The sequence below is a fragment of the Hippopotamus amphibius genome, chromosome 2 (genome assembly GCF_030028045.1).
Source record: "Hippopotamus amphibius kiboko isolate mHipAmp2 chromosome 2, mHipAmp2.hap2, whole genome shotgun sequence".
Taxonomy (NCBI): domain Eukaryota; kingdom Metazoa; phylum Chordata; class Mammalia; order Artiodactyla; family Hippopotamidae; genus Hippopotamus; species Hippopotamus amphibius.
This window is the reverse complement of record NC_080187.1, coordinates 201,080,640-201,224,818: the sequence shown is the minus strand read 5'-3', so window position 1 is coordinate 201,224,818 and position 144,179 is coordinate 201,080,640. Positions and strand designations below refer to the sequence as shown.

At 41.6% G+C, this 144,179-nt stretch overlaps 1 protein-coding gene and 1 pseudogene across 3 annotated transcripts; one reads left to right on the top strand and one right to left on the bottom strand.

The window, feature by feature from the left end:
* The first annotated feature begins 40,960 nt into the window (after positions 1-40,960).
* LOC130844697 (NADH-ubiquinone oxidoreductase chain 5-like) lies at positions 40,961-44,074 on the top strand (annotated as a pseudogene).
* A 2,736-nt stretch (positions 44,075-46,810) lies between these two features.
* On the bottom strand, positions 46,811-113,320 carry FAM81A (family with sequence similarity 81 member A). 3 transcript variants are annotated; one of them, XR_009051404.1, is made up of 10 exons: positions 113,228-113,320; positions 94,409-94,476; positions 93,159-93,432; positions 75,763-75,881; positions 67,146-67,275; positions 65,394-65,500; positions 60,130-60,265; positions 58,327-58,522; positions 48,828-49,131; positions 46,811-47,423 (listed from the first exon to the last, which is right to left on the bottom strand). XR_009051404.1 is itself a non-coding variant. In XM_057722589.1 (9 exons), exons 2-9 carry the CDS (start codon positions 94,453-94,455, stop codon positions 49,007-49,009), a joined length of 1,134 nt encoding a protein of 377 aa, XP_057578572.1. In that variant the 5' UTR covers positions 94,456-94,476; positions 113,228-113,320; the 3' UTR covers positions 46,811-49,006. The 3 variants fall into 3 exon arrangements, 2 of the variants coding, with proteins under 2 accessions (XP_057578572.1, XP_057578573.1); XM_057722589.1 differs by having other exon boundaries at positions 46,811-49,131; XM_057722590.1 differs by having other exon boundaries at positions 46,811-49,131; positions 94,380-94,476; positions 113,228-113,298.
* Positions 113,321-144,179: the final 30,859 nt, after the last annotated feature.

The following is a 144,179-nucleotide window of genomic DNA, read 5'->3' as shown; positions in this document are numbered from 1 at the left end:
TGTACTTAAACAGCGTAGTATGCTGTCGTTGGGAAGAGTATTCTATAATCACCTGTTAGATCAAGTTGATATTTTTGTGGCAGAGAAAGGAGAGCTGTGGGGTCCCATACCAGTTCATAAATGCTTCAACCACTACTTAACTAGTTCATTGGCCACAACTGGTTACCTGGCGCTACCTACCAACATGGGCCTGGGAAATATTGGGGAAAATTTGAATGTAATATGGCTTTGCGTGTTTCTTAGAATGGAGGCAGGAAGGACCTCTCTTAATAACGCAGCCCCAGGAGATGAGATCTGGAATTACGATGTAAATGCATGATCTCCTGAACCTTCCAGATGGAAAGTAAAACTTGGTTTGTTCTAAAGGATGACACCTGGGAGTGAGGAATATGTCAGTTTTTTTTCACTTCAATTTTTCCTCTACTCATTTCTAGTTGTTTGATAGTCCAAATGAAGTAAAAGTACTTTGCTATGTCATTTTTTCCACTGGGGGTGTGTATGTGTGTGCTTCACAGTCCCATCTGTCCGTGGGAAATTCCAGGCATTAATTATCAAGTGGATTGACTTTGAGTTATTAGAGGCATCCAGAATAAGAGACAAGAGCAGATATCATTGCTGTTTATTGGTGTTAAGATTCACAAGCATTTTGAGGATTTTATAATCCTTTCCAACAAATCTTTCAGCATTTCTGCATATCTTTAATTTGGGACAATATTCATTGACCTCTATTCCTTATATAGACCAAGATCCTGCCATCTATGACTCACAACTCCAGTATTCAAGGTCCAGAAAAATGGCAATGCTGGGAACCTGCTGAGCAGTAAGTCTTACTCTTGTGGTCTCCCTTCAACTCTCCCAGAGGCATCTTAGACCTCAGTACAGAGCCAAGGATGCAAGCTAAGGACATACAGCCACTCCAGAACCTCAGTTCTAGTGCTGAATCCCTGAAAACCCACGTCATGTGGAACAATTGACATTTACCAGGGTTTCTCATTCTTCTTTGTTTCACAACATTTGCATACCCATCCCAAATGTTCTGTGACTGGGTGAGGGACAAATTTCTTCAACTCCCAGCCCTTTCCCTTGGAATTCACATCTGTGCATTCCTCTCCGCTCAGGTGTCTCACACACTCCAAAAATGTCTCAGGTTAGCATCTTGATTTTCCCTCCATTTACAAGGCCTTCTCCCAACCAAATCAGCCTCTCTTCCAGGTCTCCCACCAGTAAAGGGTACCAATGGCTTTTAAGAGAAACCCAAGAATCATTCTTGGCATCTACTTTTTCCTCATACCAATGTATCACCAGGTCCTCTCAATGCTACCCATCTATGCCATTATTTCCTCAATTCTAAAACATTGAGATATTCCTAGAAGCAGAAGTGTTGTGAAGATTAAACTGAGTAACAGAGAAATTGCTTAACAAAGTAAGTGTTTGGTATCTACTCTTTTTCACAGTGTACATCGAACAGCCATTAGGCAAAGGGGTGGATTATGTCACTGAGGCTGCGTTACTGATAGCCATCACCGCTCTGCATGTGTAGACCCGGCTGTGCAGCACAGAAGTGCCTACATCTTTCACCATATTTGTGGGACACTTCACAATGCAACTTTTAATTTGGATTCTTCATTCTGTCCTGAAATATCTTCAAAGGCATTATATTGATATTATGCAGGTTTTCTTTTTAACTTTTGACACAATTCCCTTACAGAAAAACTGCAAAACTTTAGTACAAAGAACTCCCTTCTACACTTCATGAGATTCCCCAAATTTAATATTTTGTTTGCTTTCTGAACCATTTCAAAGTCAGTTACATGACTGGTGAGATGGTGCCTCTTTACCCCTAAAAATAAGAACATTCTCTTAAAGCATCACAACGCAATGACCAGAATCTGAAGGTTAACACTGACCCAATGCTGTTACCTAATCTACAGACCTGATTTACGTTTTGCCAATTTTCCTAAGTCCTTAGCAAAAGAAAACTCTGGATCATGCACAGCATTTTGTTGTCACAGCTCTTTCACCTCCTTTCATCTTGAACGTTTCCTCAGTCTTTGTATTTAATGACATTGATATGTTAGAAGAGTGTGAGCCAGTTATTTTGTAGAATATCCCTCACCTTGTGTCTGATGTTTCCTCATGACTGGACTCACATTAAGCGCTTGTGTTAGGAGCCACAAAGTGAGATGTTCTTCACGGTCATGATAGAGTTTTAAAACAAAAATCTTTTAGATACACAGACAAATTGCCTAGCAATGCAAATAGTAAAAATTGCCTCTTCTTTTCAGACTAACTAAGTTGGAAAGATTTTGAAAGATGGTCAGTCGGGACTAAACATCCATTTAAAGGATCCAGGTGAGTTTCAGAAGAAGCCATTTAATTTCTGGCATTATATAATTCAATTAATAAAACCCAAATCTTTGAGTTACATAGAAAATGCAGGTCACCCCTCTCTCCATGCTTTTTACTGTCCTTGAAAGTATATACCTTTCAAGGAATATACCCTTGAAAGTGTATTTTCAGGACTTCCCTGGTGGTCCAGTGGGTAAGACTCCATGCTCCCAAAGCAGGGGGCCTGGGTCTATCCCTGGTGGGGGAACTAGATCCCACATGCATGCCGCAACTAAGAAGCCCGCATGCTGCAACTAAAACCCAGTGTGCCCAAAATAAATAAATAAATAAAAGTATATTTTCAATTAGCAAAGATGCTAAAGAGATTAAGATTTACAAGCACAAGTGAGGGGTGGGCGTGATAGCCTGAGCTCTTATCTTAATGGCTGAAAGTGATTCAGAACCCTCTTTAGGCTCCAGTTTCAAAATCTTAGACTTTCTGATACTTAAAATCATTGTCATTATGTGAATCATATGTGACTGTCAGTTAATTTAGTACATTTAGTGTGCACTTTTACCCACAAAATACCAATGTACTTATGTACACACATAAGTCTGAGTTAAAACAAAACAAAACAAAACAAAAAACAGAACTATATAATGGCCAATGGCATGTGCCATTATGATTTTTTTTAAATGTTTATTTATTTGGTTGCACTGGGTCTTAGTTGCAGCATGCAAACTCTTAGTTACGGCAGGCAAGCTCTTAGGTGCGGCATGCATGTGGGATCTAGCTCCCTAACCAGGGATCGAATCCGGGCCCCCTGCATTGGCAGCACGGAGTCTTATCCACTATACCACCAGGGAAATCCCTAGAATGACTTTTATACATTAACAAATAGTAAGAGTATTATATAAGGTTGGCGCTTTTTCCTAAGTCAGCTGACAATTGACAGAATCCTTAGGGGGAGAAAAGTGGTAGAAAAAAATCCCATGTCTATCTTCATTGAAGCAGGAAAAGTTACCAGCCTAAGATATTCATTTAAAATGTTTTCAATACAGAAAACAGTTATTTTCCAACTTACAGGAAATTGCTGAGTTCAAGGTTTATTATTACAACATTTGGAGTGCATTTGGCATCAGTGATGCTGGTATCATGGTAACACCCAGATTTTATTATCATGAGATTCATTACCAGCTCAGCCATGTCATATTGATTTTTAAGGTTGTATGTCCTCATTTATCAAGAATAAAAGATGACAATTCTTCTCACGCACACCCCACCCAGGCAAACCGTGTTCTCAGTTCTTAAGATACAACAAATGAGAAGGTGAAATAGGTACTTTCTATAATTTTTTTTTAAATTCAGGCATATCATCAAGTCAGAACTCATTCCCACACCATTTTCAGCTACAGCTTGTACATTGATAGTTGATATTAATCAGCATTATGATGCAGAACCAAGCTCAAGGAAAAATAAATGATGTGCTATTAATTTTAATATATCATTCTATAGTTATGCGTTCACTGTTTAGAAACAGATTACCCATGTGTAGTAAACATAGAAAGTCTCCATTAAATAGAATTTTCAGTAAACCAGGCCACATCTGATTTCCTGGCCTTTTTGTATAAACAGATTTGTGTATTAATGCTATGAAATCAAGTATAAACTAATAGGGGAGCCCTAATTTATAGTTTTTGCCAATTTCCATGGTATCGATATGCCTATCATGTCCCATTTCAAGTTATCAATAGTTTAACCACCAGTTTACAAATTTCCTTCACACAAAATTTAACAATAGGTTCTTGTAAGCTGGTATAAGCAGATTCCAGACCATCTCCCACATTCTGAAGGAAGTATCTAAATCAAAGCACAGAGTCAAAGGATAGAAAATGCAGGTGAGAGGTAAGAGAGAGAAAGGATACAGTGTAAAGTTCTCATGTTTAATTATAGTTGCAGAAGGAGAAGGATAGAAATGATCTTCAACAAGGTATCACCTGGGAGTCCTCCAAAACTCATAGAAGACATTAATCCACAGATGTAAGAAGCCTTATTAACCCCTAGCAGAATACATTTTAAAAACCCCTTTCTAGACATGTGATAGGAATACTGCTGAGAACCAAAGGCAAAGAGAAAATCCTAAAATCTAGAAGCAGCCAGAGGAAAAAAGCTTATTGTTTTCCAAACCATTAGACTAAGAACTAACACAATAGGACCTAAGTGATAGAAATCAGAAAATAATGGAAAGTTATCACCAAGGTTCTGAAAGAAAATAATGGCCAACCTACAATTCTACAACCAGTGAAATTATCCTTCAAGAATGAAAGGAAAAGAATTTTTAGACCAGCACTAAGAATGTTACTGGCTGACTGCTCTAAAGAAAACATTAAAGAATGATCTTGAGGTTGGAGAATTCAGCCCCAGGTAGGAGCAAAGAAATGAAGACCCAAACAAGGGAGAACAAAAACAATAAACAAAACCAATATAAAATCTAAGTGAATATAATATAAATATAAATGAATATAAAATGGCAACAGCTATGTCTTGTGGGGTTTTAAATGAATTAGAACTTAAATATTTGACAAAAATAGCATGTAAGTCAGGTGGGAGGTAAATGATGCAAAGGGTCTTAAAGGTCCTAAGACTATCAGCAATACGGTGAACACGAATTAACATTAGCTTTCCAAATTGACATATAGGTTCACTGCAATCAATCCCAATCTAAATCTCAGCTTTTTTTTTTTTTTTTTTTTTAGAGAAAGTATTAAGCCGATTCTAAAATTCATGCAAAGGACTCAAATTAGCCAAAACAACTTTGAAAAAGGACAAAATTGAGACATGAATACTATCTGATTTCAAGACTTATCATGAAGCTACAGTGTTGAAAACAGCTTAATATTAGTATAAAGATAGAAAAATAGATCAATGGAACAGAATAGAAAAACCCACATGCATATGAACTGATTTAAAACAACAACAACATATGCCAAGCCAGTGCATTGGAGAAGGATGGTCTTTTCAACAATAGAATATCTATATAGGGGGAGGGGGAAGCGGGGAGGAGGGGGAAAAGCAGCAACTTGGACACATACCTCTAACTCAGATCATAAATATGAAGTCTAGAACTATCCTGTCTAGAGGAAATCATAGAAAATCTTTGCGCCCTTGGGTTAGGCAAAAATTTCTTCCGTAGGACATTGAAAACACAACATATAAAAGAAAAATGATAAATTGGACTTCAAAATTAAATACTCCTGCTCTCTGCAAGACACTGGTAAGAGAATGAAAAGGCAAGCCACGGACTGGAGAGAAATATTTACAAAGAAGGTATTTTTAAAGGACTTGTATTCAGAAAATATTAGAAAAAATATCTTCAGCTCAGCAATAAGAAAACCATCTAATTCAAAAGCAGGCTAAAGATTCAGACACTTCACCAAAAAAGCACATGAAGATGCTTAATCGTATGCCGTGGAGCCGCTAAGCCCCCTGCAACCATAGGCCTCTGCGGTGGGATCCATCGTAGCAAAAAGTTGCGCACACGTCTTGGGGAGGGTCCTAGGACCAGTCAGGTGTGAGAAAAGAAACAAGATGATTGGCCAATGGTAAACAGAGACCTGGAAGGACTGTCCTGTGTAAGTGATTTAAATCACCTCCTTACTGCACTCCTTCAGGTTGCCCACACTCCTCCTCAGGTGTGTATCTCTGCCTACTTCCTCCTCATTAGAGAGGCCGCGCCACCCTCCCTTCCTCTCTGCATTTCTGCCTTGCTTCCGTCTTAAATATACAAACTGTTTCTCTGTGTGCTCTCCCATACCTTGTGTTGTGTCTCTAATATAGAAGCTTTGTACCCGTTTTTACAGTTTTTGCCTCCTTGAAATATTCTTGCTTTCAAACAGGGGAAAGAGCTAGGGCCACTTTGCTCCTAGCCTGTAGCCCCTGGTGGACGAGCAGTTAGGATTCCTGGTTTTCATCCGGGCTACCCAGGTGCAATGCCTGGGCAGGGAACTAAGATCTTTCTTCAGGACCACTCACTGCTGTCTCTCCGAGATCGGTGGTAATGAAAAAATATTTAGTACAAGTTCTTCAGAAAACAATTTGGCAGCTTCTTTAAAGAGTTATACACCTATGATATAACCTACCTATTTCACTCCTACGTATTTACCCAGAAGAAAGGGAAATACATGTCTATACAATGACTTGTACACAAATGCTTCTAATATTGGGTTGGTCAAAAAGCTCATTTGGGTTTTTCCGTAACATCGTTTGGAAACATATGGAAAAACCCAAATGAACTTTTTGGCCAACCCAATAGTTTTCGTAATAGTAAAAAAATAAACTGCAAACAACTCCAATGTCCAACAGGTAAATGGAGAAACAAGTTAGTAAATGCCAGCCAATCCATAGTGACTGAAAACCGATTTTTGGTTGCTCAGGGGTGGGGGGGGGTGGGGAGGGAAAGGGAAGGGTAGACAAAGGGACAGGAGAAAACCTTGGGGCATGATGTACGTGTTCACTCGATTGTGGTGATGGTTTCACAAATGTTAACAATCAAAATTTAACTGTACACTTTAAATATCTGCACATTACTGCGGTATGACCGGCGTAAAATAAAGTTTTTTTTAACTACATTAAGGCACCATTTGTTACCTATTAAATTTGAAAAAATGTATGACAGAACCACACAGATGAGACTGTGCAGAAGGTAAGGAGCTCTCTCTACAGAAAGCCATGTGACACTAATTACCAACATCAAAAAATGCAACTATTCTGACCTGCAGTGCTACTTCTAGCAACTTACCCTAGAGAAGTACTTCAACACACATAAAGATATATTAGGATGAGACTTATTGAAGCATTTTTTGCAATAAGTTGTTGCCAAGTAGTAGAAACACTTCAATGTCCATCAACAGGGTCTAATTAGAGTTAGCTGAAATCAATTATGGTGAATTGCTATAAGAACACACTATCGGTATAAAAAGCAGGGGGTATTTTTTTATGTTCTGAGAATAGAAAGAGCCTCAGGATACACAGCTGACCCTTGGACAACACGGGTTTGAACTGCACAAGTCCACTTATAGGTGAATTTTTTTCAACATAATACCTGTATTTTCGTTTTACAGATGAACACACAAATCAACTGAGTGTGAGGCAAAGTTTGTTTGATTAGAGAGCACAGTGTGTTGAATCACAAGAACTAGAGTGTGAATCCTGATTCTAACCAAACTGTTTCAGCTTCCTGCCCTGAGTGAATCATTTATCAGTTCCTTTGTTCTTTAGTAGATAGCAGCACGTAGATTTTTGCCTGGAGAGGGGGGGACCCCTAATCCCTGTGATGTTTAAGGGTCAACCGTGTTTTTAAAGGGCAAGGTGCAGGACAATATGCATATGTTACCACGTGAAGAAAGTGAGGCTTGAGAGTGTAAAGATTAGCCACAAACGTGAAGAAAACATTTGCAATGTAACAAGACATTTCTTTGCATGATGAGAAAAAAGACAAGAAACCAAGAGGAAGATAATGGTAAGAGACCAGGTATTTACAAGCAAGGACATCCAAATGGCCAATAAACATGAAAACGTGCAGAACTTCATGAGTGATAGGAAAATACTAATTAAAACCACCATGAGATAGAATTACAGACCTGCTGATTGGCTTTAAAGCTAGTTTAAAGACTAACAATACCAAGTGTTGGTGAGGATGTGAAGTAACAAACTCCCCTACACTATGGTTGGAGTATAAGTTGGCACAGACACTATGAAGACACTTTGGTGGTATCTACTAAAGCTGAAGATATTCACACTCTGACTTTGCAGTTCTACTCTTGGTGAGCATGTGTGTACATGCTCACCGAGATACACATACAAAAATATTCTCAGGAGCCTTATCTTCAGTAGCCCCTGCAGGTTCTGCACACTCAATTTCAGTGCATGGGGAGGGTTTTCCCCACACCACCAAGCAGTTCTCTGACCCTAGCTGGGTGTCCTACCATTCAACTCAATTCTGACACAGTCTACCCAGGGATAGCATCCAATGTCACAGGTCAAGTCCCACAAGACAGCCCTCCACTTCACATGACACTTACAAGCCCAGGTTAGCTACTGACCAACCGGCTATAACTCAGAGGTTCCCACGACCCCTTCAATTTATATATTGGCTCAAAGAACTCAGCAAACCTGTTTACTCACTAGATTTCTGGTTTATTACCATGGATGTCAAAGGATACAAATCAACAGCCATGTGAATAGGTACGTGCGGTGAAGTCCTGAACAGAGGACTTTCTGTGCTCATGGAGTTTTAAATCCTGCATGGTGGCACGTGGAAACTCTCTGGTTTCCTAACCCAGAAGCTCTCCAAACCCCTCCTTCTGTGTTTGTTTTTTTAAGATTTTTTAAATGTGGACCATTTTTAAAGTCTTTATTGACTTTGTTACAATATTGCTTCTGTTTTATGTTTTGGTTTTTTGGCTACCAGGCATGTGGGATTTTAGCTCCCCGACCAGGCATTGAACCCACACCCCCTGCATTGGAAGGTGAAGTCTTAACCACTGAACCACCAGGGAAGTCCCCCTTTTGTGTTTTTATGGAGGCTTCATCGCATAGTCGCTGTTGGGTAAGTCAACGGCCTTTGGTGATTCTTTCAGCCTTCAGCCTCTGGCCTCTCTTTGGAGGTCATGGGACAGGGGAGGTGGAAGGAAGTTGAAAATTCCAATCCTCTAAATATAGGATTGGTTGCCTGGCAACCAGCCCCTATTCTTTTTTTTTTTTTGGGGGGGGGGGCCAGGCGCGGCTGCAGGCTATCTGGTCTCACATACTAAATGCTGAGGCCTAGATTCATGCTGGGACTTTGCAGCACCTTCTCTGGTACACCTGACAACACCCCCTATGTGGTGGATGGTGATCCCATAACCAGCCCCTATTCTTAAGTTGCTTTCCAAAAGTCACCTCATTAACATAAAACCAGTTGCGGTAGAAAGAGGCTTGTTACATATAACAAGACACCTGTTTTGCCTTTAGGAAAGCTACTAAGGACGAGACCAAATATTAGAACAAAAAACACTCCCATTGCTCTTATCACTCAGGAAATTCCAAGGGTTTGGGGAACAATGAGCCAGGAACCATGGACAAACACCAGATGTGTACACGGACAAACACCAGTTGTGTATTTCTTATACATCACAGTCCCAATAGGAAACAACCCAGATGTCCACCAAGAGTAGAATATATAAATTGTAGCATATTTACATAGTGGAATAGTGTACCCAATAGTGTACACAATAAAAGTGAAGAAACTATAGCTACATACAATATGAACCTAACAAATAAAATGGATTAAGAAGCTCATTACAAACAGATACATAGCATATCCACAAACATATGGTGTAGTCAGTAACTCCACAAACACGTGTTTAGAGAGGCAAACTAGTGATAAAACCATAAAGCAAGGAAGTGTTGACCAAAATAATCAGGATTGTTGGGGGACAGGTTGTAATGGAGAGGAGAGGGCTCATGGGATGATGCAGTGTTCTATTTCTTGACCTGGATGATGGTTTCACAGTGTTCACTTTATAATAATTTAGCAAAGCATTATACATTCTGCTCTCTTCTGCATGTCACATCATTGTACAAGTGGTTAGGGCATACAGTGAAAAATCCTGCTGCCACCAGCCCTTTTCCTCTGCCACCCAGTTCCCACATCCTCTCTGATGTGGAAATACTTTAATTACTTTCTTATTGTAAGTACCTTCTTTAAATGCATATATAGGACATGTCAATATATTCTTACTGTCTCCCTTTCCTTTACACAAGATACAAACATATTGTTGGTCCCAACCTTGATGTTCCTTGCCTGGGTTGTTTGCTCTTTTAATTAATAGATCTTAGAGATCTTGCCACATAAATATTCTCTTCTACAGCTGCACAGTTTTACATTGTATCTGTGTACCACTGGCTAGTCCTATATCAAATTATGTTTGTTTCTAATCTTTCCGTATTGCAAATAATGTTACAATGAGGAACCTTGTATACCATAATTTCACTTGAGCATACATATATCTACAGGATAAAGCCACAGAAAGTGAGTTGCTGTAATAAAGAGTGTGCATTTGTAACTTTGATAGATATTATCAGCATAGAACTAATCTGCTTCCACCAGCCATCAGCCATCGCTGCCTGGGCTCGCGTGGACCACAGGTTTGACCTGACGTATGCCAAGCATGCCTTTGTTCACTGGTACACGGGTGAGGGCATTGGAGGAAGGAGAGTTTTCTGAGGCCCGTGAGGACATGGCTGCCCTTGAGAAGGATTATGAGGTTGGTGTGGATTCTGTTGAAGGAGAGGGAGAGAAAGGAGGAGAGTACTAATTACCATTCCTTTCAGCCCTGCAGCATGCCACACTCAGAACTTCAGCTTCAGTATTAGCTGACAGGAGTAAAAGCTTTCTGACTAAACTGTCTTCGCTTTCAACTGTGGTCATGTATTACTTTTCCATGTGTACCTGTAAGATTTTTCTGTCATGTCTCAAAAGTAAAGGCTTTAAGAAAGAAAAATAAATAAAATAAAAATGCCCATTTCCCCGTTGCCGTGTCAACAGTGTGTTACCCAGCTTGGCAAATCTGCCAATCTGGTATATCAGTATGGTGTTATTTTCCATCTCTTTAATTGTGTGTAAAGTTGAGCCCTATTTTGCCCATGCATTTTAGAGCATTTTTGTTTCCTTTTCTGTGAACTGTTTGTTTACGTTCTTTGCGCATCTTTCTTTTGAGTTTTACTCCTTTTCTTTTCAGTCTCTAGGAGTTCTTGCCATATTGGAGAAATCAGCCCTTTACTCTTACTCTGTGACATGAGTTGCAGCTATTTCTCCTCAGGTTGCTATTTGCCTTTTCTTATGATGTATGTTTTGCCAATTGTTGGGTTTATTTCTCTCATCAAAGTTATATACCTTCTTATGGATTCTGACTTGAGCCACATTTAGAAAGGTTTTCCCCACTCTAAGCATATAAAGGGATTCTCCCATGTTTTCTTCTAATACATTTATGATTTCAGTTTTTAACATTTAAATCTTCAACTCATTTAGAATTTATCTTGCTCAACAATGTGAGATGTGGATCCAACTTAATATTCTCCCAGATCATCACCTACTATCTTCTGTTTATTCAATAGTCCATTGTTGCCTACTAGTTTTGCTTAGTACTTTGAGTCTCCCAATAGTAAAATAAAGGATTTGTTGTCCAGAAGAGATTTTAAGTTATCCTCATTCTATGCCCTCAAAGTGCTGAAGATACACACAGTATCTCTTTATCTGTGATGAATCCTGCTGTAAGTGAAACAAAGGAGATTCACACAGATTCCCCTGTTTAGTATCAGGAAAGGTGTAGCCTGAGTAACAGACCAGCCTCCAAAGCCCTAAGAGTGGCAGGGCAGTACTGTACTCCAGGCTTCCTGATTAATCAACTGAGGTTGCACCGGCCTCTCACAAAGACTCCTGGCTGAGAAGTTCCACTAAATTATTTGCGAGATTATGTTAATCAAGAAGCTGGTTTACAAGTAATACCAAACAGCACACTCAGTTTATTCCTGCAGTGCATTCCTTCCTGCCCCCCACCACTGAGTCATTCCATCATTCAAGGTACAATGACCACCAATTTCAATTGAAAATACATGTTGTTAAACAAGGTTATGATGACGTTATGAATACAATTCTCCCGTTGCATTTAATAGACAATACCAGAGTAAAAAAAACAAAGGCATATCAACAGGGTCAGATGTACAGATTGGAAAGGAATACAAGAAAATAAATTGTAAAGAGGCTGAAGATCCCAGTGGTTTATTTTCTCCAAAAATACCTTTTACTTACTTCCCTCTCTCTTATTCAACCGACAGTGTTGAGAACATCCTATGGGGCAAACCCATGTTATCCTCTATTTAGGTGTGGTTGGATCTCGTTTGGTGGAGATGTCAACTAACAAACAGGTAGCTAAAGGGAAATGCTTTCTTTCATTTTTGTGTTGTAATGGAAAGGGCACTGAAGGAGGAGATCAAAACTTGGGTTTTGCTCTTTACTCACTGAATAAATACCTAGAACAAGTCACCTAATCCTTTTCTAAACCCAAATTTCTTCCTGTGTAACATCAAGGAACATCTCTTCCATCTACACCCACAAATGGATAAAGAGTTAAATGAGCTAATATGTACAAAAGGGCGTTTCAAAACACAGAATTATGATTTAGGTTGCGTGGGTGGAGAAGAACAAGCCTTATGCCCAAATCCAATGATTCAATTTAACTATATATAAATTGTCAATCTGGGAAGGTCTGAAAGTCATAGCCAGGGCAGAGTTGGAAATGGAACCCTGACCTCCCAATGCCAAGCTCAGTGTTTTCCAAGCTGTCATGTTACAAGCCTTTAGCAGGTTGACAGTGAGGCTGGAGCATCACTCAGTCACACAGCCCAGGTATATGTCCACACCTGCACCTGTCACTAACAGTGTACCCTGGAGCAAGACCCTCACTCCCTCTGGGTCTTGGTAATCTTTTCACACCAGACAGTTGGGCTACATGCCCTTCTAGCAATTACATTCTAAGGTGTGATCCCAGGGCCAATACACACACCCACACCCACACACACACTTTACTTGGCCACAGAATGGGATTTGCGATTATATGAATCCCCAACCCACCCTCATCTTCTAGAACTGTTCATTGCCTTAGATCAAGTCAAGTCCAAATACCTCTTCTTAATATCCAAAGCCCTACCATCACCAAACTGCCTTTCTAATTTTCATCACTAACCACCGTGAACGTCTCAGTCCACTGTGTTCCTTACTGTCCCCACATGTTTCTGCCACTTCCCCACCTCCATGTTTTGGTTTATGCTATTCCTGAATTGCCATCCTTTCCCCATTGTTATCAAGACCCTGCCTTTCTTTAAGGTAGGAGGATGGTGGGAAGGGTCGCGATTCACCTGACCTACCACATACATATGCCATGCCACCAGAGTATGTGCTGTGTGGGAGAAAGTCCATGTTCTATTGTTCTCAGTTTCCCCACAGCGCTCAGTGGTATGCTTCCACACACAAAGCAAGGGTTCCACTACAAACACTTTCTGCTTCTGAGTTTGAAATTTTGTGCGGAGTTGGGGGAGAAGAAAAGGATCCAGAGAAGGGACAGGATTGGCCTAACATTACATAGCAGATCAAGGACACTTCCAAGATAGCTAAGCCAGAAAGGAAGCCTGGTTCTCACTTCTAGCCAACAAGCCTGATCTGTTTTTTCCCTATTGATGAGTTGAATAACAGAGCATTTAAAATGTGTGCATGTATGTTTATTGGGATTCCATTTTTAAGAGTAAAAAATTGAAAACCATCAAAATAAGAATATATTATGGTACTTCTAGACTACAAAAGCTTATGAAATCATTAAAACATTTTAATAGAGTCATTTGGAATCTTTAAAAAAATGACTTAGAGCATAGAAAGAATGAGATAGCACAGGAAAATAGCCAGGACAGGTTGTCAATGAAAACAAGTGTAGGAAGGTATGAGTAACAATTCATTTGCATAAAAAGGGAGTATACACACTCACACACATATGCAGGCACACACCAAACACCTGTACTGGAAACCAACCTAAACTATTAACAGTGCTTTACTGCACTTGGAGAATTACATGGAAATTTTTCCTATTTTATGTTCATGTATAGTGTGTGTGTGTGTTTTATAATGAACATTCACTATCTTTATAGTCAGAAAAAATAAGGACCCATTCATTTTGAAAATATAAAATGTAAAAATCTTAAAATTTGTATGGAGCCACAAATGACCCCGAATACACAAAGCGATTTTGAGGAAAAAACAAACAAAAAAATGGAGCTGGAGGAATCAGGCTCCCTGACTTCAGACTATACTACAGAGCTATAGTCATCAAAACAGTATGGTACTGGCACAAAAACAGAAATATAGCTCAATGGAACAGGACAGAAACCCCAGAAATAAACCCACACACCTATGGTCAATTAATCTATGACAAAGGAGGCGAGAATATGCATTGGAGAAAAGAGTCTTCAATAAGTGGTGCAGGCAAAACTGGACAGCTACATGCAAAAGAATGAAATTAGAACATTCTCTAACAGCATACACAAAAATAAACTCAACATGGATTAAAGACCTAAATGTAAGACCAGATACTATAAAACCCCTAGAGGAAAACATAGGTAGAACACTCTTTGACATAAATCACAGCAATATCTTTCAATTCATCTCCTACAGTAATGGAAATAAAAACAAAAATAAGTAAATGGGGCCAATTAAACTAAAAACTTTTGCACAGCAAAGAAAACCATAAAACAAAACAAAACAAGACAATCCACAGAACGGGAGAAAATATTTGCAAACAAGGCGACCGATGAGGGATTAATCTCCAAAATTATTGAGCTGCATGAGCTGTTTGTATAAAAAAAAAAACAGAACCCAATCCAAAAATGAGTGGATGACCTAAACAGACATTTATCCAAAGATGACATACAGATAGCTAAGAAGCACATGAAAAGATGCTCAACATCACTAATTATTAGAGAAATGCAAATCAAAACTACAGTGAGGTATCACCTCACATTGGTCAGAATGGCCATCATCAAAAAAACTAGAAAAAATAAATGCTGGAGAGGTTATGGAGAAAAGGTGGGAATGTAAACTGATACAGCCACTATGGAAAACAGTATGGAGATTCCTTAAACTGAAAATAGAACTACCATAAGACCCAGCAATCCCACTACTGGGCATATACCCTGAGAAAACCATAATTCAAAAAGATACATGTACCACAATGTTTATTGCAGCAATGGTTACAATAACCAGGACACAGAAGCAAGTTAAATGTTCATTGACAGATGAATGGATAAAGAAGATGTGGCACATATATACAATGGAATACTACTCAGCCATAAAAAAGGAATGAAACTGAGTTATTTGTAGTGAGGTGGATGGACCTAGAGTCTGTCATACAGAGTGAAGTAAGTCAGAAAGAAAAAAGCAATACCACATCCTAATGCATATACATGGAATCTAGATAAATGGTACTGATGAACCTAGTGATAGGGCACAAATAAAGACCCAGAAGTAGAGAACAGACTTGAGGACACGGGGGGAAAGGGGAGGCTGGGATGTAGTTAGAGAGTAGCATTACATATATACACTACCAATTGTAAAATAGATAGCTAGTGGGAAGCTGCTGCATAGCACAGAGAGATCGGCCTGGTGTTTTGTGACAACCTAGAGGGATGGGATTGGGAGGGTGGGAGGGAGGCTTAAGAGGGAGAGGATATAGGGGAATATTATAAATATAGCTGATTTCACTTCCTTGTACAGTAGAAACAAACACAACATTAGAAAACAATTATACATCTTTATTGGAGTATAAAAAAATAAAATAAACGAATGGCAAAAAAAAAAAAAAAAAAAAGGATACATACACCCGAATGTGCAACACAGCACTGTTTACAACAGCCAAGACATGGAAACAACCTAAGCATCCATCAACAGATGAATGGATAAAGACAATGTGGTACATATATACAATGGAATATTACTCAGCCATTAAAAAGAATGAAATAATGCCATTTGCAGTAACATGGATGGACCTGAAGATCATACTAAATGAAGTAAGTCAGACAGAGAAAGACAAATATCATAATATCACTTACATGTGAAATCTTTAAAAATGATACAAATGAACTTATTTACAAAACAGACTCACAGACTCAGAACAAACTTATGGTTATTGGGGGGAAGGGGAGGGACAGATTGGGAGTTTGGGATTGATATGTACACACTGTTACACTTAAAATAGATAACCAATAAGGACCTGCTGTATAGCACAGGGAACTCCACTCAATACTCTGTAATAACCTAAATGGGTGAAGAATTTGAGGAATAGATACTTGCATATGTATAACTGAATCAATTCATTGTACACCTGAAACACAACATTGTTAATTAACGATACTCCAACATGAAATAAAAATTTAAGAAAATATAAAATGTATAAAAAGAGGAGAGAATTTCTTTGACAGGTATACGTCCACCCAGCAGAGAGAAATGCAAAGAGGCAAGTGGCTCAGCATTGAGGCTGTGGCAATCACTCTACTAGGTGAGCTCAGACCTGACAGCTCAGTTGCTGCCCTGGTTTAAGAGCTTCCCCATTAAGTCCTTAGCAGTTGGGTCAACGGATCAAAGTCATTCTTTACTGACAGGAATATGAGGACAGCAAGGAGGAGAGGGCTGCAGGAGATTTCCTATGTGGCTCCTGGATAGTCTGAGAGCCCCTCCCACACCATTCCTGACAGGTGAATTTGCTTTCTGTTCCTCTCACTCCTGAGGATGCTTTCTTGGTTGTGGCTGTAATTACAAGGAACTGATCCAACACCTCAGGCTTAGTTCTTTTAGTACTGCAAAACTAGGGACCGGTCACCTTCTCTCCCCGAAACAGAGTTTCCTCTTTTACAAAATGATACAAACTGTGCTTGTCTCCCAAGATTTTCCTGTCATGTTATTTAAAATAGAATTCCAAGGTCTGGACATAACATATGTAGACATTAAAACCAGGGATAGACACTCTCACATTATTCAACATAGTTTTGGAAGTTTTAGCCACAGCAATCAGAGAAGAAAATGAAATAAAAGGAATCCAAATTGGAAAAGAGGAAGTAAAATTGTCACTCTTTGCAGATGACATGATATTATACATAGAAAACCCCAAAGACTCTACCAGAAAACTGCTAGCACTAAGCAATGAATTTAGTAAAGTAGCAGGGTACAAAATTAATGTGCAGAAATCTCTTGCATTCCTATACACTAACAATGAAAGAGCAGAAAGAGAAATTAAAGAAACTCTCCCATTTACCATTGCAACAAAAAGAATAAAATACCTAGGAATAAACCTAAGGAGGCAAAAGACCTGTATGCAGAAAACTATAAGACACTGATGAAAGAAATCAAAGATGATACAAACAGATGGAGAGACATACCATGTTCTTGGATTCGAAGAATCAACATTATGGAAATGACTGTACTACCCAAAGCAATTTACAGATTCATTACAATCCCTATCAAATTGCCAACAGCATTTTTCACACAACTGGAACAAGAAATCTTGTTGGAAACACAAAAGACCCCGAATAGCCAAAGCAATCGTGAGAAGGAAAGACAGAGTTGGTGGAATTAGGCTTCCTGACTTTGAACTATACTACAAGGCCACAGTGATCAAGACAGTATGGTACTGGCACAAAAATAGAAAGGAAGATCAATGGAACAGAATAGAGAACCAGAGGAAAACCCATGCACATATGGGCACCTTATCTTTGACAAAGGAGGCAAGAATATACAATGGAAAAAAGACAGCCTCTTCAATAAGTGGAGCTGGGAAAATTGGACAGCAACATGTAAAAGAATGAAATTAGAACACTTCCTGACACCACACACAAAAATAAACTCAAAATGAATGAAAGACCTCAATGGAAGGCCAGACACTATCAAACTCCTAGAGGAAAACATAGGCAGAACACTCTAGGACACACATCAAAGCAAGATCCTTTTGGACCTACCTCCTAGAATCATGGAAATAAAATCAAGAATAAACAAATGGGACCTCATGAAATTTAAGAACTTTTGCACAGTGAAAGAAACTATAAACAAGAAAAGAAGACAACCCTTAGAATAGGAGAAAATACTTGTCAATGAAGCAATGGACAAAGGATTAATTTCCAAAATATATAAGCAGCTCATGCAGCTTAATACAAAAAAGCAAATAACCCAATCCACAAATGGGCAGAAGACCTAAATAGACATTTCTCCAAAGAAGACATACAGATGGCCAACAAACACACAAAAAGATGCTCAACATCACTAATCATTAGAGAAATGCAAGTCAAAGACACAATGAGGTATCACCTCACACTGGTCAGAATGGCCAATATCAAAACATCTAGAAACAATAAATGTTGGAGAGGGTGTGGAGAAAAGGGAACTCTCCTGCACTGTTGGTGGGAATGTAAGCTGGTACAGCCACTATGGAAAACAGTTTGGAGGTTCCTTAAAAAACTACAAATAGAACTACCATATGACCCAGGAATCCCTCTCCTGGGCATATACCCAGAGAAAACCATAACCCAAAAAGAAACATGTACCATAATGTTCATTGCAGCACTATTTACAACAGCCAGGACATGGAAGCAACCGAAATGCCCATCAACAGATGAATGGATAAAGAAGATGTGGCACATATATACAATGGAATATTACTCAGTCATAAAAAGGAATGAAATTGACCTATATGTAATGAGATGGATAGACCCAGAGTCTGTCATACATAGAAAAGTAAGCCAGAAAGAGAAAAACAAACATTGTATGCTAACTCATATATATGGAATCTAAAAAAAAAAATTGGTACTGATGAACCCAGTGACAGGGCAAGAATAAGGATGCAGATGCAGAGAATGGACTGGAGGACACAGGTTTGGGGGGGCGGGGGGCGAAAGGGAAGCTGGGATGAAGTGAGAGAGTAGCATAGACATATATACACTACCAACTGTAAAATAGATAGCTGGTGGGAAGTTGCTGTATAACAAAGGGAGATCAACTCGATGATGGGTGATGCCTTAGAGGGCCAGGACGGGGAGGGAGGGGATATGGGGATATATGTATAAAAACAGCTGATTCACTTTGGTGTACCTCAAAAGCTGGTACAAGAGTGTAAAGCAATTACATTCCAATAAAGAACTTAAAAAAAAAGACCAGGGATAGATGCCCTGTGTGAATGTGGAAAGGGCTCAAAGATGAATTCTTCAGTAAAAAAAACTCAAGGAATAGAAAACTGTGCTGGGTTGATCCTGTTTGGGTGGAAGATATAAAGTGCATGCTTTTCTGTGCTAGATGATTTCTCTATAGACTCTTGAAAAGCTTAGACGGTCTGAGGGAGACAGGGCTAATGTGAACAAGGAAGCATCTTTCACTTTCATACCATTTGGCTCTGTCTGAATTTCATCTTGTACTAACTTTCTTAAAATGACAAATTAAAATAGACAATGGTATCTAGTCAAAAAGACTCATGACTTGGTGTACCCCCCCAAAAATAATAAATAAATAAAATTAAAAAAAAAGACTCATGAACTAGTTAAAAAGGCTAAATGAAGCTGTCTGTATAAAAGTTTTCTGTGACATTTAAACAACTCACCAAGAGCACTTTTATCATTCTTAATAGAACCAAATATCCATTTACTAAACGCTGGTCTCTGACTAAATAGGAATCACCTGCTTTCGAACTTCCACTTTTAATATTTTTGATGGTTTTAGACAGGACACCAGTCACATCCTAGGGTGCTACGTGGGCCCCTGAGGGTTTGTTCACTCCCCAGACCACCACCCTGAGGCCATGCCACCCTCTAACCAGGCTCCCTGCTTCCTTGACCCTTGCTCTCCTCATAGCATTTACAGGAAGCAGCTAAAACTCAAGCCAGATTATGTCACCGCTCTGCTCACGACCTTCTAATAATGGCTCTCACATCAGCCAAAGCCAGATTCCTTACAAGGCCCTTCTAGGCCTTACATCATCTGTCTTGCCCTTTCCACTTTTCAGACCACTTCTCCCACCGCTCTGGCCGTGGCTCCAGCCATGGATCTCTTGGCTGCTCTTGGCCCACCAACACCTCCCTTCCTCAGGGCTTCTGTTCTTACCTGTGCTCTATTCCCTGTACACCTGTCCCTGGTTACCTGGATGGCTCACTCCCGCAAGTCACAACTCAAAGGTCACCTTCCCAGGACAAGCCTCGCTGACCCCCCACTTGCAAGTTACATCCCTCCACACACGCAGACACATGCCCTGACCCCCTCTCCTGGTTTATTTACCTCCCTAACACTTACCACGTCTTTTACCTAGTCCATTCATTGCCTCCCTCCCCTCACTGCAAAGTTCGCTCCATGAAGCAAGGAGAGCTGTTTTGTTCACTGCTACATCCCCAGTCCCTAGAACAGTATGGGACACGTAGAAGGTGCTTGATAAATCATGTTTTACTTAATTCTGACCACGGGGAGATCAAATAATGAGTTGAGCTACCTGCCCAAAGAAAAGACAGGAGGAACTTGAGTCGGTAAGTGGGACACCCACCTCTGGGGGGGTCTTTTTAAAATTGGAAGAGCGTGTGTGTGTGTGTGTGTGTGTGTGTGTGTGTGTGTGTGTGTGAGAGAGAGAGAGAGAGAGAGAGAGAGAGAGAGAGAGAGAGAGAGAGACGAAAGCAGAAAGAAACCAGCTAGATGAAATAATAGAACCCCTCACTTCAATTGGCAAGAGTTTATGCGCAGACATGAATCACGCAGCTGAGAAGTGTCATAAATGGCTTCCAGATATGGGGCAATATTCAGAGTACAGTCCTCCTGCGTGGGGATGAGGGAACAGTCTTGCGATACATGAACAAAGTCAACACAGCTATTAGAATAAATACTAGCACTAATGATAAAACAGGCAAGGTTAAACATTTACTCTGTACTCACAATGAATGCATTAGCAGGTCACAGAGGTTGGGAGATAGGGGAAAGTTTCCTGGATAAAGTCAGATTAGAAGCACTAATTTTCTCTGCTCTGACCACTTCCCTGGGGTTGTATCCCTAGTGTCAGGGTTGCTGTCAGCTTCACAGCTGTGCTCACCCAGCTAGTGGCTCAGGCACGTGGTTTTTCCTTGTCCTGAACACAAATATGACGTTCCCGAGAAATGAGCAAAGGGAGGACCTCTAAGAGTCAATGAGTAACAGTCTTCTTGGGAAGGTATAGTCTGTCACAGCCGGGTGGGACCCCCACTCTTTTGAGGCATGAGGAAACCAGAGGGATCCAAAACCTGAATGTGAGACAAGACCATTAGATATTCCCAAACCACCCAATAGAAGAAGCTGCACTTCCGTCAACACACCTGTGCAAAGCGCCTGTCGCTAGCCAGGCCACCAAGGGAATGTTCTTTGTGTTTCACGAGGTCTAATCTTGTATAGTTAGAGGGGCAATCCGATTCTTGAAGAGCCATTTCATTTTGCTTTCAGAAAAGCTCTGCTCCTTTCACCACTTATTTCCAACCTTCTCTTCAGCCTCTTCCATCTCTTGTCCTTCCCTCCCTCTTAGGTACCAGCTGTATTTCTCTCCCACTTCTATTTCTCTCCCAATTTCCAGTGACTATCACAGCACATGACACCTTTGAGTTGAAGGATATTAGTAGGAAAAAAAGGGAAACTTCTATTTATTCCGGATGTCTTTCATTCCTAGGAGCCTGAGCAAATAAGCATTCAGTTCATTTCTTATTAGATTACCATTAAAAAGATGAGGCAAAGGCACAAAAGGGACAGGACATAATATGGAATCAGGAACGTGTCTAATACAAAATGTTTGCCAGGACATCTCATGTCTTTAATTTTCTACCTGGAAATACAACCATCAGTAACATGAGTCCTAGGGTCTGATTCAGAAATAAAATGGTTTGAGAAACATACCTGACCTGATACCAATAGAAGGAAAAAATTTCTTCTACAGATACAGTGTAATGAACAATATCTTATTATCTTTCGAATGTTCAAAATGAGTTTCACAGAACTACTTCTTAGAAGATTCCTCAAGGAAAACCACCTCTGCACCTCTCCGCAGAGCCTGTTATTGACAGCAGTTCTGGGGAAGTCCAGGTCTGGAAGATCAGCCCACCTGACATACCTGGTTGCAAACTAGCAGCCCACACGTGGGCCTGCTGAAGCTGAGACTGTTTTGTGATTGTTACTGCTGTTGTTGAAGTTAATGCTCTTGGCAGGGATGTGCGTGTCTCAACTCTCCACCCGCTTTTGTTTTTATTGCAGTCATTTCATACATTTATGTTAAATAACCAGCCTCTAAAGGCATTGCATTGAAGATGGTCACTCATCTACTCAGGTATTTTCAAGCACCTCTTACTGCCTGACACTCTTCTTTGCAAGCAAGCAAGAACAACATCCTGCCTCAAAGTTTAAATCCTAGTGTAAAGGAACGGGTAATAGACAATTATAAAAGTATGTGGTATATCAGATGGTAAGTGTTACAGAAAATAAAGAAAAAGAGAGACCTGGAGGGAGGAAGAGTCTAGGGAGTAGCCAGGGAAGGTCTCACTGAGAAGGTCACAGGTGAGTAATGACCTGCAAGAAGTGAGGAAGCTATGTGGATGGATACCTGGGGGAACAGCAAATGCAAAGGTCCTCAGGTAGGAAGGGGTTTGCTTAGCAGGACTAAGAGCACACAAGCTAATATAAAACCAGAGCAAAAAGTCAGGGTTAGCAAGAAGTCATCAAGGGAGGGAAGAAATGGTAGGAGGGCCTGGTACGTCACTGTAGATACTTCAGAAAAAGCCTTTGGAGGGTTTTGAGTGGAAAAATGACATCACCTAACAAATATTAGAAGGGCTGCCCTGTATGCAGAATGCAATAGGTCATCTAACAAACCACTGCAATCATCCCCTGATTTAGATCAACTGAGTGTCTATTCAAGAAGTTCCTCATAAGCAGTTTTCTTGCAGACTTTGTGGTGGTATCCCTGGCAAAGAGCAGACTTGCTGCTAGCTCGGGACAAGCAGGGCTGAGAGCCTGAGGAGCCAGCCGCTCCTCCCCTCCCAGATCTGAGCTGACAAAGCCCTCAGAGGTCAATCTGATTCAGCTCAAGGCACAGGGATGACTAATACCGCCTGGAGCTGGAAACTATTCAAGGAGCAGGTGCAACAAAACTCTCATCAACTTCCTCCTAGGACAAGGTGCCCAAGGAACACTTAGCTCTGAGCAAAGTTACTTCCTGGTGAGCCCAAACTGGTACATAAATGAAATCTAACACTGCCTTCCTGAGATAATAACCAGTTAAAACATGATTCAAAGCGAGGGCCCTTGAAGGTAGGTTATGGGCCTGGAGAACAATAGCACTCTTCTCTGGGCTGAAAGGGTTTCCACGTGTCCTAGCAGTTAAGGCACCTGAGCAGGAAGAGCCCCTCCCCCCCCCCAGTGGCCCAAGCCTCGGTGAGCACCTGTGTGCAATGCACAAGCACCCTGGGCGCCCCAAGGCTGCACCTCCCAGGGGGGACCTCGGGCAAGTCCCGTCTCGGAGATGCCGTGTCTCGTCTCCAAATGGAGAGTTTTATGAGATTCAACGAGATTCTGCATGAGAGGAACAGAGCACAGTTTGTAACAGGGAGTCCCTCAATTCATAGGTTCCCTTTGCCTCCTCCTGAGCCAGGCTGACCAGGCTGCGGTCCCAAGCGGGGCCCCCAGCACCTCGTTTCCATCTGACTTGCCTTTCCCAAGCGCTGGCTAAAGAAGTCTGAGACTCCCCGGTCCGCGAGTAAGGCCCGAGAAACCCACTAGAGACTTGGCGGGTTTGTTCCAGAGGAAAACCAAGCAGGTCCTTGGCACGTTCCTGCAGTGACCCACACCCCACACCCACACCCCAGGAGGAAGCCCTGAGCAGGTCGCCCTGAGGAGGGGCAGGAAAGCTCCACGCAGACAGCGCCCCAGGGCCTGAACGCACACGTGTGACTCTGAATTTCACTCTCTACCAAACACGGAAAATGCCAGGTTGCCTAAGAGGGCCCCAGGTTTCGAGAAAGATAAGGAGGGCTTCCTCTGTGGAAGAGGAGAGCTCTCCTGGGTGTTTCCCAGGTAAGCAAAGTCCCCACAAGGTCTCACCCAGCAGGGAAACATGCCAGGGCTCAGGCCACAACCACGTGGACACAGGATCCCCACCTGCTGCGGCCTCTGTCCTCTGCGGCTCTTGGCCTCCCTCCCAGCCACCTCCCAAGGCTGCGGAAGCCGCAGGGGGGCTGGGGATCCAACTGGCAGACACTCACGAGATACACACCAGGGCAGAGAGGGGAGCTGAATTGTTGGAAAGATGAAGCCCAAGAAATAAGATCCAGAAAGCCACGCTGCCAATACCTGCGAAGCCGCCAGGGGCCCAGACCTCTCCTTCCCAGGTCTGCCTGGGCGGCTTCGCTCAGCTTCTCCCCCTCAATTCACAGGCACAACAAAGCCACACTGCTTGAAACAACAGGACTCTAGTCCTTCCACCCAGGATGTCATGGTGCTCCTGTTCCCCTCCCCTTTCTAGAGCCGTTTCTATATGAAGCACCCGGCCACCCCAACCTGAGCTCCTCTTCTCTGGCTGGTGCGAGACAAACACCCCCCCCAACTTCACCCCAATTCTTGGCCGCACCTCCCACCCCAATTTCCTCTTCCTCACATCCCACCTCTTCTGGTCACATGTCACGACCTCAGATACCAGAGCACAGCAGGACGGGGTCTCAGGACTTTGGGGGTCACCCCTCCTGGATTTGGAGGTGTCCGGAGTCTCCTCCCACACACTCCTATATAAAATCTGTCTCCCCTGGAGACGGCAGAATTTGCCAGCCTAAAATATGTCTCTTTGGCATATTAACTGTTCTAAGCTGGTCATTTTCTGAGCAACAGCAGACATGGGAAGGGCTCTGAAAACCAAACAGGAGTTGCCCTTTAGGGAGGGAGTTGTAAGGGGAATACCCATGTTTACCGGTGACTCCCTCTCTGTACCTGGAAGAGGAAGATGACCAAATCTCTAGAAACTCAGCAACAGAGAAGGCAATGACCTAAATCCAAACAATAACCTTACCCTTGCTTACTGTGCTTTTCCTGGTCACCTCCCAGAACTGACTCTTCACACCCTCAACATCCTCTTGTGTCTTTAGCTGAAGACGGCATTTCAGGTGAGGGTTTCAGTGAGTTAATTTTCCCGAGTCTCTCCCACGTACACACAGTATTAACTTTTGTTTGATTTGTCTCCTGTTAATCTCTCCGATGTCAATTTAATTTAGACCAGCCCGAAGAACCTAGAAGGGTAGAGGAAAAGCCCAATGCTGCTTTGTGGGCATCATCTCACATTAGGTTGGTTTTTATCAGTTTCGACCCAAAACACTGCACTCGTCCAGACCCCAAATTCAAGTTCTGACACATCTCACCTCAGCTCCACAGGCACTAGGTCCCCAGGTGACCTGACAATCCTACCACTTCAACCGCATAGACACAATTTCAGAGCAGCAAGACAGCTTAGAAACCATCAAATCTTTGCAACGCTTGAATTCCTTCTGCCATAATTAATGGAGTGTAACCGTCTCGATAAGAAGCGAAGCCCCCACAGGCCCAGGGGAAACCAACCAAGCAACCAACCACCCCCGAGGGACAGAAATGAGTCCCCCTGACCTCTCAGGCCTTCCTTTGGACGACACATCCCTCAGTCTCCTTCTCCTCCTGAAGCAGCCTCTCCAGGGTCAAAGCACTCACCCGCCTCCTTCTGTTCTTTCTTCCCTCCTCCTGGCCACCCATCCTCAACTCCTTTCACGCCTGCCCCGATGCTCCGGTTTTGAAGCTCCTCACTAGTCACATAGCTCTTCTTTAAATACACCCTGGACCCAGCGTGCTTCTGGCACCTTCATGTGCATGAAAATCACCTGGGCTCTCCCTGGCATTCCCGCTCGGGTTCCATAGGCCTGGGTGGGTCCGGGAGTCTAAATTACTAACAAGTTCCAGGTGATGTGGATGTGGCTGGTCACCACGTTGACTATGAAGACTTCCATTTGGGATGGTGTTTCTACTCAGCATCACCTGGCGCTTGTTAGAAACGTGACCCCTGAGCCCCATCAGATCTCCTGAATCAGAATCCACATTTTAACCAGATCCACAAGTATATAGTATGCCCTTTAAATTTTGAAAAAATAGAAGCTGGAAACCATGGCTGCATATTAGAACCATCTGAGAAATTGGAAAACAATCCTGTGGACCAGCAGCACGACAGACCAATTACATCAGAGGGTGGGATCCAGGTATCGGTGGTTTTAAATCTCCCTGGGTGATTGTAACGAACGGTGAGGGTTGATAACTCTGCCATCGAGTGTCTTAAAGTGCAGACTCTACCTTTGAGACCACTGCCAGGGAAAGGCAGACGTACTCTGCCACCTTGAACGTCTCAGGTCACAGCTGGAGGTCCCATTTGCTCAGGGCAACCCTCCACATTGAGACAGAGCAGGGCTGTCCCTCCCTCCACGTCCTCTGCCTACCTTTTGTCTACAGGAAAACTTCAGTCAGAAACAAATTTAATCAGAGAAGTAAGAAAAAGCAGAAGCAAAGGAAAACAGTCAAACAAGACCAAATAATAGCGTAGTCATTAAGCAAAGCCAAGGAATTTTGTTCTTCTTCAAGCACTATAGATAATATTTTGAGTCATATTCTTCGAGCTGTTTTATAGATACGGAAACCCACACCAGGTGGAAGAAGTTAATTGCATGATAACCAAACTATAGCCATGACTTAAGGTGCCACGATTCTGAGAACTGGCTTCAAGGAAATGGGAACAAACTGACCCTGGAACTAAGGAGTAACTGTACTTAAAACAATCACGATGACACGGATCAGACTACTGCATGGCTAATTTCAAGGTGACTGTCCGAGCTAACAGTGCTGTTTCTGCACGTAGCGCCCTCCCTCCAATGACACACCCCTGAGACTTCCCGTTAAAAGCCCTTGCCCACTGATTGTCTGGGGGCCCTCGGCCTTTGGACATGTCTGCCTGCCTCCCCATTTGCTGGCCTCCAAAATAAAACAAACTTTCCTCTCCACCAACCTTGCCTCTCGAGTATTCTCTTCTTAGCAGTGAGCAGCCGGACCCCACTTCCGGTAACAACAAAGCTGACTCCTTTTGAGGCAGTACAGAGCAGTTATGAGCACTATTCTGGAGTCAGGTGGACCTGGATTCAAATCCGGAGTCAAACATTTATTAGCTGCATAACCTCAGAAAATGTACCGAATTTCTCTGTGCCTCATTCCCTCCTGGGTAAAGTGGAGCCAACACAGTACCGACCCACTAAAGTCATTGCAAGGGTTGAATTCGATGAGAAAGAGGCACGCACAGTTCCTAGCACAGCACTAGCGCCACCAAGGGGTCGATAATGGTTAACTGCAGTTATTAACACGGATGCTAAAACTCCTGATATTTTGCACGTGCGGCTGCAATGCCATATTGACGCCACATATGTGCTGAGGTTTCCCTTCACAAGCAACTCTAGTTTAACCAACTCTGGCTCACCAAGGCAGGAAAGAAGTGTGTCAGAAGACGTGCCCCAGACTAAGCACTGGCAGGGAACCAGCTCCAGGGGTCTCAGTGAGAAACGTCAACTGATGTCCTAGGAAGGATTCAGTCCCAATAGCTTCCATGAGCCACTCGGCTCAGGGTCCAGATTTCCAAGCCGGAGTCTGATCTGGCTCAGCCAGGGTCACTTGTCCCCTGTGTGGGAGGCAAAGGGCCCTGTAACTTATGCTCCCAACAGGACCATTAGAAGGAGGCTAATTCTCCAGAGAAATCAGAGACTGTCACCTAAAGAAGGCAGAGGCTGGCCAAACAAAAGGAGACGTCCACTTCAGCCCCTTTAATTCTTGGACCCAAAGGCAGGACCAGGCATTTATTCTTACTACATTTTTTTTTTTTCGATCTTTATTGGAGTGTAATAGCTTTACACTGTTGTGCCAGTTTCCTCTGTACAACAAAGCGAATCAGCTGTATTTATACATATATTCCCATGTCCCCTCCCTCATGAGCCTCCCTCCCGAGCATCCCTCCCACCTTCCCTATCCCACCCCTCTAGGTCATCAGCAATCATCAAGTTGATCTCCCTGTGTTAGGCAGTTGCTTCCCACTAGCTATTTTACATTTGATAGTATATAAATGTCAATACTACTCTTTCACTTTGTTCTAGCTTCTCCTTCCCTACCTCCCCAAGTCCTCAAATCTGTTCTCTACCTCTGCATCTTTATTCTTCCTCTACCACTGAGTTCATCAATATCATCTTTTTAGATTCTGTATATATGTGTTAGCATATGGTATTTGTTCCTATTTTTCTGACTTCACTCTGTATGACAGACACTAGGGCCATCCGCCTCACTACAAATAACTCAATTTCGTTCCTTTTACTGGCTGAGTAATATTCCATTGTATATATAATATATACATATGTATAATATATAATATATATGATATTCCATAGTTTTTGAGGTACACCAAAGTGAATCAGCTGTATTTATACATATATCCCCATATCCCCTCCTTCCCACAACTCCCTTCCACCCTCCCCATCCTGGCCCTCTAAGGCATCACCCATCATCAAGTTGATCTCCCTTTGTTATACAGCAACTTCCCACTAGCTATCTGTTTTACAGTTGGTAGTGTAAATATGTCCATGCTACTTTCTCACTTTGTTCCACGAAGCTTCCCCTTCGCCCCACCCCCCAACCCTGTATCCTCCAGTCCATTCTCTGCATCTGCATCCTTATTCTTAACCTGTCACTGGGTTCATCAGTATCATTTTTTTTTTTTTTTAGATTCTGTATATATGAGTTAGCATACAATGTTTGTTTTTCTCTTTCTGGCTTACTTTTCTCTCTATGACAGACTCTAGGTCTATCTACCTCATTACGTATAGCTCCATTTCATTCCTTTTTATGACTGAGTAATATTCCATTGTATATATGTGCCACATCTTCTTTATCCATTCATCTATTGATGGACATTTAGGTTGCTTCCATGTCCTGCCTATTGTAAATAGTGCTGCAATGAACATTTTGGTACATATATCTTTTTGAATTATGGTTTTCTCAGGGTATATGCCCAGTAGTGGGATTGCTGGGTTATATGGTAGTTCTATCTTTAGTTTTGCAAGGAACCTCCATACTGTTCTCAATTTACATTCCCACCAACAGTGCAGGAGGGTTCCCTTTTTGTTTATTGTTCCTAGCATTTATTGTTCCTAGATTTTTGATGATGCCCAATCTGACTGGTGTGAGGTGATACCTCATTGCTTACTACATTTTTAAATGGAAGTTTAAAAGGAAGGAAGGAGAGGTGTTGGGTATTTCTCCAGAAACCAGACATGCTTTTCTCTCCATGGATATGGTATGTAGATGTTATAGTTTGGGGGCTTAGCTGGCAAATGCAGGGGAGAAGGGGCTCAGGTGTCCAAAGAAGCATCTGCACAAAGTGCAGAGGGGCTGAGAAGCAGCCCCAGGACAGAGGGCAGTAAGAACCTTGCAGCCTGAGCAGAGAGCTGGTTAGGGTTAGAGCGATGGAGAGAAGAATTCACTCTCACTCAGAGATGGCTTAAAGGAGCTTCAGTGCCAACTTCAGTGATTCCCAGTGGCATCCTGCAGGGTCCTGATATCTGTCCCAAGATGGTCAATAATTTTTTTTTTGAGAACAGGCTATCCCATGATATTTGCAATTGACCAGGCACTGAAAGAGTTGCATTATAGGAGCAGGTCCAAATATGTGATCAGTTGAGATGATGGACTGAATTTAACAGAATAATATGCAACAGAAAAGAAGCACATGAAAAGATGGTTAACACTGTTAGTCATCAGGAAAATGTTTACAAAAAACCACAATGAAATACTTCAATCCTACTAGTATGGCTAGAATAAAAATGACAGACAATAACACGCATTGGTGAGGATGTGAAGAAATCTGGAACTCTTTTACACTGCTGGCGGGAATGTAAAGCAGTGCAGCTGCTGTGGAAAACAGTCTGGTAGTTCCTCAACAGTTACCACATGACCCAACAGTTCTACTTCTGTTTGGTTGGCTTTTTCCTTCCCAGGTTCGTTCTCTCCCACCTCGGTGTGATGCTCAGGAAGGTGAGAGGACCCTTCCCCGATCTCAGTCTGTCGTTTGTGCCTTAAGTGACGGGGCTCTTCAGTACACAAACTCTCCAGCATGGGGCAGTGTGGTCGTGGTCCGGCTGAGCAGCCAGAAAGAGGCTCATCGACTGGAATGGATTTGTCTCCTGTTTTTAGTTCTTTCATCCAGAGCAGGGATTTTCAAGATGTGGTCTGTGGCACTGTTGGTGGGAATGTAAACTGATACAGCCACTATGGAAAACAGTATTGGGGTTCCTTAAAAAACTAAAAATAGAGTCACCATATGACCCAGCAATCCCACTACTGGACATATATCCTGAGAAAACCATAATTCAAAAAGATACATGTACCACAATGTTCATTGCAGCATTATTTACATAGCCAGGACGTGCCCATCAACAGATGAATGGATAAAGGAGATGTGGCACGTATATACAATGGAATATTCTCAGCCATAAAAAGGAATGAAATTGAGCTTTCATAGTGAGGCGGACGGACTTAGACTCTGTCATACAGAGTGAAGTAAGCCAGAAAGAGAAAAACAAATACCGTATGCTAACACATATATGTATGGAATCTAGAAGAATAGTACTGATGAACCTAGTGGCTGGGTAGGAATAGAGATGCAGACGTAGAGAACAGACTTGAGGACACTGAGGGGGGAGGGGAAGCTGGGACATAGTGAGAGAGTAGCATTGACATACACACCACCAAATGTAAAATAGATAGCGGGTGGGAGGCTGCTGCAGAGCAAAGGGAGATCAGCTCGATGCTTGCTGATGACCTAGAGGAGTGGGATAGGGAGGTTGGGAGGGAGGCTCAGGAGGAGGGGATATGGGGATATGTGTGTACATGTGGCTGATTCACTTTGTTGTACAGCAGAAACTGACATAATACTGTAAAGAAATTATACTCCAATAAAGATTAAAAAAAAAAAAAGATGTGGTCTGTGGACTGAGTCAGACACACCTGGAGGGTGGTTAAAACTTCACAACTACTAAAGCAGATTTTCTGTGGGATGGATCCTGAAAAAAAAACACTTAGAAAAAGCTCCTCAAGGATTCTTACCTACACTAAATTGTGAAAAACAAACATCTAGAGGTATTATTAATAATGTATTGCTAATCGACATACATGTATTCATAGGGCTCTTTAAAAATATACATTTTGTGGTACTGATGAACCCAGTGACAGTGCAAGAATAAAGATGCAGATGTAGAGAATGGACTTGAGGACACCGGGAGGGGGGCGACGGGGAAGTTGGGACGAAGAAAGAGAGTAGCATAGACATATATACACTACCAAATGTAAAATAGATGGCTAGTGGGAAGCTGCTGCATAGCACAGGCAGATCAACTGGATGATGGGTGATGACTTTGAGGACTGGGATAGGGAGGGTGGGAAGGAGTCGCGGGAGGGAGGGGATGTGGAGATATATGTATAAATACAGCTGACTCACTTCATTGTACAGCAGAAACTGGCACAATAGTATAAAACAATTATACTGCAAAAAAGAACTTGAAACAACAACAACAACCCTACATTGTGGTCCAAGGCCACACACCCTGTAATCAGTAGTGAAGATGCAGACACACACCTTCCAGCTCCTTGCCGTGTGCTCCTCCCCCAGTGTATCAGCTGCCTTACTTTTGCCTGTGGAAGCCTCAGGACCAGAGCCTGAAGCACTGTCACCTGCTTGACACCAGAGAGCCCTGTCACTTTCCTGGAAGGTGAGGGGCCTCTGGATCTCACTCACTCCATCTCTGCAAATCTCTCTCCCTGTCCCTTCCAAGACAGAGTGTGCACTGAGCAGCTGTAGGATAAATACCCACATAACCCAGATATTAGCTAATTTATGTCAAGCTTCCCTTGGCACCTCATCCCCTAGTGAGCAGAAGGGACTTCATGCAAGTTTAAGTAACTATAGACCCAACTCAGCTTCTTACACCAACTCATATTAGAGATCACTAGCTCCCCTCTGATTGGCTGTCTTTGATAGGGTGCCCACCTTGGTCCAATCATCTGTGACCAGAGGCATAAGCCATCTGGGCATATGTTGTGTGCAGAACCATTTCATTTAAAAACTTGTGGGCAGCCACCAAAACTGACATTTCTAAAATAATTCAGAAGGTGGCCACGTCACAGAAGGACTCCTGAATGTAAATTTTACGATGATGTGTTCCACAGATTTAGTGTTACCTGCTAATTTGCTGATGCTTCCAATAGAAACAACACCATCCACTCTTTTTTAAATTTAATTAATTAATTAATTTATTGGTTGCGTTGGGTCTTCATTGCTGTGCACGGGTTTTCTCTAGCTGTGGTGAGCGGCGGCTACTCTTCATTGCAGTGTGTGGGCTTCTCATTACGGTGGCTTCTCTTGTTGTGGAGCACAGGCTCTAAGCGCAAGGACTTCAGTAGTTGCGGCACACAGGCTCAGTAGTTGTGGCGCACGGGCTTAGTTGCTACATGGCATGTGGGATCTTCTGGGACCAGGGATCAAACTTGTGTCCCTGAATTGGCAAGCGATTCTCAACCACTGCGCCACCGGGGACGTCAACACATATTTCAATACATGTTCGGTAATTATCATTTATTCAACAATACTTATTTATTGCCTACTAGCTACTGGTCTATTTTCTAGGCATTAGAATAAATTTACATTAAAAAGGGATTCAGGGCTGTGGGGGCTGGGGTGGAAGGAGGATCACCATGTAAAGGAAGAATGTCTGATGCCTGAGCAGAGGGTGGGGAGTCCAGTCTCTCCCTTGATGCAGCTTGCGCCTAGCAGGGATTTATAGTAGTTCAGTCATAAGAAAAAAATTATAATAGGCTGATCCTCTTTTTTCTCTTTTTTTCTTTTTTTTTTAACTCGAACTTTTCTTAACTCAGGGGATCCCCTGAAAAATTATCTGCAGGTGGAATATTTCACAGACAAATTTTTTTCTCCCCTCCCAAATTCAGTTGCTCATCTCTCAAGAACAAAGATAAACCAGCCTCAATTCCGGCTGCTGTGTTTAGGTGGAGATTTCTTCCCATGCCCACCATTGCTCCCCTACCATCCCAGACTTTGGGGGGTTTGTATCTCATGCTCTTCTCCAGAGATTACAAAAATGTAGCTTCTTCAAGGGAAGTGGGAAGGAAGAAGGGAGGACCCAACCTATAAGAGCAGTATACTGCTAGTCACTTATATCATATTACTCCAAAAGTGCTTCAGTGAGGTTATCCTGGTGAATCTAGTGGAAATATGCCTTAGTTACACTGAGATGCTGAAAATCTACCTAAAGTGCAGACAGGTCCTGAAAACGTCCGTTGAGTATGAATCATGTCTTATGGACCTAACCTAAATCCAACTCACTTATAGTTTAGTTTCAGTTTAGTTTAAAACTTTAATACTGTCCCTCCCAGGCTCCTTATCTTGGTCCTCTCCCCTTTCATCTCCCAACATGCTCTATAGCTGGTAGAAGGAGGAAGGCAAAATTCAGTTCTCTTTGACTTGGCTCTTTTGAATTCAGTTAGTTACTGGGCATAACTTATTGCTTTTTACAAAAGAAAAAAAACATTGTCAATGTTGGTTTCATGCTAGCATTTCTTTAAGAGCTAATGAGAAATCAGGCTTCCTGACTTCAAACTATACCACAAAGCCACAGTGATCAAGACAGTATTGTACTGGCACAAAAATAGAAAGGAAGATCAACGGAACAGAATAGAGAACCAGAGGTAAACCCAAGCCCATATGGGCATCTTATCTTTCACAAAGGAGGCAAGAATATACAATGGAAAAAAGACAGCCTCTTCAATAAGTAGTGCTGGGAAAATTGGACAGCAACATGTAAAAGAATGAAATTAGAACACTTCCTGACACCACACACAAAAATAAACTCAAAATGAATGAAAGACCTCAATGGAAGGCCAGACACTATAAAACTCCTAGAGGAAAACATAGGCAGAACACTCTAGGACACACATCAAAGCAAGATCCTTTTGGACCCACCTCCTAGAATCATGGAAATAAAATCAAGAATAAACAAATGGGACCTCATAAAACTTAAAAGCTTTTGCACAACAAAAGAAGCCATAAACAAGACAAGAAGACAACCCTCAGAATAGGAGAAAATACTTGCCAATGAAGCAACTGATAAAGGATTAATTTCCAAAATATATAAGCAGCTCATGCAGCTTAATACCAAGAAAGCAAATAACCCAATCCACAAATGGGCGGAAGACCTAAATAGACATTTCTCCAAAGAAGACATACAGATGGCCAACAAACACACAAAAAGATGCTCAACATCACTAATCATTAGAGAAACGCAAGTCAAAGCCACAATGAGGTATCACCTCACACTGGTCAGAATGGCCATCATCAAAAATCTAGAAACAATTAATGTTGGACAGGGTGTGGAGAAAAGGGAACTCTCCTGCACTGTTGGTGGGAATGTAAGCTGGTACAGCCACTATGGAAAACAATTTGGAGGTTCCTTAAAAAACTACAAATAGAACTACCATATGATCCAGTAATCCCACTACTGGGCATATACCCTGAGAAAACCATAATCCAAAAAGAAACATGTACCATAATGTTCATTGCAGCACTATTTACAATAGCCAGGACATGGAAGCAACCGAAATGCCCATCAACAGATGAATGGATAAAGAAGATGTGGCACTTATATACAATGGAATATTACTCAGCCATAAAAAGGAATGAAATTGACCTATATGTAATGAGGTAGATAGACCTAGAGACTGTCATACAGAGCAAAGTAAGCCAGAAAGAAAAAAACAAACATTGTATGCTAACTCATACATATGGAATCTAAAAAAAAATGGTTCCGATGAACCCAGTGACAGGGCAAGAATAAGGATGCAGATGCAGAGAATGGACTGGAGGACAAGGGGTTGAGGGGGCAGGGGGCGAAGGGGAAGCTGGGATGAAGTGAGAGAGTAGCATAGACATATATACACTACCAACTGTAAAATAGATAGCTGGTGGGAAGTTGCTGTATAACAAAGGGAGATCAACTCGATGATGGGTGATGCCTTAGAGGGCCAGGACAGGGAGGGTGGGAGGGAGTCACGGGAGGGAGGGGATATGGAGATATGTGTATAAATACAGCTGATTGACTTTGGTGTACCTCAAAAGCTGGTACAAGAGTGTAAAGCAATTATATTCCAATAAAGAGCTTAAAAAAAAAAAGAGCTCATGAGAGATGTGGCCACTGCATTTTATTTTAAGCTTTCTACATTCTTTTCCTCCTGCCTTCTCCTTCCCTCACATGGCACCAGTGAGAAGACCTGCCCCTCGGTCTTGTAAATGTATCTTAGAGGCAGGAGCAGAGCCACTATCTCCAGTGAAACTGAAGTGGTAGACCTGTAATTGTGGGAAAACAAAACTCTCTTGTTATAGCCCTGCCACCCCTTGCTGTGTGTATATATATAATACTTTGTCCTTCATATGTGAAAGATTCTGTGTTGGAATTCTTTGGTGTAAAGTAAACATTTGGTTTTACTTATCAAAAAACAAACAAACAAACAAAACAAAATAATGACTGTGGGTGCTAATCCTTGCTTTGCCAGTGGTGTGACCCTGACCAAGCCTCCATGAGATTTAGTTTTCCTATTTGTAAGATGGAAATGGTAATTTCTTACTCATTGGGTTGTTGTCTAAATTAAATGGGATATACAATTTTAAAGTGTCTTGCACATAGTAGGTGTTCAATTAAAATTAGTAACTGGTTCCTTTCTCTAAGAATGAGAACAATAGTGAGGCAGGGGTGTTATGAGAGCTAAGTATTTCAGGCAAAAGTGTTTTACCTATAATTACAAAGTCTATATGTGTATCAGGTCATCATTATTTAAGAAATTTGAAAGTTGGGGTGGTGGTGGTGGGGTGTCAGTTTTTCTTTGTTGCTTCTTAAAAATCTACTTTACTGCTCCATCCATCTAGTGATAGACTTTATAGCGCTATAGTTTCCATAGTTTGGAAAAAGAGCCAAAATGAAGTTAAGCTGAAATGATTTCTTCTTCCTGAGTCTTACGAAGCCAGACAAATTTATACCATCTGGCTTTCAGAATACCTGTTTAAGACAGGTCTGCCATAAAACTTGCTTTTCACAGTGTCCAGAAATAACAGGTAAATGAGATAATGTACAAAAAAAGTCACTTTTCATAAAGTGCTCAATGAACGACTAATGCAGTGGTCCCCAATATTTTTACCTTCCTTTTGGAATTTTACCCCAAACATAGACCCTTTAGAAAGATTAGTTTTAAAAAAGTGCATCAGGGACTTCCCTGGTGGCACAGTGGTTACAAATCCGCCTGCCAATGCAGGGAACACGGGCACAATCCCTGGTCCAGGAAGATCCCACGTGCCACAGAGCAACTAAGCCCATGTGCCACAACTACTGAGCCTGTGCTCTAGAGCCCGAGAGCCACAAGTACTGACCCAGAGTGCCACAACTACTGAAGCCCGAGCACCTAGAGCCCGTGCTGCACAACAAGAGAAGCCAATGCAATGAGAAGCCTGCGCACCACAATGAAGAGTAGCCCTGGCTCGCCGCAACTAGAGAAAGCCCATGCACAGCAATGACCCTAAGCAGCCAAAAATACATAAGTAAATAGATCAATTTAAAAATAAATAAAATTAAAAAGTGCATTAATTAAACAGTTCATTCATTTTACTTCTCATTCATCAAAGACTTTAGCCCATCTGGAACTATGCACTGCAGTTTCTAACTAGTCTTAGGCAGGAAGCTGCCCTACAAGGAGTTGTTATAATGGGAGACAATGTAAGGGAAACTGAAACGGTAGCTAATCCACACATCCTTTCATGGTTAGCATCTGACTTCTCTCAGACATTTTGAGATATCTGGGGAAATGTGACCATGCCTTCAAGCAGATCACAGTCTAGGGAGTAGACATCCAGGTACATGTAATGGGATAATATTCTGAAATAAACTAATTGACTAATTGCGTCATGTGCAAATCCTTGCCTTCCACCTTTCCCCTATTCTATGGAAGTATCTGTTTGCCAAAGAGGGACCTGGGATGGTGACAGCAGGAATGCCAAGAGAAAGCAGTCCAGGGCTTCCTAGGTGGCGCAGTGGTTGAGAATCCACCTGCCAATGCAGGGGACATGGGTTCAATTCCTGCCCCAGGAAGATCCCACATGCCGCGGAGCAACTAAGCCTGTGCGCCACAACTATTGAGCCTGCGCTTTAGAGCCCACGAGCCACAACTATTCAGCCCATGTGCTGCAACTACTGAAGCCCACACGCCTAGAACCCGTGCTCCACAACAAGAGAAGCCACAGCAATGAGGAGCCCACGCACTGCAACGAAGAGTAGCCACCACTCACCACAACTAAAAAGAAAGCCTGCACACAGCAAAAAAAAAAAAAGACCCAACACAGCCAATTAAATAAATAATTTATTAAAAAAAAGAAAAGAAAAGAAAGCAGTCCACATTCAGTTTTGAAACCCAGAATAGCTGTCTTGAACACCTAGACAAATCTCAAAAGCCAGGCTTTGTCACGAGAGAAAGAATTTTCTAAATTTCTTTAACTCCCAGTAGGAGCAAGGGCCATGGATTTGGTCATAAAACAAACCTGCCCCCGTGGTGCAGAAAGAATACCTCTTCTACCATCAGGGGCTTGGAATGAGGAGAACAAGGCTGAGTGGGAGGCTGGTCCAGACAGGAAGCAGAAATAGGAAGCCCAGCCCTTTCATCCCTGTGGGGTGTGAGGAGGAGAGAGGACAGCTGACAAACATGCCCTCCCTCTTCTCCCTCTTGGGATGAAATGCAGAGGTGGAAAACTGGTCCAAAGGCCCAGATGGGTTTGAGGATGCTGAGAACATTGTGGGGAGAGTGGACAAGGCTGAGGTCTTACTTAAGAAACTCAGCATGTGGCCCTGTCCATCCTGGTCTGGGCAGCAGCACAGCAGCCGTTGGACACGTGAGCTCCTCGGCAGAGTCTAGAGTGCATGGCTGAGGGCCTGGGAGCTGCTGATAGACCAGCAGGGGCCTGGGGCAGGGATAAGAGGGCTGCTCTGTCCAGATTTCTTGGCAGATACAGGGATCAGTGCCTAGCACAACGTGGGGCACCCGCAAAACACCTCAGCTAACAGAGGTGGTGTCGGCTTATCAGCAAGCACAAGCCCAGAAGTTCCAAACGTCGATGCAAATAATCGACAATCTATAACAGGCATAGAAGAGAGTTTTGTTCAGCCGAACTGAGGACTATAGCCCGGGAGCGCAGCCTTCTTTCCACCAAGAAAGCAAGCCCTCTGGAGAAGCGTGGTTTTCGGCACAGTTTTATGTCTTGTCAGAATCAAAGAACAACAAATATGACAGAGGTACAGTCCATCAAGGTTTCAGCTGAGACAGATTAGCATGTACACAGCTAGTCAGCATGACCTCGGTATCTGGGAAGGGAACCTTAACATCGAAGCAGTGCTAGCCTGGGCACCATACGGGTGGGAGTGGCGGGGAGGCATTTATCCCCATCTTCACAGTGGACATACTTTACTTCAGGATGACGCAGTCTTCTCTTAATGGTTAAAGCAGATGTGCAATGCGTGATAAACAGGCCATAAGACAGGCCATTCTCGTTAACACGAATTCAAGCCAGATCACATATAAGCCAGGATGACTTCCCCACACCTCAACATAAGAACTTTTCTCCCATCACAAAGATCTTCATGACGCTGGAGGAAAAGCACACGTGTGATAGGGCAGAGTGAGTGATAATCCCAGGTGCAATTTACTCCTCAAGCATGGTATCAGCCAGGGTCCATTCAGGAAGACAGAAACCTCCCTAGGTATTTCACACAGGGAATTTACTACAAGAATTGGCCATCCCGGGTATGGAAACAGAAGCCAAATGGGGGACAATGAGGCGTCCAGAGATCATAAAAGCAGGGGGAAAAAAAGCTCCTGTTTAGCCAGAAGGACAACACATTAGCAGCTAGATGGACATGGAACGCCAGAATTGTCAATAGCGTTACTTTATAAAAATAAGATGTAGGTAAATCCTTTCCCCAGGTAGCTGCCTGGTTCCTCCCTTATCTCTATCAGGCCTTTGCATCTTAGCAAGGCCTTCTCTGGCCATCCTGCTGCGACTGGCATCTTCCTCCCTGGAACTCCCTACCCCCAGGCCCTGCTTTATTTTCCTCCAAAGCACTTACCATCAACTGACATGCTTGGGATTAACTTGCCTGTTGATTTTCTCTCCCCACCCCGATCTCACACTAGACTTGAAACCCTATAAAGGCAGACATTTCAGTCGGCTTTGTTCATTGCCATGTCCCGCCAGTGCAGAGCTGGTGCTGAGTCACTATTATGGTTACAGCTTGTCTATCATACTGCCATATGTCCTCACCTGCAAAGCCCACTTCTAATTTCTCTGGTTTTCTGTTCTAGAAAATGAAAGTTGAGCTCAAGGATCTTCCACAGAGGCATTCCTTGATTCTAGGTTCTTCCTACGGAAACATATTCCCTATATGTGCACTCTATAGAATAAAACAAATTAGTGAATATAACAAAGCAGAAACAGACTCACAGATACAGAGAATAAACTAGTGGTTAGGGGCAGGGTGGGGTGCAGCAGGCTAGGGTAGATAGGGATTAAGTACAAACTATTATGTATAAAGTAAATAAACTACAAGGATATATTGTAAAACACAGGGAAAATAGCCAATATTTTATAATAACTATAAATGGAGTATAATCTTTAAAAGTTGTGAATCACTATATTGTACACCTGAAACTAATACAATATTGTAAATCAACTACACCATAATTAAAAAAAAAAAAAAGATTCCCTAGAAGTTTCTGTTTCCTCCACGTGGGGGCAGCAAAGGACAGTGAATCCCAAGGGCTGGCCGAGCGGTGTGGCACAGCTCTCTCTATGATGACAAGTGATGAGACTGTGCAAACATCTTCACTGCCCTCCAACCCATTCCCCTGCCATCCTCCTCTGAGTCTCAGAGAGGAGTCAGAGCTTTGCTTTCTTCGTGTCCCAACCTACCACCAAGGAAAATTGGGTCACAAGTTAGAAAATTAAACAAAGCATGACAATCACAGATAAAAACAGACCAGAAACCACCTGAAGCAATCAGACATGCCTGAGATAAGCTAATAACAACTACTGAGAACTGGATTTAGCTCCAACTTTCTAGACATCTGGGCAGGGCCAGGATTAGGATGAGGTGAGTGAGCCCTCACCTCAAATGCTAAATGTAAGAAGAAGAGTAGCCAAAACCCTCAGCCATCAAGATAAATAGTGTTTTTGTGCAATGTTTCTAAAACTCTAAATTAACAACAAAAACCCATGATGCATAAATGTCAGAAATTTAAATAGAATTACATAAAACATGTATATGGGGCACACAATTTTTCTTTTTGCCTCAGTTCCAAAATAGCTCCACACAGCATGGTTTGTAGAGGTTTGATATTTTGTGCATTATACATTTTTTGGCATTGATTTTGATTTTTTTTAAATATTGCATTAACATACTATTTATTGTAATTACAGAGTTTTTGGTGTCCCTTTCTATTTTCCACTTTGGCTCACCCCAGTCCAGGCCTGCCAGGCCCATCTCCCTAGAGGGCATCAGAATTGCTCGAGTCCCCTGGCTGGCAACCCCTTGCCAGGCATCCTCCACGCCTAGGATGTGCTGGTGGGAGCCTGGCAGGCGCACAGCACACAGGCAGCCGGACCCACCCCCGGCTCACTTGCCTTGGCTCTTCCCCTTGAGTCTGGCACCAGCCTTCAGACCCTTCTCCACTCAGTCCAGGCAGCAATATCTATTCATCAGAACTGGCAGATGAGACAAAATCTTATAAGGACCTGATAAATCATCTCTATTAGGGACACATGACATAACATTGTAGAGATGAGGCTAGAGGAAAGTTCCAGGTCCAAAGCTCATTCTAGGCTGACGGATGAAGGTACAGAGCTGTGGACAGAGCTGCCAGTTGAAAAGGTGAGGAAATTATTGCTGTACATCAGGGCTAAGAGAACTTTCTGCGACAACAGAAATGTTCTACGTCTGCACAGGACAATACTATAGCCACTAACCACAGGTGGCTATTGAGCATGTGAAATGTTGCTAGGGCAACTGGACAATTGAATTTTTTTAATTTATTTAACTTGGATTAGTTTATATTTAAATTTAAATGGCTGATGTGACGAATGGCTATTAGTGCTATAAGTGCAGCTCCAGATCAGTGATTCTCAAATTTCACTTGCACTGGAATCATCTGCAGAACTTGTTAAAGCGGATTGCTGAGCCCACATCAGAGTTTCTGATCCAGTAGGTCTGGGGTGGGACCTGAGAGTTTATATTGCTAACAACTTCCCAGGCGATGGGACTTCCCTGGTGCTGCAGTGGTTAAGAATCCGCCTGCCAATGCAGGGGATACAGGTTCGATCCCTGCTCCGGGAAGATCCCACATGCCTTGGAGCAACTAAGCCCGTGCACCACAACTACTCAGCCCATGCACTGCAACTGCTGTAGGTGCGCGCTACTGCAGCCCGCGCACCTACAGCCTGTGCTCCACAACAAGGGAAGCCACCGCAATGAGAAGCCCGTGCACTGCAACGAAGAGTAGACCCCACTCTCCACAACTAGAGAAAGCCCGCACGCAGCAATGAAGACCCAACGCAGCCAAAGATAAATAATTTTAAAAAAAGAAAAAAAACTCCCAGGTGATGCTGATGCTGCTGGTCTGGGGACACGTTGAGACCATTAATCCAGAGAGGATTGTGATTCCAATCAGCTTTGGGATTATTAAGCCAATCACATTATGTCTTGGGTGTTAACTTACCTTGGAGCAAAACAGCAGCCTGCGCTTCAGAGAAAGATAGATATGGATTCAAATCCCTGCTCCTCCACTAATTAGCTGTATGACCTTCCATAATCTGCTCCATCACAAAATGGAAATAACAGTACATACCAAATCAGGTACTTACAAAGATTACATGTGATAAGGTATATATGTCATTCAATATATTTTTTAAGTCATTTCCTGCTCAGAAAGTATATTAAATGGACTTTTATATATGTGGACATATATATGTGTGTGGACAATGTAATTTGTAACATAACAACAGGCATTTCCGTCTGTCAAGATTCCCCAGTGCTGGTGTGTTAATTATTGTGTATAACAAATTACCCCAAAATGTAGTGACTTCAAACAACACATATTTACTACCTCACAGTTTCTGTGGGTCAGAAATGTGGCTTAGCTGGGTGTTTCTGGTTCACTGTCTCTCATGAGATTGTAGTAAAACTGCCAGGGCTGCAGTCTCAACTGAGGTCTTGATTCAGTGGTTGAGTGCAACTCCAAATAAAAGTAATAACCTTATTGCCCTTAGTCACACAATTTATATTAACAGTACCCGTTATAATGATAAACACCAACACTTACAAAAGCAACAAATACCCATCATACATAAAAACCACTATCTCTTGGACTTCCCTAGTGGCACAGTGGTTAAGAATCCGCCTGCCAATGCAGGGGACACAGGTTAAATCCCAAATGGGAGGAGCAACTAAGCCCATGTGCCACAACTACTGAGCCTGCATGCCACAACTATTGAGGTCTGCACGCCTAGAGCCCATGCTCTGCAACAAGAGAAGCCACAGCAATGAGAAGCCTGTGCACCTCAATGAAGAGTAGCCCCCGCTCGTTGCAACTAGAGAAAGCCCATGCACAGCAACGAAGACCCAACATAGCCAATTAATTAAGTGATTAATTTTTTAAAAACCCCACTATCTCATATACTTTTACTACTAGCTTAATTTAAACAATAATATTCATTCATATAGGCCAAGATATAATTATCTCAAACTGGCATTGAATTACCATTCAAATCCTTAAATTATCACTTAGATTCAAAACAGACTATTTCTCAATGTTTGTACAAGTAGTATTATTTGTAACATGGTTTACTATAGAATTTTCAATATGATGTATACACTCAGATTCTAATATTAGTCAATTCTTTAAATATTTACTCTTTCTTATCACAATATTAATTCTTGTCACTGCTAACAACTTTTTCAACTTTTTATTAGATGAGAAGGTGTCGGAATTATATCTTTTCTTCTTATCAGACGATGGTATAGTTGAACAGACACAAATACAGCTGCTCTCCAAGCAATTCTATATAACCATATCGGAGACGTCAGATTTATTATATCAATAGCATGATTTCTATTTAACTTAAACGCATGAGATCTGCAACAAATCTTCACACTCAACCTAAGCCACTCAAACCTACCTCTAATAGGACTTGTATTAGCTGAAACTGGAAAATCTGTCCAATTTGGTCTCCACCCATGACTTCCCTCAGCACTAGAGGGCCTCACCTCCACTTCAGCCTCACTCCACCCTCGCACAATGGTTGTAGCAGGTAAATGCCTACTACTTATCCGCTTTTACTCTTTAACAGAAAATAATAAATTCATCCAAACAGTAACGTTATGCTTAGGGGCTTTTACTACACTATTTACAGCAATATACGCTCTTACCCAGACTTATATTTTAAAAATAAATTGTCCCTTTTCCACTTCAAGCCAGTTAGGCCTTGTAATGGTAACAGTCAGTATTAACCAGCCTTATCTAGTATTCCTCCACATCTGCACACACGCCTTTTTCAAGGCCATGCTGTTTATATGCTCTGGGTCTATTTCTCACAGCCTAAATGGTGGACAAGACATTCAAAAAATAGGAGGCCTGTTAAAGCAATACCTAGCCCTCATTATTGGAAGCCTAGCGCTGACAGGAATACCACTCCTCACTGGATTTTACTCTAAAGACCTAATTATCGAAACCACTAACACGTCTTATACCAACGCCTGAGCCCTACTAATACCTCTAATGGCCATGTCCCTCACAGCTGTTTACAGTACCTGCATTATTCTCTTCGCACAAGCACCTTAACTTTAATCAATGAAAATAACCCAATTCTAATTAATTCCACTTCTTTTGTTCTTTTTTAAAAGTTATTATTGTGGTAAGTGTACAGTTCCACGGCATTAAATATGCTCACACTGTCGTGCAACCATTACCACCACCCATCTCCAGAACTTTTTCATCTTCCCCATTTGAAACACTGTATGGATTAGATATTAACTCCCTCTTCCCCACCACACCCCTCAGCCCCTGGCAACTGTCATGCTACTCTCTGTCCCCATGAATTTGACTTCTTTAGGTAGAATATTTGTCCTTTTGTGACTGGCTTATTGCACTTAGCATAATGTCCATGTGGTAGCATGTGCTAGAATTGCCTTCCTTTTCATGGCTGAATAGTATTCCATCGAATGCATACACAATGTTTTGCTTATGCATTCAACCATCAGCGGACACTTGGGCTGCTTCCACCTTTTGATTGTTGTGAAAAAAGCTGCTGTGAACCCAGGTATCCAACTGTCCGAGTTCCTGCTTTCATGTCTTTGGGGTGAGGGGATTCACTTCAGTTCACTCTCATGATGGTTGGAAAGTGTCAGTTCATTTCAGGCTATTGGACTGAGGGCCTCAGTTCTTGGCCACACCATACAGCCCTCTCCACGAGGCTACTTACAACCTGACAGCTCACCTCCACAGCACAAGTGATATGAGAGACAGAGAGAGACCTTTTATAATCTAATCTCAGAAGTGACAAGCCACCACTTCTGCCATATTCTATCCATGAGAAGTGAGTTAACAAGTCCAGCCCATACTCCAGGGGAGGGGATTGCACAAGGGGGGAATACCAGGAGGTAGGGAGCACTGGGAGACATTTTCCAGACTGCCTACCACAGCCAGGATTTTGACTCTAGAAAAGTCCTTTAACTCTGAATTTATATGGATGACAAAAAAAGTTTCTGAAATTAACTAGACTCAAAACTCAGAATGAGAAACACAATCGTCCACACATTATCCAGAGTATAACTCTATAGTACTGCCACTAGTGGATGGCATGCTGAATTCACCTGTCAGTTTTTCCTTAGCACAGCACTGACGATTGTCTGCTCCTAACGCACACCTTTTGTCATCCAGCCCAGCCACACACGGACTCTTCCAGTCTCTATACAAACAAGCCTCACATGCCAGCCAGCCATTTGGGCCCAGCCCCACCTGTTCTGCATCTCAATTCCCAACTTGACCTCTGGTCTCTGCACCCTCAGCCTCTGTATCTACCTTTACCCCTCCTGACGTGGAGTCTGTCCCTCCCCAGCTCTGATTCCACCTATCACAATCCTTTCAATGCTCCTGGGGAAGCCACACCTGCTCCACGGGTGAGACCAACTAGCTCGCGGATCTGCCCAGCCCTTCCTCACATTTGGGGACTGTCCCCATGCTGGTCCCATCTACATATTTCTTCATCTGGGTCTACTGCTCTTCCCTGTCTCAGGCTGGGCTATCACTTTCTTCGGAGCTTAATCACTGCCCATACATAGTCCCTGCAGGTAATGGGACACTTTGGACCAAAACATGGGCCCCCAGATATTTTCTATGTCTCACCACTAATATTGCCCCCCCGACCCCCATTTTTCACCACTTGATACCCAATATTGCATACATTACTTCAGCATTTTGAAAATGAGAAACCAGCTCCCTCTTTTCAATTATTACAATCTCTATTCTGCAGATAAGAAAAATGAGACTCAGAAAGGTTACAAGAACTGCCAATGGTAACATACCAGCAGTGACAGAAAAACTCCACATGGTTACCATTGAGTTTCCAGGATGTCCTGAGTGGTTCATGATTTTAATTTTTTTCAGGCTGAAAGCCTAGCGGGATGACCACAATTTAGAGGGTGCTGTCTTTCCTCTTCTGCTCTGTACTCACCCAACACAACCCATATCCCAATGCACAAAGCCACAGTCCACTACGTAGGACAGTCAAGGACAGAGGAGGAAATGCCTATGGTCCTACAGTCCTGTGGCATCAACTACCCCACCTTCACTGATACAACCAGAGGAAGACAACTGACCCAAGCAAAGCTAGTAAGATTGCCTCTCTTAGGTATTTGGAATTGAAGCATTAAAATACAAGGGGACTCAGATGGCAGACCTGTAACGTCATGCAGAGATGGAGCTGGAGTTGGTGGCCTGGCAAGTCTGAGTTATGTGGGAAGCAAGGCTGGGGACTTCCCTGGCAGTCCAGTGGTTAAGACTCCATGCTCCCAATGCAAGGAGGGTTCGATCCCTGGTGGGGGAACTAAGATCCCGCATGCTGCATGGTGCAGCCAAAAAAAAAGTTGGGCGAGGCTGTATCTTTAGAGGTAGAGTAGTATACTGGTTAGGTGCCCAGACCGTGGAAGTAAGCTGCCTGGCTTGGCTCATGGCTCCCACTTACCAGCTGCAGGATTTGGGGCAAGTTGCTTCACCTTTACGTGCCTCGGTTTTCTCATCTGTCAAATGGGGAAACAAAGAGTATTTAACTCAAGTCGTTGTCGTTACAATGAAATGAGTGAACACCCACCAAGGTCACAGCGTGGGCACACAGCACATGCTGGGAACGGCCAGCTGCTGTTATTCCAGAGCTGAGAAGACACCTGTAGCTCGAGACCGAAGGAAGGAGCAGCTCCCCATGACTTTCCAGTTCCCAGCAGATCTGCCAGGACTCAGAGCACTTTAACCACCAAAAGGTTTCCCACGAAAGCAAGGGGAGCTTTCTTATGGCATTTTACCTAATTAAATTTCACCCCATACCAAAAGTCTAAAAGTTTAAAAACCATACGCCACATTGATTTGGAAGTTTTATTCTTTTTATTGCAAATTTCTGGTAAAGTACAGGGAAGCTGATTATCATTTAAACTTTGGTGATAAGAGGACGCTGGAGCGCGGGGCGCACAACACGTGAGTCACCTGGGGGCCTCTGACACGTGCTGCTGCCGGCACCCCCTCCCAGAGGCTCTGACTTAGTTGGTCTAGGGGGGCAGGCCGGGCGTCGGTAGCTTTTTGAATTGCCCAGGTGATTCCAACTTGCAGCCACGGTAGAGAACCCCCCACTGGAGCTCCCGACGTGGGGGTGGCAGCATCAGAAGCACCTGAGCAGTTCAGCAGACAGCCAAGCATCACCCGCTCACGTCACCTCTTGGCCTGAGTCCAGCTGGCGTCCTCTGTCCCCCGCTTCCCAGGTGTGACATATGCTGACTCTTCCTCCTCACGGGCCCCCAAGGAGAGTCTCTGGAGGGGCCACAGCTCTCTGTGCTGTGATTTGTGCTGAAACCAGGAGAGCTGTACTAAACACAGCTACTCTATCACAAAAGCAAACTCACTTTCTAATTGCAAAAGAGCATTAACCTTTTTGTTTTTTCACTGTGGAGTGGAAGTAGTCTTCCTATACAGCGATGCAAAGATCTGTGACAAAATAAGGAAATATATGTTGGATGACATCTTCATTATATGACTTCTTGGGTCGAAATTAAAAAAAAAAATTTGTCAAGCCATTGAGGGTACATTATTATGTACTTTAGCAGCATAATTTATATGGGTAAACAGTAATAGCCAGTTAGAGATTTCATTTATGATGTATTCTAAAATAGAAAACGCTTTAATTTTCCTGAGTCCTTGGCAGACAAAAAAAATTTTTTTTAATTTTTCAAAGTATTCCTGTTTTCTTTTTCTTGGACACCCTCACAGTTTAGAAAGGCGTGTGTCTCACTATTAGTTTCTACATACATAGGTGAACAAATAGCACTGGTGCCAATTTTCAATGACTAATCAAATATGGCGATAGAAAATAAAACACCCATCATCTATGGAGTTGCTCAAAATGAACGTTTCTTGACACTGTTATAAATGCAATATCAATTTGATTCTCTGGCCATACAAAACTACGAAGTTCTATTCCGTTAATGATAACTGAATGATTAACATCGTAACAGCGATAAAATGTTTAGAACATTTAAAAAATACATAAGATCCCATTTTTACATCATAATTCTGATGTATTATCGTGCCTTCTATTTTGTCCGCAAAACTTTTATACGGTACAGTGCATTGACGTGATAAAACCAAGGCACAAGAATACAGTTACAGTAAGTATATATAAACCTTAGCACTTTGTGCCAATTTTGGAAAAATTTAGAGGAGATCAAAAAGCCTGAAAAATTTTAACATCCCATTATGATTAAGGAACAATTAATTGTGTAATAAATAGGCTATTAACCACCATTCCATTATTGAATATATGGCTATCACTATACAGGCTATGGGAAATTGAAAAAAGTTTTCAATATTAAAACCTGGTATAACTAGGTGGCCGGTGTAGCTAATTGTCCCTTGTATTATCTAGATAACTATTTTAAGTTTCCATTTTAATTTGTAATCTATATGGCAGTTATCAATTTTTAAACTATTTTCACTGCATAAATGGTAGGTTTTTTTCCAAATGTTAAATCCCCTCCCCCTACAAAAGACAGATTTACAAGAAGATAACCAATATAAGAAATGCACAGACAACAATAATAAAATCCAAATATGGACTCAAAGGTTGAATTCTAACCTATCAGGACATTCTCTTAATTTAGGGTGAGGATCAACACATTCTTGAGATAATTCATTAGTTTCTTAACTTAAAAAAATCACCATGACATTTTTTTCAAGTGTAAAGTCTTAGCTAACGCATCAATCATCGAAGGAAAATTAAGTCTTTTCATTCATAAAACGAAAGGGATAAAAGCCTTTCAAAATCCAGGGAGGAGAGGATATTCCATTGAATTTAGGGAAGTGGAATAAAGTGGTAAAAACTGTATGTAATACCTTTAAAGAGAGTGTTTTCAAGACTCAAGGTAAACATTTAGACCCATGAAAACACACTTCTTGGCACATGCACGCCATGAATAGAACACTCCTGAATGCAGCAACAGCCTGGCTACAGAGGTATCCAGCTCCTGGCCCCACTGGCAACACCACCTTTGAGGTCCATGTCCCAAGTCCCTTCACATGGGAGCTTCCGGCTTCTGCATCTGTTGGATTTGCTTCTGTAGCTGGTCCTTGTCCAGCTTCATCTTGGCTTCAAGAACTTGCCTGAGGGAGCCTATGCTTTCATAGATGGCTGTAAACCCTTTAAGAAGAGGTAAATTTCACACGAGTTAATATTAAAAAACAACATGCTATCAAATTCTACAGCACATCGTAACAGTTGATTTGGGCAAACATTATCAATAGATATGAAAACTGCTGGAGTAAAAGTTTGACGGGAAACAGGATAATTACAGAGTTTCAGAGTATCTCCCTATAGATATAAAGCGAAAAAGGAAATATTACTGTGGAGAAATCTGACAGACACCACTTTAATCAAGAGATCAGGGGCAGTGTTGCAGAGACCAATGATGTTCCAGAGGTAATTTGAGCAGCAGACCTCTGTGCACTGTCATCTCCTTTACTACAGGCACTGTGCTCTTTTTAATACAAGACAACTTCTGAATCAGGGACAGCTCTGGTGGGCATAGTAAGAGGGGAGCAGACTGAAAAGAGAAAGGCCTCAATCTTGCCTCAGACGTCCTGAGTTCTAGTTCTGACTGACATTTCCTAGATGTATAAGCTAAAGAAAGTCATATAAGGAAGAATCAAGATGGCGGAGTAGGAGGACGGGCGCTCACTCCCTCTTGCAAGAGCACCGGAATCACAACCAACTGCCGAACAACCATCAACAGAAAGACACTGGAACTCACCAAAAAAGACACCCCACATCCAGAGACAAAGGAGAAGCCGCAACGAGACAGTAGGAGGGGCGCAATCGCGTTAAAATCAAATCACATAAATGCTGGGTGGGTGACTCACAAGCTGGAGAACAGTTATACTGCAGAAGTCCTGAGGTTCTGAGCCCCACATCAGGCTTCCTAAACTGGTGGTCCAGCAATGGGAGGAGGAATCCCGAGAGAATCAGACTTTGAAAGCCAGTGGGATTTGATTGCAGGACCTCCACAGGAGTGGGGGAAACGGAGACTCCACTCTTGGAGGGCACACAAAAAAGTGCTCACCAGGACCTGGGGGAAGGAGCAGTGACCCCATAGGAGACTGAAGCAGACCTACCTGCTGGGGTTGGAGGGTTACCTGCAGAGGTGAGGGGCAGCTGTGGCTCACTGAGGAGACAGGGGCACTGGCAGCAGGGGTTCTGAGAAGTGCTCATTGGCATGAGCCCTTCCAGAGTCCCCCATTAGCTCCACCAAAGAGCCTGTAAGCTCCAGGGCTGCGTCGCCTCAGTCCAAATGACCACCAGGGTGGGAACACAGCCCCACCCATTAGCAGGCAAGCAGATTAAAGTGTCACTGAGCTCCACCCACCCAGCCCAACCCACCATCAGTCCCTCCCATCAGGAAGCACCCACGAGCCTCCTAGACAGCTTCCTCCACAAGAGGGCAGACAGCAGAATCAAGCAGTATCAGCACTATTTCATCTTGTGGAACTGAAAATCATAGCCACAGAAAGACAGAGAAAATGAAAAGGCAAAAGACTTTGTACCAGATGAAGGGACAAGATAAAACACCAGAAAAACAACTAAATGAAGAAGAGATAGGCACTCTTCTAGAAAAAGAATTCAGAATAATGATGGTGAAGATGATCCAGGACTTTGAAAAAAGATTGGATGCAAAGATCGAAAAGTTGCAGGAAAAGTTTACCAAAGACCTAGAAGAATTAAAGAACAAACAAACAGAGATATGCAACACAATAAGTGAAATGAAAAATACACTAGAAGGAACTAATAGCAGATTAACTGAGGCAGAAGGACGAATAAGTGACCTGGAAGACAGAATGGTGATAATCACTGATGCAGAAAAGAATAAAGAAAAAAGAATGAAAAGAACTGAAGACAGCCTAAGAGACCTCTGGGACAACATTAAACGCACCAACATTCGCATTATAGGGGTCCCAGAAGGAGAAGAGAGAGAGAAAGGACCTGAGAAAATATTGGAAGAGATTATAGTCAAAAACTTCCCTAACATGGGAAAGGAAATAGCTACCCAAGTGCAGGAAGCGCAGAGAGTCCCAGGCGTATAACGCCAAGACATATAGTAGTCAAATTGACAAAAATTAAAGACAGAGAAAAGTTATTAAAAGCAACAAGGGAAAAACGACAAATAACATACAAGGGAACTCCCATAAGGGTAACAGCTGATTTCTCAGCAGAAACTCTGCAAGCCAGAAGGGAGTGGCATGACATATTTCAAGTGATGAAAGGGAAGAACCTACAACCAAGAATACTCTACCCAGCAAGGATCTCATTCAGATTCAAGGGAGAAATCAAAAGCTTTACAGACAAGCAACAGCTAAGAGAATTCAGCACCACCAAACCAGCCCTACAACAAATGATAAAGAAACTTCTCTAAGCAGGAAACAGAAGAAAAGGACCTACAAAAACAAAAACAAAACAATTAAGAAAATGGTAATAGGAACATACATATCGATAATCACCTTGAATGTAAATGGACTAAACGCACCAACCAAAAGACACAGACTGGCTGAATGGATACAAAAACAAGACCCATATATATGCTGTCTACAGGAGGCTCACTTCAGACCTAGGGACACATACAGACTGAAAGTGAGGGGATGGAAAAAGATATTCCATGCAAATGGAAATCAAAAGAAAGCTGGAGTAGCGATACTCATATCAGATAAAATAGACTTTAAAATTAAAAATCTTACAAGAGACAAGAAAGGACACTACATAAAGATTGAGGGATCAATCCAAGAAGAAGAGATAACAATTATAAATATATATGCACCCAATATAGGAGCACCTCAATACATAAGGCAAATGCTAACAACTATGAAAGAGGAAATCAACAGTAACACAATCATAGTGGGGGACTTTAACACTCCACTTACACCAATGGACAGATCATCCACACAGAAAATTAATAAGGAAACACGAGCTTTAAATGACACAATAAATCAGCTTCATTTAATAGATATCTATAGGACATTACATCCAAAAACAGCAGATTACACATTCTTCTCAAGTGCACATGGAACATTCTCCAGGATAGATCACATTTTGGGTCATAAATCAAGCCTTGGTAAATTCAAGAAAATTGAAACTGTATCAAGCATCTTTTCTGACCACAACGCTACGAGATTAGAAATCAATTACAGGAAAAAAACTGTAAAAAACACAAACACATGGAGGCTTAACAATATGCTACTAAATAACCAACAGATCACTGAAGAAATCAAAGAGGAAATCAAAAAATACCTAGAGACAAATGACAATGAAAACACAACGATCCAAAACCTATGGGATGCAGCAAAGGCAGTTCTAAGAGGGAAGTTTATAGTGATACAATCCTACCTCAAGAAACAAGAAACATCCCAAATAAACAATCTAACCTTACACCTAAAGAAACTAGAGAAAGAAGAGCACACAAAACCAAAAGAGAGTAGACGGAGAGAAATCATAAAGATCAGAGCAGAAATAAATGAAATAGAGACAAAGAAAACAATAGCACAAATCAATAAAACTAAAAGCTGGTTCTTTGAGAAGATAAATAAAATCGATAAACCTCTAGCAAGACTCATCAAGAAAAAGAGGGAGAGGACTCAAATCAATAAAATTAGAAATGAAACAGAAGTTACAATGGACACCACAGAAATAAAAAGCACCATAAGAGACTACTACAAGCAACTATATGCCAATAAAATGGACAACCTGGATGAAATGGACAGATTCTGAGAAAAGTATAACCTTCCAAGACTGAATCAGGAAGAATTAGAAAATATGAACAGACCAATCACGAGTAATGAAATTGAAACTGTGATTAAAAATCTCCCAACAAACAAAAGTCCAGGACCAGATGGATTCACAGGTGAATTTTATCAAACATTTAGAAAAGAGCTAACACCCATTCTTCTCAAACTCTTCCAAAACATTGCAGAGGAAGGAACAATCCCAAACTCATTTTATGAAGCCACCATCACCCTGATACCAAAACCAGACAAAGATACTAAAAAAAAGAAAACTACAAACCAATATCATTGATGAATTTAGATGCAAAAATCCTCAACAAAATACTAGCCAACAGAATCCAACAACACATGAAAAGGATCATCCAACATGATCAAGTGGGGTTTATCCCTGGAATGGAAGGATTCTTCAATATATGCAAATCAATCAATGTGATACACCACATTAACAAACTGAAGGATAAAAACCACATGATCATCTCAATAGATGCAGAAAAAGCTCTTGACAAAATTCAACACCCATGTATGATAAAAACTCTCCAGAAGGTGGGCATAGAGGGAACCTACCTCAACATAATAAAGGCCATATATGACAAACCCACAGCAAACATCATTCTCAATGGTGAAAAACTGCAAGCATTCCCTCTAAGATCAGGAATAAGACAAGGATGTCCACTCTCGCCACTACTATTCAACATAGTTTTGGAAGTCCTTGCCATAGCAATCAGAGAAGAAAAAGAAATAAAAGGAATCCAAATTGGAAAAGAAGTAAAACTGTCACTGTTTGCAGATGACATGATACTATACATAGAAAATCCTAAAGAGGCCACCAGAAAACTACTCGAGGTAATCAATGAATTTGGTAAAGTTGCAGGATACAAAATTAACGCACAGAAATCTCTTGCATTTCTATACACCAACAATGAAAGATCAGAAAGAGAAATTAAGGAAACAATCTCATTCACCATTGCAACAAAAAGAATAAAATACCTAGGAATAAACCTAACCAAGGAGGTAAAAGACCTGTACTCAGAAAACTATAAGACACTCATGAAAGAAATCAAAGAAGACACAAACAGATGGAGGGACATACCATGTTCTTGGATTGGAAGAATCAACATTGTGAAAATGACTATACTACCCAAAGCAATTTACAGATTCAATGCAATCCCAATCAAATCACCAATGGCATTTTTCACAGAACTAGAACAAGAAATTTTACGATTTGTAAGGAAACGCAAAAGACCCCGAATAGCCAAAGCAATCTTGAGAAGGAAAGACAGAGTTGGGGGAATCAGGCTTCCTGACTTCAGGCTATACTACAAGGCTACAGTGATCAAGACAGTATGGTATTGTCACAAAAACAGAAATATAGATCAACGGAACAGGATAGAAAGCCCAGAGATAAACTACGGTCAACTAATCTATGACAAAGGAGGCAAGGATATACAATGGAGAAAAGGCAGTCTCTTCAAGAAGTGGTGCTGGGAAAACTGGACAGCTACGTGTAAAAGAATGAAATTAGAACACTTCCTAACACCATACACAAAAATAAACTCAAAATGGGTAAAAGACCTAAATGTAAGGCCAGGCACTATAAAACTCCTGGAGGAAAACATAGGAAGAACACTCTTCGACGTAAATAACAGCAAGATCTTTTTTGATCCACCCCCTAGAATAATGGAAATAAAAACAAAAATAAATAAGTGGGACCTAATGAAACTTCAAAGCTTCTGCACAGCAAAGGAAACTATAAGCAAGACGAAAAGACAACCCTCAGAATGGGAAAAAATATTTGCAAATGAATCAACAGGCAAAGGATTAATCTCCAAAATATATAAACAGTTCATCCATCTCAATATCAAAAAAATAAACAACCCAATCAAAAAATGGGCAGAAGACCTAAATAGGCATTTCTCCAAAGAAGACATATGGATGGCCAAGAGGCACATGAAAAGCTGCTCAACATCACTAATTATTAGAGAAATGTAAATCAAAACTACAATGAGGTATCACCTCACACCAGTTAGAATGGGCATCATCAAAAAATCTACAAACAGTAAATGCTGGAGAGGGTGTGGAGAAAAAGGAATGCTCTTGCATTGCTGGTGGGAATGTAAATTGATACAGCCACTATGGAGAACAGTATGGAGGTTCCTTGCCACACTAAAAATAGAACTACCATATGACCCAGCAATCCCACTACTGGGCATATAGCCAGAGAACACCATAATTCAAAAAGACACATGCACTCCAATGTTCATTGCAGCACTATTTACAATAGCCAGGGCATGGCAGCAACCTAAATGTCCATCAACAGATGAATGGATAAAGAAGATGTGGTACATACATACAATGGAATATTACTCAACTGTAAAAAGCAAGGAAACTGGGACATTTGTAGAGACATGGATGGACCTAGAGACTGTCATACAGAGTGAAGTGAGTCAGAAAGAGAAAAACAAATATTGTGTATTAACACATATATGTGGACTACAGAAAAATGGTACAAATCAACCGGTTTGCAAGGCAGAAATAGAGACACAAATGTAGAGAACAAACATATGGACACCGAGTGGGGAAAGCAGGGAGGGTTGGGGGGGAACGAATTGGGAGACTGGAATACCAAATTGTACACTCTAAATATATGCAGTTTATTGTAAAAAATTAAAAAATAGAAAGTTAAAAAAAAAAAAGAGATCAGGGACTTCCTAGGTGGTGCAGTGGTTAAGAATCCACCTGCCAATGCAAGGGACACAGGTTTGATCCCTGCCCCAGGAAGATACCACATGCCATGGAGCAACTAAGTCTGTGCGCCACAACTGTTGAGCCTGCACTCTAGAGCCTATGAGCCACAACTACTGAGCCCATGTGCCACAACTACTGAAGCCCACACACCTAGAGCCCATGCTCTACAATAAGAGAAGCCACCACAATGAGAAGCCCGTGCACCACAATGAAGAGTAGCCCCTGCTCGCCACAAGTAGAGAAAGCCTGTGTGCAGCAACGAAGACCCAACACACCCAATAAATAAATAAATAAATAAATAAATCTAAAAAAAAAAGAGAGATCAAAGCTAACTTCACCAACACTGGGAGAGACCAACATCGTGTACCCCCAATAAGAAAACCCTGGGAAGGACACATCACTTCTGTGGCATTTCTGTCCAAAACACACAACCTGATTAAAAGGAAGCAAACAGACCCAAACTGTGGGGCATTCCACAGAATACTGGCTTGTGTTCTTTAATGATGACAACATTACTGCAGTACTGATCCAGATTAAAAGAGACTAAAGAAACATGACAACTAAATATGATGTATGATTCTGGATTAGAACCTTGACTGGGGAAGGTTTGCTGTAAAGGAAACAACGGTGAAACTTGAAAACTGAATATTGAAAAATGTTTCATCAATATTACATTATACTAGAGTTATTTAAGAGAATGTCCTTGTTCCTAGGGTATATACAATGAAATAATAAAGGGGTAAAAAGGTATTCTGGCTTCTGCAACTTACTCCCAAATGATTTAGGAAAAAAAATTATATTCTCTCTCTCTCTCTCACACATACACATTAAGTGAATTTCAAAAATGTTAACAATTGGTCAATCTAAGTGAAAGATATATAGTTTTTGGACCAGTCTTACGGTTTTTCTAAATTTGAAATTATTTCAAATTAAAAGGTAAAAATAGGGGAAGTTGAGACGAAGCGAGAGAGTAGCACAGACATATATATACTACCAATTGTAAAATGGTCAGTGGGAAGTTGTTGTATAACAAAGGGAGTCCAACTCAAGGATGGAAGATGCCTTAGAGGACTGGGGCAGGGAGGGTGGTGGGGACTCGAGGGGGGGGAGTCAAGGAAGGGAGGGAATACAGGGATATGTGTATAAAAACAGATGATTGAACCTGATGTACCCCCCCAAAAAAAAATAAATAAATAAATAAAATAAAAAAATAAATAAAAGGTAAAAATAGAAAAAATCCCCATCAAAAGGTAATTTCGTATTAAAATAATGTCAAAAACATCTTGTCTTCATTAGCAAATTTAGAATTTTCTTTCAGAAAATTTTATGTAACAATTCATGAAAAAGAGGTATAAAAATTCCTCATTAATAATAATGTTCTTGGGAATTCCCTGGCAGTCCAGTGGTTGGGACTCAGTGCTTTCACTGCTGAGGGGCTGGGTTCAATCCCTAATCAGGGAACTAAGATCCCGCAAGCCGTGTGGTGTGACCAAAATAATAATGATAATAATAATAATAAAATAAATGAGTTTAAAAAAAATAAATGTTCTTACTGAATGAAAGAGTAGGTTACAAATCAGCATGTATTGCATGAGCTTGTATTTGAAAAAGCACATATATATCCTATATGTATATAGAGAGAATATACACAAAAAAGACCTTTAGGTAATAGAAGTGTTTTTTTTTTTTAATATATATGTATTTTGTGCTTTATGATTTTCCACTAAGAAATTTGTTTTTGTAACAAGAAAAAGTAAATATTTTTAATTTTTAAAAGGCTCATGCGCATTTCTTATTAGGTATACTAACTATTCACAACCTCAGTGATATGTATAGCTGATAATAAATTCACTCAGGAAATCATGCAAAGTTAAACCATCAATGAAAGAGTCAAATATCATATTCTACTAGCCCAAAAGACCAAGAAAGAAAATTCATTTTTATCTTCACAAGTTCTAAAATTCACAAATTTAATGACCTCTTCTCCTTAAATAAAATAATACATTGTGGTGGTTACGACAAAATTATTCTTGGGATACTTAACTACTTTTATTTCCATGTGGCAAAAACAGAACAATTGCATGAAAAAAATTCGCAGAACCAGAGAACTGGAAAGAATCAGGAGATTATTTAGTCTCCCTTTCCACAGTACCCAATTGTCTTTTCTTTCCTGACCACGGTCAACCAGCCTGCACTTAAATATTGATACTTTCAGTAAAGAGCTGTCAGGCTCACAAAGCACCTGTATCTTTCTAGGACCGTTAACTGTAGATACTTCTGCTTCATACGGAGTTACAATCCGTCTTCAGGTAACGTCCAGTTATTGGTCCCAGTTCTGTATTCCCGAGTTCAGAGTATAAACCTAAATCCCTCCTTTATCGGGCAGCATTTCAGAACTGGAAATCCGCTCTAATACTGTCTTCCAAACAAGTATGGAGGAATGGGCCCTGTGGACTTCCGCGCAGAGGAAAATCATTCGTCGCCATGGAGGAATATTGCCAGCCATGTAAAATAAGCCTTCAGAGGTCCCTCACAGATACATGCTTATTTCTGAGGCTTATTGACCTTGGCTATGATCAGAAAAGAATCTGCAGAGGGCACTAAAGAAAATGTGCATCAGTTGCAAGCTAAGCAATTTCAGGTCTGTTCACCTGTCTCTACCTATCTTCATGTCCTTGGAATTGAAGTCACATTTTAGTTCAACATAGCACAGCTACTTAGAAAACCACCGAAGGTTTGTAGGTAGTTGTAGGGGAACACTAATTAATTGGTTTTTGGATCAAACAGAAAATGAACCACAAGAACTGTTTTCTTTGTGGCCTACCCGCATCGACTTCTGCTTTCATTTCCTTCATGTCCTCGGTCATCTGTAACTCGAGCTGGCTGATTCGCCCATGCACCTTCTCCTCTTCTTGTTTTGTCCTCTGTACCTCCATATTCTTCTTCTGACTCTCTTCTATTTTGTCCAGTCTGGCTGACATCTGGCTGAGCTTCTTCTCCATGTCCCTTTCACTGGCTCCCTGAGATCCATGATAAGAATGGCACTTGATTACTCCAAAGAGTCTGTATTGCATTCGCATCAGTCATAATATCATTTAAGAATAATCTGCAGGGAACAGAATTGCAAAGGTTGCTTGTTGCTCACCCCAATATCCATTCCCCACTTCTTCCATAACAGACCCCCCGATTTTCAGCTGGTTATAATGTCACCCAAAATAAAGACTACCTTTTCTACTTGTCTCCTGAGTTTGGTGTGGCCATATGATTAAGTTCTGGCTAATGAGGTGTAAGAACAAGCATATGTAGCAACTTCCAGGAAAAGCTGAAAAACAAATGAGGCATATCCTTGCCTCTTCTTTCTTCTGTTCCTGGAATTCAGATGCAATGGCTGCAGCTCTAGCAGCCATCTTGAACTATGAGTACAAGGGTCACTCTCTAGGACTGGTAGAGAGTTAAGCCAGAAAGATCATGGGTCACTGAGGACTGACAAGCTACCACGTCAGCCCTGTGATTCCTACACCCAGACTTCTTTTATGGGAAAGATAAATGAACTTCTATCATATTAAAGTCACCATTATCATGGAGTTTATTGTTCATTAGTAAGCCAATCTAGATGTAAAAGTAGTGATCCAAAGACCCAGAAGTCTACAAATGTGTTATGAATCTAAGCAAATCAATCAGTAGATCTGATAAAAATATGGAGACCTAAAGAAATAGCTGAAATAGAATATTTTCTTTCCTTTCCTCTCCACCATGCTTGGCTCTTATGAGAATCTGGGTCTGCAGGCAAGCTTCAGAGGCCAGGACTACAAACACCAAGCTGTAAATGGGCTACAGCATGACAAAACTCTCTTGATGTGTTCAGTGCACAGTGTGCAATTCAACAGCTCAGCATTGAGAGAGAGCAGAGCCAGAGATGCAGTCTGCACCAGTCACTTATGTTTCATCAAAGTCCAAGGGGAGGAAGCAGTGCAAGAAAAGAGAAGGGAGAGGGAGATGGTCAGGCTTGATAACCAAACCAAAAAACATTTGCTTGCCAAGTACTGATACTGAATACTATATATGCAAGGCTTTCTTGATATGGTTTTTGAGGAGTTCTGCAAACCTCAGTTCTGCAGGAGAGGGGGGTAAAATGAGAAGTAACATAGAAAAGAAAACTGGGTTCTGTTCAGATGTTGCACTGTGACACCTCTTACCAGGTTTATAGTGTGATGGAGGGGCCTGGAGGGAGAAATCTAGTCAACACTGTTTTTACCAGATCATGAAATTAAAACAAACTAAGATGAAATATGTAATTGTTAGTTTTACTAAGAAATGCAGCTGGACAATGCGGTTCATTAAGATCTTGATTTGGATTCATCTTAGCTGAAAGTACTGAACTTTTCTACTGAGTCTTTGTTTTAACCAAAACAAGTCTAGTTTTAACCAAAACAAGTCAAAGTGCTCTGTCTCTTCGTAACAATAAAAAGAATCAATATGAACCATGGAAAGAGATTCTAAGGCAAGAAACAACTGTAACAGCTTAATGTGGTGCTAAGTAAATCAATGATAAGTTACGAGGTATTATTCAAACATTGCAGGCCCACCGAATAACTTTACTGTGTGATGGCTGAATATTAACACCTACACTGTTTTCCTTAACAACCAAGGAAAGCTGATCGATTTTCTGTAAGAGTTCTTTTTCTATCCGTTCTTGTTCCTGTTGCAACCAACTCCTTGCAGATAAAATCTGGTTACTGAGCTCCTCAATTGTACCTTTAAATCTAAAATAAGAAAGTTAGCAGGTTAGATGTAAAACAATTTTAAAATGACATCAAACAACCTCAGTCTCTGACTATCAAATCTCTTGGAAATATGACAGCATTGAATTCAGCTCACTCAGAATTACATGTTTACCTTTTTCTTAGAACTGCACTTAGCACTAAATTGGGAAGGGAGGAGAGAACGAAGACATAATAGAAAAGCACCTGATAATACTCCCACCCATGCAGAGCTGACAGTGTGGGCACCAAGGTGTCACACAGTGACACAGAGCCATGCCAGGTGCTAGTCTTTGCAGTTCAGAGGGTCAAGAGTGCTCCCAGCTCAAAGGACACAGTAGCCTGGCTCCCCTCTTGCGCTGGACTCTTCCTCCTTCTCCCTCTTATCTCCCGGGACTGGAGCCTGGCTCCGTTTCTAATGTTCTCCAAATTGCTTTTGCCCCATACAGATATTTCTTAATTTAAATCAAACAGAAAATTTTAAAAAAACCCACCAAACTTCCATTCCTATAGTCCTGTCCCTTTCCAAATACTTGAAATAACACCCCACACTTGCTGCCTCCCCTTTTAAATTATTTTTATTATGAAAATAATAAAAGTACAGAAGAATATATATGACTTAACAATAATAATAAAATGAACACCCTCTGTGGTAGAAGCCCCCAATTCTCTGCAATACCTATTCTCCTCTTCTTCCCTATTAAGTTCACGGCTACCTAGTCAAGACTACACTTCTCAGACTCTAAAGCACAGGCTCAGTAGTTGTGGCGCACAAGCTCAGTTGCTCCACAGCATGTGGGATGTTCCCAGACCAGGGATTGAACCCGTGTTCCCTATACTGGCAGGTGGATTCTTAACCACTGCGCCACCAGGGAAGTCTCATGATTCAGCTTTAGTAGGTTGTTTTAGGAATTTATTCATTTCTTCTAAGTTATCCAATTTGTTGCATACGATTATTTAGAGTAGTCTCTTATGATCCTCTGTATTTCTGTGTTATCAGTTGTAGTATCTCCTCTTTCATTTATAATTTTATTTGAGTCCTCTTTCTTTTCGTCTGGGTTAGTCTAGCTGAAGTTTTGTCAATTTGGCTTATCAATTAGTTTTGTTGATTTTTCCTCCATTGGTTTTCTATTGTTTCTATTTCATTTATTTCTGGCCTAATCTTTATCATTTCTGCTATCTTTGGGCTTAATTTATTCCTCTTTTTCTAATTCCTTGAGGTATAAAGTTAGGTTGTTTATTCAAGGCCTTTTTTTCTTCTTCCAGTGTTTATCACTGGAAGCTTTCCTCATGGAACTGCCTTTGCGGCATCCTATAAGTTTTGGTATGTTGTGTCTCCATTTTCATTTGTTTCAAAAATTTTTAAATTTCCCTTTTGATCTTCTTTGACCCATTGGTTGTTCAGGAGTGTGTTGTTTAATTTCCACATATTTGTGAACTTTCCAAATTTACTCCTGTCATTAATTTTTAGTTTCATATCATTTTGACACTAAAAGGTACTTAACATGATTTCAGTCTTCTTTAATTTGTTAAGACTTGTTTTGTCGCCTAACATATGATCTATCCTGAGAATGTTCTGTGGGCACTTAAGAAGAATGTATATTCTGCTGCTGTTGGATGGAATGTTCTATATATGTCTGCTAGGTCTCTAGTTGGGCAGGACTGCTGCCCATGCTCTGAGGTATGGGTGGAGAGGGATTGCTGGCTGGGCTCTATGGTCAGGTGATCCTACTGGCTGGGCTCCACATTCAAGCACAGTCACTGGCTGGGCTCCCAGGGTAGGCAGGTTGCTGGCTGGGTTGCACAGTCAAACGGAGCCACTGACTAGACTCTGCAATTCCCTCTGGTCAGGCGGAGTCACTGTGTTCCCTGGCAGGGTGGTGCTGCTTGTTGAATTCCATGATGGGGTCTTACGCTCCACAACTGGGCAGGCTACTGGTTGTGCACCACTGATGAGTAAAGTCACTGGCCAGGATCCCTGCAGTCAGGTGGAACTGGAGGCTGTGCTCTGTGGTTGAGTGGGGTTGCTGTCTGGGCTCCCTAGTCAGGTGGGGTCACAGGGTACATTCTGCTTTTAGGAGGGGTTCTGAGTTGGGTTCCTTGCTTGGGAAAGGCCAAAGGCTCTGCTCAGCAATCAAGTAGGGCCATAGGTGGGGCTCCACTTCCAGCGAGAGTTACAGGCTGGATTCCAAGGCCACGTGGGTCACTGTTCAGGCTCCCTGGTCAGGTGAGGCAAGAAGTTACATTTTATTTTCAATGATTCTATTTTCTAGAAGCTCAATTTGGTTGTTTGTCAATTCTGACTATTCGTGGGTTTTTTTTTTTTTGGCCACACCATGTGGCTTGTGGGATTTTAGTTCCCTCACCAGGGACCAAACCCAGGCCCTCAGCAGTGAGAGCACAGAGTCTTAACCACTGGACCACCAGGGAATTCCCCTGACTGTTCATTTTTGATAAGCTCTTATTCCTTCATCATACTTTCAAAATGTGTGTCTGTGTGTGTGTGTATGTGTACCCCCCCACACACAAACATACATATACACACACACATCTACTTCATCCAATAATTCCTATACATGCAGAATTTAGAAGTCTGATTCTGCTTATTGTTGTTTCTTCTTACTCTATTACATATTTGATTTTTTTCCCTGTGTTGGTCTACAATTTCTGATTGTACATTCATGTTCCTTAGAACTTCATCTGTCTGCAGGAAGACTTGAAGGTTGAGTATTTACATTTGCTTCTGCCAGGCATCTTGGGCCACTACCAAATCAAGATCATTCTGAGATAAATTATCTATTCCATTTTCTTCAAGAAGCTTGGGTAATGTGAATTCTAACTCTAAATCCAAATAAAGGTTGTATAGCAGTCCTGATTTTTCAAGGAATACTTTTTACCCTTCTACCCAGAATCAAGATTTAGACAGGAAAGTTTCCTTATGCTCTCTTTGTGGAATGTTTTTCTTTTTTCCTAGTTCATCCAACCAGGGTTTTACCTTTTGGGTCTCTAATGTGTCCTTCTACTTCACACAGGCCCCAGGCTTGCTCCCCTTTCCTCTATGAACAGCCTTTGTGTCTAGACTTCTGGACTTTAAATTGTAGGAAGAAAAACAAAGATGTTCATGCCTGCTGATCAGTAATATCTACTAAGGAAATAATTCACAGAAGAAAAAATAGTAAGATGTTTATTTTCTTCCTGGGCAATGGAAGGAAGAGGATGGGAGATCTTTCTGTACTTGGAAAGTTTGTAGGATCTATGAGGAAGAGTGACATACTCAGTAGTGATATAAATACAGGTAATTAGTGGAGAGGAAACATGGTTTTCATAAGAAAATTCCCATTAAATCAGCAATAACCCTGAAATGGTGTTAAGCATGGAGACAATGATATATAAGAACCAAGAGAATGATTAATTTAAAATTTCCACAAGCCTCTAACAAAGTTCCACACTGAAATCGTCTTTAAAAAATATAAGTCAAATACACACACAAACACACACATACATACACGTGTACACACACACACACACACACACACACACACACACACACACACACACAGAGTCACTACTGGCTCTGCTTTGGCAGGAAAATGCCAAGCTCATGAAGATTCACGACAGGGAACAGTGTCCGGCTCTGTGATTTAGCAGAAGAGCAGCAGATGAGTTTCACTGGGGGCAAGTCCAGTTTAAAGTGTCACTAAAACACAATGCAAAGTATAACACATTAGAGTGCCCTAACTAGACAGCTCAGCATTGCCCAGGCACAGACCCCTCTCACCTAGACACCTGCAACAATGCCCCCCACAACCAATGCCCCCATCTCTGCTTCAGCCCCTGTGATCCATCTTCCAACAGCAATCAGGTCCATTTTAAAAAATAACATAAATCTGAGTATATCACCCTATCTGCTTAAAATCCTCCAACGGCTCCGCATTGCTCCAGGGAGAGAAGCAAGAAGTCCTAAATGTGGTCTACAAGGCCCTGCACGCTGGCCCGCCTCCTCTCCGGCCTCGTTCCCCACCCTCATGCTCTGTTCCAGCCCCCGCTGCGCCTCGCGGTTTCCTTCACGTCACATTCCTCCCACGACAGGCTATTGCATCTCCTGTGTCCTCACCTCACTCTTTACCTAGTGAATGCCATTCGTTCTTCAGCTCCCACTCCCAACATCACTTCCTCCGGAAGGCCCACAACCAGGCCTCTGCTACTCACTCCCGCGACAGCACTGTATTAGTTTCCCACGGCTGCTGTGACAAATCACCACATGCTCGGCGGCTTAACACAACACATCTATTCCCTTTTGGTTCTGAAAGCCAGAAGTCTGAAATCAGCTTCACTGGACTAAAGTCGGGGTGTGAGCAGAGGTGGTCCCTTCTGGAGGGTTGGTGGGGAGAATCATTTCTTTACCTTTTTCAGCTCCTAGTGGCTGCCTGTCTTCCATGGTTTGTGGCCCCCTCCCCCATCTTCAAAGCACATCACACTCCAATCTCCACTTCCATTGTCACATGGCCTTCTCTCCTGAATCTGACCCTCCTGCCTCCCTCTTATAGGGACTCTAGGAATTACATCGGGTTTCCATAGATAACATTGTATCATCTACTCAACTCAAGATCCTTCATTTCATCATATTTGCAAAGTCCCTGTTTGCCATAGAACAGTCATAACATAGCCACAGGGACTAGTACGTGGTAACATCTGGAGGAACCATTATTCAGCCTACCACAACCACGTACCTTTCCATCAAAGCACTTATCACCATTAGCAATACTACAGCCTGCGCTATATTTAGCACACTATATTTAGGTCATTCTTCGATTAATATTCATCAGCTCCCTAGACCATCAACTCCACAAGGACAAGAACAGCCCTGTTTTTCTTCATTACTGGTTCCTCAGCACCTAGGTCATGTTCAAGAAATATTTGTTGGATAAATGGATGGATTATTATCCAATCACTAAAAACAATACTTAGGAAGGTAAAGTGACAACAGGCTACAAGGAAACTTTTCCTGTGAACTTCCATTATGGTTTTCACTTTGTGCAATAAATAAAAACCAAAAGGGAAAAAATTGTAGTACTGAGTATGCTCATAAAGAACTTCAACCAAAATAGATGTTTCTACGTTGATTACTCACTTAGTATCCAAAAGCTGAAGCTGGTGGTTACTGTCTCTGTGGGACATCTTCAGTTTGGTGCTTTGCTCCGATATTGACAAGTCCACCCTGTTCAAAAGCTGAGAAATCTGGAAAAGAAATTTTGCTTATAAATATCACATCAAAGCTTTTCAGAGGTAATTTCAAAAAACATTAGTGAGCTGTATTCTAATCAACGGCATTAAGTTCAATCTAATTTCATAAATCCATTTAGCAGTCCACTTCTCTCTCCACTTCCATTTTTTATACACACCCATCAAAAATCAAGACCAGGAGCGTTCCCTGGTGACCAAAGTGGTTAGGATTCTGGGCGTTCACTGCCGTGCCCCTGGTTCAATCTCTGGTCGGGGAACTAAGATCCTGCAAGCCATGTGGTTCAGTCAAAAGAAAAGAAAAAAAAAAAAAAAAATCAAGACCAGTAGCACTGCCAAAAATTCCTCACGCACTGAGCACTTATCTCCGGTCTCTGATGAGCAAGGCCAGCTCTGGCGCGGGATCACTACCTCCCCCTGCTGGCACAAAATATAAGTCATTTTTACCTTGGCATTTCTACCATTAGTGTGGCTGCTAGTCACAGAGAATGGAATTCTTCTCACTTACAAAATCCATTAAGTTCCCAGATTTATCTCTGTATCAAGTAGAGTAACCTGAAAATATAATTTTTAAACTATAACACCTTTCACTCCTTTCTCCCACTACCTATCCATTTCCCTTGTCTTTTTACTAAAATGTAATATAAAATCAGTCCTTTAAGAAATGTCTTTATTTTCTGCAAAAATTCTGATGTTCAGTGTTCCTTACTTCAAGATTCATGGAATAAACATTTATCAAACCTGAAACAAAGAAAAAGTATGTCTCTTTTTATGGATTTCTATGTTTTTTGCTTGGTTTGCTACTGGAAAACTTAGTATTTCCTTAGCATCTATTTTCTGATCTAATAATTCTGTCCTCACTTTTCTTTAGAGAAAATTACTGGACTTGTCATTTCATTTTATTTTTTTTCGTGGTTTTATAACAACTGTTTTTTACATAAGTAGCTTTAGATACTTATTGGAGGTAGCTAGGACACAAGTATGTTTAATCCAATGAATTGACTAGATATCCCATTTTATTAGAATAGTCTCTCTTTAAATGAAGAATAGCAAGTCAGGCAGACACTGTAGGGAAATTTCTAGAAGATAGGCCCCACTATGGCAAAGGGAAACTTCTAAGAAGCCAAAAAACAAACTGTGAAATGTCAAGAGTTTTGCTTTGAGAAATTAATCTGTGAATTGCAAGGTGGAATACTCTGAAATGTATTAGCCAGCCTACCCTCTCGCTTTGTTCTAATCTTTTCTCACATATAAACTACGCGATGAGGTAGCCCATAAGTCTCATGAATAAAGTATCTATTTCCTGAACCCCAAACTGGGATGAGTGGCCTGCAGAACAATGCTTTGATCACTTACCTGTGTAAGAGGTAGTTTTGGAGATATAATTTAGAATTTCTGGAACATATTACTTGTTTGAAGAATAAGGGGAAAAAATCTTTAAAATTAGGGATGTACTGAAAAACCGTGGCATTTTGGTTGCATACTTACAAAGGGCCACTCCCGTGGAACAGGAGGAGAAAGAAAAGAGATGCTTACGCTGGATGCCCTACCTAGTTTCTCCTGCAGGAAATAATCAACACCATGTTATTCTTAGATAAGAACGAAAACCCACCTTCAAAAAGCTACCTGAAACAGGCCATACCTGTCCCTCTGCGTCTTTGATTTTTGTTTCCAAGATCAGTTTGGCAGCTTGCTGCTCTTTGTTCAAGTGCTGGAGCCCCTCATAGGTCGTTTTGTGCTCGGCAGAGAGTCTGGCTATGCTGGCGTCACATCTGTCCAGGCAAACAACAAAGGTAATTCTTATCAAAGTTTTAAAACATGTGCTAAAGCTTCCTTACACACTATAAAGTGCATGACCCCACTCAAAGCAACTGCGCTATGAATCATGCCTTTTAACAGAGTTTCGAATGAATTCAGAGAGCTGCTCTCATTATGGTTTCTAAGATAAACCACAGGGATGTGGCTTAATAAGACTAGAGATGTAACCATCAAAGCAACAAAGGCTTTACAATGCTCACGAGTACAAAACTGAATATGCAGTGAGAGCCCAATTACAAAAAGCTTACAGAGTGAGCCGGATGCGGTCTGTCGCTCTATACTACCACCTCCGCCCTCTCAAGTTCAAGGCCTCTTTGGATTTTGGAGGCAACTTCTACCACATTTGAAAGGACTGTTCCTAACCTTTTAGCAAACCACCTGTAAGGCTGTATGCTTTGAGTGTGGTCCAGAGCAGGGGAAGGCTCTGCAGCTGCTCCCAGCTGCTCTGCCCTTGAGCTTTACAACTTGGCAGTTCCAAAGTTGCCCAAAGTATCTGCTGCAGATAAGCTGGGTTATGAAGCCTCTGTCAAACCCTAACAGGAGAGTCACAGAATGACCCCCTAGGAATTGAGAGCAAAGTCATGCCCCGTTCCAACACAATCATTCCTGCTTTGAGAAGAAGCTGCCAGCTTGCTGCTGGGCTCCAGTAGAGAATGCACGCCTAAGCAGGTCACTGGGTGACCATGAAAGCTGGGCAGCCCATCATGAACACCAAGTCATGGAGGTGAGCATACGGGCAGCACTCCGTCTTGGAGGGAAAGGGATATATAGACATCAGGCTTAACAGTCCTGAAGGCATATGTAAATTACATGAGCCCAGACTCCTGTCTACTCTCACTACTGCCAGCTTTTCCTTCAACTCATATGTATGGCCTGGGATCAAATGAGCTTAAAATACATATGTTTAAGGTACTCAAAAAATCAAAGATAGATTAACATCCATCAAGAGAATTCTAAACGATTTTTTAAAAGCAGAGATGAAAAAATAACAAGTGGTTAAGAGAAAAAAATTAGAAATTCCAGAAATAGGCTAAACAGTTTTCTTAATATACATGACATACTCTAGACTGGGCATGATTGAAGATAAAAGCAGTGACTTAGAAGACAGTAGCAAGGAGCTCTCTCAGAATGCAACAACGACAGATATTCAAAACACGAAAAAATAATTAAGAAAGATGGAGGAGATGCTAACATAAGTCAAGTTCCAAACGCAAAAAGTGGAGAGAATGGCAAAGAAGCAATATTTGAGGTGTGAGCACTGACAACTTTTAAGACGGAAGAAACACGTGTTTTAAAGTATTCAATGTATACAAAGTGGCATAAGTAAAAAAAAACAAAGCATGGTGAAATTCAGATAACCCATGATAAAGATAAAATCTTAAAAGCTACCAGAGACTAAAGACAAAATGACTTTTTTGACTGACTGTAAGATTGACAGAACACAATAGATATCAGAAGACAATAGATATCAGAAGACAATAAATATCAGAAGATGTTGGAAAAATAGCTTCTAAGGATTGAGGGGAAACAACCTATCATCCAAGAATAAGAACAAAATAAAGACAGTTTCAGACATACAAAGATTAAGAAATGTATCGCCCACACACCCATACTGAAAAATTCATTAAATAATGTGCTTCAGTAAGAAGAAAAGAACACCCAGAGAGAAAGAGTAGGATGCAAGAAACAACAGTGAGCAAACTGAGAAATTTTTTGGACAATTTAATGTTTTGTAGACTCTGAAGAAAGTAAGCTACCAATTCAGTTATTCCAAATTTCTCAAGTCCTTACTTGGTATTGACTCACATTTTCCCTAAGTTGAACAACTTGTTTAGCTTAATCATTTGGCTAAAATGTTATAGTACTTCTTGGAGGTAACAGGAAAAAAATGTATTAGGATAAAAAAATGTTTTAATATTGACTAAAATATTTTTTAATATTTTAAAACACAATCTGGCAAACTGCATATATTCACTCTCTAAATTTTAATATTCATAATAAAATAGACATAAAGCAACAATTATGTCACTACCCTTCCACATTAGAAATCTTTTTTAATGTTTAACGCTCAGTGCCGGTGTTTGTAGAATCAAGCTATATTGCACACTGCAGGTGGAAAAGTATATTCTATGAGCTTTCTTGAGGGCAACTTGGTAGTCTATACCCCAAATCTTGAAATATGAATATATTTCTATGTACCTTTCAACCTACGTATTAATCCCAAAGAAACAAAAGTGCGAGCAAAGAGAAATCAAACTCATTAAATTCCGTATAAATTCCTTGAACAATTTCCTGCTGTTTCAGGATAAAACCAAAATCCTTTAAAATGCTCAGAAAGAGCTGGTCCCAAGCCACCCACCTGCCTGCATCACCTCACATCTTCCGTTCCTTTTTTCCTCTGCACTCGGCCCCACTGATTCCACTGCAGGGCTTTGAATTTACCTCACTCCTTCCCACTTCAAGGCCTTGACCCTGGCTGTTCTCTGTCTAAGTGTTCTTCCCTGACCTTTTCACCTGCTTACTTACTATTCATCCCTCAAGCTAAGCACACAAGCCACTTCCTTACAGAAGCCTTCCTGGAGCCCACAGAGTAGGTCAGGTACAGCAATTACACACTTTCAGGATGCCCCTTATTTCTCTTTTGCTGAACTTCTTATAGTTAAAATATATCATTATCACTATTACTATTATTATTATTATCATTAATCTCTTAATCATTGTTTCATGACATGCTCTCATCACTGATCCATGCATGGCTCACTTTATTCAGTTAATTATTTTTTAATAACTGCTCCTATTTTGAATCCTGTCATCCTTCCCTTGTTTTCCTTTTAAGATTGTATTGCAGGACTTCCCTGGTGGCACAGTGGTTAAGAATCTGCCTGTCAATGCAGGGGACACGGGTCCGAGCCCTGGTCTGGGAAGATCCCATATGCCTCGGAGCAACTAAGCCCGTGGGCCACAACTACTGAGCCTGTGCTCTAGAGCCCACGAGCCACAACTATTGAGCCCATGTGCCACAACTACTGAAGCCCATACACCTAGAGCCCGTGCTCCACAACAAGAGAAGCCACAGCAATGAGGAGCCTGCGCACCACAACGAAGAGTAGCCCCCACTCACCGCAACTAAAGAAAGCCCGCGCACAGCAAAAAAGACCCAACACAGCCAATAATATAAACAAATAAATTTTAAAAAGATAAAAAATAAAAAAACTAAAAAAAACTAAACAAAACAAAACAAAAAACATTAAGTTGCTCATCTTCCATATTATAATAACTATTATGTACATAACTGTCGTATGCATGTCATTAAGCCCTTAACTGCTATCAATAATTTAACTGAATCAGACTATACAGCAATTTACATCCCAGGACTTTGTCAAAAGCAGTAGAGCATAACATATATATACTACTATATATAAAATAAATAACCAGGCTTCCTAGGTGACACAGTGGTTGAGAATCCGCCTGCCAATGCAGGGGACACGGGTTCGATCCCTGCTCCAGGAAGATCCCACATGCCGTGGAGCAACTAAGCCTGTGAGCCACAGCTATTGAGCCCATGTGCTGCAACTACTGAAGCCCATGTGCCTAGAGCCCGTGCTCCGCAACAAGAGAAGCCACGGCAATGAGGAGCCCGCGCACCACAATGAAGAGTAGTCCCCACTCAACGCAACTAAAAAGAAAGCCTGCACACAACAAAGAAGACCCAACACAACCAATAAAATAAATAAATAAATAAATTTTAAAATAAATAAATAAATAAAATAAATAACCAACAAGGAGCTACTGTATACCACAGGAAACTACAGTCAATATTTTGTAATACCTATAAGGGAAAAGAATCTCAGAAAGAATGTATACATCTGTGTGTGTGTGTATATATCATATATGTATTTGTGTGTATATATATATATAAATACACATACACACATACATACATATATAAAACTGAATCGCCACATGCTGTACACCTGAAACTAACATGACAATATAAATCAACTATACTTCAATTTTTTAAAGAAAAGAATTATATTGGGGATACTAGGTTGTATAATAATACAATAAAATAATTAAAAGCATATGTTTGGAAAGAAGAAAAAAGAAGTAAGCAAATGGGAAAAAAAAAAACAGTAAAGCAATCTGCCAGGAATTAGTGAAGCCTAAGATTTGGGTGTGACACCAACAGAGGCAGGCAGCTTACTAAAATATGAGGGAAAGAGATGGTCACAGAGAGTCTTGCTAAGACCACCATCATCACAGGCTGACTGTGCAGCCTCTGAGGACCGACATCAGTTCTGGCATGAGAGCCTTCGTACTGTGGGAGAAACAGACATCACTAAAATAGTCCAGCTAAGTCACTAAGCAAACGAACAAACAACGAAAACAAGCGCAAGGTTGTTGGTATCCAGGATTGCTATAATATACTACCTAAAATGTCCAGTTTTTAACAAAAGTTATAAGATATACAAAGAAACAAGAAAATGTGAAATAAACACAGGAGAAAAAGCAGACAAACGAAACTGCCCATGAGACAGCACAAAGGTCAAATGTGAAAAACAAAAACTTCAAGGCAACCATTATAAACAGGATTATTACGAAATAAAGGAAACTCAGACTTCCCTGGTAGCACAGTGGTTAAGAATCCAGCTGCCAATGCAGTGTGCCACCACTACTGAGTCTGCACTCTAGGGCCCGAGTGCCACAGCTACTGAGCCCACGTGCTGAAACTACCGAAGTCCACGTGCCAAGAGCCCGTGCTCCACAACAAGAGAAGCCACTGCAATGAGAAGCCCGTGCACCACAATGAGGAGCAGCCCCTGCTCGCCGCAACTAGAGAAAGATCATGCACAGCAACAGAGATCCAATGCAGCCAAAAATACATAAATAAATAAAAAGAAAAACTGAGCCTATCTTAAAAAAAAAAAGGAAACTTGCTTTAAAAAGTAAAAGAAGGTATAATGACAATGCCTCATCAAATAGAGACTACCAATAAAGAGACAATTTTTTTTTTAAAGAACCAAGTGGACCCAATCAAGAAAATAAAAAGAAAACCCTTAGAATGGGGGAAATTTTTTTCAAATCAGATTATTTGATAAGAGAATTGTATCTAGAATAGAACTACTATAACTCATTAAAAAAAAAAAAAGCTCAATTTGAAAAGGGTCAAAGAATCTGAATAAACATTTCCCCAAAGAAGATATACAGACGACCGATAAGGACATTAAATGACATTCACCACTATTAGTGATTAGGGAAATGCAAATCAAAACCACAGAAAGATGCCACTAGCTTGGCTATAATCAAAAAGACAGATCACATGTGGACGAGGGTGTGTAGAAACCAGAGCCTCATATGCTGCTGCTGGCAACGTAAAATGGTGTAGCTACTGTGGAAATGTCTGGCTGTTCTATTCCTCAAAAGGTAAAACACAGAGTTACCGTTATCATTTAACAACTATACTCTTAGGTATACACATTCAAGAGGAATGAAAACATATGACCACACAAAATTGTATGTGAGTGTTTATAACAGCATTATTTATAATGGCCATAAAAATTTAGCTCGATGATGTCAAATTTATCTATTTTTTTCCTTGCACTGGGACTTGTGCACCCTAAGGGAACCTGCACACCTGCCTCAGTACACAGATATCTCTCCTCGAAGGCTATGACACCATACAAACAGACCTCATAGAGGAAAGTGGATGAAGCCACTGAGTCTTGGACAAATGAAGATGATAAGCCAAACAAAAGACCAAATGTCCTTGTAGGAACAGGAGAGCTAAACTCCGAGCTCTGCGTTAGGGAGGGATGGGAAACTCTCTGAGGCAGTCCTGTTTAAAGTGTGCTCTGCTTACTGGGGTAGGGATATCTGTCACTTCCATAGCGAATTTGCCTCTACCCTTCCCAGCTGGAACTCCAGGGAGGTAGCAGGGCCTGTTTCCTATCAATTACCTCACCAGTGGATCCATGAACATTGTGAGATAAAACCTGAAATAATATTGCAGCCTAGTAATTGAAGACTATCACTTTAAAAGTTTATCCCCTTTCAACACTGTGACATAATTAATGCAAGAAAGCCAAAACTTTGCCGAGGAATTTTTATTTCACATGACTTTATTTCAACAAAGTCTCAGCGTTCCAGGAAAAAGATAAATATAGTCGCAAAACAAAGCAAAAATATGTGGTGCTCACAACACATTTTTTTGATTGTTTCGGAGTAAAAGCATTTGTTACAGAGAAGGAACAAGCTGGGTAGAGACGTTAATAAGAAACTGCAGAAGAAAAATGTAAAATTTCTGAAAGTATTTCAAAATAATCTCTCCATTTTGTAATTAGAACCAGTATTACAAGGATAATTTCACTGCTGCTGTTCCTGAGATGACAATAGTTCCCATCTGGTCTATATTCACTCCATCTCGTGCACGCACTAAGCCTCTTACGTATACCGCCTCACTTAATCTTCCTCTGCAACTCAAGTGACTAGGAAAACTCCCAAAGTTCTCCTGAAGCTCCTACTCTGCCTTGTAGCTCTGAAGCTCCTCAACTCCTCCCAGTTCTAAGAGATATAACAGACCTGGGGTTTCTTTTCAGCTGATCTCCACAAAAAAGATTCAACGTTTTTCAGTCCAATTACAGTGATTTTCTGAAACATTAATTCCTTCAAACATTTATTGAGTAGATGCTATTTTCCAGAGACTGTTCTATACACTGAGGTTACAAAAATAAAAGATGAGTACTCCACCCCAAGACAACAGAGAGACTCAACGGAAGAGAGTGGTAGCGGAGCTCAGGAGAGTGGGTATCTGGGAAGACTTCCTGGAGGAGGTGAAACAACTTTAAAGGCTGACTGGAAGTTAGAAAAGAAGGGGGAAAGGCAGGTATAAGAACAACATGTGCAATGGCACAGATATAGGACAGCACGGTCCATTCAAGGAACAACAAGCATTGGATTACTGCTGAAAGGTACAGTGCAAGGGTAGAGAGAGGTGAGGGGGTCAACGGGGTATCTGTCACCAGGGCCGTACTGAGACTGGAGTTCAGCCAGATGAGGACCGAAAATCATACAAGCGTGGCAACCAGGAGCCCTCTGCTATGAGGCTGACATTCCCCCAACAGACCCAGATACACGGATCCAATATGCAAGGCCCTTCCTGTGTTGTCTGCACAAATACCCACTAACACCCCTGTGTGCTCCAAAGAGACCTTGGACCCTGTGGGTCCCTTTCTTCCCCTCCCACCCTTTGCAGACCACCCTCACTTTCACCTCAGGCTGATTTGAATCATCTATTAACTCCCCAGCTCCCAGGTACACGTGTGCTTGACCCTTAACAGCAGCAGAGGGCAGAAGAGGCCTGCAAATGCCTTAGAGATCATGCATTTCTAACGCGCTCCCGGGTGACAGGGCCGCTGCTGGTCCAAGGGGCACACTTTCAGTAGTTAGTACCTGGAACAGCACTTTTCCTCCTACCGGAGGGGAAAGATCTCTTTTTCAAATTTACTATCCACCACGGACCAATACTTTCAGAACATACAATAAAAATGAATGACGTCTCTACTCAGTGCTCTGTGGTGACCTAAATGGGAAGGAAATCCAAAGAAGAAGGGATATGTGTATACGTACGGTTGATTCACTTTGCTGTACAGCAGAAACTAACACAACATTGTAGAGCAACTATACTCCAATAAAAATTAATTTTTAAAAAATGAATGATCAGAAAAATGAAATTTAAAAAAAACACAAACTATAAATCCCAACTTTGTATTATTAGACTCTAAACATAACATTAACTTAGCAAATTACACAGATCAGTTGAGCCCCTCTTCCCCCATCACCTCTTGCACACACAGCTCCAACTGCAGAACCACAAGCAATCAGCTGCTCAAAACAAGGTCTAACTTCCACTGATAAATTTTATGGACAAAGGAGAGGACATACCTAGAGGGAGGAAAAGAATTTGCTTTGAGGGCTTCCCTGGTGGCGCAGTGGTTAAGAATCTGCCTGCCAATGCAGGAGACCCTGTTCAATCCCTGTGCTGGGAATATCCCACATGCCGAGAGCAACTAAGCCCTTGTGCCACAACTACTGAGCCTGCGCTCTAGAGCCCGTGAGCCACAACTACTGAGCTCATGTGCCGCAACTACTGAAGCCCGCACGCCTAGAGCCTGTGCTCTGCAACAAGAGAAGCCACTGCAATGAGAAACCCATGCACCGCAATGAAGAGTAGCCCCCGCTGGCCACAACTGCCACAACTAGAGAAAGCCCGTGAGCAGCAACAAAGACCCAAAGCAGCCAAAAATAAAAAATAAATAAATAACAAAATAAATCTTAAAAAAAAAAGCATTTGCTTTGGGGCTCCATGAATACTTTCCCCACTAAAATGGAGTTGATGAAACATTGCTCTTGGTGCACAGAGGCGTGACCATCTGACCACCTACCTGGCCACTCTCCCCCGGAGATCTCCCATGCCGGAGAGCTGCCGCATCTCCAGAGTCTTTAAGGCAGAATTAGTTCCGTAGCTAATGTTGTCCCGGGCACGGATCTGCTCCTGGAGTACCTGAGCAACACACAAAAATACTAACGGAGTCATCTGGGAATTCACACGCTGCCACAGAAGCATTTTATACTTTTGGCAAAAATAAGAATGTTTCGCCCCTTTCAGAAGAGGCTCCTTTTTAACCATCACCTGATATACACATATTTGCAGAACGAGGGGCTTAGAAAGAGAGACCTCAGAGATGACACTTGGACCAAGGCCCTGTATTTACCAGTAAAAACACTCAAATGTCAGGTGACTTTATGGAGGCCCCTCCGCAGGAAGAGGCAAAGCTCAGACAAAGAGTCTGGACTCACGGAGTGCAATTCGGAGGTCTTACCCCACTCCAGGGTGCTTATTGGTAGTCACTGTTTTAAGTGAACAATCCCTAAATCTTCTGGGAAGTAATAAATCAAGAACAAGGGGGTAAGAGGGGCATCAGACAAATAGGTTCAAATTCCTGTTCCTCCAGCTGTGTGATCCTGGGCAAGTGTCTAAAGTTCTCTGAGCTTCCTTTCCCTCATCTGTTGAAAGTAATGGTGACTATTTAAGGCCACTTTACGGGAACATGACATAAGATAACGCATACAAATCACTTAGCATAATACCTGGTACACAGTAAATACAGCACATGTTCATAATTCTTTCCAGTACCTATTGGATAATATTTATACTGGATTGGTAGGATGTAACTTAGAGGAAAGACATTAAATGAAAGCAGAACTGCTGGAAGATCGAGTTGACCCAACACAAAAGTACGACCTCACAGAGCATTCATCCTGGGAAATCTGCAAAGGAATCATGGAGATGAAGAGGACATCCCTGGTGTTTATCAAACATGTCCTGGGAGGAGCCCGAGGCTGCGCTACAAGCTGACATGCACAAATCCACACAGCACCCTGTGCGGGAGGTACTCTCAGGATCCCTGTGTTATAGACCAGGAAGTGAGGCACCAACAGCGGATGCCCAGTGTCACCTGGGGAGCAAGCGGCTAGCTGGGACTGACCCATACTCACAACGAAGCTGTGATGCTGCCCACCAAACCAGCAAAGAATCTGAGACTGAAGCACTAAGGACAGACAAACGGACAGACAGACAGACTGGAAAACCTGAGTCCTAGGTAGCAGGAGACAACTCAAAAGCAAAAGTTTGCATCAGATGTTTCTTTGAACATGTCCTTATCCTTTTGTTCATCCCTTCTTTTCCTCCTCCCTCCTCTTCTCCCTGTATTCTGTCCTCTACACTTCCCCCACCCCACTACCACTCTCTCTCCTTTTCAAAGAGAAAGTTTTTGATTTCTTGTATCATTTCCCTTTCAGCCATTTTTAAAAAAAAAAATTTCCGATTTGCCTGATGTCAGCTTAAGTACTTATCAATTCTCTCCAGCTTTCTTTAGGTTTTGTTCTTTTTTTTTTTTGTAATTTTAAAAGATGAACAATAAGTTCTTTTATTTTAACTATCATTTCCTTAATAATGAAGATGTTTCCCTTTTAGTACAGTATTTTCTGTATCCATAGGTCGAGTGTGAAGTGTTTTCTTTTTTATTGTTTTAATTTCAGTTTTGAATTCCTCTTTGGTCTAAGGATATCTAGGTATCTAAAGATTACTTAGAATTGCATTTATGCATTTTCAGGGAGTTTTTCCATCATTTTTACTATTTATTTCTAATTGTATTGGCTTCTGATCAAAAATATGATCTGCTATACTTAATTTTTTGAATGTATTAAGGTTTGTCTTGTCACGCACAACTGACTTTTCACAAGTTTCATGCAAAAAACTATTCAAGGAACAAAAGGTTCAATATTGCATATTAGATTGAGTTTGCTGATTCTATTAGTCATTTTCTCTAGATCTTATTTATTTTTGTCTACTGGATCACTCCAACTATGAAAGAGGTATTATGAATTCTCCCACTGTAAAATACTTTCATCAATTTTCCTTACATATTTAATGCTGTTTACTTTATATATTTAGCTGCCATTTTATTTGGCACATGGATTTATGATCAAAGTGGCCAAGGCCATTATATATAATAAATAAACCTTCTTTATCTGATTTAGTGCTTGTAGTATTGTTTCACCTTACCTACTATTAACATTGTTACTATATTTCATAAATAATAAAGCAAACATTTGCTTGGTCTAACTGTACACCAGACACTGTTCTAAGTGCTTTAGGTATGTTAATTCGTTTAATCCTCACAACACCCTATGAAGGAGGTACTGTTATTATCCCCATTTCACAGGTGGTGATATCTCTAAGTGGTCAAGTAACTTGTCCAAAGCCACAGTCAGTATATGAGAGAGCTGGGATTTGCACCAGGATTTGCTCCACAGGCTGTGCTCTCAATCATGACATTATGCTGCTTTCTGTTTTCATTTGTCCTTCCATCTCACTTTCTTTTTTTAATTTTCTTGACGTATAGTTGATTTACAATGTTGTGTTAATTTCTTCTGTACAGCAAAGTGACTCAGTGATACATACATACATGTATATACATATACATATGTACATTCTTTTTTTTTCATATTCTTTTCCATTATGGTTTGTCACAGGATAGTGAATATACTTCCCTGTGCTATGCAATAGGACCTTGTTGTTACATCTCACTTTAGATTTACAATTTACGTTGCTTATTGTTATTGTTTCCTTTCTTCTTTCCCCTATTCTGACTGGTTTAATCAGGTTACCATTCACTACCTTTTCTCCCCTTGTTACCTGGGCAATGTCCGTGACCACTGCTAGTCCATGAATGGCTGCCTCCCATCTCCCAACATTTATAACCATGTACGCACCTACACCAGGCTCCATCCCCGCACTGCTCCCCTCTCTTCCACACAAGACGCTCATTTAGCACATTCACACCCACCCTCCTTCACCCTTCAACCCTGGATGACTGATGTGGAAGGGTTTTCAGCTTTCTCCTCCTCTTGCTCTTCCCCACACCAGCTAGGCTTTGCTAAAATAACTCAGTACTTCTGGTTGGGATACAATTAGAATTTTGCTTATAGAATGGCCCTTCTTTCTCAATTATCTTTTTTTCTTCTTCTTCTTTTAAGCACTTTCTGTGACCCAGTCCCAGGCATTTATCAATATCCATTTACATGAAATGATAGGTCTTTTTCTAAAGATCACCAATTACCTCTGTGCTTCTCCTTTTCATTTCCCCCATCTTATGGTCTCTGCACAGTCACTGTGTTTTGGTTAGAGTCCTTCCTCTAGCATTTTCCTCAGAACAAGCACTTAGATGAAAGCCTCTCCGGATTCCTGCCATGTCTATTATCTTCCTCCCTCACCCTGAAGGGTGGGTCATAAACTCAAAGGGTATGAAATTCTTTTTTTTTTTAATCATGTATTTTTTTTTAAGATTTATTTTAATATTTATTTATTTATTTATGGCTGTGTTGGGTTTTCATTGCTGTGCACAGGCTTTCTCTAGCTGTGGCGCGCAGGGGCTACGCTTTGTTGCCATGCAAGGGTTTCCTCATTGTGATAGCTTCTCTTCTTGCAAAGTATGGGCTATAGGCGTGCGGGCTTCAGTAGTTGCGGCACATGGGCTCAATAGTTGCGGCTCACAAGCTCTAGAGCGCAGGCTCAGTAGTTGTGGCACATGGGCTTAGTTGCTCCACGGCATGTGGGATCTTCCTGGAGCAGGGCTTGAACCCGTGTCCCCAGCATTGGCAGGCAGATTCTTAACCACTGCACCACCAGGGAAGTCCCGAAAGGGTATGAAATTCTTGACCTAAAGGCCTTTTCTCCCAGTGAACTCTGAAGCTGACAGGAAGTCTGATGCTTTTTTTTAAATTCAATTCAACCTGGAACTCACTGAACACTTCAATCTGTAGTCTCAGATTTATCCACAACTCAGGTAAGCTTTCTTCTTCTATGTAATTATTGTTTTCTCTCCCTCTGTTTCTTTGTCTCCCTCTGGAGTTCTATTATTCACATGCTGGGTCCTGGATCTTTTATCTTTTCCCCCATGGTTCCTCTCTCTTTGTACCTGGCATTGATGTTTCAGCACTTCATCTACTTTGTCTTGCAGGCAACTAATTCAATGCATAAAAGTAATCATCCTTGCCGCTAGTTCACCTACTGACTTTTACAAATTTAAGTTCAAGGAAGAAATGTTATGTTGTACCTGGATCTCCTTAAGTGCTCTGTCTCATTACTTAGTTGGAATTGTTATAACAAAATACCACAGACTGAATGACTTAAAACAATAAACATTTATTTTTTTGCAGTTCTGTAGGCTAGGAAGTCTGAGATCCAGGTGCCAACATGGTCATGTTCTATGAGGGCTGTCTTCCTGGCTTGCAGGCAGCTGCCTTCTCACCATGTCCTCACATGCCAGAAAAAGGAAGCTCTGGTCTCTCTTCCTCTTCTTATAAGAGCACTAATCCCATCATAAGGGCCCCACCCTCATGACCTCATCCTAAACCTAAGTACTGCCCAAAGGCCCCGCCTCTAAATAACATCACATTGGGGGTCAGGACTTCAAACATACGAATTTGCGGGGGGGGGGGGGGGGCCACAAACATTCAGTCCATAACATACCCTAATTATTTTTCACTCAAGGCCCACCTGTTTCCTGTTTCATTTGGGTCTGTTCTAAGGGCTGTGCTTATCCTTCCTCCCTCTGGCCACTGGGCCCCTGTAGGTGTGACATTTCTTTTTGTTCTCTGCTCACTGGAGTGAGATTAAGTCGACCGTCCTAGGTGTAACAGAAGAAGCTTACGAGTGGGAGGTGCAGCCAGTGAGAGCACAAAGCTAGTGCCCAGGTGAGGTGCCAGAAGGAAGCCTCTCTCTGTCCTTCTCTCCATAGCCCTCCCAGCCTGGAGGCAGGAGGGACACAGCCCGTCTCTACAGCCCCTCCTTGCCTGCTTCCACCTGTGTGAGAGCAGGAAACCAGCTCCCTTCTATCAACTGTTTGTTTCCATTTAATTTTATTTATTTATTTATTGGCCACATCGTGCAGCATGTGGGATCTTCGTTCCCCAGCCAGGGACTGAACCCGCAGTGGAGGCGTGGAGTCTTAACCACTGGACCGCCAGGGACGTCCACTATCAGCTATTTTTTAAAGTATAACATATATGCAGAAACGTACACTCACATACAGTTTTTTAGGATTTTCAAACTTCCTTGTGAAAAGCAGAAATGAGGAATGTGAGGATTCTGTGTTTTCTTTATGGAAACCTGGCTGGAGTCACTACAGATGGAGTGATGCTGACAGGTGACATAAAAACATTTCACTGAAAGGAGTTGGGAACTGCTAGACCTATCTGTTATTTGCTGTAGTTTCCAGCTTTTTCTGAATGAAGCTACTCAACAGAACAGAAGAAGGCACACCAGCTACAATCACCTGTGAATGATAAAACGTTAGTCATCGGAACACATTCTTGCAAGAAAACTTGAGATCTGACTAATCTGGTTCTGACACTCTCCCACTGATGGGAAGGCGCCAGGGAGCTCTTTCTCTTTTAATAGGAAATAACGCTTATTTGTTATAGTTAATAGAAAGTAATACTTATTTTTTTTTATACATAATGCTTCAAATGGTTTATAATAAGGCTTAAGACCACGGGTTCACAACCATCTCTGGGGTGTGCATGGATCCCCAAGTGGCTTGTTAAACACACAGGTTCCTGGGCTCCACTCCCAGGGAACTAAAGTGCGGGAACGGGCCCAGAAATGCAGATGGTTATGGTCTATAGACCACTCTTGGAGAAACACTGCATTAGACCCCAGAGAAATGACAAAGGCTCCAAACCAATCATTTCATTTGAGTTGTTTCTCAGTCAAAAAAATCACTAAGCAAAGAACAGCAATTCACCAAATGTGCTAAAAATAATCAAGCAACACATATTTTAAAAGGCTCAACCTTTCTACAAGCAAAGAAATGAGAAATAAAATACCATGAGAATGCACCACTGTGCTGCAGCTCAGGAGAGTGGGGGACAGGGAGCATGCATACGGGAACGCTGCGCTTTCTGCTCAATTTGGCTGTGAACCTAAAGCGGCTCTAAAAAACAAAGCCTGCTTACAATTAAAATTTTTAAAATCATAACATTTCCATCTATTAAAGAAGCAAATACTATAAACGTATAATATTAAAATACATATCAAAGATTACAAATGCACAGTTGGCCCTTCACAATATAACTTTTCCAGAGTATGAGCCTTCAAAATATAGTTACAATGGGGGATTCCTAGGTGGCGCAGTGGTTAAGAATCCGCCTGCCAATGCAGAGGTCACGGGTTCGATCCCAGCTCCAGGAAGATCCCACATGCCGTGGAGCAACTAAGCCCGTGTGCCAAAAAATATATATATATATATATATATATAGTTACAATGTTCATAACCTTTGACCCAGTAACTCTAGTTCTTCAAATTCATCTTAAACAAGAAGAAGGACAAAAATGACCAAGTATTTTACAAGGTATCTACGTGGTACATTATTATGCAAACCAGTAAGAGGTTCATGGAGCGCTTTTAAAAACAAGAGAAAATATCTACAATTTTACAGTAAGCAAAATGAAAGGATACAAAATAAACACACAGCATGATTCCAGCTGTATATAAGGTACTAGAATATTAATGTCTTGCTTATCTCTAGGGTTAGAATATGGTTGATTCCTCTTTTTCGTGTTTTCCACAATGGGCTTACATTACTTTTATAACCAGAAGAAAAAAAAAAAGTGTGTGTATATGTGTGTGTTTTAATGCTTAGAAATAAGAAAAGCCCATTTAACTTTCAGAAAATTCTTATGCAGATGAATAAGATACTGTATTAGAAGTGCTTTCTTTGAATAATACAGAAAAGAATTATGTCTGAACTTAACACAATATTCACATGACTGAAAAGTTCTGTGAAAACAGAAGGCATTAGAGATGTTACTATTTAAAGGAATTCTATGATGAAGCCTTAGAAAAACAACCCCTCTGTAAAGCCAGAAACGTTCCCTAATTTGTCATTTTAGGACAATACACCATCACGATGTGTTTACTTTAAAAAGGTTACAACCCTAAGTATATTATCGACTCTCTGTTACTGCCAATTCAATTCAAGAAACTCTTTTCTGCAAGCCCACTAGGTGCTGTGCACCAGGCCTGCCTTCAGGAAGCTCAGTTGTAGCAGGTAAGACGACAGGGTGGGAGGTGCGTGGCCTAAATCCACACAAACAGAGAGAAGAGGCCAGCCACCTTGAAAAAGTGATGTCCCGAGTCTTCTTCTATGTTTTCTAAGACATGGCCTGTTTAAAGACGATCCCTTCCCAGAGGCAGTGGGAAATGGCACCCCAAGGTGATAAGGACCCAGACCCAGAGACCTTACCACCCAGACAGGCTAGGGGCGCCTAGGAATGACCAAGAAGACACAGCTCTCCACACTTCTCTTTCTTCAACTCTTCCCAGATTTGTGAGAATTTGGAAATGAAAGTGTGACTCCAATACCACATGGAGAAGGGTCTCATTACATCAGGGCAGGGCCTTATAAGACAGTATCTCCCTACATGGCTTTTTATTCTTCACTCCAGGACTTAAAACTCCCCAGGATTCCAGCCTCATATACCAATTGTCTTCCAGGCATTTCCATCTGATAGTCAATGGGTCTCTAAAACTTGCCGAGTCCTAAACGGAAGTCTCCAATATGCAAGAAGTCCTATCAGCTCGACCTCCAAGACAGATCCAGAACCTCCAGAGAGATCCACTTCTCCCCATCTCCACTCTGACTCCCTAATCCAAGTTGCTCTGGACGCCCCAGCCCATGTCCCTGCCCCCATTCTTGCTTCCCGACATTCCCTTCTCTGGCAGCCGCCAGAGTGATCTTTTTGAAATACAGATCAGTACGTAAGCAACACGAGGACAAGGGTTTCTAATCTGTTTCATTCACTAGTGTATTCTCAGCATCAAACATATGAATAAATACTCTAAATTCTTTTGCTTAAAATTAAATAATGGCTTCCCATCACCCCCCAACCGCTGCACACCCCCACCGGCCCCGACACTAGTCTCATTGGTCCTCTTTCTTCTCCAACATGCCAAGCTTCTTCTACCTTACAGTCTTGGAACCCGCAGTGCCTTCTCTCTGGAATGTTCTCTGATCTGTGTGTCTCCTTTCCCCTTACTACCACGTTGGCTTGCCTGGCCCTTCTGTCACTGTGGTCTAGTTCACATGTCACCTTACACCCCCATCACCCTACCTAAAACAGCCTCACACTCACTCTCCATCATATCATCTTATCAGAGCCCTGGACTTAGGCTGAAATTACCTTGGCTACTTAGGGTTCACTCCCATAAACCCCACTAGCATGTGCAGCAGGCCAAAAAGCAGGGGACTTTTATGCCTGTGTCACTACTTTGGCCCCAGTGCCTCTAATGAGACCTGGCTCCCAGCAGGTAGCTGAGTAATTTATCAATTCTTTTAGCTCCATGTTCCAGGACTTGATTATCTACACTGAAGGCTCGGAGACTCTATCTAGGTGATGCCTGGAGCTGATCAGGCCCTCAAAGATGGAGTCAGACAAGCTAAAATGTATTAGAGACAAGGGCAGACACCGAAACACCAATTTGTTAATTTACATGGAAAACCTCTATCAAATATTCAGAACCAAACAAATTTTCAAACTGCATTCACTATCTTCTTCCCCTAGAGTCAAGCCACATGACAAGCCAAGTCTAGTGCACAGAGTTTAAAAAAAAGAAAAAATGAATTTGGATACTATGATAGTTAATTATACGTCAACTTAACTGGGATGCCCAGACAGCTGGATAAACATTATTTCTGGGTGTGTCTGTGAGGGTGTTTCCAGAAGAGATTAGCATTTGAATTGGTGAACTTAGTAAAGTAGAAGGCCCTCCCCAACGTGCAGAGGCATCATCCAATCCACTGAGTGTCATAATAGGAAAAAAAAAGAAGAAGGAAGGTGGAATTCACTTTCTGCCTGACTGAGTTGGGACACTGATCTCTTGCCCTCAGCACTCCTGGGTCTCGGGTCTTCAGACCTGGACTGGAATCTAGACTATTGCCCCCCTGGCTCTCAGGCCTTGGAATTACACCCCAGCTTTCCTGTTCTCCAGCTTGCAGATGGCAGATGGTGGAACTCCTCAGTCTCCGTACTCACGTGAGGCAATACCTTATAGTAAATATATCCTATTGGTTCTATTTCTTTGGAGGTCTTGGACCAACACACACGATAATCATCAAAGTCCCTCTGCTAATGTACCTGTTCCAATGGGACAAGATTGTGCAGCTGCAGGCTGAAATCCCCCTCTTAGGTAACTATATGAGGTCCAACAGCCGAGACTCTCTCCTCGTTGACAGTGCTAGGTTCACACTGAACCAAGTTCCTGTCTGTCCGTCCAAGTACATGTTAACATCATGATCCACACCTCTGCTGTGATTTGTTAATAAGGCCCAACACTGCACATAGCACTTCAGTTCAGCAAACTCTGCAATAGCTATTTGCAAATTATGAAGCTAGAAAATTATGTATAATCTAGTCAATGAGATGAGGGTTTGACACATTTTCCCTTTGCCAAGTCAAAGCCAGCAGGACATGATGAAGCCTGAACACACGGAAGCCAAGAAAGGGTCTGCAGGTTCTAATCAGTTGGGTAGCAGACCCCACTGCCTGGTTCTCCAAAGGCCAAAGACACAGTGAAAGCCCCACAAGGAGGTGGGGTCCCAACCACTTCCCTAAGCCATTAACTGACATCATAGGGAAAGCTACCCCCCCAGAAAAGGGCCCTGGACTGCTTACAAGGACTTGGCTCCCGAGGACTGATTTGCACTTAAATCAAAGCTAGCATGGATAATCCAGACATGTGTAATTCACAGGTGACCACATTACCTCTTCTGAATTTATAATGATGACAACCATGTGTGGAAAGTTTCTGAGGAATAAATAATTGATAATATACTCCACACAGCAAGGCAAACTGCCCACTGAGATGATGAGTCGGGATGTATTAAAACAATAGATTCCTTCATTCAACATTTATCAAGGACCTACTAGACACTAGCCCACAGGAGTCATCTGTTTTGCCATTGGAATCTGCTGGTAAAACACAGGCAATAACTACAGGGTTCTCGCAGAACCAGGAACCCTAGAGCTTTTCATTATGAAAGATTTCTTGAGCTCCTACCATGTGACAGACACCGTGTAGGTGATAAAAAGTAGAAAAATGAAGACTCAGTTCTAGTTCTTGAGGATCACATTGGCTAGTGGTATGACAATATATTTTACTTTTCTTCCTGTATATAACTGTGTACAGAGTCACAGGATAATCATGAAGACTTACCGAGACAAATTTACTAAGACTTAATATTAACGTGTCTCAACTTGACTAGCTCAATCAGGAGCCTGGAGTGAGCTGTGCATGTCGAGAATGGTTTCAGTTTTAGTTTTCTAATAACAAAATCACCTGCAGGGACAGAGTTTTACAAAACAATTATCCAGTAAAATTTTACTGAGTGAACTAAAAAACCAGTGAAAACCAGAAATGAAAATAACCTAAAAACCAGGCAATTTACAGAAGAAATTCATTAAGAATCTACAGACAAGGGGCTTCCTAGGTGGCACAGCGGTTAAGAATCCGCCTGCCAATGCAGGGGACACGGGTTCGATCCCTGCCCCAGGAAGATCCCACATGCCATGGAGCAACTAAGCCTGTGCGCCACAACAATTGAGCCTGCACTTTAGATCCTGTGAGCCACAACTATTGAGCCCACGTGCTGCAACTACTGAAGCCCATGTGCCTAGAGCCCATGCTCCGCAACAAGAGAAGCCACAGCAATGAGGAGCCCATGCACCACAACAAAGAATAGCCCCCACTCGCTGCAACTAAAAGAAAGCCCACGCACAGCAAAAAAGACCCAACACAGCCAATAAAATACATAAATAAATAAATAAATTTATTAAAAAAAAAAAGAATCTACAGACAAGAAATATACCTTTCATATCATTTAAAGAAATGTACTTTTCATATCATTTAAATATAATTTGAGTATCTTCACATCTCTTTGCTTTAAATATGCATATTGCCTTTGCATAACATCCGCCCTCCTAATTTTATATTGCTTATAAATAAAGACTTCCTTTTAGTACTTTAAAAAGTTTAATCTACACCATGATTTCGTTTTAACAGAGTCTGGCTACAATGAGGCAATTCTGATGTCTCATTAAGCATCCTAATTTTGGTTATGTTTGGGTAAACATGCTTAGGCTCACAATCTACATAAAACTATTCAATCAGTGTTTCATATAAAAGTCTATTCAATTTCTTTCCAAACTTTCTTCTGTTACTTTATAATGATATATGGTTATTACCAGTTACCAAAAAAGTAAATGCTCATATATGCAAAGTAAATTTTTTTCCAGAATTAGATTTTACTCAGACTTCCCTCTCTAGAATGGAAATCATCTATTCATTTGCAAACTGCAGACTCTAAAAATATATGTAAATGGAAAAGTGCTGTCTGGTTAAGGGAAGAATAATCATTACATAAAATGTGTTTCAGATGGAAAAACAGCAGAACTGAAATTAGTTTAAAACTCACTGCATTGTAAATTATTTAAAAATCATCATAAATACACATTAAAGAAAAATCGTGTTAAAAACACATCTTAAAGAAAAATAATTAGCAAAAGCCTAAATGATTGATGGCTTTGGATTCCTAGATATGTTTGGTATTAACTCTAATTATCTAAGCAGTTCAATGAAGTCACACCAAAGGCATGAGGGGGCAGGAGAGGACTCAGTGAGAACCAGAACTTTAATTACCTAGTTTCATGAAGAAATTCTTCCTGAGGGGGAAGAAATACTCAGAAAGCAAAAAATGACTGAATAGCACTGCCTGTCACATTTGAGAGCTGGTTACCTAAGATCAGGGTTCCAGGGGAGCTTCCTAGAGGCAAACTAGAAAAGTGAAAGGAGCTTATCTTTAGAGTTTAATAAGAGTCTGGGTTTAGTAGTACTGCCACTTACTGGCCTTGAGATCTCAGAGAAGTCTCTTCACTTCCCTGGGCCTTGGATGCCTCATCTGAAAAGGACATAGTTTGCACAAATGACCTCAGGGTCTCTTCTAGTTCTTTTGCTACCAGAAGATCTGCAGTGGCCTTCAGTCTGAATTAGGCATTTATTCATTTAATAAGCATTCGTGGCATTTTGTTCCAAACATTGTGCTGGACAATGTGAAGGTGAGTAAGACAAAGTTCATTTCTATTGGAAGGGCTCCCAATCTATCAAGGGATACAGACTTGCAAAGAAACAATGTCAGTCCTATTCAATAAATACTATGGTAACAGCAGCAAGTGCTGGGTGCCCAGGATACATTAAGGGGAAAAGAATTGGGGCCAGGGAAGGAACTGGTAGCGAGGGCTTCCTAGAATGAAGGAACTATTAAACAGCACCAAGGGCTCAGCTGAGGTTGGAAATTCTATATTTTGAACAGTTCTGATGGTTGGATTAGTACACAGCAGCTACCAAAGGGGAAGTTATTCCCCAGATCCCACAGCTGCAGCTAAAGCACTAGCACCGCTTATGTGGACAGAAAAAATTCAGTCCAGGGTTTTCTAAGGGTAGAGTTACACTCTTTGCTTTTACTTGAGGACAGTAATGTGGAGTAGACGGTCTCCAGTCTCTGGTCGGTCCACCACCCACATAAGCAGTGAGAATCCAGCAGAGTACCCACAGGGAAATGCTGGGCGTCGGAAGAAAGGGAGGTCACACTACCTTCCAACATGAAACACAGGGGGATTTGCATTTTTTGGTGACACACTTCTTGCCGCTGGTGGAGGGAACAGGAATCTGAGAATTGTTATTTATCCCCAATCACTTTGATTTTATCTATCGCCCTGTCTCGATTTGAGTGCAGCAGGGCTTATCAGTCCCCTAAAATATCTCTCTTTTCAAAATTGATGTTTAAGTTGGGGTTCTTCAGTTTTTTTGAAGGTGCCAACTTGGGGTTGCCAAGTTATTCAGCCTCTGGAATAAAACTGCTTTAGCCCTCAAATATAAAACTGGAAAGATCATTCTAAATATAGACACCACCTTCCAAAAACAAGTAAATTATTTACAGCAATCTCTTAAGTGTTCTATGCCCCTCAGATACCCATTAGAGTTCTTTGGCTGCTGGCAATCGAACCGGACACCAGCTAACTTAGGTGGAAAATCTGGAACTTATTGGAAGGATACAGGGGAGAAGTGCACACAATCGACAGGGTAGCAGGGGATCCAGACTGAGAAAAAGACACGAAAGGTATTTCCTAGGGTCCAGGCAGCAGGAACCACTGCCCAGCATCCTACAGGCACACCAGCAGGGAAGGTGCTCCTGTGACTGGAACACTCTGCTCAGGTTTCAAGCTCTAGGAAGTGAGAGTCTCAACGCTATGGTCTGTGTTATGGACACCAATCCTCATTAGCCAAAAAGGTGGTAAGACACCCTGATTAATAGCTGTCTAGTCTGCATCCAATGGAAGAAAGGTAAACTCCAAAGGGAAATCAAATTTCTGTGACCCAAGGAAATTGGAAGGGATGCCATCAGTCACTGAAGCAACAAAGATTCATGACATCCCCCTAAAACAAACACACAGCCCTTTTCTTTAAACATCAAAAGAAGTATAGACCAGAAATCTTAGAACCCTGAAGACAAATGTACTTCAATTAGGGTACAACTCTGAGTAAATCTCTGTCCTTAGTAAAGGTATGCAGTAATCTCAAAGGACAGTGAAAGTTGTTAATCATGTGGTACACTAGGACCTCACTTAGGTATAAGCTGCATGAGAATTATCAAAAAAGGAAAGCAACTATGCGAACAGTAGCCATAAAAGAGTTGGAATAGCTATATTAATATCAGACAAAATAGACTTTAAGACAAGAAATATTACTAGAGACAAAGAGAGACATCTTATAATGACAGAAGAATCACTACATCAGGAAAATATACACATTACAAATGTATACGCACATAACAACAAAGCCCCAAAATACATGAAGCAAAACTGGCAGAACTGAAAGGAGCAATAGACAATTCAACAATTAAAAGTTGGACATTTCAATAATCGAAAAAGTCTCAATAAATTTAAAGAGATTAAAAATATACAAAGTATGTTCTCTGTCCACATGAATTAAATTAGAGATCCACAACAGAAATAAATTTGGGGAAGCCTCAAACAACTGGAAATTAAATAACACACCTCTAAGTAACACATGCACCAAAAAAAAACACAACACACACAAGGGAAATCTTATTTTGAACTGAATGAAAATATTTTGAACCGAATGAAAACAAAAACACAACATACCAAAACTCATGGAAGCAGCCAAAGCAGTGCTTAGAGGACACATTATGGCTTTAAACACCATTATCAGAAGAGAAGAAAGATCTCAAACCAATTCCTTAAGTTTCCACCTTAAGAAACTAGAAAAGAGAAACAAACTAAACTAAAGCAAGCAGAGAAAAAGGAAACAATATAGAGTTGAAAGCAATGAAATAGAAAAAAAAAAGCAAATAGGAAAAAATAATAAAACCAGGAATTGATTCTTTGAAACAACTGAAGACTCAATATTAAGATAGCAATTCTCCCCAAATTGATATATACATTCAAAGCAGTCTCTGTCAAAATCTCAGCAGGCTTTTTATAGAAACTGACAAGCTAATCCTAAAATCTATATGAAAATGCAAAGGACCTAGAATAGCTGAAACAATTTTGAAAAGAAGAGCAAAGTTAGAGGATTTATACTACATGATTTCAAAATGTACTCTAAGGCTAGAAATTAAGGCAATGTGCTATTGGCATAGGAAAGCCATACAGATCAATGGAATTTAGAAATTAACCCTTAAATTTTATGATTCATTCATTTTTGACAAACGGACAAATGGGAAAATGATAGATTTTTCCTTGGATATACATACAAAAAAAATTTAACTTAGATCTTTAGCCTTACTTCATACATGAAAACTATATGAATATTAACTCAAAATGGATCACAGACCTAAAGGTAAAAACTAAAATTAACTTTTGAAGAAAACAGAGCAGAAAAGCTTTGTGACCTTGGGTTAAGAAAACAGTTCTTAAGACACAACACCAAAAATATAAACCATAAAAAAAAAAACCTGATAAGTTGGACTTCATTAAAATTTGTAAAATCTGTGCTTCAAAAGACACCATTGGGAGAATGAAAATATAAGCCACAGAATGGGAGAAAATACTTTGCAAATCACTTATCTGATTAGGGACCTGTATCTACACTATATAAAGAAATTTTACAACTCAATAATAAGACAAATAACCTAATTTAAAAATGAGTTCTGACACCTGCTACAACATGGATAAATCTTGTTGCTAAGTGAAATGACCCAGACACAAAAGGTCAAATACTGTATGATTCCACTTATGTCATATGCCTAGAACCAGGAAATGCATAGAGACAGAGTATATAACAGAGGTTACCCAGGGCTGAGGTGAGAGTAGAATGGAGAGTTATTGTTTAGTGGGAACAGAGTTTCTGTTTAGGATAATCAAAAAGCTTTGGAAATCGATAGTGGTGATGGTTACACACAACACTGTGAATATAATTAATGTTAATGAACTGCACACTTTAAAATGGTTAAAATGATAAATATCTTACCACAATGAAAAAAAAAATTTTTTTAAATGGGAGAAGACTTGATCAGACAATTCACCAAAGAAGACACACAAATAACTAATCAGAGGACATAAAAAAAATGTTCAACGTCATTAGTCATTAGGGAAATGCAAATTAATAGTGCAATGAAATACCACTACACACCCATTATAATGACTACAATCAAAAAGACAAATAATAGCAAGTGTTGGTGAGGATGTGGAGAAACTGGAACCCTCACACATTGCTGGTGGGATTGTAAAATGGAATAGCTATTTTGGAAAATTGTTTGGCTATGTTTTAAAAAGTTAAACATAAGCTTACTGCACGACTCAGCAATTCCATGCCTGGTTATTTACCCAAAAGAAATGAAAATGTATCTCCACACAAAGACGTGTACATGTGTTCACAGCAGCTTTCACGTGTTCACAGCAGCTTTACTCACAATAGCTAAAAACTGGAAACAATCCAAATGTCCATCAACTAATGAATGGATAAACAGACTGCTATACATCCATACAATAGGATACTACACAGACATAAACAGAAATGAAATCGTGATACATGCTAGAACATGGCTGAACCTCAAAAACACTATGCCAAGAAGCCGTACGCAGAAGACTTCATATTAAAAGATTCCATTTATATAAAATGTTCAGAAAGGACAAATTATTTATAGAGACAGAAAACAGATTAGTGGTTGCCTGGGTCTGGGGTGGAAGGAGGGATTACCTGCAAACAGGCTTATATAAATTTGGGGAGTGATTGAAATGTTCTACAACTGAATTTTGTTGATGGTTGCACAATTCTATTAGTTTGCTACAAATCACTGAATTGTACACTTACAATGGGTGGCTTTTAAGTTATACTTAAAATAAAGCTGTTAAAATAAATAAATACAAATCTGACACTGAAAAAAAGTCTTGATTTCAGAAAGCATAATTAAAATACAATCTCCATGACATGAGACAGTTTCCTTAATCTAGCCATGTATCTTTCATGCGTATATTTTCAAACTACACTTGTAGGATACAGACCTTGTTCACTGATGTCAGCCCAGGCCCTAAATGATCTTAAGCTTTCTGAATTAAATTCTGTGGTCCCTGTGATTGCCCAATAAATATCAGTAAATTTACAAACTCTAAAAACAGACAATATTGGCCTTTTATTGGGCTCATTTGAGAGAAAAATAAAGCAATAAAAGGGAGTCTGAGAAGCAATTCACATCCTTAGATTGTCTGAGTAATAAACTGTGTTATATACAATGATTATGACCTAGAAACATTTAATCTGAAGCAGCAAAGGCTGACCTAGTAATTGACTTAATAGCTGTCTTCAAGGACATGAAGGGTTTTACAGGAAAACAATCTGACTAGTTCTCCTCTCTTTCCATTAAGAGCCAAACAAAACAAAGTGATTCAGCAATCAGCAAGGTACGCTGAGATTAAACAAATAACACCGACAGTAACTGCTATTAAATACTGAAATACATTTAACTAGGATATATCTGTTCAAGCTGTTTCCTTGGCAATCATTAAGACTAGACAAGACAGACAGCTTTGGTCTGAACACGGTACCCCCTGGGAGGGGCATGACAGACGAGCTGACCTCCTGACGTGGAACAAGTCTGTGGAAAGGAATGCAGCCCACCTGACTTCCACACGCCTTACCTCGATATCCCGATTCAGCTGCTTCACTATTGCAGTTATGTTTCTGATGTGCTCCTCCAAGAAAAGCCTGGCCAAGCGGTCACCTCCCCCTTTGTTTTGCATTTTCTGCAAGCTGTTGACGATGTCGTCTTTGATCCGGAAGGCGTGCTCCACGAGGGCGGCCGTGGTTTTCTCGTGGCAGAGGATCCTGTCTTCCAGTTGCTCCACCAGGCTTACGGAGGAGTAGGGCGCCATGGTCAGGGTCTGGCTGTGTCGGGGCATCGTTCTAACTCGCCTACGGAAGGGAGCCCCACGTTACTAGGGTTGTCAATCAGGCAAAAGTCATTTTTAAAGCCAGATTCAAGACTTCCTAGAAAAGGAGAGGCAAATTATCTATCCCTACAAGTTAAATGGGATTTGAGGCAGGGTTTCTACCCCTCAAAGAGTTTTCTTGGGGAACCAGGTGGCATCTTTAAACAACAGTCCCCAGAGAGTTAAGTGTGCTGGAAGCAGGCTCCAGGACCTCCCAAAGCAAGAGGCTGGAGGATCAGAGCTTATTAACAAAATTGCCTGACCTGCCCTCTCCTCCTTCCCTCTAAAGCAGTGGCTACAAACTCAGATGCCGGGTCCGGCAGGGGACCTAAAAGTGAAGCACACCATGGAGGATACACCAGGGAGTGGTGGGGACTTTGGAAAACTGGACAGGGCATTCCTCAACTAAAGGAGGCCACAGTTCTGCTCCACCCACGAGTGACCATCTGAGAATGCAGATCTACTTTTCCAGATCATCTCACATTTCAAGAAGAGCCAGGAAATGTAGGCTTGTATGCAAAGTCATCTGATCTTTTTAAAATGTTAATAACTCTAGTCAAAAAGTATTTAAGATGATCCAGGACAAACAATGTACTTATATGAGCTAATTTTTGCCTGTGGACACTCAATTAGCAACTTCGGATTTAAAAGGGTTAGCAGGGATATCAACCCCCAAGTCTCCAGAGGTACATTTTACTGGTGACCAGAAGTACAAGCATACTGAAGGGCTACTGTGAAACATCCACCTGTCAGAGTCACTGAATGGTCCACAGTGCCCTACAAATCAGAAGCTGGAGAGGGGACACAACAGACTACTCTTGCACTTGGAAAAAGTCATTCATGGGCAATGTAACAGCCACAAGGCTTCTTTTCTAATGACCGTCACACCCACTAGCGCCCTCATGGAATTGGTGGAAAGAAAAAGTATACCTTAGATGCATATTTTCCATATATTATACCTTTCCTCGGTGACAAGAGAAGGAAATACAGCGCTCCGTTGGGCCATTTTCTTTTTAATGATTCACATCTGTTGAAAAAAATAAGCATTAAATTATTTAACAGTTTATAGCTAGAACTTAAACGACCTCTAAAGCTTCTTATTAAATTACTAAGGGGGTCAAAATTTATGCTGACATGACGATCAACTGTATTATTAAATACCTTCTATCTCTGATATCAACAGACGATGTCTCCAAACAAGAAGAAAAGAATCAAGTATCAACATGCTTCTAAACTTAACACCACTAAGCCCTGCTAGACAGATCAACAAGGACTGTCAAATGGAGTCCCCTGAAGTCTCCTCACCCCCTATCTGCATCTCAGGCTTGAGAAACCACTTCTATAGAAACAGGATAGTTTCTTCAACAGGCTTATTAGTCTACCTTGTACTTCTCCATAGGAATGTACAGGAAATTACCTTAGGAAATTTGATCTCAGCAAATTTCATAAATTCCATAGCAAACTAAGAACATTATTTTAAAATTAATCTTAATAGAACAATGCATGATCAGTGGGATCTCATTTGGGGGAACTTATCTATTCACTAAGAGAATGATAATGATAGTCTTCATTAAAATTTTAAAACTGTATCATAAGATATAATCATTCACATTACATCAGGCATACATAAGGAACATTTGGTCACCACAATGGATTAGAAATCTGAACAAAATTGGAAGGTTTTAAAAATATTTCATTACTTAAGTTTCTCAATACTGCTGTTAATTGCCTTAAAACAATGAATGCCTAGTAACTGTGATGTGATTCAGTAATTAGTTCACATTTAGACGCTGGATTCAGAAAGCATTTCTGATTGAAACCATTGTTTTGGCATCATCTATCCAGTATGTTATTTTTAGAGTTTCAAAATGTGAACATTTCACTTTCCTAGACAAAGAACTCTGAATTTAAACAAATTACACTTAAGAAAAAAAGCGATTCGTGCCAAACAAGCTATGATGCCAAAGGAATTCTTCAGTATTAAAGATAAGAATTTTTGCCATTTATTGTTTTTTAATTTATTATTTTTTGGGGGGTACACCAAGTTCAATCATCTGTTTTTATACACTTATAATTTTTGCCATTTAAACTACAAAAATCAGGCCAGTGTGAAAGATGTTAATATTTAGAATCACAGAACCTTTACAATTTTAAAGTTGTAAAATACCTTAGTTGAGATATTAATCTATAGAATAACCCAACCTAAGAGACATTTGCCATCTATTATGTAGCCAACTAACCTAAACAGGGCTTCACAGCCTACAGAGAAAGGTAGAAATCCAAACGAGCTATGAAACAATGCAGTAAGTGGTCAACTAATCATATGAATAAAAATGCATGGGCAGAAAACACTAACTCAAAAGTTATATTCACCCTCATGTTCACTGCAGCAGTATTTAAAATAGCCAAGATATGGATACTACCTAAGTGTGATGAATAGATAAAGAAAATGTGAGATACACGCACACAGACACACACAGACACACACACACAGGAATACTATTCAGCCAGGAAAAAAAAAGAATAAAATCTTGCCATTTGCAACAACATGGATGGACCTTGAGGGCATTGTGCTAAGAAATGTCAGATGGTGAAAGACAAATACTGTATGATCTTACTTTAAATCTTTTTTTTTTTCAAATAACTTTTCTTTATTCAACTCTTTTTTTTTAAGCTCTTCATTGGAATATAATTGCTTTATACTGTTGTGCCAGTTTTTGAGGTGCACCGAACTGAAATCAGCTGCATTTATACATATATTCCCATATGCCTTCTCTCCCACAACTCCCTCCCACCCTCCCTATCCTGGCCCTCTAAGTCATCACCTATCATTGAGTTGATCTCCCTATGTTATGCAGCAACTTCCCACTAGCTATCTATTTTACACTTGGTAGTATATATATATGTCAATGCTGCTCTCTCACTTCATCCCAGCTTCCCCTTTGCCCCCCTCTTCACCCCATATCCTCAAGTCCATTCTCTAAAACCAAAACAAACACACAAAAACCCCACCAAACTTCTAGATACAGAAAACGGAATGATGGTTGCCAGAGCCAGGCACTGGGGAGTAGGCAAAATGGGTGCAGGGGTTCAAAAGGCACCAACTTCCAGCTGTAAAATAAATCAGTCACAGGAATGTAATGTCAACACGGTGACTGTTCCTAATAATACGGTACTGCATATCTGAAAGATCCTAAGAAAGTAAATCTTAAAAGTTCTCAATACATACAACAAAAAAACTTGTAACTATGTGTGCTGACAGATGTCAACTAACTCATTATGGTGATCATTTTGCAATACATACAAATATCAAATCAGTATGTTGTACACCTGAAATTAATATAATGTTCTATGTCAGTAATATCTCAATTAAAAAAAAAGTTTTTTAACATTAAAAAAAAAAAAAAAAACACATGTGGAGGAAAAAAGGAGAGGGTTTTGTTTTTTTCCTGGGTAGCAACTCAGTCACGGAAGAACTGATGAGAATGAGTAGGATTTAGAGAGCAGAGAGGTTGTGCCGTACTCTCTCCCCTCCACACTCCAGCATTACCTCTACTTCCTTTAGTTGCAACACGCCCTGACCTAACTCATTCTTCAGCCTCATCCTTGGCCATTCTGTACCATAATCACTAGTCAACGCTAACCCTCCCCACGGCCACCCCACCCACCACTGTCCTTTAGCACAGGGGCCCCCGACCCCCAGGATCTAATGCCTGATGATCTGAGGTGGAGCTGATGTAGTAATAATAGAAATAAAGTTCATAATAAATGTAATGCTCTTGAATCATCCCGGAACCCCCCCTCCCCGCCCCCCAACCCTGTGCGGTCCTTGAAAAAATTGTCTTCCATGAAAACGGTCCCTGGTGCCCAAAAGCTTGCAGACTGCTGCTTTATTGTCAGGCACGTGGCTGCCATCATACCTCCGCCCGTGTGCTCTATTGGAAATGCCCTTCCCATTCCTGCCTGCCTAAAGACCCGGATTCAGCCTGTAAAGCCCCACCAGCCCTTGGGTTCAATAAAATGGCTCTCTCGTGTGTATTCTTCAGCTCTTTATTCTACATGTTCTATACGACTTATTGTGTTCTATTATTTTTAGCTGTTTAATAGTCTGTCTCCTCTACTAACTTATATGCTCCTTAAGGGCATGTTTCAAATCTTAACAGACACAGAGCTGACCTACAAGAATCCACACAATGACAGCATGACTGATGTTCCAGTGTCAGAAACTGCAGCAATAAAGGCATTAGAGAATATGGTTTAGTCAAAAGTATAGTTCTCTACTGAGACTGGATCCCAAACATTAGCCACTCAATATAATACCTGTGAATGAATGGAGACCTTTGCAGTGCCCTTTTCTGAAGGTCATTTCACCCACCTGGAATTATCCTGCCTGAGCTACAGAAGCCAGCTACATCCCCTTTCTGAAAAAGAGGTCTACCCACCACTCACTGTCTGAGATTGCTTTTTAAGAACACACCTCCCTGTAACAAACCAAGCACCGTGCACTCTCTATGACAGAAGATGTCACATGGTGCGAGTCCACAACACACACTGAGGTCTGTTCAGAATTGGTGCCCTTTTCATGAGTGTGGTGGGCATGTATTTATTTATCTGTTAGGTCTCTTGGTTGGTTAGTATCATGATTCTTTGCCAGAACAACAGGATCTATAATGCAAATAAGAATTCAAAATAAACAAGTCACTGGATTAAGTGACTTCTCAAAGATTGTTTCCAGATCTTCCCATTGTTAATTCTGGCTCACCTGCCTGAGGTCATCACATTTGTAAATCCTGCACATTTATAAATCTCATCTCTAGCACCACAAGTGGATCTGCAACATTATCAGGCAGGTCTGGGTTGTATACTGTTTTCATCATGCCATGTTGCACTGTGATAATATCAACCTCCAGCTTAGGAGTTTAAAAACTTGGGGAAATCAGGGGAAGTGACAGGTAGGTAAAGCAAGGAGAGAGGAAATGAAAGAAATAAGAAAAAGTAAAATTGCAATGCCCCAAATATGCAATCTACCAATAGAATTTGGAGGTTCACAGAAGAGTAAAGGGAAATGGGATTATCTAAACCAAGACACATGTGTGATTATGAGAATTCTGAGATATTCTCAGATACATATATATTTTTTAATGACAAAAGGAGACACTAATGTCAAGCAATTGTTCTATTTTTATAAGATGACACTGGGTAGAAATACCTACAGTATCATTTTAATGTAAAATGACACATAAACTTAACAAACTAAAATGATAATTTTTACAGAAAAATTAAAATTTAGTTTTTCAGCTTACTACTAAAATACAGCACTGATATGTCTGCTGAGTATCAGAATCAAACAAAAAATAGGCAAAGTACTTATGAATAAAGTGGTTGTAATTTGGTGGTGGAAAAAAAAAAGCTGGTTTCCTTATAGTTAAAAATAGAGTGCAAGAGAGGGCAGAGAATGATGGAAGGTGTGTCTAGGAAGACAGGTGGGAGTGTTCTCTAACTGATCTCGGAGGCCAGGCCCAGGCTTAGACTCTGTCCTGGGGCAGCAAGGACGGATCAGGGATGGGAGACTCAAGGACAGTGAATGGCCAGTTCCAAGAGCATCTCAGAATAGGCAAGAGGTCGCAGTGGTAGATGCTGGACTAGAATCCAGCCTTAGGATGAACAGGATGGGGCCCAGGAGGGAGGAGGGGCTGAGGGTTCTCCCAGAGCCTCTTTACTCCTTTCTCCCCATCGCTATTCTCACTGCCTCCTCTCACCTGATTTTCTTTCTCTTTTCCTCCCACTCATCCCTCTCCATTCATCTTCCTTTGCTCCTTCCCTCTTCGTAACTTCCCTTTTCCACGGTCCATTTTCCTTCCCTCCACTGTCCCTCCTTTCCCTCCTCTGCTCTCTCCCTTTCTACAGATACAGTCCAACATACTTTTCCATCATGGAAGACATGGGTGGTAGGGTCAGGAAGGTCCTTATTTGAAGCCTGGCTTCCCTGAGAACTGTATGATCCTGGTGGGCTTGTCGGGCTGGGGACCACAGAACTAACAGCTGCTCTCTCTTTGGCAAGTTGACCCCATGTCAGGCACTTGTGCGGCATGTTTATGCGCATTAATGGAATTCATCTTCACCATTGTTCGTGAAGGGACTGATCTTACCACCTCCATGGAACCAGAGGAAACTGAGACCTAGGTCACAGGAAGGAAGAGAGCAGGGATCTGAGCCTAGGGCCCCGGGTTCTGCATCAGCAGGCATCAAGGCATCACCCACAGGGAGGTGGTGGGGTGTCCAGAACAGAGTCTGGCCTCAGGGCACTGGATATGCTTCCTAAAAGGGCTGCTCCTTTCTCTTCCCTGGTTAATGTCCCTTCATCACATCTGACAGAAATATATCTATTTTTTAAAATAAAACTTTATATAAAAGGTTCAGCACACAGTATTCATTTGTTTAAAACCCTAATATATTGTTTATTGTGGTGGGTTAGGGGGGACATCGTTAGGTACGCGCTATCACCCTTGCACTTGGCCGAAGCTGTTCCTCCGGCACTGATGTGTGCTGAGGTTACAGCTGGACGGAAGCCATGCTGCTGTCACTTGTGTTTTTGAAACCAGAGCACATACATGAAAAAAACAATCTGTGGAAATTCCTTGGCTGTCCAGTGGTTAGGACTCTGTGCTCTCCCTGCCGAGGGCCCAGGTTCGATCCCTCGCCAGGGAACGAAGATTTTACAAGCCACGCCACACAGCCAAAAAAAAACAAAAAACAACTTTGCAATACACATACTTTTTACGAAGAAATTTGGAACATTTTAAAAGACACCTTTCCTTAAACTGAAAAATGCTTTTTGTGATTATTAAAGTAATATAATTTTAAAATTTAGGCTGTACATAAAGGCACGAAGAATAAATTGAAAATCATCACTCAGAAAGTGCTGATGTTTACATAAATTTACGTTTTTTTAAGATCTCTCTTCAGGATACATATAATTTTTCTTTTTGAAAAAAAAATGAAATCCTACTCTATATTACGTGTACCCTGCATTTTCTAAACAACGCTATATCCTGAACATTTCAGTCAATACATAAAGATGCATATCACAGTTTTAATGCCTGCATGATATTCTATTAAATGGACATATCGTAATTGGTAGGCAGCCCCTGACTGATGGATATTTACACTGAAATACTATTTATAATCAAGGTTTAGTTCAACTTTTTGGTCTCTTATTTTCCCTTTGTTCTACGAAATGACACAGGTAGTATAAAAAATCAGTGGAGGGACTTCCCTCGTGGTGCAGTGGTTAAAAATCCACCTCTCAATGCAGGAGACACGGGTTCGAGCCCCAGTCCAGGAAAATCCCACATGTCGTGGAGCAACTAAGCCTGTGCGCCACAACTACTGAACCCCCGTGCCACACTGAAGTCCTCGCACCTAGAGCCTGTGCTCCGCAACAATGAGAAGCCCACGCACCACAATGAAGAGTAGCCCCCGCTTGCTATAACTAGAGAAAGCCTGTGCACAGCAACAAAGACCCAACGCAGCCAAGTAAATAAATAAATAAATAAATTTTAAAAAGAAGTCATTGGGGCAGATTGCAAGCCATTTTCAAAACTAAAGGTAAGGTGATATTCTGACAATGAAACCTAAAGAATCAAGAAGAGATGAAATCAGCAGATCTGTCAGAACAACCCAAGATACTGCCAACACACAACTGAAACAAGGCAAACAGTCATCACACCTGTGATTACTGGCTCACTGCCAGTCTCTGGCTCTATGCTGTGAGCTCCATGAGGAGCTGGACTGTCCACAGCTCCATCCTAAGCACTTGGCACAGAGCTGGTCAATAAGTGTTTGCTGGATGAATGAATCTCAAGGATAGATGACTAAAATGAAGTCATTTCCAAATGCTGAATTTAATCAATTAAATTATATTCCGACTAGAGAATTAATGTACAACGAGAAAGGGAGATGGTACACACAGTATGTCTAGTAAAAGCAGAGAATGAGAGGCAAAATTGATCAGTGTTTCCAAGAACCTAAGAAACCGGGGCAGCAGGTCCCTGTTATGGAGAGGGACGTATTAAGCTGTCAGGGCTCAGTGACACTGGCCACTAAGATAATCCTGCTCACTTCTCTTGCCCTGAGCCCGCACTCACCAAGCACTCATCATTTACCTTCCTGTGTGGATGTGCATAAAAGGAGAAAACAAACTAAAAAGAATCAGCAAACTTGAGCCCCAGGCTAACTGCCAGCTACTCTTCTCACCATGAGTTAATACACTGACTTGACACCTCTGAGGAGAACCGGACTTGGGTAAGTCAGTCATCTGAAATCTGTACATCTCTGACTGCCCTAACAGTGCTGAATATTTAAACCATGACGCTGAAACTTGGTGATCACAACATGATACCTATTGTGAAGGCCAGACCCCTACACAGGTGGTCCCCACGCTCCTCACCTCCAGGAATTCATACCTGTGTAAACCCCTCCCCGTAGTGTGGTGGGACCTGGGACTTGCTCCTAACCAACAGAATACAGCAGAGACCAGCCAAGTGGCAGTCGCCTGGACTCCATCGGCAGGTGCGGTCAGCCGGGATTCTGATACCAAACTACATAGGGTGTAGCTCTGCTTACTGAGAAGAGACTATTTCATAATCTAACTTTCAAGTCACTTAATAGAGTTCTAAATGGCTGTCTTGCTTAGAAAAATCTCAAAAGGATATTGTAGAAAGAATAAGAACTTTAACAGTTTTTTTCCTAACACTGGCTCTGTTTTGGCCAGTGGAAGCAAATTATAAAAGAAATCTAATTTGCTGCAAGAGATAAAAACACAAGAGATACCAATGTATCCCATCAGATTGGCAGGTTGAGTATGGATAGAAACACATGCGGGACAACGGGAACACTAGGTGGGAATGTGAATCAGTACCACCACTTCAATATCCAGTAAAGCTGAAGATGCACAAATCTCATGACTCAATAATTCCACCGCTAAGGAATATCCAAAAAGCTTCTCACACATGTCCACCAGAGACTTTCAGAAGAATACTTAAGGCAGCACTGTTTTCTAAGAGCAAAAAAGTGGGTAGAGAGGGGGACTGAACACCCACCAGTAAGCAAATGGATGGATAAACTGTGATACATTCATGCAACGAAAGAACAAACAGTTGTGGAAATAATGGGATTAGAATTACAAGTCCCAACACGAATGAATCTCACAAACCCATTAAGCAAAAGAGCAAGCTGAAGAAGGATGTGGACCCTATGATGACATTTTCATAAAAGTTTAAAATGTGCCACATAATATGCCAAATCTATAACATCTAAAGATGAATGTGGAAATGACAAATACCAAATCAAGGTCAAATTCATTTCTGAGTGGGAGACACAGGACTACAGGGGGCTTCAACTAAATGCATAATATTTTACGTCTTCAATTTATTTTTCAATATATCATCAAAAAAGAAAGAAAGAAAATTACTTCCTCCGGCCCTCACTTAAAAAAAACCAAATCTCCAAAGCTCAGGAGCTTGAAGGTAGCCAAACTGTTAGTCCCTCGAGGACATGCACAGAACTCCGTCTTACCTTATACATTCCCGGGATCACCAAATGAGAACTATGGGCAACAGTTACTGATCTCCATCAAATCTCTCCCCTTAACGACTTTTCTCATACTTACTATGTGATCTTATCTAGATGTCAACAACTCTATAAATGGTTATTGGTTAAATGTCCAACAATAAAAGAGTAGTTAATTAAAATACGGCACATCCACTCAAAAGGATATCAAATAGCTATTTAAAATAATGGTTACAAAGAGTATGAAATTACATAGAAGATATTTACTACCTATAATGTTAGGGGTTTTTTTTAATAAGAACAAGTTTTGAAACTGGATTTTCAGTACTGTATAGAACCACAATCAGGGCCCAGAAACAGAGCTTTGCCCTGAGGCACCATGATTTAGGTGGTGCAAACATTTTATGAGTTTATAGAACCCTGAAAATTTTTAGGTTTTACCCTTGCCATCTTCCTCTCCAAGGTGGGGAGTTCCTCCTCCCCAAGATGGGGCGCTCACCCAACCCTGGGCCAGCAGAGATGGATGAGTCGTCAAGGACAAGACACCCACTGCCCCTCTGTGTGCACAGGCCGCCAGCACCTGCCTTCATCCCTCTTCCATCCGCACGGGGCCCCCTCTGCAGGGGCACCGGCTCCCTTGACGCGTGGCTGCCTTGAATGCTGCTTCCCCACCCCACCCCACCCTGTGCCAGATCGCTAACATTGTTGTGTAGCGTGAAGAGCTGGTATCTGAGTGAATGATGTGTTTTCAACAAGAGGAGGAGGAAGAGGGCTATGCAACTGAGTCCAGGGATGAGTAATTCCAAAGCCAAACTATCGATAAGAAGGTCAAAGAAGGACCACTGGTAACAGCAGGAACTGTCCATAAATTAATGACAGGGTGCAGCCTGGGGGAGTGCCTCCTAGTTATGTGCCAAGAAAATTAACACCACAAATAAACACACCCTTCTCCTTCTTGATAGGCAGTTCCCCTCTCCCTACCTCTGGCCGGAATTTTGCAGAAGGGACGAGCCATTCCTACGAGAAACATACCGGGTTGGCATACTTTGGGATGTAGATGGCATTATGGTTATGAGGTGGCTCTGGAGGAAATCTGGGTAAGTCACCAAAGCAGGGAGTGTTATAAGGCCTTACACAGCCTCTAAGACACTGGGCATCCTCACACCGAAACGTCCCTCTTTGGACACATTAGGTCAATTGCAAATGAAGCTTACCTGAAGCAGCCTGAAATTTTTTTCAAAAGTACGTTCCCCAGCAACCCAGAAATCCCTCAGCCATCCTGGAGAGAGTAAGGCAGGGGGTCCTGTGCTAGAAGTACTATTATAATAATGTTTTTTAAACAGTGGAAAGAAAGAAATCAAAATACAAGCCAGTGGCACTGGGTACATTTCTATTCTACTGCTCCTTCTTTTCAAAATACTTCAATGAGTGCGCTGTTTTCATGACAAATTTAGGTAAAAACTTCATGCATAAAAGAATGAACCAATGAGAAAAAACAAACAAACAGAATTCAGAAATTGCCCATTTCTAGGTATCAAAACCAAAGAGACACAACTGGCTCTGGGTGTAAAAGACTAAATGGTTCAGCTAAAATAAGTTTGCGGTTAAATTTTGTTTTACCATGGTTAAAAACACATAACATAAAATTGACCACCTTACACATTTTTAAGTTTAGAGTATGGTGTTAACTACATGCACATTATTCTACAACAGATCTCTAGAACTTTTTCATCTTCCAAAACTGAAACTCTGTATCAACGAAACAACTGCCAGTTTGCTAATTTGTACCCATCCCCTGTGGGCACATAATGAGGCTTGAGGCCAGGACCCTTGTTAAAGCCCTCACCAAGCCCTGGATTGCTCTTACATCAGGCTTGGGGTGCCACCAGTGGGAGTCACCAGGGAGAGTGTGAGTCCCCCTGACACGGTCCCAAGGCAGATATTTCCAATCACTTGTGTGGAAATGGCCTGATTCCACTTTGTAAGATTTGTTTCTTCTCCCCTGCAAACTAGTGCATTCGCCAGGGGAATTCCATTGAGGGTAGAAAGGTGAAGCGTGGCTGTATTTCTGACCCATAAAAAATGAACTTTAAAATCTTCAAACCATTTACAGTGGCCTTGCGGTCAGGGCAGGGACTGCTGCACGAGTGATGGGATCCCATAAATCTGCAACATACACGTGGCCTCTGACGGGTCCAGAGGGATTCACGAGTGGACTGAAATCATCAGGACCCCTGGAACCCAAGGGGTGACCACCGATGTAGCTGTAATCCACTCTGCACAGCTTAGAACGATGCTAACATTTTTAGGAGAACCCCTGCAAAAACAGATTGGTTTCTGTTCCCATCTATTAATAACAGCTATTTTGAAATGCTATTTAAATCTTCTATTGTTATTTGAACTTTTCGTGGATTCTGTCTCCCCAGCTGAGCTGCTATGGGGCAGCAGCGACTACACACCACATGGATCTGTAACCCCCGTGAGCCCGGCGCAGTGCCCCTTCATAGCCACTCATAATCATTTGTTCATCTGCTTGTTCTTCTACCGTGTTAAGGCCCATGGTTTTAATTAGTGAGTGGCTCTGCCCAAATGACAGATCGATTGCTGACTCAAGGTCCCTTCCAGCTGTGAGCTCGCCAGGCTCAGGCTGTCCTGCAGTGAGCACGGGCGCTCACCCATGCTCGCACCCACACCAAATGTGTGTTCGTATTACCTTTAGGGTGCTTTATTATGATCCAAAGCTATATTTGGCAACTTTTCTTTCTAGCATTAGAGAAGACACATTACCAAATGTTAAAAAAGGAATCTGCCAAATGCACCAGCGAGAACAGAAGAAGTATTATTAAAAACCGGCGTAAACTCTTATCCCTCCCAAACTACCTACACCCCCAAGGCATCCAGGATCGTACAGAGGAGGGGAAGGCATGACTTTGTATACTCACGCAGACACAATGCTAGTCGTGACTTTCGGGTTCTACGCGACATGAATCCCTGGCTGCAAAGCTAAGGATTTGGGCTGGGAAGAAAGATCCAGCCTCCCATCCCTGCCCTTTTCCTCATACACAGCGGGAGGGGGCTGGAATTTCCCTGCCGAACACAGGAGTCTGTGAGAGACTCTTTTATTTGGAGTAACGACTTACGTTTAGCACATTAATATTATAACTATTTTAGAGCGAGAAAGGGAGGCCTCCTGAGCTCTTCCAGAGATAATTAAAAACGGGGCGGGGAGGTGAGGAGGGAAGAAATCTGAAATAAACAAAAAACAAGCTGAAGGCACCAGGGCTTTCTGAATAACATCTTCCCGGTTAAATAATTTTAAGAATTCCATACTGCAGAAGCAACGGCACTCATTCTCTCCCACATAAACACGTTTGTTATTTAAGCCCCACTCAGCTGAGCAGCAGGATCTCTTGCCTTTACTTCTGTAGCTACTTTGTCCAGAGACATCATCAACACAAAAGCATTCTTACGAGAGAAAAAAAGGCTGACCACAGCCAGTGAGTGCAGCCACACCTCGAGGAGGAAGACTCCTGTTGTTCCAGTAACCTCAACAACTCACCACCCTGCAACCGGATTGCTGACCTCAAACACCAATTTTGCCTTAACAGAGACTGAACACTTCAGGTCTTCTGATGTTTACCAACCCGCATGTTCCCGGTAACTTTTTTGCTGTAGCAGAAAAATAATCAAATAAACCATTTTCTTATCACTGATATCTACGTTTTTACAACACCAAGAACTACTGACCCTCATGGGGGGGGATCAAAAAAAGCCCACTGAGTAATACAAAGCTATTGTTTTATCCTTTTTCACCTGCTTTTATGTTAAAAACCTATGGAACACGAAATCATCTCCAAGAAGTCAAAAAATAAAATAATCGATCTAGGGAGAGGGAGGAAAATAGGAGAGTTATTAAGAGAGAGGAACAGGCAGAAGGAGTGAAATAAGGGAGAGGAGAGAGAGTGAAGGGAGCGTGGAGGGAGGGAGGCAGTGCCAATGGGAGCAGAGGAGAGGAGTGGGGAGACAATGGAGAGGAGAGAACAGGTGGCTGGAGGGCTCCAAGGGAGGACGTGAGCCTGAGAAACTGCTCCTCACACATTCAGCTGCTCACTTGGGGTGTGAAGAAATAGATGGGCCATTTTTAATATGCTGTTAGGTTTCTCTACTCTTTTTTTTTTTTTTTTTTTAATCCAATCTGCCCTTTCTTTGTCTTGACACGTATATGCAAAGTTAAGATGTCATCGGGGGAATATCATTTAGTCCACTTACAACATGGAAATACCTTTCTGAATTACCGATCGCTTTGCTAACGGGCCCTCTTTTGAACCAACACCCACCTGACTCTCAGAGTAAACCACGGGGTTCACGCCCACCACCACGTACCACATGCTAGCAGACAACTCTGAGGTCAGCCTGCGCATTTGCTTAACGACTTTAATCAAGTCATTTAGTCCAGTCAACAAATATTCATTGAGCCTCTGCAGTACTGAATGAGACACAGCCCCCGCACTCGGGAGCTTCGATTCAATAGGGAACTAGAAAAGACAAGCCACCGTGAGAGAGTGAAGAGGCTGGTACGTGCAGGGTGGTGGTATAAGCCAGGTGTTACCTCCAGGCAGGAGGCAGGATCAGCTTGAACTGGACCAGCAGGAAATGCATTTGAGAAGCAGGCACGTGAGTGGGATAATTCAAAGGGGTGGGTCAAGTAAATGCAGGACAGCTTGAGAGAGGGTGGAGGCAGGACAGAGCTGAGGAAGTACTGACGAGTGAAAATTACCACGCACACAGGTTCCTGTTGGTAAGCCATGATAAACAGTCGCCAGGACCACGTGCAGAGGCCTTGGATCCACAACAGGAGCAATAGGAGCAATGAAAAGGAAGGGGCAAATTGAGGGAGATGGTGCAGGGAGCACTGCAACACTCAACAACCAACCGGATGTAGGGGTGTAGAGAGGAGAAAAGTCAGAATAACCCAAGAGAGCAACAGCAGGTTGCAGAGAGGATGATGACAGCACAGAAATCATGACAGATGCACCAAGAGGGACATGATATCTCTCCCGTGGGATGCTTCCCTGATGATGGATAACCTGGATCTACCCCCAAGAAAACTCCAGAAAAACCCCGGTTAATGGGTATTCTACAAAATAATCAGCCTCGTCTCTTCAAAGTGTCAAGGTCATAAAAGACAAAGAATAACTGAGGAACTGCCCAGGATAAAGGAAGCTAATGAGGCAAGACAAGAAACGCAGTGCAAGTCCTGGACTGGGTCCTGGACCACGAAGGGGCTTTTTTGTTTTTTTAAGATTTTTTCCTTCTTTTGGTCTAAAGAACATTTTTAGGACTCCTGGTGACACTTGAATAAGGTCTGTCGATTGGATAATAGTACAGAATCTATGTTCATGAACTGATTTTGATGTTTGTTATGCAAGAAAAATGCCCTTGTGTTTTTTTGCGAATAAACACTATTTGAGGGTGGCAGTAAAGGGGCATCACAACCACAACTTACTCTGAAGGTTCCAAAAAAATTACAACACATGTGTGTGTCTGTGCGTACGTGCGTGTGTGTGTGTGTGTGTATAGAGAGAGTAAGCGAATACGTGAGAAAAAAGCAAGTGTGGTAAATAGTTTTTATAGAATTTGTATGAACATATATAGGAATAATTTATTCTTGCAACTTTTCTGTAAATCTGACTTATTTAAAAATAAAAAGTTAACGGGAAAAAAGATTAAGGAAGCTAGGATGAAGCGCTATCTAGAGACAAAATAGCTGGGCTTCTTGGTATTAAATTCTGAATGGGATTCAGAAAGCAGGGCTGGAAATGGAGGTTTGAAGGCTCATGTGGGGGGTGGCGTGCAGTGAGCAAAATCTGATTAAAAGGGTGCTCGAAGGCAGCTTGCCAGACTGCCTCTCTCACTTCTGCTCCTTAACAACCAGCGGGGATAACAATTCCTGAAGTTATTCTCACTTCTCTCTGCTTCAGTTTCTTCACTACACAACAGCCACAAGGCTATCTGCCTCACAGGGGTGGAGCGAGGACGGAAGGACGTGATACAAGTGAACCACGGCACAGGGTAACTGTCCATTAGCGACTAATGTTGGCCCAGAGGTGGGGCTGATGCTGGGAGAAGGGACGAGGCCAGGAAGGAAACAGAAAACGACCCAGGACAGGATCCCACAGAATGTCACGTTCAGAAGTCAGGAAGAAAAAGGAGACACGTGAGGTCTGAGGTGCCCCTGAAGAGCCAGTGACAAGAGGACTCGGAAAGAGAGAGGCTGGGGAGGAGGGTGCCCGCTGGCGGCAGACGCAGGGCAGAGACCAAGGAGCAGGGAGGCAGAGTAAAGGCCTCAGCTCTGCAACCCGGACACCTCGGCTGGGGCCCTACAGAACAGCAGTTTCAGCAGAAAGGCGGGGCTGAGGCCCGAAGAAGTGAGCGGGCAGTCCAAGGAGGGAAACCTGAGGACAGCTCAACAGAGGAGCAGGGTGCAGAACTGCACTGCCTGATCCGGTAGCCATCGGCCCCAGGTGACTGCTTCGAGAATTTAAATTAATTGAAAATTCACAGAAATCAGAAATTTAGTTGCTCGGTCACGCTAGCCACACTTCCCCCACTCAGTAGTCACCTCTGACTAATGGTGACTATATGGCTACTAGTGGCAATACAGCTAGTGACCAGCACGTTGGACAGCACACATTTGAAACATTTCCGTCACGGCAGAAAGTTCTCTTGGATGGAGCTGGGACTCTAGCCCAATTTCTTTTGTTATGAGAAGGATCACTTGACTATAAGGTGGAGTAAGGGCAGGGGCAGAGCAAGGAAGGACCAAAGAAATTAGAGAAAGGGAATAATAAACGGAGAAAGTTCCCAAAAGAGGCAAGAAGGGGGAAAGTCCAGAGGGTGGAGAGTGTGCAACGCATGTGAGTTAATCTTGGGTAAGGAACTGATACACATTTCCTTCCTCAGAGGAAGGGAATAAAGAAGGACAAAGATGGGTTAAAAAAGAACGCTTGGGGTGGTGAGGAGGGTACAGTGGGAAGTTATATTAAAGCAGAGGGCAGTAAGCTCCAATGTAAACATCTTTCAACTCATCAATGAAAAAAGGCTGTCTCCAGAAAGGAAACTGACTGGAAGTTTAAGGAATGGAAAAGTCTGGCGTAACCTCTAAAGGAACGCAGTTAGGAGTTCATAAAAGATGGATTTCTTTTTCATAGAAAAGTAAGACCTAGGTGAAATTAGAGCTAGCACAAATTTGCAGTGGAACCAGTGCAAAGGTCTTTGTGATAACTTGGCAGACTGGGAAAAGGGAAAGCAGATGATGAGGGTGATTCTGGATCGAGGTCGGGAATACAAGAAGTCCAACATGTTAAGACAAAGGATTCCGGGATTCTGGACAAAACCAAAATGGTTGGAATACATACACTCCAAATAGAGAAACAGAGCCATAAAGGGATTGGAACAGTAAGTGATTAAAGGATCAGAGTTCTCAGTGATGGTTAGTCTGGTGCAGTAGGTGGAAAGAATCAGTGAAGCAAACTGACATCCAAGTTCCAGATCTTGAAGGTGGAAAGAATTCCCATGACTAAACAAGTCCCAGAAGTGAGTGGTTGAAGTAAAGTGGAAACTAAGGCCACAGGAGTTGATGTTGAGGACCTTGAGGAACTTCAAGGTCAGTGAATTAATACAGCCTCAACAGAGTCACCAGCAAGAAACACGGCAGAGAAGAGAACCAAGTTAGTTGTTCACATTTGTTTCTTTGCTCGTTTGTTAATTTTTTTGTAGCATCAAGTGAAGTGATTCCCAAACCTGGGTATACATCAGAATCACCGGGTAAGCTCAATCTTCCCTCCCCATCTTCCCTTCCCTTCCATCTTTTTTGGGTTTCTTTTTTTTTTTCTTTTAAGATTTATTTTATTATTTATTTTATTATTTTTTACTTTTGGCTGTGCTGGGCCTTCGTTGCTGCGCACAGGCTTTCCCTAGTTGTGATGAGTGGGGGCCACTCTGTTGTGATGCACCAGTTTCTCACTGCAGCGGCTTCTCTTGTTGCAGAGCATGGGCTCTAGGCGTGTGGGCTTCAGTAGTTGTGGCATGTGGGCTCAGTAGTTGTGGCGCACAGGCTTAGTTGCTCCATGGCACATGGGATCTTCCCGGACCAGGGATCGAACCCGTGTCCCCTGCATTGGCAGGCGGATTCTTAACCACTGCCCCACCAGGGAAGCTGCCTTGGGTTTCTTTTTAAAATAAACATGTTTAGATCTTGCCCACCTTGATGATTCTAATGTGGTATGTTTGGGAGGGTCTAAAGAGTCCAGTTTTTCAAAGTGCTCCAGGTGATTCTGCAGAGCCACCAGGTTTGGCCAGCACTGACTCAGAAGATAAGAAGGAGGGTATGGGGCACAAGCAGACAGCATGACCTGTAGAAAGAAGACTCTGCTAGAGCTGCGTTAATGGTTTGGAGGCAGCACTGAGAAGCAAGGGGAAGCCCAATCCCTATACTGGTGAGGTGGGAGAGGGCTGTTTTGAGGGAAGTCACTCAGGCTCTGGAGCTAGGGGAGGGACAGGAGATGGACTCAGCTGCACCAAAATGAAAACAAAGGCATGTGGCTGCAGGATGTAAGAAACAAGAGACGGAAAGGCAGGTTGGAAACACACTGGTTAGCAGCCTGCAGGACGGGGAGGCTGAATAGTTTGTTACCAAGGGATTCAGGTGTAATGAGGTGTGATCCATTAAAGGGTTTGTAAGAGCTTACTGGCTATATTCTTGGGCAGTAAGGATTTTCCTATCTGAATGCTATCAGATTTCTAATATGTAAACCATTAAAGATTATTAAACCTTTGGGTAAACAAGCTTGCAGAAGCTTATTCATTAGCACTGGAAAATCTGTCTTCCCAGCCCACATTTTTACACAGATGGAATCAGACTGGAAGGAATATCAAGGTATGCTTTGGGGCAGAAAGCCAGACGGGGCAACCCCAGAAACCTGTGAGGGACAGGGCATTCCCTCCCTTCCCTCTCCCACGAAGAGGAAATTTATGAACTGAGAATATGGAAAGGGGCCCCAGCCAATGTTAAGAACAGAAGAGGTGACACAGCTGACTGAGTCTCAGGAGCACTGTTACCCTCCCCCCCCCCACACACACACCCTAATGGGCAAATGCTAGGGATGTTTCTCAGTAAAGAACATATTTACTTTCACAAACCCAACTCATTTAAAGAGCAAGCTGCAAGTGTTCGCCCCTGCTTCGGAGAGAGCTGCACTTCTGGACTGAAATCATTCTAGCATTATTTCTGCTTACTCCTATGAAATAATTTCTAACAGTGACATACACAGACTTGAAGACGAGGGCGTGAGCGCAGCCAGGCACACACGCACGCGCGCGCACACACACCACCTCGTGCATATTGAAGAAATGACTCACTTAATTTGCTGCTGCCTGCCACTATTGGGTTTTGATTCTACCTGTTCAAATACAAAGTTTCCTATTAGATTAACTACAGCAAAGAAGAACTCAGGAGTCTTAAGCCCGATTTTCTTCATGACTTTAGAGCACCCAAGAGGCTTTAACCCGGGCATCACGAGAAGCCACTCCTAATCAGCCACTGCTTTCTCTCCATAATCTTTCACAAAACGGTAACATATCTTACCACTTTGAGAGCCAATTAATGGAAAGCCCTGGTAGAATAAACACGGCTAAGCCTTGGATGTCCTGTACCTGCAGTACTTGGGGGCCCCTTCTCAGCTCCCCGTAAGACGGCACAACAGCACCCTGGAACTGCAAAGAACCCGAGCCCCTCCTTTTAAAGATGAGAGAGGGGTGGGGAGGGGGCAGAGAGGTGAAGCCGCCCAAGGTCACTGAGCTCTGAGGAGCGGGACGGCTGACTTAGCACTGCCCGCCTGGCAATCTGCGCTCCACCCCAGCTCCCGCAAACAGTCCCTCGGGGTGTCTGCTGGTTCGCGAGCATGCACCCTCCCCCGGCCCCCGCAAAAATGCAACACCCGTCGCGCGCTCGGTGCCCAACTTCATCCCTTCGCGTCAGCATGCAGTTAACCCTCTCGCCGGCAGCAAGTCACATGGGCCACGCTCAGCTCGCTCTCCCCCAAGCCTGGCCCCCCAGCGGCCGCCCCAAGGTCACGGGCGAGCCCGGGGAGCGCCCGCCTCTGGGCGACGGGAGACGGCCGGGCGGCGGCCCGGGGCGCGGCACTCACCGGCGCGGGCGGCGGGCGCGCGGCGGCGGCCCCTGTCCTCGCCGGCGCGGCTGGGTGCGGCGGCCGCCGGCGCGGGCTGTGCGGGGCGCCCGGCTGCGGGCCCGCGCCGCGGGGAGCGCCGTCCAATCAGCGCGCGCCTGCCGCCTGGCCCGGCGCGCGGCCCGGCCGGGTTCGCGGCTCCCGGGGTGGGGGGGAGGGGGGGGCGCGAGCCGCCGCGCGCCGCCCGAGCGGCTTCCGGGCTCGTTGCCTGGACGCGGTTGCCGTGGCAGCCCGAGCGGGAGGCTTTCCCCGCGCCCGCGCCCGGCCCCGCGGCGCCGCCCCTCCTCCCTCCGCGTTCCCACACCCAAAATAGCCTCTCCTCCCGCGGTTTCCCACCCAGCTCGCGGCCCCGCGGCTCCGAGTCGGCGGGCGGGGATTTCGCTTATGGGAAAATAAATCCTGTTGTAGGGCTGCTTGACTTGAGAGAGGTGTTGAAACGCTGCCTGATTGAGATAATAGCCATGGTGGCTGCCCTGTAATTCTCTTCAGAGCCCTAACATCCCTTATGCACCAAACCTCTTTCCCACAAAAAGCGTGATTATCTCCCCCCACCCCCTTCCAAATCGAGAAGTTATTTTGAGGCCACTGTCTGGGAAACAGCTTGAGCGTTGACGTCGCACCTGTGCAGGGGAACTCGCTAACCCTCGAGGCGGCCAAGTGTCATCTAACAAATCGCCTTGCCACCCGCCACCGGGACCAAGGATCCTGTCTCACGGCAGCAGACACGACGCAAGAAAGAGGGAACTGCTGCCACCCCTCTTCTTCACATCCCCTCCTCCTCCCTTCTGCCTCACCCCCCTCCCAGGGCGTCCTAACTCTTTCCACCTTCCTCTCAGTGTGGCTTCTCAGCAGGATACACAAGCCGATCCGCTCAGAATTTTGCTTCCTCTCCGTGGGCGGAATTTAAGCGGAGTTGGGGACCCCCACCTATGCCCGCCTGGCTGCCTCCGGTTCATACCTCTTTCGTGTCGCTAGTGTTTACCCGGTAAGGGTGTTCCTATCCGTCTCCCCCACTAGCCGCGCAGCCTCTCCAACCCAGGGAAAGGAGCAGGACTTGGTAGAAAGACCCTGGGCTGTGGAGTCAGGCTGAGCTGTTCTGAAATCCTCTCTCCAGCAGTTACTTCTGTGTGGTCTTGGATATTCTGTTTCCATACCTATAAAATGGGATAATACCCCACAAAGGGTTAATGCATCCATAACATTCGCTGAACAATGTTTATTGCATGCTTGTCAAATGCTAGAAACTGTGCTTAGCTCTAATACACAACGGTGAAAAAGAAAAAGAGACGCAAATCTCTGCTCTCATAGAGCTTAGAGCCCAAGACGCATCAATCGGACAACCGCAAACAGCATGAAACTGCCATTGTGAGAAGGAGAGTGCATGACCTTGAGAACTATGGTGCGGAGATCTGACCCAGGAGCATCCCTTTAGCTCAGTGACTATTCTTTCCTTTTTTCCCTTTGATTCCTACTGCCTGGCACATGGTATGCACTCAGTAAACGTATATGGAATTGAATCCTATATCATCGTGATAACAATATCAGTTTCCCACTGACTTTCTGCCACTGAAAATATATTTGAAACACACATATGTCGCTGCTATGTCTGGAAAGATGTGCAGGTCTTACTGGAAAATACTCATTCAAACCCAGAGCGCATCATCAAGTGTCCCAAGAAAGGTTCAAAATGTTTCTCACCTGTTTGCATTGGGTTGCCTTCCAGCGTGTAAGGTGTGCATCTCAGATGGACACATGAAAGTCACCTCTGCCTCATTCCCCACCCCACCCCCTTACTTTTCCACTCTCCCCGCTGGTCCCAGCTTCATTCTCCCACTCTCCCTTTATTCAGAGCTGCAGGACACCCATTCCTGGCTTCCTAGGAGAGGGGCAGCAACGCTTATAACCCTCAGAGTAGAGCACCTATAAAACCGAGGAAAGTCCCTCCTGTTCTTCTACTGGCCTTCAAAGCATAACTTTATGCTGTATTTGCCACAAGACTCCATCACTCTCAAGGGCAGAGAAGAAGAGGACCTGGTAAGTGAGGGACTTTGCTACATATATACATCATTTTATTCTGGCTGACTTTAATTTCTTTTTTAAAAATCATATCAATTAGCATAAATAGAATCCAAAATTTTAAAATATTCATTAGTAAGAAGACAAATAATTGTAGCTCTTTCAAACTCTGAATTCCTCAATAGGAATCCTGAAGTTTCATAGTAGCCTTGAATCAGAGCCACAACTTCCCACTTCTGACCTTTTTCCCCCTGTTCAGGTGACATGTTTTGAATCCTGAGGAGACACAGTGCACGATGATTTAAGCCTACCTTAATTTTTTTCCAACTCAAACTATTTCTGTAGGATAAATTTCAAAGAGCTATCTGTTTTTCCAGAATTGTTTGATTGTGACTCATTACAAAAAAAAAAGATTTTTTTTGCATTACTTTAATTTAAAAGCTATGATGTATCACAAATTATTTGATACTGGCAAAGATTACTAAGAATAGTTTCATCAAAGAGAGCAATTTTATAAACTTGATGGTTGTCATACTGTTCACTAACCAGTTATTTATGGCACAGGTGAGGTTTTTTTGGGTTTTGTTTTTTTTTTTTCTTTTTTGGTTTTTATTTTTTTGCCGTGCTGTGCGGTTTGTGGGACCTTAGTTTCCTGACCAGGGATCAAACCTGTGCCCCTGCAATGGAAGCATGGAGTCCTAACCACTGGACCACAAGAGAATTCCCACAGCTGAATTCTGGTCCTACCTGTGTCTCAGCACCACCAAAAGTCACAAAGATACGATGTACGGGGCTTCTATGAGGCCAGTGGGCAGGCTCATCTAGGGAAAGGCCAGGGGGTTGTACGGGTCAAAAGTGGTATTTGTAAAAAGGCTGGAAAGCCATTAGGCCAAGAATATGGTGAACCCTTCGGTGGGGTTAGCACTTTATCTTGTAGTCAGCAATTCTCAATTAAGGCTTGTTACTCAGTGGGGTGTCAAGATCCATTGTGAGTTGTGTCACACGATGTCACACAGTGTTCTTCACCAACAATAAGGTGAAGGATTGACTCACAAGCAATGGTCATACATAGGAAACAGAAAGAAGAAGAGGGTTCCCACAAAGGGAACAATGAGTAAGAAGCAGAGATGTTGGGGACGTCAGAGAAACTCTAGATGGAAAGGTTCAAGGTGACAAGTCCCACAGAAGTCAAGAAAATTCAGTGACTAGAAGGTCACTGGTGATCTTCATGAGTATTTTTGAGTTACTGAACTGCCATGGGTTAAGAAAAGACTGGCTGCCAGAGAAATGCAGGAGCAGGTGTGGATTACTCATTAGAGAAGTTTTGTAGAGCAGGGAAGGTGAGAGATAAGGTCCATAGAGAGGTTTTTCGTGCTAAGTGAACTTTTTCAAGATAGGAGTAAGTAGTCTTTGCATTTATATGTATGTACTGCTGGAATCATGAAGAAGAGGCAAGCACAATGCATCATTCTGCACTAACTCAATCTAAATTCTGCCACTAGTTTCATCATCACCATATCCACTTCCTTTTTAAAAATCTTTCATCAAATAAGAGAAATCTTACATTGAACAAAGGTGGGGTTCAGACTTTGGGACATTATTCTCTTAATAACCAGTTAATAAAATATGTGTTATTCTTGGGACTTCCCTGGTAGTCCAGTGGTTAAGAACCCGCCTTCCAATACAGGAGACTTGGGTTCGATCCCTAGTTGGGGAACTGAAATGCCACGTGCTACGGGGCAACTAAGCCTGCACACTCTAGAGCCCACGGACCACAACTAGAGAGAAGCCTGCGGGGCTGCAAGGAAAGATCCTGCGTGCCTCAACTAAGACCGGACGCAGCCAGATAGATACATAAATAAATAAACAAAATATGTTATTCTTTTTTTTTGGGGGGGGGTACACCAAGTTCAATCATCTGTTTTTATACACATATCGCCGTATTCCCTCCCTTCCTTGACTCCCCCGCTTCGAGTCCCCCCCACCCTCCCCACCCCAGTCCTCTAAGGCATCTTCCATCCTCGAGTTGGACTCCCTTTGTTATACAACAACTTCCCACTGACTATTTTACAGTTGGCAGTATATATATGTCTGTGCTACTCTCTCGCTTCGTCTGTTTCCCCTTCACTCCCCGCCCCCTCCCATACCTCGAGTTCTCCAGTCCATTCTCTGTATCTGCGTCCTTGTTCTTGTCACTGAGTTCATCAGTACCATTTTTAGATTCCGTATATGTGAGTTAGCATACAATATTTGTCCTTCTCTTTCTGACTTACTTCACTCTGTATGACAGATTGTAGTTCTATCCACCTCATTACATATAGCTCCATCTCATCCCTTTTTATAGCTGAGTAATAGTCCATTGTGTATATATGCCACATCTTCTTTATCCATTCATTTGTTGATGGGCATTTAGGTTGCTTCCATGTCCTGGCTATTGTAAATAGTGTTGCAATAAACATTATGGTACAAGTTTCTTTTTGGATTATGGTTTTCTTTGGGTATATGCCCAGGAGTGGGATTACTGGATCATATGGTAGTTCTATTTGTAGTTTTTTAAGGAAAATATGTTATTCTTTATGGCTTTTGTTGGTAGTTTTCTTTGTTCATAATAGTAACATCTTAGAATTAAGGAAATCCCTTGTTTTTCTCTTTTATATGTAAAAATAATGGATTTTTCATATGTTTTGAGTCAACTGTAATTGACTTCTCTGTTTTTGCTAATAATTTCCTTTCATGTGTTGGCTAATTCTCTCAAATGTTATGTTTTGCTTATGAATTTGTTGGTGTCTATCCATCTCACAACGGTTTTTTAAAGTAATTATAATTAGGGCACAACCAGCAGGGAAGCATAAAATATTGGAAGATTCTTCCTAGTAGTGTTAACTTAGGAGGTGTTATCTGTGTCTTGACTTAGGTAATTGCTGGTTTTTACATAGCAGGGCAAAGGCAGCCTGGGTTGTGTTCAAACAGCAAACTACTGAGCCTTAACATAATACTACACACTAGAGAGTGATATCTGAAATAAAGGATTTATCCAAAGAGTTTCTGGCCAGAAGTTCTAGAATAACCTCATAATTAAACTGATTCATCCAAAGCCCACTTCAGTGGCAAGGGGAGCACTGTAGCAAATTCCATTGCACGTTGATTTTGGAAATTTTCTTTCCAGCAATTTTCGGAAAATAAGCCAAAACATATATATACTGTATAGTCTTTAAGCTCTTCTGAAGTTTCATGCCACAATGGCTTAGTTCAGTATAGCTGAGCAAACACTCATGTTTATTTACCATGTATTAACCAGTCAGGACACCAGAGTTTAAACAATGGAGCCCCACGTAAGCTGATGCTCTTGTTTCAGCTTCTCTGCCAAGGAGTACGTTCCTGGACAGTGATCCTTACAGGTAGGAGAATTAAGAGACAACTTACACTTCCGTTCAATAATAGAAAAGAAACGACAATACCCAGTACACAGTAATACACACAGCATGCATGATACATTACACAGTGCCGTGCCAAGCCACACTGAAGCAGGGCAAAGGAAAAAGCAGGGCTATGCATCCTGTCCTTACTGAGATTTTTGATATTTTGTTCATCATGGAGTTTGGGTGCTAATTTCTATTTTTTTAAGAAATTACTTGCATTAAAATATTATTTGTCTTCATTACTGAGTTTTTTGGGCACTCCCTTAAATTTTGCACTTAAGTGCCTTACCTTACCTGGGCCCTGGCGCTGATGCTATAACGGCCAGTGCTTATGTGTCAGGCCCTGGGCTAAATGCTTTACCTATTGTATTTAATTTATTCCGTGCAATAATCCATGAGTAAAACTGAGGCTTAGAGACATTACTGTGGCTTATCCAAGTCCCAAAGGTGTTTAGCCCTAGAAAGAATGAATACACAGATAAAGAATGTGGAAGCTCTGCTTGCATGTAAGTTTTGGATAACTCATCTGTGGTTCACACCTTGGCAGATATGAGTCACAGATGAAAAGGCAGTTATTGTGTCTGATGTATAGTGTATAGCTAGAAAGACTCCTGTTGGGATTTGCAATATTAAGCAGATTTCTAATAGAGAGTGGAAATTTCATCATAAGATATTTGATAGGGCTGCTAGATCAATAAATAAATTGTTGATAATCTTGATTAGTGGGTGCGATTTTCCAATGTTGGTATTTGATGTTCTTGTATGTGAAATACAACAATTTTTCATGTTATTGGCCATAGAGTTCATGTAAGAATAATGATGGCATACATTGTATAAATTTTATGTACTTTTTTTCTGGGATGGTGGAATTTGAACCTGGGCATTTCTGGTGCCACAGCCTGTGTTTTAACTGGATGCTGGATGGCCTCCCGATGACCACGTGAGACTAGGAAGGAAAAATGCATCACAAAATTCAGTGCATAAAGTGGGCGGCATATTGAAATGTGAATAAATGTTTCTGTTCCACTTTCTTTGCCCCAAGTATTGCACATATCAAAGAATACGAAGAATAACAAACCCCAAATTTTATTTTGGGGAGAGCAAATGAATTTTAACACTCTATCTGCTTTCTTACAGCTTCACCCAGGTCTACATTGGCAAAGAGTGAAAATTTAGTGTAATTTTCCAAATGAACATGATAAAAGAATCTTTAGCTTGAAATACACAAAACCAAAAATATTTGGGGATTTTATCATCTTTTTTTTTTTTGAGCTTGAGTAACTATTATTATTATCATTTTTTTTTACAACTTTTACTGAGATAGAGTTAACAGACAATAAACAGCATATATTTAAAGTGTACAATTTCGGTATCCCAATCTCCCAGTTCATCCCCCCCCAACCCTCCCCGCTTTCCCCACTTGGTGTCCATATGTTTGTTCTCTACATCTATGTCTCTGTTTCTGCCTTGCATTTCCTCTTTCATAGTTGTTAGCATTTGCCTTATGTATTGAGGTGCTCCTATATTGGGTGCACATATATTTATAATTGTTATCGCCTCTTCTTGGATGGATCCCTTGATCTTTATGTAATGTCCTTTCTTGTCTCTTCTAACATTTTTTATTTTAAAGTCTATTTTATCGGATGTGACTATTGCTACTCTAGCTTTCTTTTGATTTTCATTTGCATGGAATATCTTTTTCCATCCCCTCACTTTCCGTCTGTATGTGTGCCTAGGTCTGAAGTGGGTCTCTTGTAGACAGCGTATATATATATATGAGTCTTGTTTTTGTATCCATTCAGCCAGTCTGTGTCTTCTGGTTGGTGCATTTAGTCCATTTACATTCAAGGTAATTATCAATATGTATGTTTCTATTACCATTTTCTCAATTGTTTTTTGTTGTTGTTGTTTTTGTAGGTCCTTTTCTTCTCTTCTGTTTCCCGCTTAGAGAAGTTCCTTTAGCATTTGTTGTAGGGCTGGTTTGGTGGTGCTGAATTCTCTTAGCTGTTGCTTGTCTGTAAAGCTTTTGATTTCTCCCTTGAATCTGAATGAGATCCTTGCTGGGTAGAGTATTCTTGGTTGTAGGTTCTTCCCTTTCATCACTTGAAATATGTCATGCCACTCCCTTCTGGCTTGCAGAGTTTCTGCTGAGAAATCAGCTGTTACCCTTATGGGAGTTCCCTTGTATGTTATTTGTCGTTTTTCCCTTGTTGCTTTTAATAACTTTTCTCTGTCTTTAATTTTTGTCAATTTGACTACTATATGCCTTGGCATGTTTCTCTGTGGGTTTATCCTGCCTGGGACTCTCTGCGCTTCCTGCACTTGGGTAGCTATTTCCTTTCCCATGTTAGGGAAGTTTTCAACTATAATCTCTACCAGTATTTTCTCAGGTCCTTTCTCTCTCTCTTCTCCTTCTGGGACCCCTATAACGTGAATGTTGGTGCGTTTAACATTGTCCCAGAGGTCTCTTAGGCTGTCTTCAGTTCTTTTCATTCTTTTTTCCTTATTCTTTTCCACATCAGTGATTTTCACCATTCTGTCTTCCAGGTCACTTATTCGCCCTTCTGCCTCTGCTAATCTGCTTTTGGTTCCTTCTAGCATATTTTTCATTTCAGTTACTGTGTTGCATATCTCTGTTTGTTTGTTCTTTAATTCTTCTAGGTCTTTGGTAAACTTTTCAATCTTTGCATCCAGTCTTTTTTCAAAGTCCTGGATCATCTTCACCATCATTATTCTGAATTCTTTTTCTGTAAGGATGCCTGTCTCCTCTTCATTTAGTTGTTTTTCTGGGGTTTTATCCTGTCCCTTCATCTGGTACAAAGTCCTCTGCTTTTTCATTTTCTCTATGTTTCTGTGGCTGTGGTTTTCAGTTCCACAAGACGAAATACTGCTGATACTGCTTGATACTGCTGTCTGCCCTCTTGTGGAGGAAGCTATCTAGGAGGCTCGAGGGTGCTTCCTGATGGAAGGGACTGATGGTGGGTAGGGCTGGGTGGGTAGAGCTCAGTAAGGCTTTAATCCGATTTGGTGGGCAAGCTCAGTAAAACTTTAATCTTCTTGTCTGCTAATGGGTTGGGCTGTGTTCAAACCCTGTTGGTTGTTTGGCCTGAGGCTACTTAGCCCTGGAGCTTACAGGCTCTTTGGTGGGGCTAATGGTGGACTCTGGGAGGGTTCACACCAACGAGCACTTCTCAGAACCCCTGCTGCCAGTGCCCCTGTCTCCTCAGTGAGCCACAGCTGCCCCTCACCTCTGCAGGCAACCCTCCAACACCAGCAGGTAGGTCTGGTTCAGTCTCCTATGGGGTCACTGCTCCTTCCCCCTGGGTCCTGGTGAGCACACCTTTTTGTGTGCCCTCCAAGAGTGGAGTCTCTGTTTCCCCCACTCCTGTGGAGGTCCTGCAATCAAATCCCACTGGCTTTCAAAGTCTGATTCTCTGGGGATTCCTCCTCCCATTGCTGGACTCCCAGGTTGGGAAGCCTGACATGGGGCTCAGAACCCTCACTTTAGTGGGTGGACTTTTGCAGTATAACTGTTCTCCAATTTGTGAGTCACCCACCCAGCATTTATGAGATCTGATTTTAACGCGATTGCGCCCCTCCTACTGTCTCATTGCGGCTTCTCCTTTGTCTCTGGATGTGGGGTGTCTTTTTTGGTGAGTTCCAGTGTCTTTCTGACAATGATTGTTCAGCATTTAGTTGTAATTCTGGTGCTCTTGCAAGAGGGAGTGAGCGCACGTCCTCCTACTCCACCATCTTCAGCATCTTCTTAAATAATGAAACCGAAGCAAGTGCTTTATGAGTGCATGCTTACTAGCAAAAGGTATACAGAGTGATTTTTTTTAAGTCCTGATTAATAGGCAATACATATTCTGCACTTAAAATTAATATTATACAGTTGTTCTCAAAGGAGAAATACCAACTATAATCCTCTTTGTTTCCTCTCCAGCATTTGGACACACTTAGTTTTCATGTACATATGGCAGATTTCCCAAAGTAATGTAAATGAGCTGTAGGATTTTCTATCAGGAGCTGTATCCCCACCATAGTCATGTAGTAGGTTTTCATCTCTGTAGTCAGGAGGTAACTTTCTCTTCCCCTTAGAATCATAAATAGTAATTTTGACGTTCTTTTTTTAAATTAATTAATTAATTAATTAATTTTTTAAGCTCTTTATTGGAACATAATTGCCTTACACTCTTGTACCAGTTTTTGAGGTACGCCAAAGTGAATCAGCTGTATTTATGCATATATCTCCATATCCCCTCCTTCTCACAACTCCCTCCCACCCTCCCTATCCTGGCCCTCTAAGGCATCACCCATCATCGAGTTGATCTCCCTTTGTTATACAGCAACTTCCCACTAGCTACCTATTTTACAGTTGGTAGTGTAAATATGTCTATGCTGCTCTCTCACTTCGTCCCAGCTTCCCCTTGGCCACCCCCCGCCCCTCAACCCCATGTCCTCCAGTCCATTCTCTGCATCTGCATCTTTATTCTTAACCTGTGACTGGGTTCATCAGTACCATTCTTTTTAGATTCCGTATATATGAGTTAGCATACAATATTTGTCTTTTTCTTTCTGGCTTACTTCACTGTGTATGACAGACTCTAGTTCTATCCACCTCATTACATATAGCTCCATCTCATCCCTTTTTATAGCTGAGTAATATTCCATTGTATATATATGTGCCACATATTCTTTATCCATTCATCTGTTGATGGGCATTTAGGTTGCTTCCATGTCCTGGCTATTGTAAATAGTGCTGCAATAAACATTATGGTACATGTTTCTTTTAGGATTATGGTTTTCTTTGGGTATATGCCCAGAAGTAGGATTACTGGATCATATGGTAGTTCTATTGGTAGTTTTTTAAGGAACCTCCAAACTGTTTTCCATAGTGGCTGTACCAACTTACATTCCCACCAACAGTGCAGGAGAGTTCCCTTTTCTCCACACCCTCTCCAACATTTGTTGTTTCCAAATTTTGTGAAGATGGCCATTCTGATCGGTGTGAGGTGATACCTCATTGTGGCTTTGACTTGCATTTCTCTGAGGAGTAGTGATGTTGAGCATCTTTTCATGTGTTTGTTGGCCATCTGTATGTCTTCTTCAGAGAAATGTCTGTTTAGGTCTTCTGCCCATTTGTGGGTTGGGTTATTTGCTTTCTTGGTATTAAGCTTCATGAGCTGCTTGTATATTTTGGAGGTTAATCCTTTGTCCATTGTTTCATAGGCAATTATTTTTTCCCATTCTGAGGGTTGCCTTCTAGTCTTGTTTATGGTTTCTTTCACTGTGCAAAAGCTTTTAAGTTTCATGAGGTCCCATTTGTTTATTCTTGATATTATTTCCATGATTCTAGGATGTGGGTCCAAAAGGATCTTGCTTTGATGGATGTCATAGAGTGTTCTGCCTATGTTTTCCTCTAGGAGTTTTATAGTGTCTGGCCTTACATGTAGGTCTTTAATCCATCTGGAGTTTATTTTTGTGTATGGTGTTAGGAAGTGTTCTAATTTCATTCTTTTACAAGTTGCTGTCCAATTTTCCCAGCTCCACTTATTGAAGAGGCCATCTTTTTTCCATTGTATATACGTGCCTCCTTTGTCAAAGATAAGGTGCCCATATGTGTTTGGGCTTACTTCTGAGTTCTCTATTCTATTCCATTGATCTTCCTTTTTATTTTTGTGCCAGTACCATACTGTCTTGATCACTGTGCCCTTGTAGTATAATTTGAAGTCAGGAAGCCTAATTCCACCAACTCCATCTTTCCTTCTCAAGATTGCTTTGGCTATTCAGGGTCTTTTGTCTTTCCATACAAATCATAAAATTTCTTGTTCTAGTTCTGTGAAAAATGCCGTTGGTAATTTGATAGGGATTGCAATGAATCTGTAAATTGCTTTGGGTAATACAGTCATTTTCATAATGTTGATTCTTCCAATCCAAGAACATGGTATGTCTCTCCATCTGTTTGTATCATCTTTGATTTCTTTCATCAGTGTCTTAAAGTTTTCTGCATACAGATCTTTTGCCTCCTTAGGCAGGTTTATTCCTAGGTATTTTATTCTTTTTGTTGCAATGGTAAATAGGAGAGTTTCCTTAATTTCTCTTTCTGCTCTTCTGTTATTAGTGTATAGGAATGCAAGAGATTTCTGCACATTAATTTTGTACCCTGCTACTTTACTAAATTCATTGCTTAGTGCTAGAAGTTTTCTGGTAGAGTCTTTGGGGTTTTCTATATATAATATCATGTCATCTGCAAAGAGTGACAATTTTACTTCTTCTTTTCCAATTTGGATTCCTTTTATTTCATTTTCTTCTCTGATTGCTGTGGCTAAAACTTCCACAACTATGTTGAATAATATTGGTGAGAGTGGTCACCCTTGTCTTGTTCCTGTTCTTAGAGGGAATGCTTTCAGTTTTTCACCATTCAGAACGATGTTGGCTTTTGGTTTCTCATATATGGCTTTTATTATGATGAGGTAATTTCCTTCTATGCCCATTTTCTGGAGAGTTTTTATCATAAATGCATGTTGAATTTTGTCAAAAGCTTTTTCTGCCTCTGTTGAGATGATCATATGGTTTTTATCCTTCAATTTGTTGATGTGATATATCACATTGATTGATTTGTGTATATTGAAGAATCTTTACACTCCAGGAATAAACCCCACTTGATCTTTTTAATGTGCTGTTGGATTCTGTTAGCTAGTATTTTGTTGAGGATTTTTGCATCTATATTCATCAGTGATATTGGCCTGTCACTTTCTTTTTCTGTGACATCTTTGCCTGGTTTTGGTATCAGGGTGATGGTGGCCTCGTAGAATGAGTTTGGGAGTGTTCCTCCTTCTGCTATATTTTGGAAGAGTTTGAGAAGGATAGGTGTTAGTTCTTCTCTAAATGTTTGATAGAATTCGCCTGTGAAGCCATCTGGCCCTGGGCTTCTGTTTGTTGGGAGATTTTTAATCACAGTCTCAATTTCTGTACTTGTGATTGGTCTGTTCATATGTTCTATTTCTTCCTGGTTCAGTTTTGAAAGATTGTACTTTTCTAAGAATTTATCCATTTCTTCCAGGTTATCCAATTTATTGGCATATAGTTGCTTATAGTAGTCTCTCATGATCTTTTGTATTTCTGCAGTATCATTTGTTACTTCTCCTTTTTCATTTCTAATTCTGTTGATTTGTGTCTTCTTCCTTTTTTTTCTGATGAGTCTGGCTAATGGTTTATCAGTTTTGTTTATCTTCTCAAAGAACCAGCTTTTGGTTTTATTGATTTTTGCTATTGTTTCCTTCATTTCTTTTTCATTTATTTCTGCTCTGATCTTTATGATTTCTTTCCTTCTGCTCACTTTGGGGTTTTTTGTTCTTCTTTCACTAATTGCTTTAGGTGTAAGTTTAGGTTGTTTATTCAAGATTTTTCTTGTTTCTTGAGGCAGGACTGTATTGCTATAAACTTCCCTCTTAGAACTGCTTTTGCTGCGTCCCATAGGTTTTGGATTGGTGTGTTTTCATTGTCATTTATTTCTAGGTATTTTTCAATCTCCTCTTTGATTTCCTCAGTGATTTCTTGGTTAATAGCATATTGTTTAGCCTCCGTGTGTTTGTATTTTTTACAGTTTTTTTCAGCTAATTGATATCTAGTCTCATGGCATTGTGGTCAGAGAAGATGCTTGATATGATTTCAATTTTCTTGAGTTTACCGAAACTTGATTTGTGACCGAAGATGTGATCTATCCTGGAGAATGTTCCGTGTGCACTTGAGAAAAAAGTGTATTCTGTATTTTTGGATGGAATGTCCTATAAATATCAATTAAGTTGAGATGGTCTAATGTGTCATTTAAAGCTTGTGTGTCCTTATTCATTTTCTGTTTGGATGATCTGTCCATTGATGTAAGTGGGGTGTTAAAGTCTCCCACTATTATTGTGTTACTGTTGATTTCCCCTTTTATGGCTGTTAGCATTTGCCTTATGTATTGAGTTGCTTCAGTGTTGGGTGCATAGATATTTACAATTGTTATATGTTCTTCTTGGATGGATCCCTTGATCATTATGTAGTGTCTTTCCTTGTCTCTTGTAATAGTCTTTACTTTAAAGTCTAATTTGTCTGATATGAGTATTGCTACTCCAGCTTTCTTTTGACTTCCATTTGCATGGAATATCTTTTTCCATCTCTTTACTTTCAGTCTGTATGTGTCCCTTGGTCTGAAGTGGGTTTCTTGTAGGCAGCATATATAAGGGTTTTGTTTTTGTATGCATTCAGCCAGTCTGTGTCTTTTGGTTGGGGCATTTAATCCATTTACATTTAAGGTGATTATTGACATGTATGTTACTATTATCATTTTCTTAATTGTTTTGTTTTTGTTTCTGTAGGTCTTTTCCTTCTCTTGTGTTTCCTACTGAGAAAAGTTCCTTTAGTACTTGTTGTAAGGCTGGTTTGGTGGTGCTGGATTCTCTTAACTTTTGCTTGTCTGGAAAGCTTTTGATTTCTCCATTGATTCTGAATGAGATTCTTGCTGGGTAGAGTATTCTTGGCTGTAGGTTTTTCTCTTTGGGGAGTTTCAGTATATCTTGCCACTCCCTTCTGACCTGCAGAGTTTCTGCAGTAAGATCAGCTGTTATCCGTATGGGTTTTCCCTTATATGTTATTTGCTGCTTTTCTCTTGCTGCTTTTAATATTTTTTCTTTGTGTTTAATTTTCATTAGTTTGATTAATATGTGCCTCAGTGTATTTCTCTTTGGGTTTATTCTGTATGGGACTCTTTGCACTTCTTGGACATGATTAGTTATCTCCTTTCCCATGTTGGGGAAGTTTTCCACTATAACCTCTTCAAATATTTTCTCAGACCCTTTCTTTTTTTCTTCTTCTTCTGGGATGCCTATGATTCGAATGTTGGTGCACTTAATGTTGTCACCAAGGTCTCTGAGACTGTCTTCCATTCTTTTTTATTCTTTTTTCTCTTTCCTGCTCTGTGGCAGTTATTTCCCCTATTCTGTCTTCCAACTCACTTACCTGTTCTTCTGCCTCAGTTATTCTGCTGTTTATACCATCTAGAGTAATTTTAATTTCAGTTATTTTGTTGTCCATTACTGTTTGTTTGCTCTTTAGTTCTTCTGAGTCCTTACTAACTGTTTCTTGTATTTTCCCTATTTTGTTGTCAAGATTTTGGATCATCTTTACTATCATTACTCTGAATTCTTTTTCAGGCAATTTTCCCATTTCCTCTTCATTTATTTGGTTTTGTGGGGTTTTTTCTTGCTCCTTTGCCTGCAAGTTGTTTCTTTGTTTTCTCATTTTGTCTAATTTATAGGATTTGCTTTCTCCTTTCCCTACGCTGCTAGTAGTAAATCCTCTTGTTTCTGCCCTCTGCCCCCTGTGCTGGGGTTTGTCCAGTGTCTTGAGTAGGCTTCCTGGTGGGAGGGTCTGATGCCTGCTTTCCAGTGTGTGGCTCTGAGTCTTTTCTCTCTGATGAGCAGGGCCATGTCAGGTGGTGTATTTTAGGGTATCTATGAGCTTAATATGGCTTTAGGTAGTCTGTGTACTGATGGATGGGTTTGTGTTCCTGTCTTGTTTGTAGTTTGGTGTGAGGTATTCAGCACTGGCAGTTGCAGACAGTCGGATGAAGCCAAATCTTAGACTCTGATACAGGGCTCCATAAGAATTCTCTGCAGTTAATCTTCCCTGTGGCTGAGGACTCCCTAGTGGTCTAGCATCCTGGATTCGGTGCTCCCTCCCCAGAGGCTCCTATGATTTCTGATCGAGTAGTCCAAACTTCAGAGGTTGTTTGTCCCAGTTATGTCAGGATCTTTGCAGTCCTTTCTGGTGTCCAAGGTCTTCTGCTGGTGTTCAGCTGGTTCTCTGTGGAAATTATTGCATCTTTTGATGTGTTCCTGATGCATCTGTGGAAAGGGATGCATTCCATGTCCTTCTACTTCACCACCATCTTTCTTCCCTCCTCTTTTTTTCTTTAGGAACTTTCTTGCTGTGAAGTTCCTGAACACTATTGGTATGTGTTTAAGCTAGTTATTCAACCTCTTTTTGACTCAGTTTCATCATCTGTAGAATGGGGGTAATGTAGTGCTTACTTCATTGGATTCCAATGGAGATCAAAGGTACTAATTCATGTAAAAAAATTTAGAACAACATTTTAGTTACTATTTTAATATTGTTTATTACATATCTAATACCATATAAATTTTATTATTACTATTTTCTCCCAGGACCCAATCAGAAGAGTGGAGGTCTAATTATTATTGGCTCAACTATTTTATCTTACATATGCAGACAGAAGTTGGTAATTAATCTGGTTGACTCACTCCTCACACTATTGCAGGTGTTGCTTGTCTGGGAACAATTCTAAGTATCCATCTGGTGTCAGCCACACCCCAAACCATCTCTTTCCCTGGCATGACATTATCAATGTCCTTAGTGAAGTAGATGTACTAGATTGTTTTTATATCCTGGGTCATTTTTGGCTGCACCTAACACAAATTCCAAGGTCTCCTCTAAGAACAATGAGTGAGATTGTCACAGTACAACTTCTGCCTTATTTATCTGAAGGCTTCCTGCCCCACCTGTGTGATTCAACCAAATTAAGTACCCACCCAGGCCCTTGAAAGAGGCCTATGTATTTGGTGCTGTGGGAAAGGTGCAAGTGGCATCACTAGCCCATCCTCCTTCCTCCCACTGCCAGTTGAAGTCATTCTGCTCACAATGGATGTCTCTGAGGATGAATGTAGCCAACAAAGGCTGAGGAGGCAGTGATTACCACCACCAAAACAACACCAGACAGTTATCTGGCCCCTGCTTTCAGCTGTTTGGCTTATTCTCCTGAACTATAAAGTAGAACAAGGAAGATGTTTACTTTCCTCCTCCTGCCACCACCTGACCTGGGTTCTGCACTCTAAGATTGTTTTCTCCACCTGCTTACCCTGTTCTCAGCACCAGGCATGGATGTGGCCCATTCCTGACTAGTATTTCTGCCCAAGTCTCTTACATCAGAAGTTAGGGCTGAGCTTTTCCTGGCTTATTTTCTCCCAAATCCAGTCAGAAGAGTGAACAACTAATTACTATTGGTTTGACTATTTTATTTAATTTTGGTAATATCAGTACTCAAAAGTCAGAGCATTGTCTTTGGATAGGGCTTAGTGACAAATTCAAAATTCTTGCTAATTGATTATAAGTTTAAAACACAAGCATACACAGTATCTAACCTTAACATAATAAGTCTGTCATTTCTTTTTCCAAGGAAGAGTCTACTCTTTTTCCCAGGGGAGAAAATAATAATGATATCTGTAGAAAACTTTTCGCAAGAGCTGTCAGCTCTCCTTTTGTTAAGCTGAAAGAGAGAAAATTACAAATCAAGCTTTAAAAAAACTTCAACACAGCCATTTTTATGAGCAGTATTGGATGGCATGCCAACCAAAAAGACTGCCCATAGTAAGCCCTCTAAAGTTGCAGAAATTACACAACACAATTTCTTATAGTTGAAGGACATGATCATCTAGATTGAATAGAACCACTAAGTACTTGGCACAGTGAATAAAAAAAAAGTCTCATACCATGCAATTCATTTTGAAATTTCAGAACACTAAAGATGATGAGAAGATCCTAAACTCTTCCAGACTGTAAGTATATCACAGACAAAAAATCAGGATCAGAATGACATCAGACTTCTCAATAGTAAGACTGAAAGCAAGATCAGTACCTGTAAAATTCTGAGAGAAACTTCTTTCTGTTCTTGAATTCTACATCCAACTAAACTATCCATTGAATCTGAGGGTAAAATAAGGACATTTTCATATATGCTACTTCCCAAAAATGTACACTTTCTCAGGATTTTACTGAGAAATGTAAACTGTATAAGAAAGGAAACCAAAAAGAAAGAGACACTCCAAGATAACAGCAAAGAGAATTCTCAGGAATATGATAAAAGTAATGCCAGGACTGATGTCCAACAGGTCCTATGGAGAGCAACCAGCACAGACTAAAGCAAGAAGTAGAACACCACAGGGAGGATATTTCCTGTGGAAACGAGAGAGAGAGCAATGGATTATCTAATCCATTTGTACCACAGTGAAAGGAGTTATAGTTCTATCAAAAAGTTTGTAGATGAAATAGTGAGAAGTACAAAAAGAACTAAACCAATGGCCAAAAAAGGCAATCATTAATACTGAGAAAAGAAAAAGTCATGTGCAATCATACATAGCTCAGCTCTGAACAACAGACATACTGTAAACATTGATTATCAGTTTAATCAAAAATTGTTACATCACCATATTGGGAAGATTGGAGAAAAAGTATATGTGGCAGAAGGTAGATTCAGGCATCTAAGAGAGCTAAATCCTCATCTTCCATATTAGAAAGTCAATAGATGATAATTAGCAGTGAAAGATCAAGAAATACCAGAATAAACATCTTTAACTTTATAAACTAAGTATTGATACATGTATTTCCCTGCTGCAAAAAAAATAAAAGAAAAATCTGCAGTTATGAAAAGAAAATCATAGAGTATTTTTAAAATACATGTACCTACTATTTTGAAAATCCTCAGGTTATTTACTTAAGAGTCTTATTACTGCCTTTCTTCCTAGGACATAATTTCTGTATTTCTATTTCAGGCACTTTCAAGATGTGTGGTTAGCAAACCACAATTCTTCCCTTTGGGAATGGCATTATGAAGCCTTTTATAGAGGATGTAAGACACTAATTTAACACCAATTTTGTTCAAAAGAACATAAATCCATTGACTGCATAGTAAATTGTTCCAAATTTATTTTAATAACTTTCTGACAAAAAAATCAGTATAAGGCTTTCCTATCAGTTTTAGCCCATTAAAAATAGAATAGTCAAGGTAAGGCCTATTTTATTCGCACAAAAACATTTTCCAGATACACAGAGTATTCATTTAAGGTATGGGGGTATGTGTGTGTGTGTGTGTGTGTGTGTAAATATAATAATGTTTTAGAGCAAGGGAAAAGAAAAAATTATTTTAATTAGCTTTTATAAGCTCTATGAATAACGAAACGCCAGGGAATTTTTTCCATTACTCAGATAGTGGAAATAGTTGCGTGCTGAAAATATATTACATGCACTATCATGTAACAGAAGGACACTAAGATTCAGAGTGAAATTTTCAGACTTGTGTTCAAATTTTGGCTTCATCTCTAACTAACTGGATGCTTTTGGACACAACGTTTAATTTTTTCAGCCTGCATTTCCTCATCTGTCAGGAACCTAGACTGTGATAGGCACTATTTTAGGCATAGGGGATGTAGTAGTCATGCATAGTCTATGCCCTCTTGAAGCTTATCTTTTTTTAACTTTTTTTTTTGGCCCCGACACATCGCGCGGCATGCTGGATCTTAGTCCCCAACCAGGGATCAAACCCACACCCCTTGCAGCTGGAAGCGCAGAGTCCTAACCACTGGATCGCCAGGGAATTCCCAAAGCATATATTTTAAGTACGGAAGATAATAAGCAAGCAAAGCAATTTTAGATAGTCATGAGCCTCATGGAGAAAATAAAAAGAGCCACTGGATAGCGACCAATGTGGAGCATGTTGGCTAGTTTGGAAAGGATGGCTAGCACAGACTTCTATAAGCAGGTGGCATTTGACTGACACCTGGACCATCTAAAGTCAGGTATGAAAAGATCTAGAGGAAAAGAATTTCAGGCAGAATGAAGCCAGTCAAGAAGAGGGGCTTGGCATACGTGGAGCTAAGAGGAGACTCATGTGGCTTAAGCTCAGAAAGAAAGGAAGAGAGGCAGGTACTGGATGGATTCAGAGGGCAGTGTGTGTAGGAGCTTCAAAGCCACAGTAAAGAGTTTGGGTTTTATTTGAGATGAGAATCAAAAGACAGTTTTAAGCAGGGGAATAACCTGATCTGATTTGCTCTGGTGGCTGTCCTGAAAATGAATTGCAGGAGGGAAGAGAGAAAGCAGAGAAACTAGTTTTTAGCTATTGTGTGTATTGTAATAATGATGTAATTGGTATGATGATGGCTTGAATTACAATGGTTGCAGGGGAGATGGGGACAGAATTGGACTGATTTTGGATATAACGTAAAGGTAGAGTTAAGCAAACTTGTCATGAATTAGTTAGAGATGGAAGAGAAAAATCAAGGTGGTTGCTGTTTTTTCAGTCTAAGCAACTGGATAAATTATGATGCCATTTATAGGATGGAGATCTCTTTGGGAAGATCAAGTTTACAGGCAGAAATCAAGACATTCAGTTTTAAACATGTTAAGTATGAGATGTCTATTAGACCTCTAAGAAGAACTATCAAGGTGGCAGCTGGAACTATGAGTTTGAACTCTGGGGGAGAGTTTGAGCAGAAGATATCATTTGGTTAGCATTAGCATATAGGAGGTACTTAAAATCAAGGGACTGGATGAGATCATCTAGGGAAGACTGGCAGATGGGGAATTGCGTGCATCCTGGAACCAAGCCCTGGGGCAGAGAAAACGGAACCAGATGCCAGAATCAAGAACCAAGAACCCAGAAAGGAAATTGAGAAGCAGGAGCCTATGTCGATGAAAGAGAGTCAGGAGAGTATGGTGATGCAGAAGGCAAAGAAGAGTTTCAAGGAGGGTGTTGACCCAGTGGTCAGTGGGGTCAAAGGCTGCTGAAAAGTTTCAGAAGTTAAGACCCCAAAAGAAAGTGATGGATTTGGCAACATGGAGGCCATTGTTGACCTTGATGAGGGCTGTTTCAATGGAGTGGTGAGGATGGAATCTGTCTGAGCAGGTCGAGGAAAAGATGGGCTATGAATGAAGAAGTAATGACCATAAACAATGCTTTCAAAGAGTCCTGCAAAGAAGAGAAGCAGAAAACATGGGAAGGTAACCAAAGTGGTTTTTTATTTCGTTTTTTTAACTAGAAGACATTAGAACAACTTTCCTTTCTGGTAGTAGTGATCCAGTAAAGGGAGAGAAATCAGTGATGCAAGAGAATCCTGACTTTTAAATCCTGACAGTCGAATAATTAAATACAAGTCATTTAAATTATATGAAAAACTTTCAGCAAAAACTCCCTAATTTTGAACAATTCTATAAAGATTTCTGGTGTTTTGTTAGCTTTTTCTCACTCCTTGTTTCCAAGCTTTTAATCTTGAGTTTATATGTATCTAGTTTTCTGCTTGCTGAGAATTTAACTTTCCTCATCATCCACATTTGTCACAGATTATAAGTCTGTGTCCACATGAGGTATTATTTCATTGTGATTAAGAGATCAAGTCCTTGAGTCACAATGGCTTAGATTAAGCCTCAGTTCTGCCACTTGGTAGCTGTATGGCCTTGGGCAAGTTAATTAAAATCTCTGAGCTTTTGTATTCTTTTTTATTAATATCATGAATAATAATACCTGTTTCATTCGGTTGTTCTGAGGCTTACATAAAAAAATATATGTAACGTATCTGGCATGTAGTAGGCATTCCATAAATAATAGTTGACATTATCATTACTACACAGGCAAATAAAAAACAAAGTGAAAATACATTCACGTAGTTAAGATATTCACAATTTTAAGAGTCAATAAATTGCCTAATGAATTCAATACATGACAGAAATTTCTTCTGAATCACCCAAGTAATCTTTGTTTTCATACAACTTTCAAAAGGTATGCATTAAATGTTTTGGGCACTAGGTAGAAGTGGTGGTTGCACAAAGCATGAATGTACCTGTATATTGTATATTTTCATACATGAATTGTAAACTTTAAAATGCTTAATTTTATTTTCATGAATTTTACATGCATAAAAATTGTGCATTGAACACCTGCTAAGTGCAAGGCACATACTGTGTGCCTCTACCTTATTTTGTTTATGAAAATATGGCCACAATGAACTTTCTTTTCCTTTCTTGGTCAAGAACATCAAATTTAAGCAGAGATAGATGATACATGGATAGATGGATGGATGGATAGATAGGTAGGTAGATAGATGATAGATAGATGATAGATAGATAGATAGATGATAGATAGATAGATAGATGATAGATAGATAGATAGATAGATAGATAGATAGATAGATAGATAGATAGTTAGATAGATGGTAGATAGATGGATAGACACGACAGGAGATAGACAGATAATCAGGGTTTGGTGGTTTAGAAAATTTGTCTTCAAGGAAAGAGCTTAAAAACCTCAATACTTTTTCTCAAGAAGGACCAAGGCTCCAGATATTGGCCAGAAATAAACACGAGGGATAGTCAAGCATCAAAGTCCAAGAAAGGCACATTTTCAAACAAGGATTTAGATTGATGTTTTAGACAAAAGAGCTAAAATTCAGGAGGGGATCCTGTGAGGACAGGGAACTTGGGAGAAGTCTCAAGCAGCACCAGGGAGAGCTCCCAGCCTGTAGCCGTTTCCTACTATACCCTAAGAAGAAGCTTCCCGTTTTCCTTCAGAAACTCAGATCTTCCTCAACTTGTTCTGCTTTCAAAGTAGGGTCACCTAAAACTTAAGAACTTTTCTGACCTCCAGGTGATAGGGACCACATATGCTTCCACACAAGAACCTTTGGTCAAGCTTTCAAGGACCCACCTTTCCACAAAGACCCAATTCTACCTAGAACATTGCTACCCCAAGTGTGGTTTGTCCTAGAGATTGTCATGCTGAACGAAGTAAGTCAGACAGAGATAGAGAAATATCGTACGATATCACTTACATGCAGAATCTAAAAATAAAGATACGAATGAACTTATTTACAAAACAAAAACAGACTCATAGACTTAGAGAACAAATTTATGATTACCAAGGCAGGGCGGGGGGGGGGGGCGGGTATAGTTAGGGAGTTTGGGATTGATGTGTACACACTACTATATTTAAAATGGATAACCAACAAGGACCTATTGTATAGCACAGGGAACTCTGCTCAATTTTATATAACAACCTAAACAGGAAAAGAATTTGAAAAAGAATAGATACATGTATATGTGTAACCGAATCATTTTGCTCTACACCTGAAACTAATACAACATTGTCAATCAACTAAACTCCAATACAAGATAAAAAGTTAAAACAAAAACAAACAAACAAAAGAAACCAAAGTGTGGTCTGTGGATCAGAAGCACCAGCGCCACATCTGTGTTAGAATGCAGACTCACAGGTCCCACAGCAGATCTATGAAACTGAATCTGCATTTTAACAAGATTTCCAGTTGGTTCATATGAACCTTAAGTACCAAGAAGCATTTGCTTGGTGAACATGATCCCATCAGAATCTGGTGGACCCTTCCAGAACCTTATGTTTTCATTGGGTAAGAAACAATAGTTCAGGAGGTAGGAACCCTGGTCATTGGAACCACTGGGAAAAATCTGGAATTTTGTGTTCCAAAAGAACCCTGGTAATTGCCATTTGGAATTTATAAGGAATATCTATTTGATTATATAATAACTCATATAAACAACCAGGCAAACATGTGATAAAAAGGAAGAAACAAATGGGAAAATTCTCTCTAGGCTGATATTCAGCACACAACAATATGCAACAGACATTCAGTACGAAACGTTTATTTTTCCATTAAACTCAGCTGTCCTAATTTAAGAGAGTCTCCAAAAATATCAGTTGCTATTTAGTTTTCCTCAGTTAAGAGTTGTTTAAATGTTTTTTATAGGCAATGAAGTTGATTCTCATCACCTCAGAAGGGGAATAGAGTGTCATAAAGTCACAGAAGCAGATCCCCACCTACACATGGTCACAGTGCCACAACAGGGGGACACTGTAACTAAAGGCATGTTCCAGTCATATAACATGACCAGGGGTCATGATGGCAATTGCTAGAATCAGCGCTAGAAGCTGCAGAGAAGTGATGTGTTTCCTGCTCCTGTTTGTTTTTTTGCATCTCAATTTCCCAGCAGGAACATTTTTTGTCCTGCTTCTTAGATGACAGTCTCCAAGGAGTGATTCTCCATTTTTATCCTGCAATGGATTTTCTAGGCCATCATTTCAGGTAAACTCTCTGTGAATCAATCAAGTATATACCAGGCACTTGCTCTGAGTCCAGCTCTGGGCTGGGGTGTGTGAAGGGGAAAAGGGACTGGGGAGTCAGACCCAAAATATATTTAAGTTGCATGATTCCTAGCCTTGAGATGTTTCTTGTCTTTCTGGCAAGTGTTAAAATTAAAAAGACATACCAAAAAAAAAAAAAAAGAAAGAAAGAAAACCCACACATTAACCCCCCCATACACACAAACAAAAAACAAAACAAATGAACAAATGAAAACAAGAAACCATTGAGAAGAAACGAAAGACAGAGTAACAAAGTGCTGTTATATGGTTCACACTTTGAGTGCTAGCGAAGGTCAGAAAAGAATGAGTTCTTTTCCCCTGAAAAGAGGAGAGGAAAGCTTAACATGGGCTCTGATGAATGTGTGGCATTTTAGTTTATAGAATCAGGATTAGAGCAGTTCCTAGAGAGGAAAAAAGGAGAATAAAGGTGAGTTATTGACTACGTCTTAATCTGACTTTTCACTTCCCTGAGTGGGAAAAAGAATAATAGTATTTGTTTTGGTTGACTCATAGGGGTTTTTTTGTTTTTCTTTGTTTTTATAAATTTATTTATTTATTGGCTGCATTGGGTCTTCATTGCTGCAAGCAGGCTTTCTCTAGTTGCGGCTAAGCAGGAGCCACTCTTCGTTGCAGTGTATGGGCTTCTCATTTCGGGGGCTTCTCTTGCTGCGAAGCATGGGCTCTAGGCACACGGGCTCAGTAGTTGTGATTCGAGGGCTCTAGAGCGCAGGCTCAGATGTGGCGCACGGGCTTCGTTGCTTCATGGCATGTGGGATCCTCCCAGACCAGGGCTCAAACCCGTGCCCCTGCATTGGCAGGCGGATTCTTAACCACTGTGCCACCAGGGAAACCCCAACTCATAGGTTTTTATGTGAATTAAATGAGATGATGTATGTAAATGTTTTACATCCAAATAGTTAATCAAACTGATTAAATGATTTCAGTAACCAAACTATCAGTAGTGATTTAGAACCAGAATATCAGTTTCTGATTTTATAACTAATCGAAGAAAAAAATTGCCGAAAGATTTGTATCAGTCTTCTACATAAGATTTTTTCCTGCAGTCAATCTATTCAGAAACCAAGTTACAGATCAAAAGGAGAGTGATGATCACGATAATATTGGCCACCGTTTATTATATACCAGGGTCCTGGTCTCTGTGCCCACAAAATGCCTTGTTGATTTCTTCATAACAGTTCTGTGAGGGAGAAAGTTCACAGCCACTTTGCACTAGCCAAGCTTCACAACTAATAAGTAATGGAGCCCAGATGTAAACTCATGCTTATCTGGCTTCAAAGCCCAAGCTCTTCCACCTGTTACCAGGTTTAAAAAAGGAATCAGATGAATCCAGTAATAGGGCAAGAATTAAGATGCAGATATAGAGAACATACCTGAGGACACAGGGTGGGAGGGAGGTGAAAGGGAAGCGGGGCGAAGTGAGAGAGTAGCATTGACATGTATACACTACCAAATGTAAAATAGATGGCTAGTGGGAAGCTGCTGCGTAACACAGGGAGATCTCGATGATGATGGGTGAAGCCTTAGAGGGCTGGGATAGGGAAGGTGGGAGGAAGTCTTGAGAGGGTGGGGATATAGGAGTATATGTATAAATACAGCTGATTCACTTTGGTGTACAGCCAAAATTGGCACAATAGTGTAAAGCAATTATATTCCAATAAAGAGCTAAAAAAAAGAGGAATCAGAGCAAGAAAATTTATTGATTAAAGCTTCCTGCTATACCTATTGCTAGCATGAACAACATTTGGAGGAAAAAATAGCTGAAAAAGTGAACTGAAGTGGTCATTGTACCAATCTTGAGAAGCACTTTTGCAACTTATGAGCTATTGATCAGACTAAATTCTAACAACCTCTCTAAGTTTTCTTAACTCACTCTTGGAGAGACTAGATTCCAGAAAGACCACAGAACTAACCGCTTATCCCTGTGAATTAGAGAATATTGTTTTCTGAAAGGGGGAAATGTTGGATTACAGCTAATGAAGTTAACTCTTTGTGAAAATCAGTTTGGGTAAGTTAGGTAAGGCATCTCTTTCCTACATCAGGTAGGTTTTCTGTTGCCACTGTTCATTGCCTCACCTCTGCAGCTAGTCCATCAGCCCAGTCTTAGAACTACCTCCCAGCTCATGTTATATCCTCAACATACCATGAAGTTTATGCTAGAATGTTTATTTGGTTCCCTAGAAGAGAAAGGCTTAATGCCTTCCTGGTAAAGCAGAATGAGTCTTTCCTTTTTTCTCTATCTCTATTTTGATCATAGAGTTAAGTTTAACACTTAGAACTTGAGGAGGTGACATCAAGAAAATTAAGTCAATATAAAAGGGGAGATGACCAGTTGGGATGGCACTGGACCCACTGACTCAGCATCCACAAACTCTGGCAGGGACCACCGAATCAGGATGCTGGAGAGCTCAGCATTCATCCATTTGGACCTGCAGCAAACCAAACTCTTTTTTTTTTTTCCAAACTCTCTTTTTATCCATAGAGTCTCCATTTTTGATTTTCCTTTATTTCCCAGGGTTCTTTGAGGGTAATGACGGAAGCTCCTCTAACTGTTTCACCACACACACTCCATCCTCCATCAACCCTTTAGGTGATTCTGGGCACATCATCTGGGAAGACACACCTGCAGAAGTCTAGGACGGTGGTTTAGAGACTCTTCAGCTGCTTACTCATGGAAGGAATTTTGAAAAACTACACACCCCCACATACATTTTAAAGTTGACATCTAGAGATTTTCACCATAAATTCAAATAGTTGCAAAAGATGTAATTTCTGGCACAATAACATTTTAAATGTTCCAGCACACTTTGGAATGATTCCAGTATCTTCTAAGCACTACAGCTCTTTGATATGTACCTGATAGGGTCATTATGAAGACTCAAGGACTTGATAGATGACAGTGCCCTGCACATCATAAATACTATGTACTTGTTATGTGTGGGGGTGTATAGGGAGGCAGAAAGGAGTGGCAAGATGTTAGCAGTTAATCCTAGGAGGGGTTGTAGTAAGTGATATTGATGTCCACACCTCATCTCCTCAGCCCATGTTTGAGCTCACGCACCTCTGTGGGTCACAGTTTCTGCTGTGCTGAAGACGTTACATCTCAATTGGTGCATCACTCTGCTTCTCTGCCGAAGAGCTCTCTCCAGCTCAAACAAGTTTGCTAACACTGATGCCTAAACGCAACCTGGAACCTGAGGCCATTGACTTCCTCAGGGTCAGTGCTCAACCAATGGGATACAGGAGGCAGTGGAAGATAGCCCCAGTCCCCCCCCATCCTCTGGTGAGACAACTGTGAAATGTGTTGTACAGTTTCCCAGATGGTCCCCAGCAGGACTGAGCCCGGGTGGCCCACTGTCTTATTAAAGCACACATTATTGCTGTTTTTCCTTTTCCCGTCTTTTCAAAGTAAATAAATAGATTTTTTTTAATGTTTTAGAAAAGCAGCCCCATGGTATGGTTGGGCATTGTTCCTGGCTGCGTGCTCCAGAGACTGTTCTATGGCTCTCCCAGAGATTCTGTAAGCTACAGAATGTCTCTTTATAAATCTATTTCTGCTGAAAAACAAGTCTTTGGTATCGAGTGTGTTTAGTCACAAGAGGTACAGGAGAGTGGTTCTGAAGGGATAATCACTCTGTCACTTAAGGACACCTAAACCCCCTCCGTCCCTCTACTATTCCTATTGCTACCATTAAAAAATTACCGTGAACTTGGTGGCTTATCATGGCACAGATTACTATCTTACAGTTTTGTAGGTGAGACGTCCAATGTAAGTCTCACTGGGCTAAAATCAAGGTGTTGGCAGGGCTGTACTCCTTTTTGGATGCTTTAGAAAAGGCTCCCGGGACTTCCCTGGTGGCGAAGTGGTTAAGAATCCACCTGCCAATGCAGGGGACACAGGTTCGAGCCCTGGGCAGGGAAGATCCCACATGCTGCGGAGCAACTAAGCCCACGAGCCACAACCGCTGAGCCCATGTGCCACAACTACTGAAGCCAATGTGCCTAGAGCTGGTGCTCCGCAACAGGAGACGCCACCTCAGTGAGAAAGCCTGCACACGGCAACAAAGAGTGGCCCCCACTTGCCGCAACTAGAGAGAGCCCGTGCGCAGCAACAAAGACCCAATGCTTCCAATAAATAAATTTTAAAAAAAGAAAAAGGCTCCCTTCCCTGACTTTTCCAGTTTCTAGGGGCCACCCACATTCCTTGGCACGTGGCCCCTTCCTCCACCTTCAAAGCCAGCAACGATGGGTTGAGTCTTTTTCAATGGTCTCAATGGTCTTCTTTCTGCCTCCCTCTTTCACTTTTAAGGACTCCTATGATTAGATTGGCCCCATCTCAAGATTAGCTGATTAGCAACCTTAATTGCACCTGCAACCTTTATTCCCTTTTGCAATGTAAGGCAACACATTTGCAAATTCTGGGATCAGGATATGGACACCTTTGGGAGAGCCGTTGTTCTACCTATTAGCGCCTCATGACAGCTTGACCCCATCAACCTTCTCTAAGGATGACAGGATCTCGTAGGAGGAAGCTGTGGCTTCCCAAACCAATAGGTTTCCAGATCCTTTCCTAAGAAATGAAGACAGCTATCTACCAGTGGCTTAACCAAGAACCCTTGCATGCGAATAAGGAAGAGCAGGTAATGGCTTAGAACTCTTTAAATTTAGGCTTAAGTAGAGAGACTTTTATATGTTTCCAGGTTTATATGTCCCCTAAAATAAGGAGATGAGGTTTGCATTCCTAGGTTCACAGGATGTAATACAGTGTATTCAAATGCTGACTTGACTCAGTTTGGAGGGCCTGGCTAGAGGCCAGTCACTTCCCCTTTCTGAGCAGCCACTTAAGTCCACACCCCAACCACCTCTCTTATCAGGCGCTCATACTCCAGGCTGCTCTCTACCACACTCCAGACCGCCAGGGACAGCCCCTGTGCCCCAGAGCCCGCCGAAGTTACTCAAGCCAGCCAGTGCTAAGCCCTCCTACCCCCATCCTGCTGTTCCTCCACACAGAGTCCACAATAAGGTGCTTGCCCACGGTTCTGCTTTCTCCTCTGTGACCGGCCCCGGTTGTTTCCCCCAAGTGGCCCTGCATGGCTCACTGTTGCTCCCCAGGGAGCTGTGACTATGACAAAATTGTAACACTCTTTCCGGTTCCTCTCATAATCCGTGTCCGGACTCACTCAAGGTAATATGGTTAAAACACAGGCTAAGCGTGTTTAATTGATTTTTCTCACTTTAAAAATTTTGGTTGGTTTTTCTCTCCACAAAAGGTTCAGCAAAGACCTTTCGCAATGGGCTCAAGACTAATTTTAATGCCAACAAAGGGAAGTCCGGAAAGGCTCGGGACAACTCTGCGGAGGGCCTCCCTCTGTTCTCTCACCTCTGATGCCAAGAGACCCACTTGGGCCACTCCGTAGCAGATGGCAGCAGGGAAGGGTACCGACCGCAAAGCTGGTCCTTTGGAACTGTCCTTTGATTGGTCCAGAAACCAGCCTCCAGGGTAGGGACAGGAATTCTTTTTTTTTTTTTTTTTTAATAAATTTATTTATTTATTTGCTGGGTTGGGTCTTCGTTGCTGCGTGCGGGCTTTCTCTAGTTGTGGAGATCGGGAGCTACTCTTCATTGTGGTACATTGGCTTCTCACTGGGGTTGGCTTCTCTTGCTGCAGAACACAGGCTCTAGGCGCAGGGGCTTCAGTAGTTGTGGCTCACAGGCTCTAGGAAGAAACAGCGTCCTCTTTACAAATAACCCCAAACTTCTTCTCAGACCCCTGATGTTCCAGCATGTCTTTCCGTTTCCAACAAGACTCCTGAATTTCCTTCACCATCACAAATGCTACACCATCTCCCCCAAACATCCAACCTTTCCTCTCCACCTTACAAATCACAGTCCTCTTTCCGCTCATGAGCCCAGACTCTCTCCAGCAGCATCTCCACGCTTGGCGGGGGCGGGCCCGGGGTGGTGCTAGGAGTACAAAGCCGGATCCTTGTACACATCTGGGCAACCAGCCTGTGGACTGGAAGCCCGCCCCCTTAGCACTCCCCTCCTATCTCACTCTGTCCCATCATCCCCCTTTCTCTTCCCCAGGATAGTCTCTTCTCCCCCATTTTTCTACTACCCGCTCAAGCAAGGGCAACAGTAGATTCCACCCAGAGGCATGGACCTAGGAGAGATACAGACAGAGCACTGTATTCTTCTGGAGGGAAGTGGGGGGATGGAAATTTTTTTTACACCTGTATCTCTGCCTGCTCTGAAGGAAAAGTGGTGCAGTTGTTGAATCTGTTAAGTTTGAGGACTGCTGTAGAAATTCTCATTAATATTTGGAGTAATTTCTTTCCTCTAGTCTTGCTTCCTGCTGAATTCTTAGTGGGAATGCCAGTGGTCTATGGGAAGATACATACCTAACACTTTGTTTCTGCTGAGGGTAGAGGTTCATCCTGCTTCTCCAAGTCCAGCTCTAGGCTCCCCACAATCTCACATAGAAAGAACACTTCCTCCCTCCCTGTGTGTCCGCTGCCCCAGTGACTCTTCCCAAAGCAAATCCCAACCAGTGTTCTATGCTCTGTCCACGCCCCTCTCTGACCTGTGGGACTGAGATTTGGGCTCATTCATGCAGCAGAACCCTAGAATAAAGTAACCGTGAAGCCATTATAATTCAACATAACTCAAAAGCAAAATGAATAGCCTAGTATAAGATCTACACTCAAGAAATACCTGATGCTTGAGCTTAATTGCTTGAGCAACGTTGTTCCAACTCATTTCTAACTTTCAAAATGGTATCTTTCTTCCCAACACAGGATGTGGTAACATTTCCCAGGTTAATTATTTACCCATTTCATTGCCAGTTCTGGGTCACCGGGAAATACCTGGAGTTCTTTCTCCTTCAGTCACTGTGATTGTTTCTCAGAGTCCCAGTTCAGATCCTCTTCCCCCTCCCCACACTCATCCTCTGCCCTTCGGGGAAGCTGGAGGTGGGGGAGAATATTGCTTAAGGTTAAGAGCTGAGTGCATTCAGCTAGCTCCACTGCCAACTCTGTAACCTTAGGTCAGCTTGCTTAACCTCTCCAAGCCTCAGTTTCCTAAAAAAATGATAATAGTACTGATACTATTTTCTACACTAATAATTTCTATACTAATAATAGTATGATGTTATTTTTGCACTGTCCTACAGTAATTTTTTTTTTCCCGCACTGCGCATCTTGTGGCTTGTGGGGTCTTAGTTCCCTGACCTGGGATTGAACGCAGGGCCACAGCAGTGAAAGTGCCGAATCCTAACCGCTGGACCGCCAGGGAATTCACCCCCTACAGTAACAATTTCTGCACTGTAATAATAGTACTGATACTATTTTCTGTACTAAGAATTTCTACACTTTAATGATTTATATACTAATAATACAGATATAATATAATAAAAAGTCTGTGCTACTAATTTAATAATAATTCTGTATAATTTCTATGC

Bases quoted from the DNA above. Each gene is read 5' to 3' on its own strand.
- FAM81A (XM_057722589.1), bottom strand. From the start codon at position 94,455: ATGGCCCAACGGAGCGCTGTATTTCCTTCTCTTGTCACCGAGGAAAG. The intron at 93,433-94,408 runs GTATAATATATG...TCCCTTCCGTAG, and splicing joins TCTCTTGTCACCGAGGAAAG to GCGAGTTAGAACGATGCCCC. The intron at 75,882-93,158 runs GTAAGGCGTGTG...TGTGTTGCTCAG, and splicing joins AGCTGAATCGGGATATCGAG to GTACTCCAGGAGCAGATCCG.